This window comes from Muntiacus reevesi, chromosome 14 (assembly GCF_963930625.1).
Source record: "Muntiacus reevesi chromosome 14, mMunRee1.1, whole genome shotgun sequence".
NCBI lineage: Eukaryota > Metazoa > Chordata > Mammalia > Artiodactyla > Cervidae > Muntiacus > Muntiacus reevesi.
The window spans coordinates 21,460,907-21,605,085 of record NC_089262.1 but is presented as its reverse complement, the minus strand read 5'-3'; the positions used below and the strand labels follow the sequence as shown (position 1 = coordinate 21,605,085).

Sequence of the window (144,179 nt, the reverse complement as noted above, 5' to 3'; positions counted from 1 at the left end):
CTCCAGAGGATCTTCCTGACCCAGGGATGGAACCCAGGTCTCCCGCATTGTAGGCAGAATGCTTTTACCATCTGAGCCACCAGAAGAGTCTCAATTCATTCTTTTTTTTTTTTTCAATTCATTCTTAAACTCCTGTAAATTAATTTCTAATTATGTAAATCAGAGAAATAAGGCAAAGAATCTTCAAGATACATGAGTTGGGCTACAGAAAATAGCATCATATTAAATAGCTTCTTAAATATAAATTGAATTATATAATCTTAGTTTCAATAAACAGTAGTTTTATAGTCCATCTGAAAATATTAACTAGGGTCATCTGTATTTCTGCTTCCATTATGCTAATTGCATTTGATTAAATTTAGAGATAGATATTTAAATATTAATGTTTTTTTCATATTATAAATATGAATGCTTGGCCTCTATTTCAAAAACACTTATGAATAAAACATTACATTTCCTCTGAATGGCAAAGTTAAATAGACCCACCAAATGGAATTAGGATCCCTGAATACAGAGATTATATATTGATTTATTTCTGGTGAAAACTTCATACTAACATCCATAAATATTTCCTGGCAATATTCTCATTTTCAAGGTTTTATTTTTCACAGTCCAAAACCCCAAGATTTTAAGTGTCTTGTACTTACTTGCACTTAGTGGGTGGGGAAGAAAGATGGGAAATGATAAAGAGGTAAAGAAATGTAAATTAAGAGGTGAGATTGAGGGAGGGTGCTGGGCCTTTAACTGATCTCAGTTCAGTTCAGTCGCTCAGTCCTGTCCAACTCTTTACTCAAGCTCATGTTCATCAAGTCGGTGATGCCATCCGTCATCTCATCCTCTGTCATCCCCTTCTCCTCCTGCCCCCAACCCCTCCCAGCATCAGGGTCTTTTCCAATGAGTCAACTCTTCGCGTGATGTAGCCAAAGTATTGGAGTTTCAGCTTCAGCATCAGTCCTTCCAATGAACACCCAGGACTGGTCTCCTTTAGGATGGACTGGTTGGATCTCCTTATAGTCCAAGGGATTCTCAAGAGTCTTCACCAACACCACAGTTTGAAAGCATCGATTCTTTGGCCCTCAGCTTTCTTCACAGTCAAACTCTCACATTCACACATGACCACTGGAAAAACCATACCCTTGACTAGATGGACCTTTGTTGACAAACTAATGTCTCTGCTTTTTAATATGCTCAATAGTTAGTGTATGATAATTGCTCATATAAAAGTTGGTTTTCTAGAACTGTCTCAAGACAAAACTAGTTCTGGAGTTTCTTCTTCACAATATGCTCAGTTATATAGAGGTCTGTGAGGCTAGATACATTTTTCAGTCATTTTTTTTTTTCTACCTCCCAGTCTGTGCTTCTAACTTTTCCTCCGTCAAGCCTCAAGGATGTTGACTTGGTCATGGAAAAGGAAGAAGGTGCCAGGGGCTGGAGACTGACACTATTTGACCACTGATCATTCTACATTCTATTTCTTATCACAGGAGCCATTTTTCAGAATCTATAGTGATCTCTCCCTTTCCAGTGATGTGGGAATTATCCTACATTTTATCGTTCTCTCCACACTGAGGTAATTAGGAAAGCTTTGCAAATACAATAATTACTGACTTTCAAGGCACTTATTTTGCAAATACTGATGTTTTTGCTGAGGAAAGTACAATTTAAAATTCCATGCTAAGTAATCACAATCTTATTCTTTTCACACCCTCAGAGCCTGATACCTGAAATCTCTAGCCCAAAGAATAATGTTAAATCAGTTGGGGTGTGGCAACGAGGACATGTAATGGGAATTTTTTAAATGCTCAAAGTTTAATAACTTTAAAAATGCTGCTTATTCATTTTCCTCTATTTTCCCTAATGAATTTTAAACATAGGTAAAAGAGTATCATTATACCTTTTAAATCCTGATTATTTATACAGTATCTGGTTTTTACAAGCTATAATATTAAAGAGTTGTTCATTAAAATGATTAAGTAACAGAATGATAAAACTGTTAATGGTTTCTTTTCACTGACAGATCAGAATGGTAAAATTTGCACTGTTTTGAACTTGTTTGCTTAAAAAAAAACCAGAATAAAATAAGTAAATTAAAACATTAGCGAGAAACATGTATTGACAACAAGAAAAGTCAAGAGAGATGTCTCAGTTTCCTAACAAATCAATTATTATTCCATACCTTTTCTCATTAGCACTCTTTTCTCATTAGCACTGGTTTAAAACGGGATCATGCTGGGGATTTCCATGGCAGTCCAGTGGTTAAGACTCCACATTTCCAATGCAGGGGACACAGGTTCAATCTCTGATCAGGGAACAATATTTACCATGTGGTACAGCCAAAAATTAAAAAAATAAAAGGAATGCCTTTTTAAAAACGGGATAATTCTGTCTACAATTTACTCTCTTTTGTAAGAATATGTCCATGTTAGTATTACAAAAATATGAAACATTACCTCATACACACTGTTTAGTAGTTTCCTTTCTTCTAATAATATTTCTTGTCAAAGTATTTCATAGCAAACTGAGGGTTCAAACATTATCAGGCAAGTAAAGTTTCCATTCGATGTTATCAAATACAAAATAAATGAATAAAAATTGAGGGCTTGCTTTAAAAATATAAAATCATCTTTACAATAATACTGAGTAAATAATTTTTATCACCAGATAATCTTTAATATTTAGGTCAGGTTATGAGATAAAATATTTAGAGTATTACAACCCTTTGATGAAAATTATCACAGAGATTTGCTTTTGCTTCAATATGAGCAAAGCTTTCATTTGTATGATCTTAGGTGAAAAGCCTCTCCTAACTCTGTGACTGATATATAATTCAACTTCTTTTGAGATATCATTCATTTGACTTTTTTGAACATAATTATAAAAGGTATAACTAACAGATGTTCTGAGATAACAAAGTGTAAAGTCCAACATATGGATTTCAACTCAGAGCTCTTGAATTTTTCTGGGATTTACAAGGAATTGTTAAAAAACTTAGCATGTAAGCCGTAAAAATATTATTCCTTCTTCATAATTTATGTTAGAAATCTATGTGGGAATAAAGTAGGAACAATAGAAGCCTGGTGGTGTCTTTTATAACTTTCATTCTTGTAAATAATGCAACTGTGTCGAGTTCATTTCCCTAGTTGGCCGCCCCTACAGTGTGCCTGCTCCTATTTTGGTTCTGTCCCATCAAATACTTGTAAATTGAAAATACCTTTGAGAATAACTCTCTTGCCTTTGTGTCTATCTCCAAGGGAAATATAATCTTGCTTCAGTCATCTAATTAGCAGTAGGAGTCTCTGTGCTGCAGGCTGCGACATCAACATAAGTGTGATGAGTCAGTGTGCTGACATCAATGAACACTTTATTAAATTACACACTCCCCTAAGCAGGCATGGGCTTTCAGAGCCCTCATATTTTATGCTCTATTGCACTGACTCCCTCATTTTGGAAACTGTGAGTGTCCAGATCAAGCTGAGGAAATAAAGTCCTGAAGAGATTATGGAAGTTTCTTTCCAAAAGAGATTTGGCACACTGTTAGGTGCTAGGTTTAACCTGTTGTTTTGACAATTGATAACTAGCTAGAGTAAAATAATAACAGGAATTGAGATGGGGCATAGAATTTAGGACTTTTTTTTTTCTTTCATAATGCCAGCCTCTCAGAGTAAAATAAAGGATCCAACTGATAAGAATAAAATTTCAGAAATGATAAACCTTTTCTAAAAATTGAATATTTAGATGTATAAATATTATGCAGTGCTTTTAGTCACCTGAATAATTTATACAAGTGCACATTCTTAAATGCTTAATTAATAAAATATTTATTAGGTCATAAAGGAAAGTGCAATAAAGGTAAATATCCTTTTTAAAAACTGGCATTTATAATGGCATTTATCCTTTTAATAATAATAGGCCTCTTGACAGGTGTGAGGTGAGATTTCAATGATGTTGAGCACATTTTCATTGGCTGGTCATTTGTACAAAGATATAATTTGCAAACAGTAAAAATCATCCTTTTTAATATAAAATTCTATGAATTTTGACAAATATGTAGACACTAAAAACAACCATAACAGATAAGAAAGAGAATGTTGCCATAATCATCAAAAGTTTCCTAGTGTCAATTTGTGATGATTATAACCTCAGATATGCAGATGACACCACCCTTATGGCAGAAAGTGAAGAAGAACTAAATTAGAGCCTCTTGATGAAAGTGAAAGAGGAGAGTGAAAATGGCTCAAAGCTCAACATTCAGAAAACCAAGATCATAGCATCCGACCCCATCACTTTATGGCAAATAGATGGGGAAACAGTGGAAACGGTGGCTGACTTTATTTTTCTGGGCTCCACAGTAACTGCAGATGGTGATTGCAGCCATGAAATTAAAAGATGCTTACTCCTTGGAAAGAAAGTTATGACCAACCTAGACAGCATATTAAAAAGCAGAGACATTACTTTGCCAACAAAGTTCTGTCTAGTCAAGGCTATGATTTTTGCAGTGGTCATGTACGGATGTGAGAGTTGGACTATGAAGAAAGCTGAGCACTGAAGAATTGATGCCGTTGAACTGTGGTGTTGGAGAAGACTCTTGAGAGTCTTGGACTGCAAGGAGATCCAACCAGTCCATCCTAAAGGAGATCAGTCCTGGGTGTTTGTTGGAAGGACTGATACTGAAGCTGAAACTCCAATACTTTGGCCTCCTGATGTGAAGAGCTGGGAAAGATTGACGGCAGGAGGAGAAGGGGAGGACAGAGGATGAGATGGTTGGATGGCATCACCGACTCGATGGGCATGGGTTTGGGTGAACTCCAGGAGTTGATGATGGACGGGGAGGCCTGGTGTGCTGCAGTTCATGGGGTCACAGAGTTGGACACAACTGAGCGACTCAACTGAACTGAATTGAATGCCCTAGAAACCATTAATCTGTGGTGTGTTTCTCTAGACTTTTACTTTTTCAAGAATGTTATGTATATGAGATCATGTACTATATATGTGTTTTGAGGCTGGTTTATTCTACATCAGTCAGTTCAGTCACTCAGTCATGTCCGATTCTTTGTGACCCCATGGACTGCAGTACACCAGGCTTCACTGTCTATCACCAACTTCAGGAGCTTGCACAAAACCACATCGATTCAGTGATGCTCTCCAATCATCTCATCCTCTGTTGTCCCATCTTTCTCCTGCCTTCCATCTTTCCCATCATCAGGGTCTTTTCTAATGAGTCAACTCTTCACATCACGTGGTCAAAAGTATTGGAGCTTCAGCTTTAGCATCAGTCCTTCCAGTTAATTTTCAGGATTGATTTCCTTTAGGATTGACTTATTTAATCTCCTGGAAGTCCAAGGAACTCTCAAGAATCACCACAGCTCAAAAGCAACAATTCTTCACTGCTCAGCTTTCTTTATGGTATAACTCTCACATCCATACATGACTACTGAAAAAACCATAACTTTGAGTAGACAGATTTTGTTGGCAAAGTAATATCTCTGCTTTTTAATATGTTGTGTGGATTTGTCATAGCTTTTCTTCCAAGGAGCAAGCATCTTTTAATTTCATCACTGCAGTCACCATCTGCAGTGATTTTGGAGCCCAAGAAAATAAAGTCTGTCACTGTTTCCATTGTTTCTCCTACTATATGCCATGAAGTGATGGGACTGGATGCCATGATCTTCGTTTTTTGAATGTTGAGTTTTAAGCCAGCTTTTTCATTTTCCTCTTTCATTTTCTTTGGAGTCTTTAGTTTCTCTTTGCTTCCTACCATTAGGGTAGTGTCATCTGCCTACTTGAGATTATTGATATTTCTCCTGGCAATCTTAATTCCAGCTTGTGCTTCAGACTGGCATTTGGAATGATGTATATAAGTTAGATAAACAGGGTGACAATATGCCCTTGATGTACTCATTTCCCATTTTGGAACCAGTCCATTGTTCCATGTCCAGTTCTCTTTGTTGTTTGAACTACATACAGATTTCTGAGGAGGCAGGTATGGTGGTCTGGTATTCCCATCTCTTTAAAAATTGTTCCACAGTTTGCTATGATCCACACAGTCAAAGGCTTTAGTGTAGTCGATGAAGCATGAATAGATGCTTTTCAAAATTCCCTTGCTTTTTTCATGATCCAGCAGATGTTGGCAATTTGATTTCTGGTTCCTCTTCCTTTTCTAAATCCAGCTTGAACATCTGGAAGTTTTTAGTTCAAGTACTGTTGAAGTCTGGCTTGGAGAATTTTGAGCATTTCTTTGCTAGCATGTGAGATGAGTGCAATTGTGCTGTAGTTTGAGCATTCTTTGGGATTGCCTTTCTTTGGGATTGGAATGAAAACTGACCTGTTCCAGTCCTGTGGCCACTGCTGAGTTTTCCAAATGTGCTGGCATATTGAGTGCAGCACTTTAATAGCATCATTGCTTAAGATTTTAAATAGCTCAGCAGGAATTCCATCACCTTCACTAGCTTTGTTCTTAGTGATGCTTCCTAAGGCCCTCTTGACTTCCCACTCCAAGATGTCAGGTTCTAGGTGTGTGATCATACCATCATGGTTGTCTGGGTCATTAAGATCTTTTTTGTACAGTTCTTCTGTGTATTTTTGCCACCTCTTCTTAATCTCTCTGCTTCTGTTAGGTCTATACCATTTCTGTCCTTTTTTGTGCCCATCTTTGCATGAAGCATCCCCTTTGTATCTCTAATTTTCTTGACGAGAGCTCTGGTCTTTCCAATTCTACTGTTTTTCTTTATTTATATACATAGACCACTTAGAAAAGCTTTGATCACCACCGGCTATGCAATGTTAGGAACCTCTGCCCATAGTTCTTCAGGTACTCTGTCTATCAGATCTAATTCCTTGAGTCTCTTTTTCACTTCCACTGTATAATCATAAGGGATTTTATTTAGGTCATACCTCAAAGGTCTAGAGGTTTTCCCTACTTCCTTCAATTTAAGTCTGAATTTTGCATTAAGGAGTTCGTGATCTGAGTCACAGTTAGCTCCCGGCCTTGCTTTTACTGACTAGTATAGAGTTTCTTCATTTTCGGCTGCAAAGAATATAATCAATCTGATTTCGGTATTGACCATCTGGTGATGTGCATGTGTAGAATCTTCTCTTGTGTTGTTGGAAGAGGGTGTTGCTCTGAGCAGAGCCTTCTCTTGTCTAAGTTCTTATAGCCTTTGCCATGCTTCATTTTGTATTCCAAAGCCAGACTTGCCTGTTACTCCAGGTATATCTTGATTTCCTACTTTTGCATTCCAGTCACCTATGATGAAATGGAAATCTTTTTTTTGGTGTTAGTTCTAGGACGTTTTCATAGAATTATTCAGCTTCAGCTTCTTCAGCATTAGTGGTAGGGGCATAGACTTGGATTACTGTGATATTGAATGGTTTACACTGGAAATGAACAGAAATCATTCTGTTGTTTTTGAGATTCCACCCAAGAACTGAATTTCAGATTAATTTGTTGACTATGAGGACTACTCCATTTCTTCAAAGGGTTCTTGCCCACAGTAGTGGATATAATGGTGATAGCTTATGGTGAATGTTGTCAGATTTGTGATCTCTGAAGTAAAGAATTTTGCTTCAAGACCAGGGACTCAGCTTCAGTCCCTCGGAGCTTTGTGTGGCAAAAGTTTTATTACAGTGTAAAAAGGATACAGAAAACTTCTGACCAAGACATCAGAAGGGGGGTGGAGAGTGACCAACTTACTAGTTTGGGTGGAGCTTTACATAATTTTTCAATTGGTTACTAGCAATAGAAAGGTCTTACCAGACCCACTCTCACATATACATCTTAAAATAACAGGATTATTCTGAAGTTTCTTGTTAGGAATGAGAAACATGTCCTTCAGTGAGATACATTGTTGTTATATAATCATTGTGAGTGGAAATCACTCAGTCCTGTCCAACTGTTTGCCAGCCCCATGGACTGTAGCCCACCAAGCTCCTCTGTCCATGGAATTTTCCAGGCAAGAATACTAGAGTGATTGCCATTGCCTCCTCTAGGGAATCTTCCTGGCCCAGGAATTGAACCTGTTTCTTGCCTCTCCTGCATTGGCAGGCAGATTCTTTACCACTTTCACTAACTAGGAAGCCATGTGGTGGTAGAAGTCAGGAAAATAAAATGGCTCCAAATGGAAACGCATGATATATAATATTGATACTTCCTTTGATTAACGTAGTCTATCAGGGGCCATTTATGGCACACAGACAGACAGACAGACACACACACACACACACAAAACAGTAGGAAAATGCATTTCCTCAAGATGCAGAATACCTATTTAGAGGAATGATTGAAATGTCAGGGTATGTAAAAGAGAAAGCCAGTGGGAATTTGCTATATGACACAGAGAGCTCAAACCTGGTACTCTATGACAACCTAGCAGGGTGCGACTGGGTGGGAAGGAGGTTCAAGTGGGAGGGGACATATGTATACCTATGGCTGATTCATGTTGATGTATGGCAGAGACCATACAATATTGTAAAGCAATTATCCTCTTTATTAATAAACAAAAATTTTAAAAAAAATCAGGGTATAATGCCATATAATAAATATCTTCATGCAAAAATTCAAATTTTTCCTGTCCACGTGGATGGAGTATACATAGAATTTATAAAAATTATCCCAGGGAGCTAGGAAAGGTTGAGTAGCACTCTGCCTTAAAATGATATTTTGCAATTAACTGAATAGATGGCATTTTATAGATTGAGTCCTAATGGTCCAGTTCTGATGTACTGCCTTTTTTCTGACACTAGTCTTAACCCGCTGAGTTCTTATTGAAATGATGAATCCTTCTGGTTCCCACAGTGACTGTGACTGAACATATGTCAAGTATATAATTGTTTCAGGGGCCAGTGTATAACCTCTTTTAATGTCTGAAAGCTACAGCTTTAGTACCTTCAATAAATATAGGGATTTTTGTTATAGTGATTTTTTTTTCCATTTGATTTGGATATCAAATGATTCAGTGAAGCTACTGTAAAGGTTAAAAATAATTGCAGATAATAATTTCCCCACTGATGTTTACGCTACCAAAAAAGTCATATACACATATACAAACACCAAAATTTTCTTAACTGGGTATTCATAAAACTTATTATGTGAAAGATTGTAAGTTGCATTTCATTTGGAATTCCAAGAGACCTAGGAGGGGATTGGTGGTAAGACCAGGACCTGGGTATGAGTTAGTGAGGACAGGGGATATCAACCTCTGATTGTAATCATGCTCTTAAAGGAAAATTTCAAACTTCTGCCCTTTTTCGTTGTTAATTTTTATTGGAATGTGGTTGCTTTACAATGTTGTGTTAGTTGCTGCCATGCAGCAAAGTGAATCTGTTATATGTAAAAAATCCCCTTTTTATTAACTACCTTACAGTCTTAACCAATTCCAACTTGCTTTCCAGAGACATACTCCTTAGAAAAGAAAAATTAGCTGTTGAATCTTTGTTCTCAAGGGGACTTGAATAATAAATTTAAACATAAAATTCAACATGTCAGTGATGTATTTCAAGTTAAAAGCAATCGGTAGAATCTATAAGTCAACACAATATTTTAGTAACATTTAACTAAATATTCTTTAGGCATGACAACCCACTCCATTATTCTTTCCTGGAGAATCCCATGTACAGAGGAGCCTGGCAGGCTACCGTCCATAAAGTCGCAAACAGTTGAACACAGCTGAAGCCACTGGGCATGCATGCACGGACCCAGAATCTTACTACATGTGTCCCAATACATCCACAGTCTGTAGTTTCCACACCTCCTGCGGTGACAGAAATCTCCCATTCCCAATGGACCTGTCTTACTTGTGCTCAGCACACTGGAAATTAACCAGGGTGTCTTCTCGATAAGAGCATTAAAAGTGTAAGTTTTAATCACAATAACATCTATTCATTATTAAATGATGCAGGACATTTCAGAACAGTGCAAGGGAAATCTGGTGACCTGAGTTATATTTCTGGTTATGACACTAACTCTTGGAGACTGAGCACATCACATAACATTACTCTTGAAGTTGTTTCCCTATCTGTCAGCTAAAATTCTAAGAGAGGAAAATTATCTCTGAAGTTCAGTTTAAAAGTACTTGATCATATGTTTGCTGCTAAGGTCAGGGTTGATTTCTCCATTAGGTAGAATAGGAGGGCTACAATCCATGGGGTGGCAAAAATTTGGACATGACTGAGCGACTGAGCACACTTAAGCGCAGAGCAGCCACAGAGCTTAGGATCCTCATTATTTTGGGGGAAGGGGACTATGAAAAATGTTTGTATTTTTTAAGTCAGAGGAAAAATTGAATTTTAAGTCAAAGATAATACTTCAATAAATAATATTAACATATGTGTCTTTATGTGAATGCTGTTGAAAAAATATGTTTTCTAATATTATTTTATCAACAAAAAAAGCCCATGAAGGCAAACTGTCCATAGAAGTCATAACATAGCCATAGCTGTGGTGGAGAAAATTGCGGCTGAAAGGTTAGAAGATTTGGAATTCACATGGTAGTAGACCTGGGCCTAAATTTAGATATGAACTTAATCATCTTAGAATTGTGTCACACAAAGTGAAATCATTTCCTTTCATCACTGCATAGTCTTCTTTTTTCCTCTGAGCTTTGCACATTTTTCCATTTTGCACATTATTCATGACCCATCATGTACTTATGACCCATTTTTCTAGTTCCTGAAACACAATTCCATCCCACTGTGTTGTCACAGCTCAGTATAATTCCTTCACTTATCTGCAAACTTGTGTGTATGTGTGTGCACACACCACGCACACACATACACACACAATGACACCCTGCTTCCTTTTCCCTATGTCAGCTAAGTCATGATTTCCTCCAAAAAGATGTCTCAGACCACCTGTGTTTAGATTAGATGTTCCTTTCACCCATCATCCACACTGTTCATTCTTGGATGCTGAGAACCATCTAGCTTCTCACTGAAATGTAACAACTTTCATATTGCAAAATATAAAGCACAGAGACAATACTCCATAAACACTGCCAAGAGAATAATTCTGAACCTCAGTAGCCTCATTTATAGAATGAAAATTCTAAACCTACCCCACTGAGATGGGTAAAAACACATGCATACCAATTTCTGTGACTAGTTCATTGAGGAGTTCATCGTAATATCACATAATACTCCAAGGATTAAAAAAAAAAAATAGAATGCTTTAGTCTAGAATCTATACTTAGGCATGATAGCTTTATAAAATATTTAACATATTCTCTTTTTGGTTCAGTTGAAAACTTGATGAAATTACTACATAGGAGTTGAGCCAAGCATTATGAAAAATGGACATAAATGATGAATAGTCACTTTCTGTCCTCAGAAGTTGAAATATAACTGATGCAATGCTATGCCAGTTGTATATTTCAGCTACTGATATATAATTTTGGAGTTAATCCTTTTTATGTAATGGGCCTCCATATAGAGGTAACATAAGCTATCTATAATGGCCTTTCTCAGTTCAGTTCAGTTAAGTTGCTCAGTCGTGTCTGGCTCTTTGCAACCCCTTGAATTGCAGCCACCCCAGGCTTCCCTGTCCATCACCAACTCCCAGAGTCCACCCAAACCCATGTCCATTGAGCCGGTGATGCCATCCAGCCATCTCATCCTCTGTCCTCACCTTCTCCTGCCTCCAATACTTCCCAGCATTAGGGTCTTTTCCAATGAGTCAACTCTTCACATCAGGAGGCCAAAGTATTGGAGTTCCAGCTTCAGCATCAGTCCTTCCAATGAACACCCAGGATTGATCTCCTTTAGGATGGACTGGTTGGATCTCCTTGCAGTCCAAGGGACTCTCAAGAGTCTTCTCCAACACCACAGTTCAACAGCATCAACTCTTCGGCACTCAGCTTTCTTCACAGTCGAACTCTCACATTCATACATGACTACTGGAAAAACCATAGCCTTGACTAGATAGAACTTTGTTGGCAAAGTAATATCTCTGCTTTTAAATATGCTATCCAGGTTGGTCATAACTTTCCTTCCAAGGAGTAAGCGTCTTTTAATTTCATGGCTGCAATCACCATCTGCAGTGATTTTAGAGCCCCAAATAATAAAGTCTGACCCTGTTTCCCCATCTATTTGCCATGAAGTGATGGGAATGGGTGCCATGATCTTATTTTTCCAAATGTTGAGCTTTAAGCCAACTTTTTCACTCTCCTCTTTCACTTTCATCAAGAGGCTCTTTAGTTCTTCTTCACTTTCTGCCATAAGGGTGGTATCATCTACATATCTGAAGTTATTGATATTTCTCCTGGCAATCTTGATTCAAGCTTGTGCTTCTTCCAGCCCAGCATTTCTCATGATGTACTCTGCATACAAGTTAAATAAGCAGGGTGACAATATACAGCCTTGAAGTACTCCTTTTCCTATTTAGAACCAGTCTGTTGTTCCATGTCCAGTTCTAACCATTGCTTCCTCACCTGCACACAATTTTCTCAAGAGACAGGTCAGATGGTCTGGTATTCCCATCTCTTTAACAATTTCCCAGTTTATTGTGATCCACACAGTCAAAGGCTTTGGTATAGTCAATAAAGCAGAAATAGTTGTTTTTCTGGAACTCTCTTGCTTTTTCAATGATCCAGCGGATGTTGGCAATTTGATCTCTGGTTCCTCTGCCTTTTCTAAAACCAGCTTGTACATCTGCAAGTTCATGGTTCACGTATTGCTGAAGCCTGGCTTGGAGAATTTTGAGCATTACTTTACTAGCATGTGAAATGAGTGCAATTGTGCGGTATTTTGAGCATTCTTTGGCATTGCCTTTCTTTGTGATTGGAATGAAACTGACCTTTTCCAGTCCTGTGGCCACTGCTGAGCTTTTCTAGTAATGTGCAAATATTGAAGCATATTTAGGGTTATAAAGTACTGTTGATAAAATGTACTGCTTCTTTTATTTAAGCCTGACCATCTATCTCATCAGTGCCACCAAGATCTATCTTTTATCACTGTTCTTATACTCATGTAACAACTATACTTTTATCTTAGGTATATTTTATTGATCTATAGTATATCTCCATGTGTGCACTAATTTTGACCAATTTTCACTAATAAGTATCAGGTATAGTTTTTGCACTTTCAAGTATAGCAATAAGAACTTATTTTGCAATGCTCAGTGTAGTACCTATGTCACACATTCACATAGTAAAGTAAGGTGAAGTGAGCAGTGTGTGTTTGTACAGTATTAGTGTATGCACAGAAAATCTTTATAGAAACAAATTTGAATGGGAATGATGTTCAATGGGTTCTCTTTTCCAGCTATGGATATTTTTTCTTAATAATGTGAAAATGAGGAATGATACACATTGTGGGTAGGAATGCCTAATCAAACTCCCAAACTCTCTTTCCCTATGTCTCCACTCACTGCTTTTTAGAAACAGTTCAAGTCCTGAATCAGAGAAAATTCGGTACCAGATGGCTTTTATCCTAACATCTTCAAGTTACCCTGAGAGTATTCTTGCTACCAATTGCCACGTAATGAAATAAATCCTACTACAGCAGAATAAGAGTTCCAGGAAGCAGCAGGTGTAATGTCACAGCTGTATCAGCAGTGCTAACTTGTTCGTGGATCAAGTTACGTCTGGGACTGTCACACTGGCTGCTGAAGTTAAAAAGGCTGCTGAGAAGATAGCAAAAACCCTTGGGTGCTATTCTTTACCTTATTAGTAAGAATCTTAGAGAAAAGCAGCCTCACCAAGTTACATGTTTCACTCGGCAGTGCTTCTCTTTACCCCGGCATGAGCTTTATCCAGCCTCTGCCTAGGATTTATAAGGGTTATATCTATTTTGCAAATTATCTTGTTAAGATGTGAGCATGTATAGCTGGAGAAGTGTATTGCTGGTTTATGTGCAAGCCACGTGCCTGGAGAATAAAATTAATTTGGAAAAATCTCTCCTGAATGGGGACTCTGTGAAGATTCTGAATCTGAGAAGAATAGCAAGGATCAAGCTTCTTGGAATTCTGTCTGTATTGACAATAATCCTCACAATGTTTGGTAATTTATCTTAGACTAGCAAATCTTTGAGTTTATTTTTCATTCAACAATGATATGTTGATTGTTTGACTAATGTCTTGTGTGAGGGCTGTGATGTTATATATAAAGAGAATATGAGCATAAAATGGTATAAATGGTCCTTGACATGTTGTTGTGATTTTTTATTTTTTAAGGGGGAGGAACCATGTTTCCTTCTCATTGAAATATTTTAGAAAAGCAATATTATTCAACCCAGTTCAAATACATTTGCTGAACACTTTGTGCAATCTCTAGGCTTCCCTGGGTGGCTCAGTGGTAAATAATCCACCTGCTAATGCAAGAGACACAGTTTCCATCCCTAGCTCAGGAAGATCCCCTGGAGAAGGAAATGTCAACCCACACCAGTATTCTTGCCTGGGAGATCCCATGGACAGAGGAGCCTGATGGGCTGCAGTCCCTCGGGTCACAAGAGAGAGGGACACGACTAAACAGCAATTGTGCAATCCCCATATTAGCAACTATGGATGCAAGACATAGACTCTGCTTTAAACTTACAATCTAAACAGAGATACATATGCAAATACATACTTAAAATAGAGTGATAAATATTCAATGTAGAATTATGTATTTTCTATGACATTAGAGCACAGTAGGTAATGTGTAATGAACTCTTGGAAAATATGATCAAGCATATGGACTCATATTATTTGAGTCCTTAGTGTAATGCTTTGATTCAATTATCTCGCAAAATGCTTCATACTAGATGCATAAAATGGTATCAGCTGCATAAAAAGGAAGTATTTAGTATGCACTGGCTCATTTTAATTGTATAAACACACCTGAAAAATGTTCCTTTATTTCTCAATGCTGAAATTTCATTAGATTGTATTGGTGCTATGAAACTCTAAAAGGATTAAAATTGTTCATCCATGGAGGCTTGGGTTCAGTCTCAATAATCTTTAGCACTTTCTATTACGATTATAAATGGTAAAATTAAAGGGAATAATAACTGGAACATTAAGATCCTAATCAACATAATCAACTGACTTGAAGAATGACTAATTCCTTTTATTAAGGATGGATTGCAGTTTAATTGATCACCTGTTATGTGTGGAAACCTAATTAATAATTGAGATAAGTCAAAATGCCTATTTTATTTTGTGATCTGCTGTTCTTGGCTTCCTATGTAATAAAATTAACATTCTATAGAGAAAATAACAGTAATGATAAATATTTCAAAAGAATAATAAAGACTGTGTTTGCAGAAATGGAATAAGATTCAATGGGACAAATGCTCTAAAATGTACGTATAGAGGAAAGCATAGTGTGTAGTATGACCATGAGAATAATTGCTGCAATGTGTGTTGGTTTGAATAAAACAGATTCTTCTAGTTAAACATATCCAGAAAATGATTGATTATTTAGAAAATGTGTTCTGGTCTTCCTACAATTGGAATACAACATCTTAAGTGTTATTTTTATTTTTCCATCAGTGTAATAAGTAGCACACTAGGCCTGTGAAGCATTAAATAGGAAAAAGTCAAATGTTTTGATGATGAACTTCCAAGCAGGTGGTTCAGCTGTATTGACATTACAGGGGGGTTGTTAGAAATGCAAAATCTATGCCTCACCCAAGACATACTGAATGAGATCATGGATATTTAACAAAAGCCCCAGGAGATATGAATATGCATTAAAGTTTGGAATTGTGGGAAGGCAGAATGCTAAGGGATGCTAATGTATTGATCTTAAACTTCATGTGGTATTTGCATTAAATTATTGTTGAGAGTAAATAAATGTAGTTTTTGTAAGAAGTTCTGCATAATAAAGTATGTTAACTAAATATGAAGTTATAGGATTTAATTAATTTTTAGCTTTTTTTAACACCAAGCAATATTTAAACTGCAGTGTCAACCCAATTGATTCCTTCTAATTATAACTGTTTAAAATTTCAGACAAGTACAGCTTCTTTATATAATATTTTTATACTCTAAATTTAGCTTTAGTTTTTTTACTGTGATTAGCCCAACTTATTCAGAAAGGCTATTTTATAAACATATTAACTACTTAATTCAAAAAATGTTTAATCACACACACACACATACACACATATGTACAACAGCATCCTATTCACCAGTGAGGGAAATTCAATAAAGTATAATTATCTCAGCAAAATTTAGAATTATATATTAGTGGAAGAGAAGTTTATACATATAAAACTTACATGTCAGTCTTGAAATTAAACAATTGGAAATAATATGAAATAAATTTTAAAACTCATCTGGCTCAAGATATTGCTACAAATTAATGAATTATCAAGTACAGGTATTATCTTCCCAGCAGCAGACTCATTTTAAAAATGTTGATTTGGGTCTTGATGAAGTGGATTTTTGAAAATTAATTTAGCTAATATGCTGTATGATATGTTTTAAATAAGAAAGATTAAGGATAAGAAACCTGTTACTAGATGTTCATTCATTTGTATGAAATGATGATTTAAAGCAGTGCTGTGGTTGTTCAGTTGCTCAGTCCTGTCCGACTCTCTGAGACTCCATGGACTGCAACATGTCAGGCTTCCCTGTCCATCACCAACTCACAGAACTTGCTCAAACTCATGTCCATGCAATTTTCTCATTCTCTGTCATCCCCTTCTCCTGCTACATTCAGTCTTTCCCAGAATCAGGGTATTTTCCAATAAGTCAGTTCTTCACATCAGGTGGCCAAAGTATTGAAGCTTCAGGTTTAGCATCAGTCCTTCCAATAAATATTCAGAATTGATTTCCTTTAGGATTGAATGGTTTGATCTCCTAGTTGTCCAATGGACTCTTTAGAGTCTTCTCCAACACCACAGTTCAAAAGCATCAATTCTTTGGTTCTCAGCCTTCTTTATGGTCCAACTCTCTCATCCATACATGACTATTGGAAAAACCATAGCTTTGACCATATGGAAATTTGTTGGCAAAGGACTTTGTTGAAAAGTACTGCCTCTGCTTTTTTATATGCTGTATGGGTTTGTCATAGCTTTTCTTCCAAGGAGCAATCATCTTTTAATTTCATTTCTACAGTCACCATCTGCAGTGATTAACTAAAGTCCATCCCTGTTTCCATTGTTTCCCCATCTATTTGCCATGAAGTGATGGGACCGGATGCTATGATCTTCATTTTTTGAATGTTGAGTTTTAAGCCAACTTTTTCATTTTCCTCTTTTACCTTCATCACAAGGCTCTTTAGTTCCTCTTTTCTTTCTGCCATAAGGTTGGTGTCATCTGCATATTTGAGGTTATTGATATTTCTCCCAGCAATTTTGATTCCAGCTTGTGCTTCATCCAGTCCAACATTTCACATGATGTAATTTGCCTATAAATTAAGTAAGCAAAGTGATAATATACAACCTAGACCTACTCCTTTCCCAGTTTGCAACCAGTCTGTTGTTCCATGTCCAGTTCTAACTGTTGCTTCTTGATCTGCATACAGATTTCTCAGGAGGCAGGTAAGGTGTTCTGGTATTCTCATCTCTTTTAAGAATTTTCCACCGTTTGTTGTGATCCACACAATCAAAGGCTTTAGCATAGGTAGTGAAGGAAAAGTAGATTTCTTTTTCCTGAAATTCTCTTCTTTTTCAATGATCCATAGCTCTTGGAAATTTGACCTCTGGTTCCCCTGCCTTTTCTAAATTCAGCTTGAACATCTGGAAATTATTGGTTCACATACTGTTGATCCTGACTTGGAGAATTTTGAACATTACTTTGCTAGTGTGTGAGATGAGTATAATTGTGAGGTAGTGTGAGCATTCTTTGGCATTGCCTTTCTTTGGGATTGCAATGAAAACTATATTTTTCCAGTCCTGTGGCCATTGCTGAGTTTTCCAAATTTCCTGACATATTGTGTGTAACACTTACACAGCATCATCTTTTAAGATTTGAGATAGCTCAGCTGAATTCCATCATCTCCACTAGCTTTGTTTGTAGTGATGCTTCCTCAGGCCCACTTGACGTCACACCCCAAAATGTCTGGCTCTAAGTAAACTTCACATCGTTGTGGTTATCTGGGTCATGAAGATCTCTTTTGTATCGTTCCTTTGTGTATTCTTGCCATCTCTTCTTAACCTCTTCTGTTTCCATTAGGTTACGTTCATACCATTTCTAGCCTTTATTGTGTCCATCTTTGCAAGAAATGTTCCCTCAGTATCTCTAATTTTCTTGAAGAGATCTCTAATCTTTCCCATTCTATTGTTTTCCTCTATTTCTTTGTATTGATCACTTAGGAAGGCTTTCTTTTATCTACTTGCTATTCTACATTCATATGGATATATCTTTCCTTTTCTCCTTTACCTTTCACTTCTCTTCTTTTCTCACCTATCTGTGATGTCTCATCAGAGAACCATTTTGCGTTTTTGGATTTCTTTTCTTTGGGGATGGTTTTGATCCCTGCCTCCTGTACAATGTAACGAACCTCTGTTCATAGTTCTTTGGGCACTCTATCAGATCTAATCTCTTGAATCTATTTGTCATTCCCACTTATAATCATAAGGGATTTGTTTTAGGTCATACCTGAATGGCCTAGTGGTTTTCCCTACTTTCTTCCATTTAAGACTGATTTTGGCAAAAAGGAGTTCATGATCTGAGCCACAGTCACTTCCTGGTCATTTTTACTTTTTTGCTGACTGTATAGAGCTTCTCCATCTTCGGCTGCAAAGAATATAGTCAATCTGATTTCAGTATTGACCATCTGGTGATGTCTCTATGTAGAGTTTCCTCTTGTGTTATTGAAAGAGGGTTTTTACTATGATCAGTGCCTTCTCTTGCTAAACTCTGTTAGACTTTGCCCTACTTCATTTTGTACTCCAAGGCCAAACTTACCTGTTACTCTAGGTATCTCTTGATTTTCTGCTTTTGCATTCTAGTCCCCTATGATAAAAAGGACATCTTTTTTTGTACGTGTTAGTTTTAAAAGGTCATATAGGTTTGGTGGCACATTAAGTGGGGGATTGGGGTGGGAAGAGCTGAGAGCCATGGAAGGGGGAAAAAAAACGCAAGGAACTCTATTGACTGACCATGTAATAGGTATACTCGGCTAAATGGAAGTATCAGTGTGTGTGTGTGTGTGTGTGTGTGTGTGTGATTCCATTAGTTGTGTCTGATTCTTTGAGACCCCATGGAGTATAGCCCACCACGCTCCTGTGTCCATTGGATTCTCCAGGCATGGATACTGGAGTGGGTAGTCATTTCCTTCTCCAGAGGATCTTCCCAATCCAGGGATAGAACCTGGGTCTCCTGTACTGAAGGTAGATTGTTTACTATCTAAGCCACCTACTGAAATTCTATATTTTGAGTCTGGTTACCGGAGGAATGTTTAATCCCTAAACTGTGTTCGACTTTTTGCAACGCCATGAACTGTAGCCTTCCAGGCTCTTTTGTACTTGGGATTTCCCAGGCAAGAATACTGGAGTGTGTGACCATTTCCTTCTCCAGGGTATCTTCCCAACCCAGGAATTGAACCTGCATCTCCTACATTAGGAGATAAACTCTAAATATTCATTGCAAGGACTGTTCCTGAAGCTTCAATACTTTGGCCAATGGATATGAAGAGTCAGCCCATTGGGAAAGACTTGGATGCTAGGAAAGTTTGAAAATAAAAGGAGAAGGGGACAGCAGGGGATGAATTTGATAGATAGCATCACTGACTTAATGGACATGAATTTGAGCAAACTCCGGGAAGACAGAAGAGTCTGGCATGGGGTTGCAAAGAGTTGGATGCCACTTAGCAACTGAATAACAACAAACTGGAATGATGATTATTTGTAGCATTTATAATGAAGGAATAATGTTTTGAAAAAGTTAATAAGTAGGTTTCTAGCAACATAGAACATACCTGGGAAGAATTAGCATTAAGCAAATTGACCTGGTTTGTTTTGCGTAATTTCCTATTTCTATTTCATTTTGTGTGTGTTTATGAATTGCAGATACTTTTTGGAGTAGTTTTATGTTTCCAAGAACATTGAGAAGATATAGAGTCTTCCCATATACCCACTGCCTCCATATTTGCATATCCTCTCTCATTATCAATATCCCTCTCCAAAATGCAATGTTTTTCTACCAAGGAGGGACCTACTCTAAACTATCCTTAAGGTCCTTAGAGTTCACTCTTGGGTGCTGTACATTCTGTGGATCTGAACAAATGTTTAAGGACAAATGTATAAGCTTTTTGAAGACCCTGTGGATACATCCTCTTGTTCAGAGATTCTTTCCTCAGCCAAATTAAGTCTACCAATAAGCCCATCAGATGTGTTCTTTACTTACAGTGTTTTTTAAACTCTCACATTTATTTTTAGTTCTTTCTTAGGATTTCCATGACTCTGCTTATATTGATTATCTGTTCTTACATGCTGTCTACTTTCTCCATTAGAATCCTTAGAATATTAGTCAAAGTTGCTTTAGATTCCTGGTTTGATAATCCCAGCACTCCTGCTATGTTTCATTAAGATGCTTGCTCTAGCTCTCCAATTTGCACTTTTTTGTCTTTTGGCATGCTTTATAATTTTTTTCATAGCAGGATATGATGCACTGAGAGATGGAGCTGCTGTAAAAAATCCTTTAGTAATGCTAGTGGAGGTGATGGAATTCCAGCTGAGCTATTTCAAATCCTAAAATATGATGCTGTTAAAATGCTTCACTCAACAGGTCAGCAAATTTGAAAAACACAGCAATGGCCACAGGACTGGAAAAGGTCAGTTTTCATTCCAATCCCAAATAAAGGCAATGGTAAGGGAAGTTTCAACCACTGTACATTTGCACTCATTTCACACACTAAGAAAGTATTGCTCAAAATCTTTCAAGCTGGGCTTCAACAGTACATGAACCAAGAAATTACAGATGTTCAAGTTGGATTTAGAAAAGGCAGAGAAACCAGAGATCAAATTGCCAGCATCTATTGAACCATTAAAAGGCAAGGGAATTCCAGAAAAGCATCTAATTCTGCTTCATTGACTATGCTAAAGCCTTTGACAGTGTGGATCACAACAAACTGTGGAAAATTATTAAAAGAGATGGAAATGCCAGACCACCTTACTGCATGCTGTGAAACCTGTATGCAGGTCAAGAAGTAGCAGTTAGAACTGGGCATGAAATGAATGACTGGTTCAAAGTTGGCAAAGGAGTAGGTCAGAGCTCTGTATTGTCACCCTGCTTATTTAACATATATGCAGTGTATATCATGTAAAATGTCGGGCTGGAAGAATCACTAGCTGGAATCAAGATTGTGGGGAGAAATATCAAAACCTCAGATATGCAGATGACACCACCCTTATGGCAGAAATTGAAGAGGAACTAAAGAACCTTTTGATGAAGATAAAAGAGGAGAGTTAAACAGCTGGCTAAAAACTCAACATTCAAAAAAGCGATTATGGAATCCAGTCTCATCACTTCACTGCAAATAGATGGGGAAAGAATGAAAACAGTGACAGACTTTAGTTTCTTGGGCTCCAAAATCACTGCAGATAGTGACTGCAGCCATGAAATTAAAAGATGCTTGCTTCTTAGAAGAAAAAATATGACAATCCTAGACAGCATATTAAAAGGAAGATACAGCGTCTGCTTCCCGCCAGCACCAGCGCCTCTGCAGGGCCAGGACCCACGGCAGCCCTGTGTCCCCGCTGCTCATGAGGTTGCTCACAGCCCCCTGCGACCTGTGCACCCTTCAGTTGTTTGGAATTGTTTCAATCAGGGCCCTGTAAACAAAAGGGCGGGCAGCTCTGTTTCTGAATCGGCAAAGGTCACTCAGCATCATGCACTGGAACGAGCCCTTCAAGAACCTAGCGGTTTGTACCTGCATTTTGTATGTTTAGGGGTAACTTAAATCTCAGTGTCTTCTCTGTTTCTGCTGCAAGTGTGTAGGGAGGCTGGGCAGAGGGCTCATGGAATCTGTATGTTGCCTCCCAGGTTGCATCTAGTTAATTTCAAAATGCAAAGTTTTATTAAAGTATCTAGGAAACATTAAAAAAATAAATAAATAAATAAAAGGAAGATACATCAGTTTGCCGACAATTGTTCATATAGTCTAAGCTGTGGTTTTTCTACTAGTCATGTATGGATATGAGAGTTGGACCATAAAGAAGGCAGAGAGCCAATGAACTGATGCTTTTTAAACTGTGTTGAAGAAGACACCTGAGACTCCCTTGGACTGCAAGCAGATCAAACCAGTCAATCTTTTAGGAAATCAACCCTGAATATTCTTTGGATGGTCTGATGCTGAAGCTGAAACTCCAATATTTTGGCCATGCAAAGAATCAGTTCATTGGAAAAGACCCTGATGCTGGGAAAGATGAAAAGCAGGAGGAGCAGGGGGCAACAAAAGATGAAAGGGTTGGATGGCATCACTGACTGGATGGACATGAGTTTGAGCAAACTCTGGGGGATAGTAGAGAACAGGGAAGCCTGATGTGCTGCAGTCCATGGGGTCACGAATAGTCAGAGACTACTGAGCAACAATGTGATAGTAGATCTTCCCAACTCAGGGATTGAACCCAGGTCTCCTTCCTGCTTTGCGGGCAGATTCTTTACCAGCTGAGCTATCAAGGAAGCCTACGGATGGGGCAGGAGAAGAATTCTATAGTCTATGACTAGTTCTTAGTCTTTCAGTGATCCTGTGCCCCTGGACTGAACTTCACAAATGTTTCTCAAGGTTTTCTCACTCCTTAGATGGGTCAGAATGTATTTTCTCTTTTCATATGTCAAGTGGTACTAGTGATAGAGAACTTGCCTGCTAGTTCAGGAGACATAAGAAACGTGGGTGCGATCCCTGGGTTGTGAAAATCCCCTGGAGGAGGGCCTTCCAACCCACTCCAGTATTCTTGCCTGGAGAATCCCATGGTCAGAGGAGCCCGGCGGGTTAGAGTCCATGGGGTCGAAAAGTCATTACTGAAGTGGCTTTGCACACATGCAGTACTCCACCAGGTTAGGCTCTGGTTGACTAGTTTCTCCTGAGGGCTGGCCTTATTAAGAGCAGAATGATCTGATGTATGTAAAAATATTTCCTTTACCCTTTCCTTGGGGAAGCACAAGGGGATTTTTCTCAGATATTTATTGTGGAAACTTGCTGGTGTTCTTGGCGGTAAATCTCTCCATGTTGAGGACTTTCCCCTTGGAGTTTTTAATTCTCCGAGTTATACTCCTGAACCTCCAGCAGTTTATCAATTACAGTTCAGGTTTGCCACTCCATTACTGGTTCTGGCTGATTTCTGTTCATGAGTATCTAGTCAGTTAAGCCACGCTTCCTTCTTCATTTATCTATCTTGGAGGTGGTAGTCCCTGAGTTCCCCCTCCATTGTTGTGAATCCAAGCAGTGCTGTTAATTTTTTAAGTCTGTTCAGGTTATCTTTGTTTTTAGGATGGAGTGGTATTTTTCTAAGCTCCTTCCTTGCTTGTGAACTTAAAATGTCATTCTTTTTTATTTGCTTAGTAACATTCCATTGTATGCATATAACATGATTTGTTTATCCATTCACCTGTGACATTGACTTTTCTCTAGCCTTTCCCTATATTCTTGCATTGCTATAAACATGCACATTTTAGATGAATATCCTTTATTCCACTTGCATAAATGTCTAAATCTGCTTATCTTACTGGTACTGTAACAACTCACAAACTGAGTGACTTAAAATATTACAAACTTATCTATTAGATTTCTAGAGGTCAAAAGGGCTTCCTTGGTGGCTCAGTGGTAAAGAATCTGCCTCCCAGTGCAGAAGACATGAACTTGATCCCTGGATCGGGGAGATCCCCTGGAGAAGGAAATGGCAACCCATTCCATTGTTCTTGCCTGGAGAATTCCATGGATAGAGGGGCTTGGAGGGCTACAGTCCACAGGGTCACAAAAGAGTGGGACAAAATTCAGCAGCTGAACAAAAGCAAGAGGTCAAAAGTCTAAAATCAAGATTTCTGCCTGGGTGGAGGGGAGGGTGATACTCCAAGGGAGTATCCATTGTTTTGCTTCCTTAGCTTCCAGGGTGGCCTGTAATCCTTAGCTACTGCATTCTTACTTGGGATACTCTAGCTAACCTCCAGCGTCTGTGATCATCTCTTTTACTGACTGATCCTCCTGCCTCGCTCTTATGGGGCCCCTTGTTATTACTTTGTATGTGTGTGTTCAGTTGCTCAGTCATGTCCACAGTCGTGTCCAACTCTCAGAACCGCATAGACTGTAGCCTGTCAGGCTCCTCTGTCCGTGGAATGTTTTCAGGTAAGAATAATGGAGCGGGTTGTCATTTCCTACTGCAGTGGATCTTCCTGACCTAGGGATTGAAACTGTGTCTCTTAAATCTCCTGAATTGGCAGGCAGATTCTTTAGCACTGTACCACCTGGGAAACCCCTGTGATCATATTGAAAGAAAATGAAAGTGCTAGTCACCCAGTTGTGTCAACTTTTTGTGATCCAGTGGACTGTAGCCCCTACAAGCTCCTCTGTCCATGAAATTTCCCAGGTAAGAATGCTGTAGTGGGCCACCATTCCCTTCTCCAGAGGACTTTCCCAACCCAGGGACTGAACCCAGGTCTCCTGCATTGCAGGCAGGTTCTTTTTTTTTTTCAATTATTTTCATTAGTTGAAGGCTAATTACTTAACAATATTGTAGTGGTTTTTGCCATACATTGACATGAATCAGCCATGGACTTACATGTGTTCCCCATCTCGATCCCCCCTCCCACCTCCCTCCCCATCCCATCCCTCTGGGTCTTCCCAGTGCACCAGCCATGATGAATGGATAAGGCAAGTTCTTTACTGTCTGAGCTACCGTTGATTTTGTCTAAATGATCCAGAATGATCTCCTAAATTCCAAGATATTCAGTGAATCATATCTCTAGTTTCTTTACCCTGTAAAGTAGTGTGTATATATATATACATATATATATTAGAATTCAGGATATAAACATCTTCGAGGGGCCATTTTTCAACTTACTCCACTGTGTTCCAAAGAGTTTATCTTATTTGACAATCCCACCAAAGGTGTAAAAGAGTTCTCATTCCCCCGCATCCTCGCTAACATATGCTAGTCATCAGTCATTTTAGTTTAAATTTCTCAAATGATGAATGATGCTGAATATCTTTTCATATACTTTTTGCCCTCTGTCTTCTTAGGTGACGTGTCAATTCAAATCTTCTCCCAATTTTTATTGGGTTTTGTGTTTGTTGATGGTTGATTTTGAGAATACTTTCTATATCTGGATACAAGTCTGTAATCAGATATGATTTTCAATCTGTTATATACTCATGCCAGACTAGGATGTGTCTGTGATTCCTCTTAACAATGTCCAAACTCATCAAGTTGTATACAATGAATATTTTAGCTCTTTGTAGTTCAATCTTGCCTCAAAAAAGTGGTAAAAAACATAAGTGATAGCATGAAAAAAATGAAAACACTCGGGTTATATTTGACAGAAGGTGAACAAGCCTTATATGCTGAAATCTACAAAACATGACTGAGAGATACATACAGTGTTCATAACTTGGGAGAGTCAATGTTGTTATGATGTTCATTTTTCTCAAATTTATCTAAAGAGTCAATGCAATCCCCATTAATATCCCCACAGATTTTTATATATAAAATGCAAGGTAACTATAAAATTTGATGGAAAATGCAAGAAGTTCTATAATAACAAAAAAAAGAAAATTAAAAGACCAAAGTTGGAGTACTAAGATTATTTGATTTCCAGACTTGCAAATTATAGTGATCAAGAGAGTGTTCTATGGGTATAAAGATGAACAAACAAGCAAATATATATGAGTCCAAAAATATATAAATACACATAAATATACAACTGATTTTTGACAAATTTACAAAGGCAATTCAGCAGAGAAAGAATGCACTTTTCAGCAAATGGTGCTAGAAAAATTGGATATTCATAAGCAAAACATCAAACTGCAATTCATATCTTGAGCCATATACAAAGTTTGGTTCAAATTGGATCATATATGCTAAGAACTTAAACTATAAAACTTCTAAAAGAAAATACAAGAGAAATGTTTTTGACCTTAAAGTTATGCAGAGATTTTTAGATATGAGACCAAAAGCCCCATCTATTAATGAAAGAAATTCATATATCTAATTAGTCATGGTTAAATATATTTTTATTTAATCTTGTCATTGCTTGAGATAGGTTTATCAAAAACATTTATGGAAAATATGTTTAAATATATTTTAATTATCTTAAATCAGTATTAAAATGCATTTAGCTATAAACTCTTCAGAAGATATATTATGAAATAATCAAAACTAAAATAATAAAGAAAAATGGTGTGTATATATACATATATATATATATTTCTCCAATTGTTCACTAACAACTTTTAAAAATGCAATGTCCTCATCTTCCTTCCTAAAAATATTGATAATTAAGCTTCTAAACTTATAGGTAAAGTTATATTGTATTGAAAATAATCAATACAGCAAGTGTTAGCAAACAGTTTTAAATTGAAAAAAAAAAAGTTGAAATGAGAATCTTGCTTCAATAAGTTTCAAAGCTTTCAGAGAAGATAAAAGAAACCCTCAATTATGCAAACTCTCCTCTAACTCTTAGGAACAGTATAAATTTCTGGAGAATACTGTCTAGCGTGTCCTGATGCATTTAAAAAGTCAAATATCATTTTGGTAAATGTTCCTATTACTTAGAATCCAATCAATCTGAGTTTCTGTAAAGTCAGTACTTTGTGATGTAAAACCATTTTATGCATCAGATAATTTCTTTGCTCCCAAGTATAGCATTACATGACAGATTTTAATACAGGTTATATCCGTCATGTTGAATGCTTCATGTGCTGTAGAGAGTTCCACAGTCATTTAATACACTCTGGGGAAATACTGCTTCACCATTTATCTTACTTCTGAAGCATATTTGCATTAACCTTTAAATCGTCTGAATAATAAAACAAACACACAAATAAGTAAACATATTGCATAGAAATCTTTGTGAATGAAGCCATACATGTAAATGCTGGAGCACTTAAGAATACATTGTCATATTAAAGAAATGAAACTCAATCCTCGAACCACTTTTTGTAACATTTTTGGTCCCCCAACTACTTTTTACTGTATTTTATCATATCCTGAAATAAAATGCATACCTAACTGAAAATAAAAAGAAAATAGAAAATTTTAGATAAAAATAACCTAAAAATATGATTTGAAAATATTATTTTCATACCTAAATGTTTGGGCTTAACTTTATAGAGGAGTTAATGATGCTCAGATGTTTGAATCAATTTATAATTCATGCATTCATTCAATCAGATTGTTTAATGAGCATCTACCATGTGCAAGATTCTGTTCTAGGTACTGTGAAAACAATAGCAAAGAAAAGCAAAATTCCTTTTTTTCATAGGATGATGACAGGCTGAATATGTGAACAGTAAATAATAAATAAAACACATGTATATTGAGATCTAGAAAATATTAGGGGAGGTTTCAAGAAAGATCCAAAGGAAGCAGGGGATTTACCTATGTGGATAACTACAGGGAGAAACATTCCAGGTGGAGAGAAAAAGTAAAGAGGTCCTGGTTGAAGAGAGGGGTCTATGAGGTATGTTGCAGGCAGAAGCAAGAGGCACTTTGGCTGGAAAAGAGTCAATTTTGAGTAGTGACCTGAGGAACTGAAGTATAATATGAGGTCAGAGAGGTGACCAGCAGTTATAAAATGGAATACACAATTGTAGGTCTTTGTGAGATGCGTTTTAATCAAAATGAGGTGCGAAGCCATCAGTGTTTTGTGCAGAGAAGTGACATGATCTGATTTACATTTCAGTGGGATTACCTGAAGGATTTCCTGGGTAGCTCGAATGGTAAAACAAACAGTAAAGATTCTGCCTGAAATGCTAGAGACCTGGGTTCAATCTGTGGATCGGGAAGACCCCCTGGAGAAGGGAATGGCAGTCCGCTCCAGTATTCTTTCCTGGAGAATAACATAGACAGAAGAGCCTGACAGGCTATAGTCCATTGGTTCACAAACAGTCAGACATGACTGAATAAGTAATACACACACACAGGATTTACCAGGGATACACTGCTAAGAAAAAATAATTGAAGGTGGAGAGCAGTGAGAAGGCTGGAGCATCATGGAATTCCAGATCAGCATAGGGGCAAGTCTGTGGTGATACATTGTGCAAATGTATCAAAGCTGAAACTTTCAGCATGATTAAATCCTTATACAAAACAGTGTAAATTATGTCACATGTTGAGTTACTGTAGTAGTGATTTTTATTTTCTGCTCTAGGAAGCTCTATTTGTTTCACAGATCTACCTAAGAGAGAAGAAAGGAAAAGTCTTCAGCTGAAGACACTCAGATTTTTTAAATTTTGGCCTTTTATCTTTGAGGTGGATGAAATTTTAAGAAACTGTGCTTCTGTTTAAAAAAATAATTTAAATATCATTGCATTGCATGCTGCTGCAGCTGCTAAGTCACTTCAGTCGTGTCTGCCTCTATGCAACCCCATAGACGGCAGCCCACCAGGTTCCCCATTCCTGGGATTCTCCAGGCAAGAACATTGGAGTGGGTTGCCATTTCCTTTTCCAATGCATGACAGTGAAAAGTGAAAGTGAAGTCGCTCAGTCGTTTCTGACTCTTAGTGACCCCATGGACTGCAGCCTACCAGGCTCCTCCATCCATGGGATTTTCCAGGCAAGAGTACTGGAGTGGGGTGCCATTGCCTTCTCCGTGCATTGCAGAATAAGTACCTATTTCCTGTAGTTATTAAAATCATTATTTTGTTTTCAAAATTTTAATTTATGTTAAATTACTCTGGGAAAGTTGACATGTAAAATTAACTACATCTCCACTCTATACAGGGGTTATAATTCCTAAAAACTACTAAAGTACCAAAAGGAAAAAAAAAAAAAAAAGAAGGCTTAATATGCCTTTTCTTTGGAATTTGTTTGAAATTATTTGCAATCATCTTTCCTTAAATTATAGACATCTTACTAGACAAGTCATGTCTCCAAAACTAGCAATTACTTTATATAAGAGAGGGAAGGTAAATATTTTGGTTGCTATCATTAATTAATCTTTGTCACATTAAATTTAAAGTGACAGGTAACATTCATAATGTTGTCAACTGACTTTTTTTTTATTTGTTTGTTTCTTTGAAGCCTTTGAAAACATGTCCAAAACACTGATGAAATGTTGGAAACCAGTTGAAATACAGTAAAATTCAACGGAATAAAATAAGAGTGCTTTTTTCTTCATCCACATTGGAAATTGTCAAGACGTGAACTATGACAGTATATCAATTTTTGCTACTATTTCTGCTCTGGGTATGCCTGCCACATTTCTGTTCTCCAGAGATAATGTTCAGAAGGACTCCTGTGCCCCAGAAAAGAATTTTAGGTGCACGTGTACCGAGGAGTGATGGCAAAATACTTCATCGTCAAAAGCGTGGTTGGATGTGGAATCAATTTTTCTTATTGGAGGAATATACAGGATCTGATTATCAGTATGTCGGCAAGGTAAGTCTTTATTGAAATTGCAAATATTTACATTCTTTTATATATATGTGTGTGTGTGTCTCATAAAGAATACTTGAAGTTTATAAAAATTACTATTCTTACAAATTTTACTCTTTAAATATTCCTAAAGCAATTTTTGATTATGAAATACAAATTATAATTTAAAAACTATGTAATGAATATGGAATGATAAATATAGGCGTTCATTTACTAGAATTAATTCCGCCTACTACCTCATGGATTAGAGGTAACAAAATTGCAATTTCAGAATTTGTATTTAAAAATCAATAATTGGAAGAAAACTATATGTCAATCTTGTCACTTAAATTGACAATGCATGAGTATTACTATTGTTTCAATCTAAACTTCAGTAGAGTCATTCACATAATTAAAATTATGCTTGAAGTTTTTGGTTTCTAACAAAAAAGAATTTGAGAAAATATATGTTCATTGATTTTTAAAACACTTTGGTATGTTTTTTCATGTTCCAATTATTTCAGTCCTTTTAAAATCTCTGGCAATATAATAATGATGGCATTAAAGGTTAAATGTCATATTGACTAGGAGGAGAAAAAAGGAAATGGCAACCTAAGCAATTTTACCAGAAAACAAGCAGTAGTGGGCTTATCACAGGTGTCATCTGATCAAATGTCTGAGATCAGAAGGTGAAGGCAAATTTTATGGTTGCTGCAATAGGTAACTTTCAGTTTATGAAACCAACCACATGAAAATATAATAACTGAAATTTGATCCATAGAAACTATAAATGATTTCATTTGGTTCTTCCTAGACATAGCAGTTATTTGCATAGATTTTCCTTCATGGAGTCCTTAATGAGTAATAAATGTTGCTAAATTGATTATCATTGCATTATGTGCTGTTGTGATAGTCAAGCTACTTTATGTGCTTTCATTTGTTCTCTCTCCAAAGAATATCAATAACTTGAAATCAAAAACTTCATATCTCTGTTTCTTAGAGTAGATTTTAATATTTAGTTGATTAGATTAACCTGAGTTGTATTGAACTGAATTCTCAGAGTGGTCTGGTACCACTTAGCTCTTTGCTGGGGAACACTAATGTAGAATTTACATTACTATGGGGTATTAAAGCCAGTAAATACTTAAAAGACATATGCATTTTGATAAACAACTCAAATGCTGCTTCCATAGTCTGCTCTATAAAAGCAACTCAGAAAACTCTTCAATAAGTAGAGTCAAAAGGAACTTAAGGAATGTGCTCATCAGTTTCTTCTGTGTGTCCTGAGCTACCAGATTAGCAGAAATAAATATATTCGATGCTGTAACTCTGACTTTACTTCTGATATTCAGAGCACCTGTTATTTAGCTTATATTTCAAGTCCAATTTGTATTTCTATCATTTATTCATGTAGTGACCTATGAGTGTGTACGCTTAGTCTCAGTGACTCCTGCAGCCCCACAGACTGTAGCCCGCCAGGCTCCTCCATCCATGGGCTTTTCCAGGGAAGAATACTGGAGTGGGTGGCCATTTCCTTCTCCAGGGGATCTTCCCCACCCAGGGATGGAACCCAGGTCTGCAGCCTTTTAGGTGGATTCTTTAATGACTGAGCTACGAGGGAAGCCCAACCTGTGAGATATCTATCCTTAAATTTCCCTTGTCTATAGTATATATGTTTATTATATATACGTGTCTATATATATTATATTGTCTTGTACAATATAATATATATAGTATATATGTGCACACATTTATAGTATATATATGTATTATCATTGAATGTTTATATTACATTAATTATTTATACAAAGATCTTATCTTAGAGGTAAACATATCAATGTGTGTATGCAAAAAGGATGATATGCAATATAGAATATTTTATAAATGTGCATTTTAATGAATATAATAGGGGGCTAAGATATATTCTCTTCATGAGGTATAACTTTTTTTGAAATTTCCTAGATATTCTTTCCAACATTACTTATAATAAATGTATTACATATTCATCCTTTCAGAAATTCTGGTTCTATTTTTTACTTTGTTTAAAATAAATATGTGATATTGATGCTAAGTGATTCAATGTCTAGTTTAGTTTAGAGGTAGATGTCATAATTGTCCCAATTACTAGACACATGGGAAGACAATGACACACGCTCCTTTGTTGTGGGAAACCGTGGGAGCTCTGAGTAGAGCCAATGAAGAAACTCACAATGGGGAACTGAGGACAAAACTGAAAAGCATGTGCATGAAGAGGGGCAATGTTTAAATACCAAGCAGCCAGTGTGAGAAAATGAGAAAGTGAAAGTCACTCAGTCATGTCTGACTCTTTGTGTTCCCATGGAATATACAGTCCCTGGAATTCTCCAGTCAAAACACTGGAGTGGGTTGTCTTTCCCCTCTCCAGGGAATCAAACCCAGGTCTCCTGCATTGCAGACAAATTCTTTACCAGCTGAGTCACAAGGGAAGCCTGTAAAATGGCCATTAGATCCTGTAAAAAATGGATGGCATATAATTTCTTAGATAAAAGCCCACTGCTGTTTACAGAATGAAAGCAAGGGAAAGAACCCCTTAGTCCTCACTGGGTTAAAGCAGAAGAAAGCTTAAGAAAAACATGAAACTGTCAGTCTCAGTTCAGTTCAGTTCAGTCGCTCAGTTGTGTGTCACTCAGTCGTGTCCGACTCTTTGCGACCCCATGAATCACAGCACCCCAGGCCTCCCTGTCCATCACCAACTCCTGGAGTTTACTCAAACTCATGTCCATTGAGTCGGTGATGCCATCCAGCCATCTCATCCTCTGTCGTCCCCTTCTCCTCCTTCCCCCAACCCCTCCCAGCATCAGGTTCTTTTCCAATGAGTCAACTCTTCACATGAGATGGCCAAAGTATTGGAGTTTCAGCTTCAGCATCAGTCCTTCCAACGAACACCCAGGACTGATCTCCTTTAGGATGGACTTGTTGGATCTCCTTGCAGTCCAAGGGACTCTCAAGAGTCTTCTCCAACACCACAGTTCAAAAGCATCAATTCTTCGGCGCTCAGCTTTCTTCACAGTCCAACTCACATCCATACATGACCACTGGAAAAACCATAACCTTGACTAGATGGACCTTTGTTGGCAAAGTAATGTCTCTGCTTTTTAATATGCTATCTAGGTTGGTCATAACTTTCCTTCCAAGGAGTAAGCATCTTTTAATTTAATGGCTGCAATCACCATCTGCAGTGATTTTGGAGCCCCAAAAAATAAAGTCTGACACTATTTCCACTGTCTCCCCATCTATTTGCCATGCAGTGATGGGAACAGATGCCATGATCTTAGTTTTCTGAATGTTGAACTTTAACCCAACTTCTTCACTCTCTTCTTTCACCTTCATCAAGGGGCTTTTTAGTTCCTCTTCGCTTTCTGCCATAAGGGTGGTGTCATCTGCATATCTGACGTTTTTGATATTTCTCCTGGCAATCTTGATTCCATCTGTGCTTCTTCCAGCCCAGCGTTTCTCATGATGTATACTCTGCATAGAAGTTAAATAAGCCAGTCTAAATACTCATATATATCCTTGCCACTGCCAGTATTTTTCTCTCTCAGTGGTTAAATCAGTTAACTTCTCCTGGCCTTCATTTTCTCATCTATTGTATGATCATATCAGTGGTTTTGCATTATATATGAATATATATTTATATTTATATATTTACCACTGAGCCACCAGGGTAGCCTATAGTGTACATTATATATCTCTATTTATAATGTACATATTATATTAATGTACAACATTATAGGCTACCCTGGTGCCTCAGTGGTAAAGAATCTGCCTGCTAATGCAGGAGATGCAGGTTCAATCCCTGGGTCTGGAAGATCCCCTGGAAAAGGAAATGGAAACCTACTCTATCTAGTGTTCTTGCCTGGGAAATACCATTACAGAGAAGCCTGGTGGGATACAGTCCATGGGATCACAAAAGAGTTGGATAGAACTTAACAACTAAACAACAACAAATGTACATTATATTTTTAATTTTATTTGATTACATTATAAATGTGAAGTGTATAAGCATTTAAAAGCCCATTTATTAAGAAAAAATAAAAAGAATAAGAAGAAATAAAAGAAGACTGAGAAAAAGAAGAAGAAAGCCAGTGGCTGAATTGCCACTTCCATGGCTTTTATTAATAAACTAGCTAAACCCGTGATGAACTCAAAGCATTTCTTTGTTCACCTCTCAAAGAGCAAAAAAAAATATTTTCCTCCAAATAATTTAATCAAATGTATATTAAACCAAAATACATTTTGAATAAGTTTTTTTTTTCTTTTTCAGTGAAATAATCGTAATATTGACCTTTAAGATGGGATAGTGTCTGCTAACCCTTCTTTACCTTCCAAAACAAGGGGTTTAAAACTCGAACTTCAAGTATCTAGTTTGCTCTATGCTGCATTAGTATCTCAATTTCCTATGAACATTTTTAAATTTCCCAATTTAAGATTTGAGAAACATTGTGTTTATCAACTATTTTTATTAGTTTAATTTTTTTTACATATAACTTATCACAGATTTCCATTGCCTGTTTTAATTGCTCTAAATAATTTCAAATCTCTAGGCGTCCATATATTCAAATAAATAATGATATTAAGCTAGATATGCTTGAATTTACTTTGAGCTGTAATAAACACTCAGTTCTAAGTGAATTACTAATTCTATTTACTGTCCAAGTTTTGCAATTTATATAATAATTATTCTGAAGTTGAGAAAAACATGTTAAAACTAGATTTTTAATCAAAAGCAGAGAATGAGAAAGATCCCCAAACACCAAAAACTTAATAACATAATTGAGAAACAATAAATCTGATTCTGAGTCAGCATAGTATCAGTAAAATAATTCACTCTAGGAAGTAAAAACATAACAATTTTAATAAACAATTAGGGCAGTCTAACTTCTTGATTTAATGTAAAAATATACCATCTGGACACATGAAAGAGATTCTTGGGGCCTCCAAGTGATTCAAACCTGATAGTCTCATTGATGTCATCATTCCCTAATTGTAGAATACATTTGACACATAGATTCTTTTTTTCCCAGTGATAGTTTTTTTTTTTTTTTTTAATTATTATTATTGAAGTATAGTTGATTTACAATGTTGTGTTAGATTCTGGTGTATAGCAAAGTGAATACATATATATATATATATATATATATACACACACACATACATATATATTCTTTTTCAGATTCTTTTCCCTTTTAGGTTATTATAAAATATTGGTGTGTCTCCTACATCTCCTGAATTGGCAGGATAACAAAAGGTTACGGGACTCTTTCTATCTTAGATACCACACAGACCCCAAAAGCCTGAAACACAGCAATATTTGGCACTTACTATTTTGTCTGAGGCTTTTGGGATTTGTGATATGTCTGAGATAAAAAGAGTCTCATAATTTTTTGTTATCCTGACTTAATTTGAGATTTCATTACACGAATCTATGCTACTAAATGTCGAGCCTGGAGAGGCAAGTTATTTTTATTTGTCTTTTTATTTCTTTGGAAGGCGCTTTTAATGTGCAGCAGTTTATAATTATCACTGGAAATTTCTAGAAGAAACGTCTTCCAAAAACTGAAAAAAAAAAAAAAACTGTTATTCATAAGAGAATCACCCGACTTTAAACATTCACAGTCAGAAAGTACCAACTGTACTCACCAAATTAGACTGTATGTGTTTTGTCCTCAATAATATGGGTACAATCAAATCAAACCTAGTTGCAATCAGGGAAGGACTAGTTGGAACTAAGGTAGAAAAAACTGTCCTGACCTCCCCACTATAATCTTCCTATGGAGGAAGTTCTCAGGTGATCTTGTAGAAGAACTTTCTATCAGAGTTGAGAGAGTTAGAAGCATTCCCTTTGACATTTTAAAAACTGTGATGTTCTTGAGGCCAAACGTTCCCAGGTGATTTTTTTCTTTTTGTTAAATACAAACATGATGAAGAGAACCTGCATAAACACACACACGCACATTTAGCTGTTCCATACATATAGGCTTGCTTTAGTGCTGAGATGGGAGAAGGAACGGTCTCGTGATAGAGTTATTTTCTGTCTGACCCCTAGTAATGAAAACCATAAAAGCATTGAGCACAAAACAAGTTAATACAGTGAGTGATTTTAGTTAGAAAATATCCTGGAAGAAAATAAATCAGGATGACTTGATAGACATCAACAGAAAATCTTTTAGATTAAATGATTAATGAAAACCTTCCTGATGAGACATTTGGACTTTTGAGGTGAATATAGACGTTATTTCCCTAATATAGGTAAAGGGAATTTGCTCAGTCGTGTCCAACTCTTTGCGACCCTATGTACTGTAGCCTACCAGGTTCCTCTGTCCATGGAATTTTCCAGGCAACAGTACTGGGGTGGGTTGCCATTTTCTTCTCTAGGGGATCTTCCCAACCCAGGGATCAAACCCGGGTCTCCTGCATTGCATGCAGACACTTTATCATCTGAGCCACCAGGAAGGTTAATATAGGTCAAGACCACCATAAAATAAAGATGAACCTGAATTAGAATTTATAAAAACTCTACTAACCTTCAAGTATTTTTAAATAGAGACATGTCCTGCAAAACCCTGATACTGTTTCCCAGGCAGACCACCTTTGGTTTTCATTTTCAGAATGCATCCAATGTCTGTATCTCTCAATATTTCAGCTAGAAGTTACATTGGAAAATTATGCTCACATCTTCAAAGCTCACTATAACATGTTAACAAAGTAGTTAAATTCAGGAACATCTTAAGCTATGTTCCAGATACACTTGGTAGAAGTTCAAAACCACCCATAGGTGGTTTAAAGATAAGAGAGGCTGTAAAATAGAATGTGCACCTAAAATTTTTAAGCTTTTTGGGAAGCCATACTAATTCCTGTTAACTCATAAGTGATCAGGTAACACTGATTTAAGCATTTTATGTATTAACATTATAGCATGTTATTCTTACATAGAGATTTCACTATGTTTTATTTACTTTTTTAAGAAATTAGTTTTGAATTTGTGTCTACTGTGAAAGCATTCTATTTTTTCCCATTTAAACTAATGGGAAATAGACTTCTTGTTAGCATTTTCCAGTAAAATATCCAATGCCAAATATTGAATTTAAAAAAAAACAAGATAAATGGAGTTAAGTATGGGACACTCACATATAGAAATCAATTTCAATAATTCTTTTACTTAAAAGTTCTTACTGATAGTAGTGACAGTATATAATTACTAAACTCTTCCATGAACTTACTTACATAACATGCTATATCACCATATAATCCTCACAAAACAACAGTACATCCACACCACCTAAATAATTTACCACACTCACCGCCCTTACTGTACTCTAGTGATTTGTGGGAAGTCTATCTTTCCCCTCATCTTTATACTGTTGATTTAGTAACCCAGAGAAGCTACGTTTCTGTCTTTTCTTTCCCACCAGCCTTATTTTTATATACCCTTCTCTTGGACTTACCATTTTATAATCCCCTCCACACAAAAACTGTTTGTCTCTTTTTTCTGCTTCTTCAGTTGGTCACCCAGCATCTCTTAAAATCTGCATCTCTATGCTGGGTCCCCTGAATTTATTTTTATTGGATTATGTTTTACATAATAGATAATTATGGATTTATTTTCAAAAATATTATTTCTATGCTTCTAGACCAATTAACTCACAAAGATTAGTAATAGTTGGAAGTAGATAGAAGTGCTTTGATAATAATAATAGATAGGTAATAATTTTTTAAAAACGACTCATTTTTTCTGTGCCAAATAAACTTTTAAAAACATTAGCTATTATTTTAAAATAGAAAAGTTAAGAAAAATTTAGATCTACAATTTAATCCATCATTTTTCAAATACAGAACTTTAAGAAATACAATAATCTTCTGATGAAGATTATGTGAAAATTGAGTCAGACTTTTAGCTAAAGTTTGAGAGAAATCTCTGTAAATGAGAAATGTACTGAAATCTCACTTGAATTTGTTCTGTAGAAAGTATCTTAATATAATTAATCAGTAAGAGGTGAGTGTATAATGGCCACAAAGCATAGGAAATTATTATTATGGCATTATGAATTTCTACCAAAGCCCTCTCATTTTCTTTCTTGGAGACAATATACAATTATATAGTCAATTAAATTTTTGTCCCCTTTGTACTAAACAATAATGTTCTTTTCAGTAAAGAAAATGAAAAAAGGGGATGAATGTTATTATGCTTACCCAAAATGTCTCATACTTGGAATATGTTCAGATATTCAAATTCCCATTTGCTTCTTATGAAAACCTAAATAGAAAAGGATAGTAAACTTCAATAAATTTTCTGAAGAGAATTCTTAAATATTTACAGAATGTAGTTAAGTTATGTCTGACTCTTTGCAACCCCATAGATTATATATTCTATGAAATTCTCCAGGCCAGAATACAGGAGTGGGTAGCCTTTCCATTTTCCAGGGGATTTTCCCAACCCAGGGATCAGACCCAGCTCTCCTGCATTGCAGGTGGATTCTGTACCAGCTGAGCCACAAGGGAAGTCCAATATAGTTAAACTTCTACTTTCATTTTATCAAAGAATATGATTTAATCTTAATTTTATTATCATTATTAATATTGTTGTTGGTGGTATTACTGTGTTGCTAATTGAGTAACGCATTTCATGGGCTCCTGGTAATTATGAATAGAAGTTAAAATATAGAAAAGCATATTAGTTTGCAGGTAGATGAACTAAGTCTAGAAAAGGGAACAACGGTTTTGCTGGGATATACTATACAAACCTTCGGTTTTCTCCCTAAAACTCTAATCCACAGGAAGCAAAAACACTTTATGAAAATTTAAAATTCCCCCTTCTTTCACTAACTTCACTTTTAAAGCTATACTTTATGCATTTATAGTTTACATAGAGCTATTAAATATAGAATTTTAAATTAAGATATTAAATCTCAACCCAGGATTAAAATTGTTTTATCAAATATGAAATTAAGCTATATGAATAAGAAAAAGCTATTATAGCATTTATCTCAGGGAACATTTCCTATTTTGACTGCTGTTCAGCTTAAATCCCCTCAGTGAACTCCTCAGTTCAGTGTTGTATCTCCCAAATACCTCCAAAAAACTCCAAGAAAATTGAATCCTTCAATTTTCCATGATACTAGTTATGCTGCTATGTACAAAACAGCATCACAAGCTTAGCACCAAATCTAGTTTGTAAGTGTTGGGTTATCCTGAGATTCAAGGAGCAGAGGGATAATGTTGTGAATCATGAACTGAGTATGTGCATTCCTGAGAGCTGAACTTCTGGAAGTGCAGTGATGAATATGTTACCTGACTTTCTTTTCTGAATAATATCAGCACAAAACTAAAATTGCAACAGGAATATTTCTACTACTTCATAGAAAAGTCAATTTATTTTTGTAGTTGTTATATGTTTGTTATTTAATTTATATGTTGAATTGATAATGCATGCACCTTGTATAAAATATAAAAGGCAAAATAGGGTGTATATTATAGTTAAAACTATGACTACGACTCCCACCAGGATCCGTAGTTCTCTTCCTCAGAAACTGCATTTATCAGTTCTGGGTTTTGTTTTGGTTTGGTTTGTTTTCTCATATATATACTCCAAAAGACATTATAGAACTACTTAACAAGTATTTGCTTTTTTGTTTTTACATAAATGGGTGTACTTTATACAATGTTATAAAACATGATTTGTTTTTTACTTAAAAATGTAATGACATATTTCATTTCCGGGCAAAAAGATACACTTCATTTTTTTAAAACATTTAGTAGCTTTATAGTATTATTTCCAGTGAATATATTGTAATTTATTTTACCATTTCCTTCTGAAGGACTTTTATTCATTTTAAAAAATTAAGTAATATAATCATATGTTATTTCACACAGTGCTGGTATAGCTTTAGGAATATGACTAGACTTGAAATGTTGAAGCAAAGTTTGGAAACTTTAAACTTTCATAGGTATTGCTAAATCACTCGCCATTAATGTTGTTTGAATTTATCATGAGAAAAGCAAGGTATGTAAGTAACTTTTGTTGTTCAGTTGCCAAGTCATGTCTGGCTGTTTGCAACCCCATGGACTGTAACACACCAGGCTTCCCTGTCTTTCACTATCTTCTGGAGTTTGCTCAAATTCATATCTATGTAACTATTTAGCTATTTAAATCTCTGTATTATCAACATTTGTAATGGTTTTGCAATCTTGTAAATTAAAACATTTCTCTTGAGAATGACCATTTCTTCACATGTTTAAAGTATTTTTCATTTAAATTAATGTTTATATCCCTCACCAAATTTTCTATTATTAAACTATTTTTTTTAATCTGTAAGTTCTCTTTATTAATTGACCCTCAATTCTTTTTTCATTTTCATTGTAATACATGCTGAAAGTTAAATAAAACACACATATAAGCTTTAACAAATAAGTGTATGACCTCAACCCCAGTCAAGAAATGGAAGAATTAGTGGTCCCTAAGAACCCCTGTGTGTCAGTCTATTAGCAACAACATGATTTCTCCTTTATAAAAGTGGCAATTACATTCATTTGCGGTTAATAATGCCTTGTGTTTCTTTATAGTTTGAGCCAGTCATAAACAACATTCTGAGTTTTAAATGTTTCTGAAATTTAAGGTAATCATTGCTCATATGTTCTTTTGTGTCTTATGCTCAAATGGGGTTATGAAATTAAACCATGTTTTGTGCAGAGGATCTCTGTGTTTGGACTTAGTTTTCCATTATTATCAGTAATGGAGATACAGTGTTGTCCCTTCAACTTACTTTGATTCTTGCTCACCGTACTTCTGTGAATGTTTCGGTACATGCACTCTCTTGCTTATGTACATTGAAAGAGTATTTAATTAGGAGTAAATTTGCTGATCTTTACTGTGTGCCTAGCTTCAATTTTTCCAGTATTGCCATTTTAGTTTCCTCAATTTTAACCAGTGCATACACCCACTGTCAGTATACAGTGGTTTCTTTTATTCTAAGTAGAGACTCAATTTTGTTATTTTTAGACTTTTCTTTTTTTAAAATCTGATGTTTTAATTGGCATTTTCCTAAATAACAATGAACTTTGTGTGTGTGTCAACAAGTTTTTCAAGTGTTCTATCAACCATTTCTTCAGGTCATTTATTCTTTGTTTACGGGTTGTTTCATTCTGAAATTGATAATAGGTTTGGAGCACTTATTATTTTTAGATACTCTATAGGTTACCAGGTTACATCTCTGAATGAAAGACAACACATCCTGTGTCATGAAGCTCACTTTTTCTTTTTTTTGGTGGGAAATGCAGAAAATTAAAAATAAATATAATAAATATATTAGTCTTATGGTATGTTAGATGATAAAAGTTGCTATCAGAAAACAAGAGCGAGGTACTTCTCTAGTGGTCCAGTGACTAAGACTCCATGCTCCCAATGCAGGGGGCCTGGGTTCAATCCCTGGTCAGGGAACTAGATCCTACATTCCACAGCTAAGAGTTCACATGCTGCAACTATGAGATCCCACACACTACAGCAAAGACCCAGGATAGACAAGTAAAGAAAATATTAAAAAAAAGAAAAAAAAAAAGAAAGAAAAGAAGAGAGAAAGCAAGGTAATAAATATTGAGGGGGTGGAACAGAGCAGGTGGTCAATACTTCATCACTAAAAAGGTGATTTTTAAACAAAGGATTTGGAGGAAGTGAAAGGGGTAACTAACAACTATTAATGGAATATAATTTTCTTCTTTTTTTGCATCAAGATGATATAGTTACTACAAACATTTTAAATCAAGAGATTCCCCATGAATATTCAAGGAAAGGCATGGAGGTATGTGTGCCTGGGGCAAAAGAAGCAACAACAACAATAACAACAGAAGGGGGAAGACAGAAAGCTTAGCAGTATGCACAGATTCTACAGGATGTGGTAGACAGAATAATTCCTTCAAAGACTCTTGTTATTGTTCAGTCACCCAGATGTGTCCAACTCTTTATGATCCCATAGACTTCAGCACACCATGCCTCCCTGTCCCTCACCATATCCAGAGTTTGCCCAAGTTCATGCCCTTTGCTTTGATGATGCCATTCAGCCGACTCATCCTCTGATACCCAAAGATATACACATCCTGATTCTCAGAATTTGTGTATATGTTATTTTGAATTGCAAACAGAAACTTATTGCTGTAGTGAATCTGAAGCTCTTGAGATAGGGAGATTATATCCTGGATTTCCTATGTGATCCCCATGTAGTCCCATGGTCACCTATAAGAGTGAGGCAAGAGGGTTAAAATCTAAGGAAAGGGATGTCACAATGGAACCAGAGGTTAGAGTAACAAGCTTTGCAGGTGGAAGAAAGGAACACGGGCCAAGGAATGCATAGACCCTCCAACAGCTGGAGATGGCAAAGATACAGAGCCTCATCTGGAGCCTCCAGAATGAGCAGAGCCCTGCCAACACCTTGCTTTAGACTTCTGACCTCCAGAACTGCAAGAGGATAAATTTGTGGTGGTTTAAGTAACTAAAGTTTGTGATTTTACAACAGCTATAGGAAACTAAGACATGAGATACTATATTTTGTCTTTGACTCTGAGTTGAAATAGGATGATATTGTAGAATTTTTAGCAGAAGATTGACATTGTATGAAATAAGTTTTAAAAATATCACTCTGACTTCTGGCTTTAAAGTTGGCACAGTAGAAATTGGTGTAGTTTCATGCATAGATGTTAGGGAGCATTGTTACACGTGACTCAAAGCATTTTGGGCAGAGCAACTGAAAATTGACTTGCTGTTATTGTGGTAGGGCATTAGCAGTAAAGCCTCAGGTTCATCTTTGGATATATTAAAATAAATGGACTTTTGTGATTATATGGGTTCAGGAAAGACTTTTAAACTGGTCTTTTAAAAGTCATCAGCATGTAGATGGGAGATGGGACTGTAAGATATCAAGAAAGTAAGTGTAGTCATAAGTGGAAATAAAGCTGCTTTCAAGAACAAACCCACATTAAGATGCATGTGTGAGAAGAAGGGGGAGGTGGGACAAAAGAACAGAAAATAACAAATACAACCAAGAAAGAGTATTCTTTGAACTGTGAGGAAATCTAAGAGCTTGGGGTGTCTTGGAAGACTGGCAAAGAAAATATTTGGAGAAGAGAATGTGTTAACTGAGTCAAAAGCTGCTAAATCAAGTAGCTGGAGAGTCCTATTGACTTTAGTTTCATGGAGATTCTAGGTGAATTTTATTTATATGGTTGCAATGATGTGGTGGGTCCAGAATTCTTACTGTAGTGGATCTCAAAGGGAATGGAGAGAGAGAAATTGGAAATGTCACATACAGGCAACATTAGAGTCTTGCTGTGGAGGGAATTTTTGTAGCACTATCTGATGGGGAGAGTGTGAGTGGGATCAAAGAAAAAAAAAAAAAAGATCAACTTTTTTTTTACTTGTCTTTCTGCATTGAAAAAAACTCCAATAGAATATTGAATAGATGATATGAGAGGGAATATACTTTGTTCTTAATTTAATAAAGTGCTCAACAGTTCAGTTCAGTCACTTAGTCCTGTCTGACTCTTTTTTTTTTTTTTTTTTTTTAAATATTATTTTATTAGTTGGAGGCCAATCACTTTACAACATTTCAGTGGGTTTTGTCATACATTGACATGAATCAGCCATATAGTTACACGTATTCCCCATCCCGATCCCCCCTCCCACCTCCCTCCCCACCCGACTCCTCAGGGTCCTCCCAGTGCACCAGGCAAGAGCACCTGACTCATGCATCCCACCTGGGCTGGTGGTCCGTTTCACCATAGATAGTATACATGCTGTTCTTTCAAAACATCTCACCCTCACGTTCTCCCCCAGAGTTCAAAAGTCTGTTCTGTACTTCTGTGTCTCTTTTTCTGTTTTGCATATAGGGTTATCGCCACCCCCCATGGACTGCAGCACGCCAGGTCTCCCTGTTCATCATCAACTCCTGGAGTTTACCCATGCTCATGTCCATTGAGTCGGTGATGCCATTCAACCATCTCATGCTCTGTCGTCCCCTTCTCCTCCTGCCTTCAATCTTTCCCAGCATCAGGGTCTTTTCAAATCAGTCAGCTCTTCACATCAGGTGGCTTAAGTATTAAGTTTCAGCTTCAGTATCAGTCCTTCCAATGAATATTCAGGACTGATTTCCTTTAGTATGGACTAGTTGGATCTCCTTGCAGTCCCAGGGACTCTCAAGAGCATTCTCCAACATTACAGTTCAAAAGCACAGTGCTCAACATGTTATCATTAATTGTGAAGTTTCTTAAGGTTGTTTTAAAAGATATTTTTATTGGACTAAAGGATTTCCATTTCATCCTAGTTTGCTATGCTTTTAAATTATAAATGAGTATGAAATATTGTCAGATATATGTATCCATCTGTTGAGCTGTTTATTTTCCCTTCAGTATGTTACCAAGGGATTACCTTATTTTTCTTATTTGAACTAAACTTGAAGATTTGGAAATAGGCCACACTGATAATGATATAAAGCTTTATATTGTCAAATTCCATTTGCTCTTTCTTTGTTTAAAATTTCTACTTTTATAATATCATTCACTTTCATACAAGATATCACTCAGTAAAATGACTGTTCCTATTATATTTAGACATCAAAGTTACGACAGTCACGTAAAATGAGATAGGAAGTATTACCACTTTTTCTGTTACCTTATATATTAATAATTTGTGTATGCAATTGTATTAATGCTTTCATGAATGTTGTTTAGAATTCATTTAGAAATTTCCTCTGATACAATTGTTTTATTATAGGGAAATGTGAGCTATTGATTTATTTTCTTTTAATGGTTATAGGACGTCTCAGGTTCTCTTTCCTTCTTGACTTAGTTTTTTCTAAATTTCATTTTTGGCATCTGTTAAACATTTTGACATATAGGCTGAAGGGCTAAATCTAGAAGGCTTCTTAGTTCATGGTCTAAAATGAATTTATATATGTTTTTAAGGCTAGATTTTTTTTAAGAGGAAAAAGAGGAAAGATATGGTGCAGAGATAATGTGTAACCCTCAAAGTTAAAATATTTATTTTCTGCTTCTTTACACAAACACAAGAGCATGTGGAACCTGTGTTAGAGGCTTTTTTAGGAGTAACAACACAGAAAGTCCTCTTTTTCTGTAGTCATGTGGGACTAGAAAAAGGTTTGTGCGAACTGAAACCATGCAATATCGTTTTAAAAATCAATGAGGAAAATTAAAACTGTTCTGTTACCTTAGAACTTTTTTTCAAATCTTCAACACCCACCTAATATTTGCTATTAATTTACAGGAAATAAAAAAATATAAAACTCATAATATTTAGTGGGAGAAGGAAATGGCAACCCACTCCAGTGTTCTTGCCTGGAGAATCCCAGGGACGGGGGAGCCTAGTGGGCTGCCGTCTATGGGGTTGCACAGAGTCGGACACGACAGAAGCGACTTAGGAGCAGCAGCATATTATTTAGTATGCTATAATTTAAAAGATTAGAAACATTGATAATTAAATAATTTTATTTTATAAAGAAAGAGAAGCTTGAATAGTGCTTACATTCTTTGCCTCATATACATGAACTTTTTTTTATGCCTTAGCCAAATTCTCATATTCCTTCCTAAGCATTTTTCTTGTGAAGTATCTTTAAGAGTTCCTTTAATTAATAATGTTACCTGGAGGCTGAATTGTAAAGGTACCACAGGATATTTTATCACTGTTCACCTCCAGTATGACTTATACTGTCATTGACTTTTGTTCCTTATTTGTTTGGATTTATTCACACATTTTACATTTTTTTCACTATTTCCCCTTACATATTAGACTTTCAGTAAGAGATCATTTGCCTTTGCTATGAAATAAGTATATTCATGAGTGTATGTGCTAGTGATGGTATCTTCAACTTTATTTTATCTGAGGGTACTTTTGACTTTGTGTTAAAAAGTTAATTTTTGTAGCTATAGAATGTGAAAGTGATAACCATGTCAAGTAACATTTCTCTGCTCCCTGGATTATGAATGGATTGTTGTTTCTGAGAAATCAGCTGGCCCTCTGCTTCTTCTTTGAAGATAATTCACATGTTTCTATCTGACTTCTTTCAAGTTTTATCTTTAGGGTTCTCTGGTTTACTTAAAAAATTTTTAATCTGGCTCAAAATAGTGTTGAGGATCATCTTGTCGTGATCAGTTTTTTTTTTCCTTTACCTTTAATTACTTGTGCCTTTTCCCCTCTATTCTTCCAGGTTTGCTTACAGTAAGGTAACTTTCTTTCTAATTCCAGAACATGAGCAACTGATTTTAGCAGTTAAATGTTTGAATGTTGAGCCTGCATCTTTGGCCTTGAATTGTGTACCTGTTACGCAAGAAGTACAACAAGCCTGAAAACAAGTTTTCTCTTATAAACATGTTCACACAGTAAAAGCAGCTTTATGATCTTCTATTCTACTTACAAACTTAGGTGACCTAAGGTGTTTATTTCCCATTATACATGGTTCTGTCATCTCACCTTGTCATTACTTTAAAAGAACTGTTTATACTCTCTCCAACATTTCAAATTGTTTTTAACATAATTTTTCCAAATAACTTCTCTACCATTTCTGAAAATGAAGGTCTCTTCCTATGAGCTTTATTAGGAATTGCAAATATATATTCCCTAGTATAAACTGTGTTTTACCATTGAGTATGTATCTGTAAATAAATTATTTAGTTACTTTTAGGGAGTTAAATTATTTTTTTTGTTTTGTTTTGTTTTCTAAGTTGTTTTCCTCCTTGTTCTGATCTCTTCTTGGAAGCAACTTCTTTCATTCTTTTCATTTCTCTCTAAATCATGTTATTCCAATTTAGTGTTTATTTCTTATATAACCACAACATACCATCAAAATCAGGAAATTAACACTGGTGCATTATAGACATTACTTCAGACCCCATTCAAATTTTGCCACTTTTTCCAATATCATTCTTTATGGAAAATCAAGGCAGTTCACAATCGTACATGGTGTTTAGTTGCCATGCTTCTTTTGTTTATTTCTGTCTTCTGACATAGTTCTCAATGATTCTTGGATTTCATTATCCTGACACTTTTGAAGATTACAAGCCACTTATCTTCTGAAATGTTCTTCAATTTGTGTGTGTCTGACGTTTTCTCATGACTAGATTTGGGTTATGCATCTTTAGCAGGAAATCACATAAGTGATTCTGTTCTTCTCATTGCCTCTTATCAGGGGGTGCAAGGTTTCAGTTTGTGCCATTCCTGGTGATCACTATGATTATTGGATTTAAATGGCATCTTCACTATAAAATTATTCTCATAAATTATCTCCTTTTTATTTAAATTTGCTTTTTAAAGCCTTTTCTAAGAGCAGCTTTAGATTCACAAAAAGATGAAGAGGAAGGTGCAGATATTTTACATATATCGCTTGCCTTGACATGTGCATACCTTCCCAGTTATCAAGATCCCCCACCAGAGTGGTGCATTTGTTATGGCTGATGAACTTACAGTGACACTGTAATCACTCCAAGTCCATAGTTTACTTTGTAGTTGACTTTCCTTGCTATACATGCTATGTGTTTGGGCAACATATGATGACACATATTATTGTGATGAAATCATAGGGACTCTACTCTCCCTATTCATCCCTCCCCATCCCCTAAATATGACAACCAGTAACCTTTTACTCTCTCCAGTTTTGTCTTTTCCAGAATGTTATATAGTTGGAATCACACAGTATGTAACCTTTTCAAATTTGCTTACTTCATTTAGTAATATGAATTTAAGTGTCTTCCTTGTGTTTTCACGGTTTCATAGCTCTTTTTGTGTGTGTGTGCTGAATGATATTTCTTTGTCTGGATGTATCATAGTTTTATCCATTCACCTACTGAGGGGTATCTTGGTTGCTTCTGAGTTTTGACATTTATAGAGAGAACTGCCTCTAGGTATTTTGTGAACATAAGTTTTCCATGTCTAGGTGTTTTGTGAACGTCCGTGTCCTACATGTTTTGTGAACACAAGTTTTCAACTCCTTCCTTGAAATATTGAGTTGAATCAAAATGGTGAAAGTTTGCTTAATTTTGTAGGAAGTTAACAAAGTATCTTCCAAATTGGCTGTGCTATTTTGCTTTCCCATTAGCAAAGTATGAGGTTTCCTGTTGTCCCACATCCTCACCAAAATTGGGTATTATCAGTGTTCTAGATTTTGGCCAGTCTAATAGATAGTGGTATCTCATTGTCATTTAGATTTGCATTTTCCAGATAGCATATGATATGGGGAATTGTCTCATATATTTATCTCCTATCTGTGTATCTTCTTCAATGAGATATCTCTTAAGATTTTTGACCTATCTTATGCTTGAGTTCTTGACTTTTACTGTTGATGTTTGTGTTCTTCATGTGCTCTGGTCCTTTATCAAAAACATCATTTTCTCAAATATTTCCTTCTGGTCTGTGACCTGGCTTCTCATTCAATTGCCACTCTCTTTCACAGAACAGACATTTTTAATTTAGATGGAGCCCAGCTTGCTATTTATTTATTTCATGGATGTGCTTTTGGCATTATATGCAAAATATATTACCGTACATTGAGGTCATTGAGTCAGAGGTCGCTGAAGTTTTTTTGCATGTTATTTTCCAGGAGGTGTATGGTTTTGCAATTAGGTCTGTGGTCCATTTTGAGTTTGTTTTTGTGTTGCATATGTGTCTGTGTCCAGATTAATTTTTGCATGTGGATGTCCAGTTATTCTAGCACCAATCTGTTGTAAAGACTGTCTTTATTGTCTTGCTTTTGCTCCATATCACTGAGAAGTTAAATATATATGTAGGTCTATTTGTGGGCTCTTTATTCTGCTCCACTGATCTATTTGTCTCTTCTTTCACAAATACTCCCTTATCTTGATTACTATAGTTTTCTACTAAGTCTTAAAGTTGGATAGTGTCTGTCCTTCAATCTCATTCTTTCCCTTAAGTTTTGTCTTGGCCCCAAGTCTTTTGCCCCTCTATATAAACATTGGAATCAATTTGTCATTATCTACAAAATAACGCTGAGATTTTAATTGAGATTGCTTTGAATCTCTAGATAAAATTGGGAAGAACCAACATCTTGACAGTATTGACTCTATCCATGAACATACAATTTCTCTCCACTTATTTAGTTATTTGATTTCAGTCTTCAGAATGTTTTTAGTTTTCATTCTGCAGATTTTGTACATCCTTTTGAGATTTATATATAGGTTTTTTTATCTTGGGAGGTCCTATGTAATGGTATTAGGGCTTCCCTGGGGTCTCAGTCAGAGATAAAGAATCTGCCTGCCAATACTGGAGATGTGAGCTTGATCCCTGCGTCATGAAGATCCCGTCAAGAAGGAAATGGAAATCTACTCCAGTATTCTTGCCTGGGAAATCTCTTGGACAGAGGAACCTGGCAGGCTACAGTCCCTGAAGTCTTAAAGAGTTGGACATGACTTAACCACTCAACAACAACAAATGTAATGGTATCCTGTCCTTTCAGATTTTATTTATGCATTGCTGGTGTATAGGAAAATTTGTTGACTCTTGTATGTTACCCTTGTATCCTGCAACCTTGCTATAATCAATTATAAGTTTCAATAATATTTTGTTAATTCTTTCAGATTTTCTGCATAGATGGTTTTGTCATCTATGAATAACCCAATTTTTTTTTGTCAATATGTACACTTTGTATTGCTTTGTCTTGTCTTATTGCATTAGCTCAAACTTCTAGTATCATGTCAAAAGGAGTGGTGAGAAGGGTCATCTCACTATACCTGATCCTAGTAGGAAAGCTTCAAATTTTCCACCTTTAAGTATGATGTAAACTGTAGGTTTTTGTAGATATTCTTTATTAGGTTGAAGTTCCCCTCTACTCTTTATGTACTTAAAGTTTTTAACATGAATTGGTGTTGTATTTTTTCAAAAGATTTTGTGCATATATTGATATGATCATATAATTTTCGTTTTTCAGCTTATTCTTGCTAAATCTTCCCTACTTTTTCTAACTCAGTTTGCTTTCTTTCCAGATATAGTCTTCTCTTTTATCTACTATGTTTATAGCAAGTTCTACTGTCTATTTCATTGTTTCCTTTATTGTTGTTCCATTTGGCTCTCTTCATTTTTGTGCATGAATTCTGTTTATATTTAATCCCTTTCTCTGTTGTTAAATTATCTAATATCAACTTTTATGTCAATATTTGGACTCTTGTTTCATGAAACTCATTTTCTGTTACTTTTTCAAAAATAATTCATTCATGCTATCCTGAGTGTTGTGTTCATCATTCTTATGTGGTATAAAACAATTTATTATGTAAATCATTATCTGTATGGTATTTTGGAATTTCACATAAATTGCTTTATACTTTGAATTGTTTTCGTAAAACAAAACAAAATACATGCTTGTTTCATCATAATATCCTGATAACCATTGTTTTTGTCTATTGATCCTATTTTTTGCTCTTTTTTTTTTCTTATTCTAGTACAATTATTCAGATTTAAAGCTGGTCTATTTCTACTAACCAATGATTATAATGTTTGTCCTAGTCCAGTTATTTACAGGCAATGTGTGAAGCAGAGACAAGAGTGCAAGTCAGGAATTCTGTGTACATGTGAGTATGATGTGACCAAAATGTGTGCGGTGTGAATAAGAGATAAGGCTTTCATTTGTTTGATTTTACTTCATTGCAGCCAGCTCAAATTGTGGGTCTCAGGCTTTTCAAAATATAGTTTCTTTTCTTCCATCAGTCTCATGCTAGCATAGTTTCCTACAAATTATGACTTTCTTGTTTGATTCATTTTACCTACTATTTGTATGTCAAAACTGATCCTCTTTACTCCTGTCATCAGCCCATATAGCCATTCCATTTTTGCCAAATAAGAGGGTCTTGATTTTTTTCTTGTCATGTAATATCAAATATTTTGTCAACTTGAATTCAGCCAAAATTTTCTTAGATACTCAGCTCCAGGTATTCTTTTTTAGTGTCTTGCTCATGTCAGTTAAAAATTCACCACATATGGATAATTTTAGGGCATTCTTTAGTTTCTTTAAATGTGAGTCTGGCATTTTTCCTTCTTGATCTCCTAAATTTATGTGTTTTAAAGAAGAGAAAGAGGGAAATCCTTTCTACATATTATTCTTTTTAAACTAGAAGTTGTAAGGCAAGTTTCAAAAGATTCATTCCGGATGTCCAAAGTATGGTGGACTTTATTCTTCTAACTCTATTTCTTGGGTTTCTCAAGTGCTTTTAAGCCTTTAGTTAATTTTAACTTCTAGCCCAGCCAGAGTACTAGGAATGTATGATTTCTCCACCCCATTCTGGATAATTTTTTGTTTTTTATTTTGTTTTTCCTAACTGGTTTAGTCAAAGTATCATGGAGTTTTGAATCAGAAAAGCTTTACATAAAGTCCATCCTTATCTGCCTGAATTTATAATTTGTATTTATGTTTTTCATTTTTAAACTAGACATAGAAGTAGTAGTATGCTGGAGCTAATTCATGCCTGCTAGATCTCATGCCTGTTAATATCTTGGTGGTAGTTTTAAACTGAGCGTGGTGTGGTATTTACAGTATGGAAATTGGCAGACTGCAACAAGCAGGCCTCCTTCCTCCAGAGAGTTAGTTGCTAAATATTACCACTAAGCAGCAACATTCTTTTCATGAACATATTGCTAGTATTGAATATATTAATTTATGGAATATATTAAATTTGTTTTCTAGCATGCTGTAAATACTCAATAAACATTAGTCATTTCTTGCTTTCTTGCTTTCCTATTTCTGTACTCCTACCAGTGTCTTAACTTCAGTTCTTATGGATCTCATGGAATTTCCTCTTAAGTTTTTCATTGTTCTTATACTGACTTTGACTCAAAGCTGATTAATAATGCTTGCCTGTCCTCTGACTTAATTTATTCTCCTTTCATATCATTGTTCACTCATTCCTTTCTCTGAAGTATTTTCTTAATGCTGACCCCTATGGCTTTTAGCATTAATCAATTTTTTTTAGCTTAATTAAAGCTGTTTCCATTATTTCTCACATCTTTTTGTCCAACTTCTTAAAAATCTTTCCCTTCATCTCTACAACATCAAGGTTCATCATGAATCTCACTGTAAAATGTGCTGAAGCATATAAATTATTAATATATTTACCGTATATATGCAACCCACAACTGACTACTGAAATACTAATTATGATGAATGCCACAATAAAGTGAAAGAAGATTGAAAAGTGATTATCCTCTCAGACTCTTAAACTGAGTCTTTTCTGATGCAAAATTCCTTTTCCAGTAATTTGCAATCTGGATGGAATGAGCTAATGGACACTGCTTCTTTTCTTCTTTTCAGAACACATTTTCAAAAAGGGTAGATCAGGAACAGATCTTTATTAAAATAGGTAATAAGCTAGTAGGATTTCAAAATCAGCAACTATGAATAAATTCTTCATCTCACACTACCATGAGTCTGGCCAGATCATAACTTCCTTTGGCAAAATCAATATTATTTCAAACCTTTCAAAAGAGTAGTATTTTTCCTTACTGGCAAAACTTAAATGGTTCCAAAGCAAATTAGATGAAAAATGTATCACAAGCAGACATTTTCTAGATATCCTCTAGATTTTGGATATGATTAGATAAAAATTCAGAGAACATTTTAGATAATCAGATAGCGATCAAATAGTATATATTTTATATGTTGCATGAGATAACCTTTCAAAATATGCGTGAGGAGTTTCTTAGGCATAAACACTTGTGGAAGACAGATGTGAGCATGAGGAGAATGAAGAGATTTAGTAAGTGATGCAGGCCCTATCGCCTCAATCCACCTCTTGGGACCTCTGGAGTGTAAATATCCCATCAGCTATAGGACTGAAATGGCTTGGCCCTTACACCTCTATCTCCATCAGATTAGGAATGTGAGCGTCCCTCACAAATGTGACTTTGGGTGAGATAGCTCTCTGAAGTTGAGACAATTCTTGAAGGTGACTTCATACAGCTGGAGCAACACTCCCTTCTTCCAGGCAGAGCTGGGGCTGATGACTCTACACAAACCCCACATAAATATTTTTAGCCTTATTGTTTTCAGTGAAAATGAAATTGAATACAAAGACTTCTATCACTGTTAAAAACATAGGCAAAAGTTTCTGCAGATTAATAGCTCTAAGAAAATAATGGATTCACAGTGCAACAGAAATTTGGACTTTTTTCAGGCAAAAATATATTTCAAAGAAAGCAGACATCTGCCCACATAAACACACACAGATAGCAATATCCCCACAATAAAGAATAACCATGGGGGGCGGGGGGAAGGTAGGCATTTGAAATATATTTAGTAAGTCTACTAAAATTTTGTAACAATAAGTAATAGAAATTAGGAATAGAATGGAGTCATTTGAAATAATATAAATGTGCACAAATTATTTTAGAAATTACTTAAATGGTTCTGAGACAAAGCTGTGTTTCTGACAAAATTTATTTTCAAAATATCTCAATAAAACTTTAGAAGCATACATTTATTGCATTTCTTTTCACATAAGTATAAGCAGCATTGCACACCAGCTATATTAAAATTAGTATGCTAATAAAAAGTTTCTAAAATAATTTATTTTATTATTGTGGTAAAATATACATAACATAAAATTTGCCATCTTAATTATTTTAAGTATACAAAACAGTGACCCTAGAAACATTCATAGTTTTGAACAACCATCATCAGAGAATTTCCATCAACCCAGACTGAAACTTTGTATCTATGAAACAATAATTTTCCTTTACCCCCTATCTGAGCCTCTAGTAAGCACTATTCTACTTTCTGCCTGTGAGTTTGCATATTCCAGGCAACCCATATGAGTCACACAATATTTGTCCTTTGGTGTTTGGCTTATTTCATTTAACAGAATATTTTTAAGGTTCATCATATTGTAACATGTTTTAGGAATCCATTCCTTTGTAAGGTTGAATGATATCCTGTTGTACATACATACCATATTTTATTTATCCATTCATCTGTCAATGAACATTTGGGTTGTTACCACTTTTGACTATTGCAAATAATTATTTTATAGAAATAAATATTTGAGACTCGGCTGTCAGTACTCCTGTATATATACCCAGATGTGGACTTTCTAGATCATGTGATAAATCTGTATGTAATCTTTTGAGGAAGCAACATATTGTTTCCACAGGGACTGCATCATTTATATTCCCAGCAACAATGTAAAGTGGTTCAAATTTCTCCACATTGTGCCAACAATTGTTGCTTTCTTTCCTATTTTGCTGATAATAAGCATCTTAATGAGATCTCAGATGTTTTGATTTGAATTCCCCTAAGGATTCCCAGGTGTCTGTTGTTGCTTAGTTGATAAGTCCTGTCTGACTCTGCAACCCCATGGACCTTAGCCCACTAGGCTCTTCTGTTCATAGGATTTCCCAGGTAAGAATACCGGAGTGGGTTACCATTTCCTTCTCCAGGGAATCTTCCTAACCCAGAGACTGAACCCACAATTCCTACACCGCAGGTGGATTCTTTACCACTGAGTCCCCAGGTGGTGCACTGGTAAAGAATCCACCTGTCACTGCAGGAGACACAAGAGACATGACTTGATCCCTGGGTCAGGAAGATTCCCTGAAGTAGGAAATGGCTACCCACTCCAGTATTCTTGCCTGGAAAATTTCATGGACAGAGGGCCCTGGCAGTCTACAGTCCATTGGGTTGCATAGAGTCAAACATGACTGAGCGCAACACACCACAGTACAAGGATTTAGTGATGTTAAACATGATTTCATGAACTTATTGGTTCTTTGTATATATTCTTTGGAGAAATGTCTATTCAATTTATTTGCCAATTTTTAATTGGAATGATTAAGATTATTTTAGTTTGAATTATTTTTATTGTCAATTAAGAATATATTCTCTATGTTCAAATATTAATATTTTTACCTTTGATTTATATTCTTTATTTTTATAACACACCTACTTTTTAAAAGGTTTTTGAAACTGCTTATGCTAAACACAAGGGACTTCCCTTGTAGCTCAGTTGGTAAAGAGTCTGCTGCAGTTCAGAACACCTGGGATTGATCCCTGGGTCAGGAAGATCTCCTGGAGAAGGAAATGGCAACCCACTCAAATATTCTTGTCTGGAGAATCCCATGGACAGAGGAGCCTGGCATGCTACAGACCATAGGATCACAGGGGTCAGACAAGATTTAGCAACTAAACCACCACCACACTAAACACAAAATTAAAAAATACACAGTTAAGACAAACAACCTTGTGTAGGCCTTTTTAGGGGAGAGTAGATCACAAGAACTATGTTGATATCTGTCTTCTACAACTAATTCCCTATATGATTATGGGAAAATCATTTAATTCCCTGGGTTTTGGTTTTATTATCACTAAAAATGGAGTATTTGGTTTAGAACAAATTTCAGATACCATTACATTCTATAATTCTATATTAACATAACTGATGAAAAGCAAAAGAAGAAACATATATGCATAGTTACATTGTTATAGGAATGGGGAGAAAATATTTGTTGACATATTTAGACTTTATCAATAAATCTTCTTAAGAAAAGCATTTTTTTTTAATTTTAAAGTATAATTTACTTACCTATAGCAAAACACACTGACCTTAAATATGATTTGATGAATTTTGACAAATGCAGTACCTCTGCAATCACATGAAGTTGTGAAATATCCATCACCCTGGAAAATCCCTGTGTTACTTCTTAGTCAACCTTCTACCCACAACAGGCAACCACTGTTCTAACTTCTTTCAACATAAAATTGATATTTCCTCATTTAGAATTTTATGTAAGTGAATTTATAAAACAAATATTCTTTTGGGTGTGACTTTTCTCGGCATAATATTTTTTGAGTTTCTGCATGCTAGTCAGATGTCTATTCTTTGTTATTGGTGAGTGATGTTCTTTGTATTAGTATGCTACATCTTGTTTATCCAGTCACCTTCTGATCAGTGTTTGGGTCATTTTGTGTATACATGTTTGTGTGTGTGTGTGTGTATGTGTGTGTGTGTTTATGTGTTTGGCAAATGCATAGAAGTGAAGTTTCTGGTCATGATTAGATATATGGTTCACTTAGTGAAAAAATCCTAATATTCTGAACTGATTGTATGTACTATTTTAAACCCATAGCACTAAGAGAGGTTCTGTTGTTCAATGTTCTGGATGACATTCGTGTTGGCAATGTCATTACCAATTGAGCCATTCTGTAGAGTGTGCAGTGAAATTGCAGTATGGGCCTTTATTTCCATTTCTCTCATTTCCCTCAGGACTAAGAATTGTTGAGTATCTTTACTGGGACTGCACAAAATGGTTAATGATTATATATATATATATATATAAAATCCCTTTATGCAATTCTTTTCTACTTTTGCCCACTATTTTATTAGGTTGTTGAGATTTTATAATTGAGCCTTGAATTGTTTATATTTGTATGTAAGTTTTTTTGTCAGCTATATAGTTATTACAAATAATTTTCTGCCAGTTTCTGGTTGGTTCATTCATTTTATTTATGTTAAGAAGTCTTTAATGTTAATGAAGTCCATTTTATCTTTTTGTTTTTCTCTTTTCATGTTTAGTGCTCTCTGAGTATAACAGAATACTGATTACCTTAAGGTCACAAGGTTATTCTTCCCACATATTTTCTTCTGGTAAATGTATAGTTTTATATTTTCCATCTCAATCATTTTTGCATTTTTGTATATATCATAACACATGAAATGTAGTTTTTTATTGTTTTTCTTTTCCATATGGAGATCCATGTAATTAACCAGTTGTTCTAGCATAATTTATGAAAATACTTTTCTGTTTGAAATGTCATATGCCTTAGTTAAAAATCAATTAACCATATTTAGTAGGCTATTTATGAATGATTGACTCTGTTCCATTGATCTGTTTGTATATTATGTATGTTATCTAGCTTACTGTACCTTAAAGGTAAGTTTTAAGTCAAGTGTACCAACTTTGAGATGTGTAAGAGAATTCACTTGTTGGTAAGTTAACAACTTAACACTCAAATAGCTAAGAGAAAAATAATTTTTTATACCTGTAGTTCCAAATTTCTATATTTCTGTTTAAAATGTTTTAGCAAGTTTATTTCTTTTGCAGTTAGTACATCTGTGACTGTATTTTTATTTATGATTTGTGATGGTTAAGTTCTTCAGTTTGATATATTAAATGAAGGTGATGAGAATGGAAAATTACCTGTTTTGATCTTACAGTTAAATCATTATACATTTTTATATCTTATATGATATTAACCACAGGGATTTTATAGAATAAGTAGAAAATAAGGTTTTGAAGCTGTTTATGATGAAAGAATAAAATAAAAACACGCAGTTAAGAATAAGAGTTTTATAGCTATTTTTCTAGAGAGTGTATTTTGAGACATGTTGTACCCATGTTCTTCCATAATCATTATGATTATGGGAAAATAATTTAATCCATTGAGTTTTTGGTTGCATCTTGACTAAAAGCAAAATAGGTAGGTGAGGTTAAATTTGAGACACGCTTGCATTTTGTAATTCTATATTAACATGCTAATAAGAAAATCTACATTCATAAGAAAAAAGATAGCTTCCACTTATTTTAACTTTTTCTATAAATCTTTCCAATACAATTATTTTCAAATTACTGAGGTGTAATTTGCATATTCCATGTTTCCTTATAAAAATTAATATATATTTTAAAAATATATAGTATTTTTTTTATTTTACTTTACAATATTGTATTGGTTTTGCCACACATTGACTTGAATCTGCCATGGGTGTACATGTGTTCCCCATCCTGAACCCCACACCCAGCTTCCTCCTCATCCCATCCTTCTGGGTCATCCTAGTGCACCAGCCCCAATCACCCTGTGTCATGCATCGAACATGGACTGGCGATTCATTTCACATATGATAATTTACATATTTCAATGCCATTCTCCCATATCATCCTGCCCTCGCCCTCTCCCACAGAGTCCAAAAGACTGTTCAATACATCTGTGTCTCTTTTGCTGTCTTGCATACATGGTTATCATTACCATATTTCTAAATTCCATATGTATGTATTAGTATACTGTATTGGTGCTTTTCTTTCTGGCTTACTTCACTCTGTATAATAGGCTCCAGTTTCATCCACCACATTAGAATTGATTCAAATGTATTATTTTTAATAGCTGAGTAATATTCCATTCTATATATGTACCACAGCTTCCTTATCCATTCATCTGCTGATGGACATCTAGGTTGCTTCCATGCACTGGCTATTACAAACAGTACTGTGATGAACATTGGGGTACACGTGTCTCTTTCAATTCTGGTTTCCTCAGTGTGTATGCCCAGCAGTGGGATTGCTGGGTCATATGGCAGTTCTATTTCCAGTTTTTTAAGGAATCTCCACACTGTTCTCCATAGTGGCTATACTAGTTTGCACTCCCACCAACAGTGTAAGAAAGTTCCCTTTTCTCCACAGCCTCTCCAGCATTTATTGCTTGTAGACTTTTGGATAGCAGCCATTCTGACTGGCATGAAATGGTACCTCATTTTGGTTTTGATTTGAGCATCTTTTCATGTGTTTGTTAGCCTTCTGTATGTCTTCTTCGGAGAAATGTCTGTTTAGTTCTTTGGTGCATTTTTTGGGTCGTTTATTCTTCTGGTATTGAGCTGCACAAGCTGCTTGTATATTTTTGAGATTAATTCTTTGTCAGTTGCTTCATTTGCTATTATTTTCTCTCAATCTGAGGGCTGTCTTTTCACCTTGCTTATAGTTTCCTTTGTTGTGCAGAAGCTTTTAATTTTAATTGGGTCCTATTTGTTTATTTTTGCTTTTATTTCCAATATTCTGAGAGGTGGATCATAGAGGATCCTGCTGTGGTTTATGTTGGAGAGTGTTTTTCCTATGTTTTCCTCTAGGAGTTTTATATTTCCTGGTCTTCCCTTTAGATCTTTAATCCATTTTGAGTTTATTTTTGTGTATGGTGTTAGAAAGTGTTCTAGTTTCTTTCTTTTACAAGTGGTTGACCAGTTTTCCCAGCACCAGTTGTTAAAGAGATTGTTTTTTCTCCATTGTATATTCTTGCCTCCTTTGTCAAAGATAATGTGTCCATAGGTGTGTGGATTTATCTCTAGGCTTTCTATTTTTTTCCATTGATCTGTATTTCTGTCTTTGTGCCAGTACCATACTGTCTTGATGACTGTGGCTTTGTAGTAGAGCCTGAAGTCAGGCAGGTTTATTCCTTTAGTTCCATTATTCTTAAGATTGTTTTGGCTATTCAAGGTTTTTTGTATTTCCATACAAATTGTGAAATTATTTGTTCTAGTTCTCTGAAAAATACCATTGGTAGTGACAGGGATTGCATTAAATCTATACATGCCTTTGGGTAGTATACTCATTTTCACTGTATTGATTCTTCTGATTCATGAACATGGTATATTTCTCCATCTATTTCTGTCCTCTTTAATTTCTTTCACCAATGTTTTATAGTTTTCTATATATAGGTCTTTTGTTCCTTTAGGTATATATATTCCTAAGTATTTTATTATTTTCATTGCAATGTTGAATGGAATTGTTTCCTTAATTTCTCTTACTGTTTTCTCATTGTTAATGTATAGGAATGCAAGGGATTTCTGTGTGTTAATTTTATATCCTGGAACTTTACTATATTCATTGATTAGCTCTAGTAACTTTTTGATGGAGTCTCTAGGGTTTTCTATGTAGAGGATCTTGTCATCTGCAAACAGTGAGAGTTTTACTTCTTCTTTTCCAGTCTGGATTCCTTTTATTTCTTTTTCTGCTCTGATTGGTGTGGCCAAAACTTCCAAAACTATGTTGAATAGTAATGGTGAGAGTGGGCACCCTTGTCTTGTTCCTGACTTTAGGGGAAATGCTTTCAATTTTTCACCATTGAGGATAATGTTTGCTGAGGGTTTGTCATATATAGCTTTTCTTATGTTGAGTTATGTTACTTCTATCCTGCTTTCTGGAGGGTTTTTTATCGTAAATGGAAGTTGAATTTTGTCAAAGGCTTTCTCTGCATCTATTGAGATAATCATATGGTTTCTATCTTTCAATTTGTTAATGTGGTGTATTACATTGATTGATTTACAGATATTGAAGAATCCTTGCATCCCTGGGATAAAGCCCACTTGGTCATGATGTATGATCTTTTTAATATGTTGTTGGATTCTGTTTACTAGAATTTTGTTAAGGATTTTTGCATCTATGTTCATCAGTGATATTGGCCTGTAGTTTTCTTTTTTTGTGGCATCGTTGTCAGGTTTTGGTATTAGGGTGATGGTGGCCTCATAGAATGAGTTTGGAAGTTTACCTTCATCTGCAGTTTTCTGGACGAGTTTGAGTAGGACAGGTGTTAGTTCTTCTCTACATTTTTGGTAGAATTTAGCTGTGAAGCTGTCTGGTCCTGGAATTTTGTTGTTGGAAGATTTCTGATTAGAGTTTCAATTTCTGTGCTTATGATGGGTCTGTTAAGGCTTTATATCTCTTCCAGGTTCAGTTTTGGAAAGTTGTACTTTTCTAAGAATTTGTCCATTTCTTCCAAGTTGTTTTTCTTTTTATATATTTTTCTTTTTAATACACAATGCATTTTAACAATTTATAGTATCATACATTTAATATGTAATATATAATTATAGCATTGAATTTAATTGTTTAACTGTTGCACAATATTTCATTGTATGCATCTACCAAAATGCAAACAAAAATGACAAACATTCAGCCCTGCTCAGAAAGATTTCTATCCAGTTGGTCAACATTAAGAGGCAGATGTGGTTTATGTTTGCATATTTTTTGGTTTGTTTATTTTGTTTTTTAAATTTGTATGCAAGATTCTGTGCATGGAAATAGAAACATGAGCCTGGCCTTCCCTAAAGTTCTGAATCTATTTTTTAAATAATTACTGCGGTCATTGTTTCATGCCTTTAAAATATTATGATTTGTTGCTTCAAGCTTAAGCTTCTTCAGGATTTGTTAGGGATGAATTGATTTTAATGTCATTTTATGCTGTGGTTTTAATTTGCTTTATTTTCCCATCATATTTTGGCCACCTGATGTGAACAGCTGACTCACTGGAAAAGATCCTAGTGTGGGGAAAGACTGAAGGCAAGAGAAGGGGGTGGCAGAGGATGAGATGATTTGATTACAACACTGACTCAATGGACATGAGTTTGAGCAAACTCTGGGAGATGATGAAGGTCAACAAAGCCTTGCATACTTCAGTCCATGGGGTCGCAGAGTCAGACATATCTTAGCGACTGAACAACAACCCAGTAAGGATATCTTGATTGCTTCCAAGTTTTGGCAATTACAGATGAAGGTTCCATGAACATCCGTGTGCAGGTATTGTGTGGACATAATTTTTCAGCTCCTTTGGGTAAGTACCAAGGAGCATGATTACTGGATCACATGGCAAAAGTATGTGTAGTGTTGTCAGAAACCTTCAATTGTCTTTCCAGCGGCTGCACTGTTTTGCAGTCCCATCAGCAAAGAGTAGGAGTTCTTTATCACTCTGCATCTTTACCAGCAAGTTTGTTGTTAGTGTTCCAGATTTGGGGCATTCAAATAGATGTGTAGTGGTATCTCAAAGTTATTTTAATTTGCATTCCCTGATAAAATATGAAGTAGAAGATCTTTTCATATGCTTATTTGTTGTTTGCTTCCTTACTGTTGATTTTAAGAGAACTTTTTATACTTTATCAGATATGTCTTTGTAAATGTTTTCTTCCAGTCTGCAGTCTGGCATCTCATTCCCTTGACATTGTCTTTTGCAGAGCAAATCAAGTGTTTGATTTTCATGAAGTCCAGCTTATTAATTTATTCTTTCATGGATCATGCTTTAGATATTATACCTTAATGTTATTAACATACCCAAGCTCCTTTACATTTTCTCCAGTGCTATATTCTAAATGCTTTGTGTTTACACTTAGGTCTGTGATCCATCAAATCAAATGCAAATTTATAGCAAATACATATTTCTGAAGTGACTATAGTCACTTCTAATCCTCTTGAGATTTTATTTTTTACTTTAAAATGACATGAATTTTCTGTTCTATTCATATTTTTACTATATGTATAAATACAATGTGTGCTGTGTGTGTGCTGAGTCCCTTCAGTCATATCTAACTCTTTGCAAACCTGTGGACTGTAGCCTGCTGGGCTCCTCTGTCCATGGGGTTCTCTAGGCAAGAATACTGGATTGGGTTGCCATACCTTCCTCCAGGGAATCTTCCCAACCCAGAGGTTGAACCCAAGTCTCTTACATCTCCTGCATTGGTAGGTGGGTTCTTTACCTCTCACACCTCCTGGGAAGCCTATAAACATAATATTAGCACTATAATTACAAAAATAAAATATTTATAATATGTTTAAGCATTAAATAATAAAAACAGTACTAATTTCTGTTTATTATAGCTTCTTGATCTTTTAGCTAAGATCATGTATAATATCTGTTCTTATGCATTTAATACCACTTATTGAGGACATAATGGGGGCCAGTTATTTCTAGGCAACTTACATACTGTAATTTACAAAAAATTGCTGTTCCTACTTTACCAAGAGGAAACTGAAACTTTGAAAAGTAAGTTATTATATCTAGTTACTAATAAATTTTCCAGCTAGGATTCAAACCTGGTATTATCTTATTCTTTACCATCTGAGCCACCTGGGAAGCCCATTTATCAACAAAATTGGATTAATTCACTCTAGTACAATAACAAATCAGTAAATAGATATAAAACATCAGAGAGAAAGCACAGCTTCAATGTATTTTATTTTTGTGGGTAGATTTCTTGTTGAATACCTAAGTCTGTCAGCAATAAATTTCAACCTGAAATTGCTTTACTCTTAAAATAGTGACAACCATTTATAGAGGAAAGAACCCTGGAGTGTCTACTTCAGGGCACATTAGCAGCCAAAATTCCTTGAAAATATGACCTAATCTCCCAGAGTCTCACTCTATTTTTAAAGGAAATAATAGCATCTATTTATGTGAGTTGTAATTTTGGAAATCAAAATTGGGAGATGAATATGCAAACTCTTTAAAATCTGTCACGCTCCTTTCAAGTGCATAGTATTATTGCAATTTAGGACACACATTAATGAAAAAGCACATCAGCTTCTAATGAAAAGCATATTTAATTCAGTGCAGTTTTAATTACATAAATGAAAAGAGGAATCAAAAGGAAATACCCAGAAATGGAAGTGGCAGCATATGTAGTAATTACATATTGACCATGTGCTGGGTTGGTTGTTGAGTATTCTTCCCAACATACTTTCCTACTGGCCTGTTTAACATGCTGGAAACATGGAAACCAAAAGAAATGTGAAGAGTATTGAAACACACACAGATATAGAATTGGAAATATTTCCAAATGAAACATCACCTTATTTTTAATTTAATCAACAGAAAGTAAAGAAAATCTTGTCTTTAGTTAAGCAGCTGGAATCATAGATTACTAAGGTAAAATCATACACAAATGTTACCTTAAAGCAAGACAGAAATATTTAGATGGTCATAAATTTGGAGATAAAGCAATGAAAACTGGTAAGCCCTTTAACAGCAATCAACTGAAATTAACAGAAAAGTAAAAAGTCATACTTTACAACATGAGCTTAAACATATGTTAGATTACTTTAAAAACATGAAATAAATGTGTGACTGTAAATTTAATTTGTTCTCTGGCCAAAAGCAATATAGAAAGTGAAATCTGGCCCATAAAATGAACTTTTTTTTTTTTTTTTTTTCATTTTTAAACAGTTCCAAATGGGAATTTTGATTCCCCATTTTTTGAACTTCAATTTAGAACAAGACTGTAATAGTTCTTTCTTAGGAAATTCAGTCCTTGTTCTCAAAGCCTCACTTTGCAACCAGTTTTTTTTTGTTTGTTTGTTTGTTTCTTAAATGTGCTGTTTTGTTTTCAGATTCATCCATATTTTGCAATATTGTACCAAAAATTTTAAGAACACACTTTTCTTTCTTGCCCCTGATATGTTTTCAGTCAACCAGAAAACTTTAGAGTTTTCTCTTCCAATGAACACATTTCTTAAGGTAAAGAAAGTACTCCAGTGTGAATCAACTCAGTACTGAAATGTCTGAATGAAGTGTTGTTTGTTGACTGAATATTGATCTGGAGTCAATCTACACATGTTGTTGCTCTACTTTTTTTTTTTTTTTAAGGGTAATTCATTAAGATAGTTTAAGTGCCTAGATATATATATTTGTGTACACAAATTATTAGCTAAGAGATGTCACAATCAAATAATTAATTTCAACTGTCTATTTCAACTTTCAATTTCAGCTGTCTATTACAAAAATTGGATGTGATATACACCTTGGTTAAGTAGGTTTATAGGATGAATTGCCTGAAGAGTCAAATGACCTCAGCTTTCCTTCTTTACCTGTTTAAACAAGAGAAAACTAATTCCATTACTACCTAACAGCATGTTTATTTGTGTGCACTAGTAAAACAAAATAATCAAATGTATGTCTTTATGAGAACCATCTTGCTAAAAAAGACCAGTTAAATGTTTCATACTAGGTAAACCCTCCCAACTACACACCTTAAGCAAAATGCTTGCTTTTAAAGGATAAGATCAGAAAAGCACTAAAAAATAAATAAGTAAATAAAAGAAAAGTGCTAAGATGCTGAATGAGGTAGAACTAAGCTCATGAGAAAATACAATGTATCTTAAAACACAAATGCAAAATATTTTGATAACTAATATTTGTTATCTTTCATATTGACAGATCCCCACAGGGTAAAAATAAAGTCTTCTCTATCATTGAACACCTGGATTCTAACATTATGCACATGAGTTTACTGAAACAAACTGATATAAATTTTAATCATTGAGATATCACTTCTTACAATATTTCTTTGATTTCTTTTCTTCTCTGCTCCTTTTTCTATTCTACTTTTTATGCTGACATCTTTATTTCTTGACTCTGATTTGTTTTCATTGTTCAGGCTCAGAAGCATACCCTGTGAAGTGTCATGGATTTTACTATCTCTTAAAGCATACACTTATTCCTTTAGAGGATTAAATAGTGTTGTCCATATAAAGTGTGGTCATCTAAAATAAAAATACATTTTTCTAAATTAGTCCTCCAGACTAACTATGATTTTAAAATTTTTCATCCCAATAGATTTTATTACTTTACTTAAATTCTTGTAATTATTTTGTAATAGTGTGCTTACTTGCTAAATATAAGTAACAATTTGAAAGGATATTTGAAATTGTGAATGTTCTGGAAAATTCAGAATTTCAACCATAGCTTATAGCAGTGAAGTTTCAAACAAAATTAGAGATGTAAATTGTACATTACTTTTCTATAAGCAATATCCTGAAATGATAAAATATATTTGCATTGTATTAAGCAGTTTCAGTTACAAAAAATAATTTGCCCAGGAATGTAATTCTCAACCTTATTTCCTGAAAGTCTTACAGATTTTTAACATTTAAATAATCTAGTAGCTCAGTGCTTAAGCAGTGCTTCTGCCAAGCAGAAGACCCAGGTTCAATCCCTGGGTCAGGAAGATCCCCTGGAGAAGGAAATGGCAGCTCACTCCAGCATTGTTGCTTGGGAATTTCTATGGACAGAGGCACTTGGCAATGTGGTCTCAAAGAGTTGATAGACTTTCCACTTTTTTTTTCTTTTCAATCTTTGGTTGCACTGTACATTTTTTTTTACTTTCAGTTTAAAAATGATAATTTTTCCTGTTTTTCCTTTTACTAGCTTATTTTACTTGGCTTCCCTTGTGACTCAGCTGGTAAACAATCTGCCAGCAATGCAGAAGACCTGGGTTTGATTCCTGGGTTGGGAAGATCCCCTGGAGAAGGGAAAGGCTACCCACTCCAGTATTCTGGCCTGGAGAATTCCATGGACTGTGTATAGTCCATGGGGTTGCAAAGTGTCCGGCAGGACTGAGCGACTTTCATTTTCCTTTACCATGCTTAGTTTGCTTAGCATCACATACAAGTCTAATAGGCACAAAAGTATTTTATTTGTATACTTTCCCTCTTGTTTAAAAAAAAAAAATCTTGAATTCTAGGGTTGGTTAAGTTTTAAGCAAAATATAAAATTTATGTAATGATTTATCATAGGAGTTAAAAACAAGGTAAATTCCTGCTTGAGAAAACTGCTAACCATCATTAATTGCATCTTCAATCCATTCCATTCATCTTATTTTGTTTAGTGACTGTAACAATTTTTAAGTAATTGTTCAATTCATCAGGGAGGGTTTAGTTGGGACATCATCCAGTTGCTGCAGAAGCTGAAGTAGTTATTTTTTCTTACAGACAACCTCAGGTCCTTTTTTTTAACTGACTAGAAATAAGCTCTGTAAATTTATCTCATTTCCTTTTCCCTTGACTAATGACTAAAGGATGCAAGCAAATAAGTTAGCTGAATAATGAGATTAAGCTATGGAATTTTAATGATGTGTTGCTTTTATTTTAAGGTGAAGAGGATCACAAATGAAATTAAACACAAAATTACATGGATATATATTGAACCCTTTATCCAAGCAACATTCAGTTCTATTTTACTAACAACAGAAGGGCTATAAATTGAAAACAGCACAGTGGGAAATAGGAATGATAATTTAATATATAAAAATAGGAGAACGAATAGTAAGCCTTTTGTAAGTGGCAATAAAATCAAATTACAAGTAATGCCAAAAAAGCAGAAAATTTCAACTTAAAAAAAATTCAGAATATTAATGGTAAATAGAAAGCATATCTAAATTGAAATATAGAAAATAAAATATTAAATGCAGAATAAAAAAGGAATGTTCCTGCTGTATGCATGCCCTGTCAGGGCTGACGCTTTGCAACCCCACGGGACTCTAGCCCTCCAGGCTCCTTTTTCCATGAGGAATAGATTTTAATAACTTCATTCTCGTCTGAGTTCAAAGCTGTCCTATACAGTACTAATGCCCGAAGGCCATCCACTCTGTCACCACATCACCACCACAACTACGCATTAACATTTTCACAGGATTCAGGCACAGGAAATGATTTAGACAAGCTTGAAAAGAAGAATACCTTCACATATAGCTTATAGTCATGACTTTAAAACTAAAAACTTGAAAAAATATTGAGATTAAACATTTATTGACTTGGTTTTAAATCATTTCAGCTATGTGAGAGCATATATAAAAATAGGTTTGTGAGCAACTCTAAAAAACAAGTGAATGTGCAATAATTATGAATGTGTAGTAATAAAAATAATATTCAATTAATAATAGATTGTCACATGTACTTTCATATGTTGATCTCTATTATAGACCACTGAGCTGCTCTGTAATAAAGATGTATTAAATATTCTATTAAATTGTATTAATATTTTAAATCTATTCCTTATAATTTTTATTCATTAAATTTTTCGAAATCTTTCAAGTAATTATTATTTAATAGATAGTTCATCAAAAATTTTGTTAACCATTAGTGTTAAAGGGAACTTTAAGAGATTTTTCAGTAAAAATGGAACATAATAGCTTCAATTAAACCTTACAAAAAAGATCTCTTGAACTAATCATACAAAACAACTACATTTTGTATTTTAAATATCTTTCAAATTTGGAGATTTTACAGCAAAAAATAAAAAATTAACACAACCTTCACAGTTATACTTCAATAATATAAAGTAAACCACAATTATTTGTGGAGCAATTAGAGCCTACAGTTTTCATTTGATTCAGTATAATGCACTATTTTTTTAAGGTGAGTTTCGTTCAACATGATAGTCTCATCATGCTTGGTTATTCCCTTTCCCGACTAAAGAAGGAGAAAATGAAATTATATGTGTATGGAAGAAACACAAGGAACAAAGTGATGAGATTTCTGATGAACAAAAATTATTAAAAGTGTAGTGTGTTACCATGATAGGCCCACCTTTTCACCAGAATGGAATGTCCAGAATGGACACCATTAGTGTCCACACATTAATGAGAGCAGTAGGGAGAAAGCTGAGATAGAAGTATTATTTGAATGTATTATTCTTTCAACTTTAATTTGGACTCATTGGTTTATTACTTTACTTCTTTCTCAACAATCTCATGCCTTGATGTCTTCTCTTTCCTACCCCTCCACATCCCCACCTCTACTAAACAGAAGCAAGGCATCCAATAAGATATCTTCCTACAAGTAATTATGGCTCTCACATTGGGCATTTACTAATGCCTATATTTATGTACAGTAGCAGAGATGGGAGCTCATCACCTACATGCTTTCTATTTGCACAGTTTTGAATTTCTCAATCCAGATAGATTTCATCTTTGTTGGAAGACCTTTTTTTTAAAAAATAAATCCCTCATGTTTCTTCACTTCCCAGTGTTAACAGCCAATTTGCTTAAGTTAATTTGTACAAACAGAATAGTACGTTCCAGAACAGAACAAATAGAAAATAGCTCACTCCCCAGTCATATTCCAGGACAGTAGGTAAAAACCTCTGCCTTTCATTCCTGATGAGGATTCGCTGACATCCCAAGGAAATAATCCTTGAATATAATAATCCCAAGAAATCTGTTTGGGGATTTGCTGTGACACAGACCCACTATATGCACAGTGGCTCTGTGATGCACCGACAGCCCTGGGACCTGGGAAGCCAGGGGGACTGTACAGCATGAAGCTTAAGCTCTCTGCTCTACTCACAATAATAAACTGTCTAAGTCGATTTGGGCTCATCGTGTCCTTAGCGGCCAAATTTATGGAGGTGTGGCAAGGCAACCTAGCAGCTGCCACCACGCACAGCTTGCAGACGGCTTGGCTGTCTGACAGTCCCATTTGGACAGCGTGTACTCCTCATGGTCAGGCTTGTAAGGAAGAAAAGTCATTTAAGCCTCTAATGAACCTTTTACACAAGTGTAAAAGAATAACAAAATGTCACCAAACTTTAGAAAATCCCACAGCACAAAGAAAAGAGAAGAATCTCATTTAATAAATAGAGCATCATTCTCTGGGGGAACAAGAAATAAGTCAGAGAAAAATAGAGATCTTTGGAATAATGAAATTGTCTTCTGAGAAAGTGGGAAAATGTAAGATAATTTTATAAAATGACTTATTTGAAAAAAAAAATTATTTCTAATTGTAAATAGTCAAAGCAAATTTAAAATTTATTATTTGAATAAAACACTCAAGGATTAATCCAGAATGTCTAATAAGGTTCTAACAGAAAATCTAGAAAAAGAAGAGAGAAAAGGACAGAGAGAGAGAGAAGAAGAGAGAGGTCAGAAAATGTAGAGATAATGAAATATTAGGCAATGTGGTATTTTTTAAGCTGAGGAAAAATGTCAGTGATCGACTGAAAAGACCCCATAAAACATTAAAGTGAAGGAGCTTGATTTCTAGAATTATTATCACAAGATTTTAAAACTACATGGACAAGATCTTCAGTGTAAATACCATATAACCAGATCATTTTTTTTTTTCTACAACTAAATGAAAATGAGGTTCTGAGTAAACTTTTCATTAACAGTACTGAGTGTTAAAAGAAAATGTCACAATTTCTAAAATTTTCTGAGAGAAAAATTATTTGGAACATGACATTATATATTTAGTTAAATTATCCATCAAGACATTTGAAGAAAGCTGTTACTATAAATCATAGGAAAAAAATAGGAAGAAAAAGCAACTTGAAAAAGTTAGAGAATATATAAAGAAAAAGCTCATAAATAAGCACCAGTTTCCAGGTATGCAGACTTATTATATATTAATATATGATTCATACTAATTAACATGTGTCACTCATAAAATAGATTACCTTTCTGGCTAGCCATTGCTGCCTAATACTAGAAAATTTAATTACCATTGCAACAACAATTTTATGATTCGGCATATAGTTTCTATAGTTCAGGATGTTGGGAAGGACTTGACTGGGTGTGTCTGGCTTTGAGTGTCTTGTGAAGCTTCAGGCAAATGATAGGTGAAAAGTAGGGTACCTGGGGTGGTCTGGGCCTGTATGGCTCCCAGACTTTGTGTTTTTCTATGTGGTCTCCCCATGACCAGTTGGGGTTCCTCAGTGTCTGGTGGCTTCAGGACAACAGAACTGCATACACGGTGACTCACTGGCTCGAGTGTTACACCCCACAAAGCAGAAGTCTCTTCACTTTTTCTGACTCAGTCTTAAAAGTCTACATCATTACCCTGACTACATTCTGTCCATTACAAGATTCAGAAGGCAAGGAACTTGATTCGACCTCTTAGGGATTCAAGAGGAGGGCTTTGGGCATTTCCTCTTGACAGGGGAGAAGTAAGTTCTTGGAAGATAATTTAGAATGGAAATATTGTTGCAATCACCTGTGGGAAAAACTGTCTGCTACATATACATGATATTTTTTTTAATAAATGAATTTACAGAGAAGAAAAATATATACTTGGAATTCAAAGATATGATAACAAATATAAAAATCTCATTAGATGATATGGAGAGTAACATTCAGAACACAAGTTGAAAGTAAAGAAAGAAGACCAAGAGATGGAAGATCAGAGCTAAAGAACAATAAAAGGGAAAAATGATGAGGGCCAACACACACACAAAAATGGACGAGAGGGCATATCAATAAAAAATTCTCCAGAATAAACAGAATGGTATAGGACTGAAGAATGAAAGAGCCTGGTGTGCATCCTGCAAGTTAAATAGAAATGTACAGACACAAAAGAACAATACATGCATTTTCAGAAATCTGGACAGACAGAAGATTCTGCAAGCCCCCAGAGAAACACAAAATCATGGGTCTTATACAAAGGTCAGGCAACAGAAATACTGCAGATTTCTTAACAGTGATACTAGTATGAAGAAGATGGTAGAGTGTTGTATTCTATATTGTCAAGAAAAAAAAGAACTCAGCCTTGATTTCCATGTCCCATAAGAAAGTGCATGTGCATTCAATATTTGGATTTCACATCAAAATCAGAGTGAAAAACAATGAAAAATAAAAAGCATACTAAAGATTGTGATGGAAAAAATAACAAATATTTATATAAGCAAACTTTGAATCTTAAACAGCCCCATTCAAAACATGTAAGAAGGTTCTGGGGAATTGTCTTCAGAAAGATGAAACCTATTTAGCCTTTGCAGCTTGAGAGAAAATTAAGGCAGTGGTGGAAGAGTTTATGGTTGAATTGAAGGGGGAAAAATACAGAAAGTAACGAATTTAGACAATTTATATTTGTGAAGAAAGGAGAAAGTAGAGTAGTGTCAAAGACATTGTGTTGGCAAGGAAAATTAACCATTGTGGGACTGGAGGATTAGAACCAAAATCAATTCTGTTTTTAAGAATCTAATCATATTTACAAAGAAAGGTTGAGAATAAGATTTAAAGTAAGAAAATATTTTTCTCCTAGGTTATTTGGCCTAATTACTAAATTGATATTTAACAGGTTAACAAGAGAAAAACAAATTTAATTTTGGATGTACCAGGGAGTCCTAAAGATATGAGGTTCAAAGAAGTGACTAAAGCAAGCTGTTTTTATACCTTTTAGATGAACAAACAATAGTTTTTCAAGAATTGGCAAAAATCAAAGGGGCTTGGGCTCTGGGTAGTAAATTAATGAAGAAGTAGCAAGATTTGTTTATGAAGCCTTCTTAGTCCTGAATATATAAAGCTGAGCTGATGACTGTGGAAAACAAAATTGGTTTAGTAGCTGAGTGGTAAGAGATCAGCAAAGGGAGAAAAGAACTTCTATTAGAATGAGAATGAAAAAAAAAAGGATCAAATTGAAACACATTTCCCCACACCCCATTAACCCAGCCTCCCAATCCTAGGAATAGATCAGTCCAATAAAATTGGCTCTGCTTCATTTATCTGATGGAAAGTGTTAATCTTCTCTTTGAATAGATATGTTAGACAGTATTTGTTTCATTTGCTTTAATAGAAACAGCATTTTCCCCAATGATTGTATACTTCCCTTGCTGGGAAGTCAGTGTATCTATTAAGTGTGTGCTCAGTTGCTCAATCATGTCTGACTCTGTGACCCCATGGATGGTAGCCTGCCAGGCTCCTCTGTCCATGGGGTTTCACAGGCAAGAATACTGAAGCAGATTGCCATTTCCTACTTCAGAGGATCTTCCCGACTCAGGGGTCCAATCTGTGTCTCCTGAGTTTCCTGCATTGGCAGACAGATTCTTTACCATCGTGCTGCCTGCGAAGTCCATATCTATTAAGGACATACCATAATATTTGGAGTTCAACAGAGGCTAACCTGTTTATTACTCACTGGAGTAGTGCTCAGGTACCCATAGTACTGGTTCTGTTACCATAGAAAGGTTTAAGATTGCCTTTTTCAATTCATGAGGTCCAAAGTTTGGGACTTAAGTCCTCAACACTGAAAACAACTTGGAGTGTTGATATAGAAGCTGATTTTTTTTTTTTTTTATGATTTCTTGTCCAATTCTACCACTTTTGTAATAGACCTTTATGGACAAAGGAACTCAAGTTTGTAATTTAGTTGGTATTTCAGGTAGAGTTTTCTGGTGGCAGAAGAAGTTAAGTATCTGGGTCCAGAACGTCCTGATCACTTAGGTGGGAAACTTATATATCTTGCCGCTGCATAATAAAGACATTGTGTGTATGCTCACTCAGTCCTGTCCAATCTGTGATGCAATGGACTGTAACCTGCCAGTCTTCTCTGTCCATGGGATTTCCCAGGCAAGAATACTGGAGCAGATTGGCATTTCCTCCCGCAGGGGATTTTTCCCAACCCAGGGATCCAACCTGTGTCTCTTGTGTCTTCTGCATTGGCAGACAGATTGAAAGATAGTGTGATTCAAAAGCAAGGTTGGAAAAGAAACTATAATTTCCTAGACCTGAGAACTCAATGCTACTAGTAATGCTCGTACCCTACTAATTACCTCTACTTTTCAGGTACTCCTTTCACTTAGTAAAAGCAGAACAGATTGTGGAATATCTGATACAGGAGGTCTGAAATTTGGCTTTGGCAACAATAAAGCTTAGTTTTATCATCTGGCTAAGTTTGGGCATATTTTGAGGTCATCTGTGTAGAGTTTGGGGTATTGGACAGTCTAATCAAAGGAGCAGTTGAGAAACCCCAAGCTGTACAAGGTTGACTTGGCATTTGGTGATTTGGCAAACATCTGTGCCATACAAGGTAGTACTGGGGTCACTTTTCATCTCCTTGGCAGGTTGGAAGATGCCATCTGTATAACTAAGCCAGAGTTTGGCTATAGTGCTGCCCTGATATGTCACCCAGGAAAAGTCCAGTGGTGGGTCTGTTTTCAACACCAAGGAGAAAGTTTTCACCTATTGTCTTTATCAGGGCAAGGAACAGCCTTGAGTATCTGTGGAGGTTTTTCTGAGTCCAGATGACTCACTAGAAAGAGGCAGACTGCTGTTCTTCTAGCCATGGAGAGCACACCCTGGTCCCCATCTTCCAGACTTTGTCCACTACGTATTCACATTGGCAGGAATTAAAACTAGTTCAGGTTCTTTTGTACTATAGATGTTGATATCAGAGTGATTATTTAACATGACCAGGAGTCAGTAAACTGACATAAAGGGGCATTTGGTTTGCCCCTGACCTGTTGAAAAAAAAATTAATAAGAGCAAGACACAGGTTGAAAGAGAGCCCATAATAGAAGTATAGAGGGGGAATAGATGGAAGCAAGCAACCTCTAGCCAGCCTTCTAATAAATGATTCATTACTGTTGGGGGGGGAAAGTGTTCATTAATAAGAAAAGGAACTTCGCTTTGTTTTGTTGTATTTATTTTTTGATTTGTGTATGGGGATACTTTAAAGGCAGGGAATAGTTGAAAGTGAAATTTTTTGATCCCTAGGTCTAGGGGAAAGTTGTCTGCTTCACAACACCATCTGCTTCTGGAGACTGGGAACTAGATCTGGAAAAGCTAACTTTAAGGTCGCTTGTAGAGATTTTCTCCATATTGTCCTAGTGATGATGACCTGGCTATATTTCGGTCTGGCTTGTATGAATCCAGGAGGATTTTTCTTGTTATGAAGGCAGAGTAAGTGGTTAGCAGTACCCCATAAAGTCCTTCCCAACTGGCTGACAGTGCGTGCTTTCCTCTAAAGGCCTTGATGTACACCTGGTTTCCTAACTGAAAGTGATGGCAAAGCTTGTCTATCAGTGGAAATCGTGCACTTTTCACCTGCTGGCAACACGCTCCAAGTTACTAGTTAGTTCTTGTATTGAGCTAGTCCTAGCGTCAGAATGTTCATGTAAATTCCCACAGTGTTCCCTTAACCCAATAATAGAAGGTTTAGTGATGCCAGTAGGCATAAAAAGGACTTTAGGAAAAATCTGTTAAGAAACTGGACAAATGACCAGAAGCATTACCCCTGACCCTTATAAAGTTTCAAAATGTTCCAAATAGGTGACATGGATTAACCCCTTTGGAAATAATGTTTGGACACCAGATGCCACAGCGTCTAATTGGCATGAGAAATATGTTAAGGGTATATCTGAGGGGCAGAAGGTTGTCCTAAAATACCTGCAGCAATTCCATTATTTTCATGGCAGTAAAGATGAAAAGGTTTGTCAAAATTAGGTAAGCCAGGAGTGAGGGGTATGGATAATTTTAATTTTAAGACTTCAAAGGGGATTAATACCTCTGATACTCAGGAAATTGACTCCACTTGGGAGGAGGGCATTGGAAGTTTAGCAAGGGCAGCAAAATGAAGAATCCATTAGCTGTGGGGAACTCTGCTCAATATTATGTGGCAGCCTGAATAGGAGGGGGGTTTGGGGGAGAATGGATATACATATATGTATAACTGAGTCCCTTGACTGTCCACCAGAAACTGCCAACAGCATTGTTAATTGGCTATACTCCAACATAAAATAAAAACTAAAAAAAAAAAATTGGCTGCAGTAACCAGTTACTCCTAGAAATTTATGTAACTTATTTCATTTGGGAGAGAGGGGATGGAAAAAATTGATCAAGGAGTCTTGGGGTGAGCATATAAATGCCCCATATCTCAATCTCATGTCCTTCATAGATAACAGTTTTGCACCCATCAAAGTTTAGTTCAGGCAGCTTTATAAACTAGTTCAACTAGTAGTGTCCTTAGATCACTGGAGATCAAACAGAGTTCCACAAACTCAGATAGAAAAAGTAAGCTAGATATCACAACAAAATATAAAATTATGCTGAAGAGCAGCTATATGTCCTTAATAAATGCAGATATATATCTGTATATATATATATATTTTTTTCTTTAAGGGAGTAATGGGATTGTGTGTTAATTTTTTGTTATTTTGATGGAACAGAAGGGAAACAAGAATGTAATTTTGGATCTGTTAAATGTGAAATGTCAATGACACATCTCATTGAAGACAGATGCATATTTAGAGCTGAAGTTGAGAGGAGAGGATTGAGTTAAATATATACAGTTGAAGGTCAGTGTCACATACATTTCATTTAAAGGAAATGAAAGTTGAGTTTTAGAAGGGAACTGAATAGGAACAAAATACACCACCCCAAAATACGCCTCCTTGGCTTATTATTTTAAGCTGATTGTTTTTAAGAAACAGCAGACATAAGTGAAGCTCCAAAAGCTGAGTACAATTCACCCCACTCAGCATATTTAAGAAGCTGGGAAAATTCTGAGGGGCTGCACGTGTGCATGCTCACTCAGTTGTGTCCGACTCTTTGCGACCCATGGACTGTAGCTCGCCAGGTTCCTCTGTCCATGGAATTTTCCAGGCAAGAATGCTGGAATGGGTTGCCATTTCCTATTCCAGGGGATCTTCCCCACCCAGGGACCGAACCCTTGTCTTTTGCATCTCCTTCATTGCCAGGTAGATTCTTTACCACTGAGGCTGAAGTGGGCCATTTTTCCTGGTTTGTTATGGTGGGGGTAAGGAGTTCTCTTACATACCAGCTGAGGAATGATTTATTCAGATGTTTGATAGAATTTATGCTTCGAGTTTCTGCATAGAATATGTCATTATAAAATACCTAAAGCTTTCCAAAGTATGCAAAATGTCGACATGAAACATGAAACCACTGTGGATATGCACTTATAGTTTCTGTAAGGTATTAAAACACTTAAAATATCAGCAATCAGAGATTAGGATGCTAATTATAGGCCCCCAGGTATCTAAGGAAGCTGATGTTTGCTTTGTTAACTTCAGGACCCATGGGAAGGTCCCAGAAAATTTTGTGTAATTGACTTAGGTTATGGTATAGGCTTCTGGGCTTTTTAAAATCTCACCAGGTATTTCTAAGATTAAGCTAAGGCTTTGGAGATACGTGCAATTTTTGAGACTAGGAAGAGTTCATGTTTAAAGTGATACTTTCTCCAATTTAATCTGTAAATTCACTGGAATACCAATAAATTTTTTAGCAGAATTTTGGTTCTTTGTTATTTGTTCTGCTTTTCAACAGAAAGTAACCTGCTGGTGTAAAATTACATATGGTTAAGGACCAAGAACCCCTGAGACAATTTTTTAAAAGACAGATATGGAAGGGTACTTATTCCAACTGATATTAGCAGTCGTTTGCAAAGCTTCAGAAATTGAGTGAATATTCAGTTAATAGTAATATTATTATATTGGTGCCAGATGGAACAAAATAGAGGGATTAAAAACATACCCTTGGTTATATAGAAAATTTTGTTTTTTGTCCTCCTGGAAATTTCCTGAGAGGCAGGCCAGTTGTGACTACTGGACACTCATCCCTGGGCCGGCAGCATGTCCACGGGTGGCCACAACCCTTCCTGGGGGCTCTGCAGTCCTGCCCCTGGGCCTCACCGCCTCACAATCTAGGAGGAACAGCCAGGGTGTAGAGTGGGCCTGTGCTGGCCCACATGGGCGGCCATGTGTGGCTCATCCTGGGAGGTAGTCCAGTGGGGATCTGCCTGGTTCTGGCAGTTTGAAGAGAGTCAGAGGAGGTGGACCTCAGGGCCAAGGCAGCTCCTCCTCGGGCTGGATGTCTGTGGTCTAGCATGATTCAGGGGCACCATGTCCCATCACTGGCTTCTGGATGCCAGAAGCCATGAAGGAGAGTTGACAAGGATGATGCTGAAGATCAGACTGGTGGCTAGGTTGCTGAGAAAGTCCAGCTTGGCATGCCTGGGGTGGGGCGGGGGAGGATTGTTGAGGTTGTACTTAAGGAGGAAGATAGCACCAAGCCCACACAAGTCTTAGCATCAGGTAACTGGAGGAGGTGAACTGGGGCCCTGCTCTATGATGGTCTTCAGCTCGGAGGTAGTCACCATCAGCAGCCTGATGCAGCATGAACATGGCCTTGGCCATGCTGTTCTGTTTACATAATGGTTAAAATAAATAAATAAAAAAAGCATATCTGTGCTTTTATGGAAGGGCTTCCCTGGTGGCTAAGATGGTAAAGAATATGCCTGCAATGCAGGAGACCTAGGTTTAATCCCTAGGTTGGGAAGGCAACCCACTCCAGTATTCTTGCCTGGAGAATTCCACAGAAGAGGAGTCTGGAGGGCTACAGTCCATGGGGTCACAAAGAGTCAGACACGACTAAGTGACTAAGCAGAAAAAAATTTCAATGAGTTGTAATTAAAATCCATGGTTTATTAAATATGTATTGTAAATCCTTCCTAGAAAAAAAAATTAGATCTGTTCCTAACCGCACGCACACACGCACGCACACACACACACACACACACACACACACACATACACAATATCCAGATGGTAAAGGTGAGCTACATGTCAAAAAAAAGCTTTAAAATCATTAAAAGCAAAGAGATTATATGAAAACATAAGTATGACTTTTGGTTAGGAAATATTTCTTGAACAAGATGCAAAAAGGAATAACTATAAAATAAATTATTAATAAACTTAAGTACATTGAAATTAAATACTCTCTAGGACAAAAGGAACTACTGCCAGTGTTAAAAGAAACTTCCCAGACTAAAAGAAGAAACTTGTAATTATATAACCAATAAGCTATTAATATTCAGGTATATAAAGAATTTGTTACAAATTGAGAAGAAAGTGACAGAGCAAGAGAAGCAAAGGGGAAAAGAAAAGATATGAAAGCACAAAAGAGATACTTGAAATCACCTATGAAAATTAAGTGAGAAAGTGTGTCTCATTCAAAGGAATAGCAAGTGTTAAAGCAGGAGATGGAATAAACTCAGCATGTTCAAGAAACAGGGAGGTTAATGTGAGTTCAAGTGGTTAAAGGGATAATGGAAAGAGCTGAGGCCAGCGTGACAAGCCAGGACTATGTCAGAATGAATGTTGCGAATGATGGTAAGGGGTTTAGACTGTATTCTAAGTGTGATGAGAAACCATGGGTGGATTTTGAAGAGAGTTATGGCATGTACCGACTTGTATTTTTAAATGATGCCTCTTGTTAGTGGGTGGAGAGTAACCATAGAAGGATGGAGATAGAGGTGTGGAGGCTAGGTGGACAATTTAGTGACAGGTTATAGTGACTTGTATTGGAATGGCAGTGTAGGGGCTGTGAGAAGCAGTTGGAGATATATTTGCAGTCCAAAAGGATTTGCTTATGAAATAAATGGGTAGAATTGGGGGAAATAAATCAATGGCCTCTAGGATTTTAGTTTGAAAACCTGGCTAGATAATCATGCTGTTTACTAAAATGAGAAGTGTTGATTTGTGGGAAAGGTAGAGATTAAACATTCAGTTTGGGATAAGTACTATTACTCACTTTGCAAAAATATAAAATATGGAAGGAAAAGATGCACATAAACTTCAAGATGATTATATGTATGAAGGTGTAAGGAAAGGAATGAAAGAACAGAGAAGGCTTCAACAGATGAATTACAGTTTATTTTAATTTTATTTTCTTTCTTAAAGCGAAAAGAATCCAACATAAATTTGCAGAATATTGACATTTATGGAAACCTGGTGCTCACTTTTTGCTTTATTATTCTCTGTGTTTTTCTTTATATTCCATTATATTGGCATCCATTTCCTTTGGGAGTTATAGCCAGACTTAAAAGCCAAGTGTTTTTGGTGGGTGAATGTGGTGGGGTCAGAGGGAAGGTAGGAAGATATCAAGATAAATTATGCTAACTTTAAACTGAGGAATAATAATCATAGGAAAATACGCATATCAAAACTGCACATTTCAATGTATTTTCACAAACCAGTTTAAACTTAGAATTCTTTGAATTTTTATTCCCTCTTCTTCATTTCTATTACGTTACTGTCATATACTTTATTCCAGCATTCAAAGATACTATTATTGTTTTGTATATTCAGTAGTCATTTATGTTTACCACATAATTGCAGTTCTGATGTTGTCATTCCCTTCATAAAATTTATTTGACGTCGTTTTCTTCTGTAGAAACTTCAGTTTAACATTCCTTTAACTGAATGCCCCTTGGGGTAAACACCCTTAGTTTTTGTCCAAAAAGACATTTATTTAACCTTTCTTTAAGAAGCCTATTTCTGCACAGTGTAGAATTTCAGGTAGCTCGTTGTATTTGGTAAGATGTTGTTCCATCATGTTTTGGCTTCCATCATATCTTTTCAGAAACGGGCAATTAGACTAATACTTGCTGCTTTGAAGTTAATGTATCTTTCTTGCTCCTGAAAACTTTTAGTCTTCTTTATGTTTTCAAATTTCAAAAATGTGACTATGATGGGTTTGTTTGTTGTTTTACTTTTATTTGAGCTTCCCTGGTGCTCAGTCAGTAAAGAATCTGCCTGCAATGCAGGAGACCCGGGTTCAATCCTTGGGTTGAAAAGATCCCCTGGAGAACGGAATGGCAACCCACTCCAGTATTCTTGCCTGGAGAATTCCACAGAAGAGGAGTCTGGCAGCTACAGGCCATGCGGTCACAAAGAGTCAGACATGACTTAGTGACTAACACTTTATTTTTATTTACTCTTTCAGAGTTTCTCAGATCTTACAGAATCTGCTTCTTGTTATCTTTCACCAGTTTTTAGAAATTCTTACTCATTTTTTCTTTCAAATATAATTTCATTCCATTCTCCTTTCTTTTTTCTAGATAACCAATTTCATGTGTGTTGCAAATTTTGAGTTTATTTCACAAGCATCCAATGATCCTATTTTTTTCTCATTATTTTTTTCTTTCTGCATTTCAGGTTTGCATTATCTATATACCTAAATCTAAGCTGACAATCTCTTTTTATCTTCCAAAACATGAAACTTGTGTTTTACTAACCTAATCTGCTGTAAAAACTCTATAGATTTATGAAAGTTAGATACTGTATTTTTTATTTAGAAAGCTCTTTTGATTCGTTTCTCCATTTCCATTTTTTCATCTGTTCTTTCCATCTTTTCCTTACATTTTCAATACTTAGAATTTAAGGTTTAAATTTAGTGGTCTAGGGCCATATTCATAACCCCTGATTCTGCACATCCATTGTTTTTGTATTTTATGCACACACACACACAGACACACAGACATGAACAAACGAATTTGGGAGGGAGGGGGATTGACAATAGCATTCATAGTCCTTTTCCAGATTTCCATTTCAATCAGTACTTTAAAAAATGCAATGACTGTAAAGATCCAAACCCCGTTTCATTTTCCCCTCCTTGCCCATAGCTCCTAGAGACAGCAGGCCTGATCCTTCTCCTTTGGGCACCCAATTATGTACTTGTCACTCTATAGTTTTCAAGATAAAAGCATCTTTGTAAGCCTTAGAAACCCAACAGCTTCAAATACTGCCTCTGTAGCAAAGTCTCCAAAACTTCTAAGTCCTAAAATGGCACACGTAGAATTCTCATTAGTCTCTTTAATTTAGTTCAATCCAATTCAAGAAATAATTATTTAAATAAACTCCTTCTGTGAATACATATTTCTAGGCCTCTCCTTCTCTTCATATCATTGTATCTTCCTTGATTAAAAGGAGGAAGGAAAGATTGTCAGCCACCTGTGTTGCTCATTAAGAAGAGATGATCTCTCTTCATTATTTCTTCTCTGATTTCTGTAGACCTTTTCAATCAAAAATGGATCTCTTGGTTTTAAATATTTTGCACATACTTAACCTTTTTAGACATGTATTTGTGTTCACTGTGTGTGCTCAGTCGCTCAGTTGTGTCTGACTCTTTGTGGCCCCGTGGACTGTAACTCTCCAGGCTCCTCTGCCCATGGAATTTTCCAATTAAGAATTCTGGAGTGAGTTGCCATTTCCTGCTCCAGTGGATCTTCTTGACCCAGGGATCCAACCTGCATCTCTTGTGTCTCCTGCACTGGTAGGCAGATTCTTTACCACTAGAGCCACCTGGTTAGACATTATTTACATATATTCCATTATTACAAATCTAAGATGCTTAAGAAGACTTCAAGTTGTGGAGAAACATATAGTGTGAAATGTTCAATCTCATTTTCACACCACAAGGGAATACTTTGCATAATTTAGTGAGTTTCAAAACTGTAAGAAGGATGGTGCCAGGCTTCTGAAAGAATATAAGCTTTCTCTGAAATATTTCCCCAATAACTCTCTTTGGAGAGGAAAACTAATACATAATTAGGAAATAACATGTCTACTGTGGGTTATGCATACCATTTAAGATTGTGAAGCAGATAATGCCCTAGAAAAATATGTTTATAGAAAACTTAAATAAATGCCTTCAATACAATCTTGGTATCTTCACAGTACTGGGGAAGAAATGTATGAGTTGAGATGCCGTGTGACCATGAATTGGCATCATTCCTTGCAGGAGATGTCTTCTAGAATTTAATAGCACTCTCTGCTAAGAAGTCCAATCTGCTGCAGGGTTTTGAGTAATTCCCAAAAGCTTCTAAGAAAGACCCCCCAAATGCAAGATAATCTTAAACTGAACTCACCAGTTAAGGTGACTCAAAAGCACAAAGATAACTTTCAGTAAGCTGAACTCTCAAAAGACCAAACGGGAAGAGGAATCTTTGGTTTTTGAATGTGGGCACCCCCTGGAGTTTGTACACTTGAAGGAACTCTCTAAAGACTCTGTCAAATTCGGGCGACAACCACTTAACTTTTTTCCGGATCCTAAATTATTTAGACAACATTGTCTATCAATCACTTAATCCTCTATACTTGCTTCTGGTCCCAGAGAGAAATTGTTCAGAAAAGTGTTTATTAATTTGAATCATCTGTATGGGGTATTTTTAAACTATCATATTTGGTTTTGCAGTCCATTCCATTGATAAGCTTTATTTCTCATCCTCATTTCTATTTTTTGGAGGAAAAATTGTTTCACTGGTATTCATAAAAAATTATGTATATTTTTCTCTATTAATAGGAAAATAATGTTCAATCTTACTCTGTAAACTTTGCACACTCAAGATTTGCAACTCCTCTCATCCTTTTTTCCCCTACTTTCAACAAAATGAGTAACTACTTATTTATTTCTGGCCAGATTTCATTTGCTGTAGTATGCTTTCAGCTGCATTCTGGTGTGAGACCATCTTCACTATCTTTTTTAATTGGATGCAAATTTAAAGTTACTTGATTCAGTGCCTTAGCTTCCATTTGATATTATAATATCAAACGTTTTATTATGTTAGTCACTAGAGCAATTAGAGCAAAATGCTAATGATGATGGTACCAGAATAGCATAGCATATTTGCCACATGCTGAATTTTTTAAAAAACAAATATAGAATATATTGGCTGTTTGAAAGAACAGCAGGCATAAAATTATCACTGTATATTAGAAAATCTATTCAACAGTTTCTGATATTTTAAAGTTAATGAACACACACAAATGAGAAATTGTTAAATTCAGATAGTGCTTATTATAGTGCTTTTGATTCATTTTTCAAAATGTGTCCTTCAATAACTAGTCCATCTGTGTATGCTCAGTCATGTGCAACTCTTTGCAACCCCATGATTGTAGCTTTCTAGGTTCCTCTGTCCATGGGATTTCCCAGGCAAGAGTACTGGAGTGGGCTGCTATTTCCTTCCCCAGGGACCCAACCCAGGTATCTAACCTTCATCTCTTGCATCTCCTGGCAGGCAGATTCTTTACCGCTGTGCCACCTGAGAAGCCACTTCAATAACTATTAGTAGTCTAACCATTATAAATATAATCATAATATAATTCTGCAAGTATAATTCTAATTTTCTCAAACCAAATACCAACAATAACCAATATCCAAAAATGTATCAATATTCTGAATGAGGAAGAATCCCACCTAACAATATAAATTCCTCTGAATTAGTTATCAGACTTTTACTGGCAGATTGATAGATAGTTTTTTTTTACATTTTGAAATTTGATCATTTTTCTTCTAGCCAAGGAAGAAAATGCAAGAGAAAATCTTTCATTAGTTATCCTTTTGGTGACCAATTAAATTCCCTATACTTCATAGACCAATACTTTGATTGCTTTTATATTTCCAAATTTATGTGAAAAACTGAAAAATAAAAATGACTGATATTAAGAAGTAAAATTTCCACCAACAAAGTACTCATCCTGAAGTATAATCTTAAATTAACTCCTATGCGGCAAAAATTGATTAGATCTGTTTCTTCCTCTTAATAGTAAAGGTGGTCTTAATCTATATAAGCCACAAGACCCCTTTTAGCTTACAAACTTTGTTTTAGACAAGTATCTTAAAATGAACATGAAGCTTTACATGAAATGTTTTAAAATTATCAGAAGTCTGCCACATTTAAAATTACTAGTCTTTAATTAAATAATTTGTTGCTAAAATATTTATTTAAATTCAATGGATTGTTTAGTTTTAATTATTAAACTAATCAATATAAGCAAATGAGTTATAATAACCACATCCAAATTTAGAAAGTTAAATAGTAGGAAAATGACTTATAAATGTACAGCACAGTATCAGTTGTTCTATTTTCATTAATTGTCATGTATCTTGCCATATCCTTTATCTACTTGTGAATTTACAAGGAACACAGCAGGTTGTGAATTTTTAATAGGCTTTCCTCAAGGAAAGAAAAGGTCAGTATTAACATAAAATTCTTCTTAAAGATTTGTGGCACAAATGTTTCACACTGGAGAACAGGTGTTACTGAAGAACTAAAGCCTCAGTAATCTGACATTTTTTTCTATGTTTAAAGAAACTTTAATATCTCACATAATAAAATAGCACAAGGTCAAATCAATATAAAATTTATTTCAGGGTAGATGCTATAAGTTTTTTGACACTTTTTCTTCTCAATAACACAAACAACTGATTTTGTTTAATTAAATGTTTAATAAATCCAAGTATTGATAACTAATATCTAAACCAAAAAAAGTAAGCGTAATGAGAAGACTGCAGTTATAAAAAACTAAATCTTCTCTGATCTTTGCCTATTATAATAAGTGAATTGGAATGTAAAATAAAATTTCTGTTACACACACAAGAAATGAGGGAGAGAGACAACAGCAGGGTAAGAAGAGAAGAGAATGCAAAAAAGAATTAATTACGGTAATAAAGAGAAGCTTAAAAAATAGTTTAGACAGAGGACTATAATTAAAGATCTTTGTCCATTGGTCTTTTCCTAATACTTTTAGGAAATCCACATCATCGTCATACCCTTTACTAATTAACTCTCATCTCCCATTAGGTTTATCTAGAGTAAAAAGCAACTTGTCAGGTCTCAGAATATGTTAAAATGCATCTTTCTGCTTCATAGTATGTATCTGTTTTATCTCTTTACTTGTCCAATTTTCACATATGTCTATTTAAATAATATTTTAATAAACATAGACTAATGCAAAGCCCCCAAATATGGTCATTTTGTCCCTTTATTCTAGTGTTAGTGTTCCATTGTTTCCCTCTGTGAGAAAAGAACGTGTTTTTTCTTTACTTTTATGCAAGTTCTTAGAGTTCAAGAAAAATGTATTCTGTCTGATTTCTTAAAAACCAACACTTATAAATTCATAGATCTAATTTGTTTCTCTTACATTTGAGAGGGAAGAAGTCTTTTCATTTCTGAATCACGAAACCAGCAGTCCAGCTTCCAACTGACATCTCTTTGATTCCCAGCTATCATGTTCAATTTTCTAATCCAACGGAAACTCCCCCAGCATGTGGTCCAATTACAAGATTTAATTTTCACTCTCTGTAGTATAAGTGAAGGTAAGAATCCTGCTGTGATTCATATTCCAAAACTGAGCTTTCTAAAAATTAAAATCTCACCATACTAGCAACTTCTTTTTTGTATGTCTAACTGATTAGAAGAGCAGAACTGGTCTTAATGATCCCCATCTTGCCTTATTTCCGTCTCCACTCTGAATCTATGTTTTATATTCATCCAATGTTCTTTATGAGATATAAAATTTGTAAAATGCAGAAAAAAAAATCCCCAGGTTTAAACCTCTACTCCTTCTTTACCAGGAAACTTGTGTGATATATATTTAAGGAAATCTACTCATTCCCATAAGCTAGTTTAGGGGGCTGTCCTGTGAATTTCTATTACTGTGTTTGAATCCCCCATAGCATTAGGATGGAACTGTTGATTTCCTTTTAGAAAGACTTGATTCTTATGAGAGTAACTAAATATTCCTCAATTAAAATTGTTGAATGAATAGACAGTAAACACTATAAGTGTCTAAAAGACATCACAAAGCTTTCTGATGAGATGATTGATAATATCAATAATCTTTTCTTGAACTATTTGTTTCCCAAACAGAACAAGAAATACACAATGCTTATATCTGTCATTTGGAAAATTAAAGCTGTATTGCACATTCATATAATTGGAAAATTTCCCAGCAACTATGTGCATTTTCAATTACTAAAATGCTTCAATCTTGTGACTTTTTTTCCCTGGACAACATAGTCATATGTTTCTTCTGAGAGTTGATTTGTTAAACACAGATATTTCTTATTTCTCAAGCTTACTTTGTTGTTTATAAATAGCTAAAAATGCAGTAAAAAAGTATCTGTTACCTGACTTCTAGATCTTTTTCTCCAAAGTACCTATCCATTTGAAATTTTCTTTTTTCTGTTGTATCTGTAATAATGAGGTTTTTATCCAGAAATAAGGAAAATGAAGTTTGATCCAAATTTAATGGCTAAATGATGATTACTACAAATAATTAACTGAAAAATAAACTGGTTTTATAGACCAAGTAGTAACCAGTAATGCAATGTATTGGGGGGAGAGGAATTAAATATTTGTTTAATTTAAGCAATTTTGATGTCCACTTAAAAATACTTTCACAGGCAAGTTCATTGACATAAGCTCCTATAAAGCAAAATGAACTTTCAAATAAGGGAAGAGATTCTACTTTAAAGAGAATATAATCAGTGTACTATTTCTACAGATGATTAGATAAAAATTTTTGCTGGTTTAAGTAAAGAGCAAAAGCATCAAACTTACTTAGGTAAAAATCTAATTCTATAATATTTTGCATAATTGAAGGATATTGTCTCCAATTTTTATTTCTCTAGGCTACAGGTAAGTATGCCTATTCTGATTAATGACTACATCTTATATGACTATAAAAATAAACAGAAACATGTATATTATCTATGGTGAAACAGATCACCAGCCCAGGTTGAATGCATGAGACAAGTGCTCGGGCCTGGTGCACTGGGAAGACCCAGAGGAATCGGGTGGAGAGGGAGGGGGGAGAGGGGATCAAGATGGGGAATACATGTAAATCCACGGCTGATTCATGTCAATGTATGACAAAACCCACTACAATATTGTAAAGTAATTAGCCTCCAACTAATAAAAATAAATGAGAAAAAAATAAAATAAAATAAAAACAATAAAACAAAAAAAACACATGCAACCAATAAACTTATTTACAAAGCAGAGACAGACTCACAGACATAGGAAAAAACTTATTGTAACCAAAGAGGAAGGAGGGAGAGGAATAAATTAGATATATGAGATTAATAGATACATACTACTATATATAATAAACAACAATGACTTACTGTCTAATACAGCAAACTATATTCAATATCTTGTAATAACCTATAATAGAAAACAATAAAAAAGAATGTATAACCAAGTTAATTTTCTGTATACCAAACCAAACTATATTGTAAATCAACTATGAAAGTCACTTGGTGTGTCTGACTGTATAGCCAGGCCAGAATACTGGAGTGGGTAGCCTTTCTCTTCTCCAGGGTATTTTCCCAACTCAGGGATCGAACCTGGGTCTCCCACATTACAGATGGATTCTTTACCAGCTGAGCCACAAGGGAAGCCCAAGAATACTGGAGTGGGTAGCCTATCCCTCCTCCAACAGATCTTCCCAACCCAGGAACTGAACTGGGGTCTCCTGCATTGCAGGCAGACTCTTTACCAATTAGGCTATCAGGGAAGCCCAAAACTATACTTCAGTTTTTAAAAAGACAACATGGACATGATGATGTCTAAGTAATACTACATGCTTTACCAACATTTCAAAAACCTACACATTGTTTTTCTATTTCTTAGCGGATAAAAAGCAAAAAAAAAAAAAAATTTAAATGATAATCTTTTACTATAATCAAACCATGATCATACATTAAAAAAATGTTTATTGGTTGGGTGATACAGTTAGAGAAAAACCTACAATTCTTGTGTTTTACAGAGCCATGCTCTATTTATCCTATGGCTAAGTCCCTACCTTAAGGGGAAGAATTCTGTGACAAGCAAGGGAGTTTTCATATCTGAAACTGGCACATCCATTTCCAGACCATGCTTGAAGTACTTGGGACTCATTATTCCCTGACCAAACATCTTTTAACTTGCTTGTAGATCCTGAAGAGTCCCTTCTCCAGGTCAGGCTGCCAAGGACCAGATTTACCCGTTGTTATATGAAGCTTTAATCCTGAGGCTGGTCTGGTGTGAATTTGTTAAAAACAATATACAGTCACCCCTCCACAATTGTGAGCTCAGTGTCTGTGAAAAGTGAAAGTGTCAATCATTTCTGACTTTTTGCGACCTCATGAACTGTATCCTACCAGATTCCTCTGTCCACGGAATTCTTCAGGCAAGACTACTGGAGTGGGTAGCCATTCCCTTCTCCCAGGGACCTTCCTAATCCAGGGGTTGAACCCAGGTCTCCTGCATTCCAGGCATATTCTTTACCATCTGAACCACCAGGGAGATTTAACAAATCACAGGTGGTAAAAATGGTGCACAATCCTTGGGTGGTAGAATCCTCGGATGCTCAGCCTATAGATAGATACTGAGGGCTGAGGGCTTCCTTGGTGGCTCAGATGGTAAAGAATCTGCCTTCAATGAAAGTGACCCAGGTTCAATCCCTGGGTCAGAAAGACCTCCTGGAGGAGGGCATGGCAACCCACAGCAGTACTCTTGCCTGGAGAACTCCACGGACAGGGAAGCATGATGGGATACAGTCCATGGGGTCGCAAAGAAATGGACATGACTGATGACTAATACACACATACACAGGACTTCACTCTGCCATTTTATATCAGGATTCAAGAATCCTCGGAGTTTGGCATCCACTGGGATCCTGGAATCAATCCTCCATGGATACTGCAGGGCAACTGCAGGTGCCTGGTGATTGCCAAATGATTCATGGGCTCCTGGACAATATTGGGACTGGAATGGGATGTGCACAGGGCTGAATCCACATGAACACGTGTAAAGCTCTTTGATGTGATGACTAGATTCTGGAAGATTAGTGTTGTTGCTCTGTATTGCATTGTGTCTGCATAAAACTTGCTTGAGCTTGTTAAAAAGATAGATTTGACAATGTAGGAAGCTAGATAGAGCATATTTTATTTAATTGTTTATTAGCTTGATTTATAGCTTTCTGGTGTTATGTATTTCTGATTTATAATCTGGTGTTATATAGATATCTATTCATACTCTTGTTCTGAACTCTACAAATATTTCTTGGGGCAGCTGCTGTTTTTTGTATGAATCAAAGAATGATGGGTCAATTTTCTAATGTATCATTAGAACTGTATCATGCAACTTTGTCTGCCCTACAATCCTTAAGATATTGTGAATTCCCCAACAGAAATACAGTAATTAATCATAAGTTTACAGGAGATAAATGCTGTGTATAATATGAGAGTAAAAGGATTTTCCATTCACAGCAAGAGATGAGAGCAGCAGTGTTTACATCAGCATATCAAGACTGATGACTTATGTCTTTGTCAGGAGTTATTTGCTTTCAGAAATGGTTATTTACCAAGCTAAGCAAAGAAAGAAGCTGTGTTTGGTTTATTTTATTACTTTTTTCCATTTAGAATAAAAATCACACTGATATGGAAATGGCTAGTCCTATTGTTTAAAGTATATAGATGAGTGCGATCATACTTATTCAACTCTCATTTCAAGAACTGAGATAACTGACCCCATTATTCAAAGATGGGACTTGAGAGACCTTCTTTGAATTCTTACTGCATTATGTACCTTTAGACATTATCATGGATATGCTCATTTTTATTTCCCCTAGCTTCATTCAGACCAAGATAAAGGAGATGGATCCCTCAAATATATTTTATCTGGAGATGGAGCTGGTACTCTTTTTATTATTGATGAAAAAACAGGTGACATTCATGCCACAAGAAGAATTGATAGGGAAGAAAAGGCCTTTTATACTCTACGTGCACAAGCTATTAACAGAAGAACTTTGAGGCCGGTAGAACCAGAGTCTGAGTTTGTGATCAAAATCCATGATATCAATGACAATGAGCCAACGTTCCCAGAGGAAATTTATACAGCGAGTGTTCCTGAAATGTCGGTTGTAGGTGAGTTCATTTGCAACGTTTATGGCGGCATTCAAAAAATATAAAAAATAGTAATCAAGAAATTCTTAGAATATTGTGGTCAATTAACTGAAGTCATCTTTGATTTCCTAAGAGTATGTACTTAATTTTATGAATAAAAAATGAGCCAGAAAAAATATTAATGCATTTTTCACCTCCTATGGGTTTGTAAATTTCTACAATATAATAAATAGACACTTCCCTCAAAAATCCAAGAAAATACCAGTAGTTTTTCAGTAGAAAACTATGAAACCACAAATGTTTGTCACATATATTTGGAGAATAGTTGTTTAAAATTCTGACTCCAAATATACTATAAGTACACTTAGAACATCATAAATGCAATCTGGAGTCTTTGTATGTGTACTGTCATTGTAATTTGTATAAAGTGTTTGTATTACTTAGATGACATGTACAATTAAATTAATTAGATTTTCTATTACTTCATATTAAATATTTTAAAATATTTCACTATAGCCATTATATATAAAACTTTCCTGATATAAATCTCTTATTCAAATGAACCAGTTAAAAATCAACAGCTAATGACAAATGGATACAGAATTACAAAATTAAGTTGCAAAAGCTGTGAAACAGAATGTGTGATAAAACTGGAAGTATAACATTCAAGAAAATAGAATTTGCTTTTCAATAAATAAATAGAAATTGTTGGTAGGCAAAGAAAATTAAGACTGATTTAATTTCTTTGTAAAGAACCACAGAAAATAAATATCAGGAAACAATGATAACGTTTTTAGAGATATGTATTCAGATTTAATAAAATAGATTCATTTCTCAAATGTAAGAGAAGTAAACTGATGAAGTAATTCTGATACATTTTCCTTGTAACAATTATAATAGAAAATGTCATACTGCTTTTCTCAAAAGCATTGTTCAGGGATTATTATTTAATATTTACTTCACTAAATCCCAAGGACTTTTGGCAATCACCTTAATATAAAGCCTTTTATATATTTTGAACTTTATTAAATAGCTTTTAATAGTTCATGGGACTTGGGATCATCTTGGATTGTTTCTAAATTTAGAATTTAATCTATTCATAAAACTGTATTCTGGAGCAGATGTTAATTATTTTTATAGTTAATTAGTGGAGAGAGGGAAAGAAAAGCATCCTTACTCCTTTGTGATTAGCTATGCCCTTTACACGAAACAAATCTATTATGTGAAAGTGAATTTAAATACCAAACCGGAGCATTTGTAAAGTGTCTGCCTTTAGTATAATCTGATACACTGTCAGCATTATCTATTGCATGAATGAAATGCACCTGTTGGCTAAATAAAATACCTTGTTGAATTCAAAGTTTACCTGTAATAAATCTCTATATTTTTTTCATCTAAATTATATACAAATGTTTCTTTAAGAGGTCATTATTAAAGCCAAAAATCATTCAAGTCTTCCATGAAAACCAGTGCTTTTGCTCCTCCTTCTGGTACTGTGCAGAACTAAGCTGAATTTGGATACTTCAGGTACTTCTGTGGTGCAAGTCACAGCTACAGATGCCGATGATCCTTCGTATGGAAACAGCGCCAGAGTCATTTACAGCATACTTCAAGGGCAACCATATTTCTCGGTGGAGCCTGAAACAGGTCAGGAATCATGAATCAGTGTTTATTTATTTAATAGTCTCTATGATCATTACAAGTTTTAGAAAAAGGAACAACACCTTAACATTAATCCTCACAGAAGGGTGATGATGCCACAGTTAAAGATTTAAGAACTCAAAGCTGAATGATTGAACAAACTAATGGGAATATACATGCTTTTATATTTTCCCATTTGGGTTTAGGCCACTAGACAGCATATATGACAATCTTTAGAAAACAGAAGAACCAAACAAATTGGAAAATATTTACTGAGAATCATTTTATAATCTCCAGACAATAAAAAGCAATGGAAAAAACATTTTTGTTTTTCAAAAATCACTACTTTGTATTTGCAATTTGTGAGCTTAATCAAATAACAATTGAGATTTTTATGGCCATAATAAAAGTTTTCTTTTTTTTTCCTCAAGGTATTATAAGGACTGCTTTACCAAACATGAACAGAGAAAACAGGGAGCAATATCAGGTGGTAATCCAGGCCAAAGACATGGGCGGCCAGATGGGAGGCTTATCGGGGACCACCACGGTCAACATCACGCTGACAGACGTCAACGACAATCCCCCGCGCTTCCCCCAGAGTAAGCTTTCTTTAATGGCCTTTCTGCAGGGCAAAAGCTTTAGAGTGAAAAACGAAAAGAGAAAAAGCAACTGTCAATCATTTCATTTAAAACAGATTGAAATGTGCTACAAGGATGAAGAAAAAGGTGTATATGCTGATGAATTCATTGTTATTAAAAGATAAAAATTAAATATTTCAAACATAGTTCTTGCAGAGACAAAGGACTCTATGATCACAAACTCTCTCCATATATATATATATATATATATATATATATATATATATATATATATGTACCTATATGTTCTACGTCCATGATTATCATCTAAGAACTATTTCTATCAGTTAGCAAAGGAAATGTTTTATAAAAAAATAAAAACAAAAACTAAGTTATACTTTCACAATGATTGTGTTTATTTCTACTTAGGTTTTAATAAGGAGGATCCTAATTTGAGGATAAAACGTTTCAGTAAAATATCTAATTTTTCATATTATAAAGCTTTGACAAAAAAAAATAAATAAATAAAGACCTAACCAAAAAGAACTACATAGGGAGAACCTTACAAACTAATCAGACTTCCATTTACGATCACTATGCTAGGCTTCCATGTGTTTGGAATAGCAATCTTACTAAGACAGTTTGTATTTCTGATTTATTTATAGATTTATTTTGTGGTTTAAAATGAATCCTTCAAATTCTCGAAACAGGTCAGGAATAGGTTAAGAACCATTAGCACCTGACTGTATAATTACATTTGTTTATTCTTTTTTATACAAATTTGGGAGAAAGCATGCAGCTAGAGCAGATGATACTGGGTCTCAGAGGACGCTGCCAAGACTCGGTCAATTTCCTGTTAATCTAAAAGACTCTTTATTTCAAGATGGATGCTCACATTGTTAGGAAATGTGGTATAAAACAGAGGCTTTGGGATGATTTATGTTTTTAATTTTTAACATTTGCTGCATATTAACTTCTAAATTGATCTCCCAATTTTAGCTTTTTGTTTTTAATTGCCTTACGTAACTTTGTGTTAAGATATTAAAACGTAAAAAGCAATAGCTTTACGTGATATTTATATGTTTATGCTAAAGACCATTACACAGAAAGAATTATAGTCTAAGAATTACTGTGTTGTTTTGACTCTTTAGAAGCATTTCACCTCTCTTCTTGTACCAGTTTTATCTAGCTTTGACTATTAATAGTGCATGATTTTAATCGAATTATTTAAAATCATGTGTGTTGAAAGATTATAAAATTCATATAGAATAATCTTGAGTGAACTTAATAATATGCTCATGTATTTTTGATGATATTTTGTTAGATATTTAATTTACATGTCCCTCAGCCATTGCTATTGTGGTGTTTGACCCAAAACACAGAGGGAAGAGTGTCTGCTTATGCTGTTTTCCAATTATCAGGCCTCAGCTTCAGGGTAATTTTAGTATTGGCAAGGAAAAGAAAATCAACAATAAATCTTTATGGTTCTTTCAGATCAGGTCTAAAGACATGTCCATACACTAAAACTTAAATTTCACATTTTACATTTCTGACCACCTCTTACCATGAGCCTCTTACCAACAGAACAGAATACAAATCCGAAAAAGCAAACTGTATCTAGCTGCACAATCCACAATGAGCAAAAGTGTTTGTGAGAAAAGTATTTTGAGTAAAAGGTGACCATTAAGAGAATTATTAAATTTTATTTTTAATGTTAATTTATTTATTTCTTTGGCTGCATCAGGTCTTAGTTGCAGCATGTAGGCTCTTCCATTCTGGCATGCGGGCTTCTCTCTGGTTGTGGCCCATGGGCTTAGTTGCCCTGTGTCATGCAGGATTCTAGTCCCCCGAGCAAGGATTGAACCCATGTCACCTGCTCTGGAAGGTGGATTCTTAACCACTGGACTAGCAGAGAAGTTCCAGAATTATTAGAGTTTCACTTCCCAAGAACATATATGCACACGTGTCCAAAATACACAGCCTGTTTAAAAAGTATGCATTTGATAAACAAATTAATAGATTCTAATTAAATGGAAAAATAGACATTTGAACAGATGAAAATATCCAGTAAAATCCATTGTATCATTTTTCTTCTATTACAATACCTTTATTAATTCATTCACTGATTATGTTGTTTTCTTTTGTTTAGTCAGATTTGGTGGTTGGTATCTGGTAGGCATATTACACAAGCCAGGGTATAATAATAATAGTAATAATAATAAAATAATAATAATGAAAAGAAAGAGCATAGCATGTTTTCTGAATAGCGTTTTCATTTCACCATGTATCAAGTTACTTATTGACCTACTTTATTTTATCATAACCCATTGAGGTTAGTATCTGATCTCCATTCTACAAATGAGAAAATGAATGTTATAGACATTACGATGAACTGCCAGTAATGGCAGAGGTGGTTTGAAATTCATGCCCAACTCCAGATGTACAACATAATAAGTTAGAAGAAGTTTTAGAGCATCCTGTATCTTGTCTCATTATTTTTTAATTATAAATGGAAATATAATTTATGGATTTTTATTTTCTCAATTATCTTTTCTCTTATGAATATTTGCAACCACATCTTACTATTGGGAACACTCAGTCATGGCAATTAGAATGTTACTTGATAGTCTAAGTTACCTAACATGCGGAAAACTAGTTTTTAATTTCTCATCTCATTTCATTAAATAGCCAGTGTTTGGCGAGAGTTCCACAGGTTATGAAGACCTTCATATGTAGCATATCATTGACACTCACAAGTTACTTGTATACTCACATTGCTATTATTATTATACCCAATATATAGAAGTAAAGGGGGTTCAGAGTGGAAATAATAAAGAGAACAAACCAGTACTGCCTAATAAAAATAGAATGCAAATCAAGATTGTGTGCCACAAATGTAATTTTAAATTTTCTATCAGCCATACTTAAAAAATTAAAATAAGCAGGACATATTAATTTTAATCATATATTTTAACCCAATATTATCCTTTAAACATATCATTAATATAAAACTTATGCAGATGTTTTACATCTTTTGTCACATAAATTTTTGAAATATCCTCTTTCATCAAGTTTTTTCCAGTTATTTCAAGCTCTGGCCAGACATTTGCAATCAATAACTGCCTGAGAGTTAGTGACTTAACTGGTGTCTGCCATATGAGACAGTTTAGAACAGACTATGGAGTCATTCTTATGAGCCCAACTCTTTCTTCATTTGCAAGTTTTCTCACCTTGGTCCATTTGAATGACCTCTTAATAGAAGGAGCTATTCCAGTGCCATTCAGTAAAACTGGATGGCAGCGCATACCCCGTGGAGTGATAAGACCAGATAATTTTAAGTTTATGAAGTACCTGACTCAGTGGCTGGCTACTAGTGCATTTATGTGTTCAGTTATGTTAATGTGTGTAAGTACTGCTCTATTTTTATTATTATCTAATATTATAAAGGTAGGGTTAAAACTTAAACTTCCAGGCAGGTTAATCCAAGTTCGACATTTTCTAATATGGTACATCTGTAGGAGATAAAAATCTTAGTCATTTGGAAGGAACAGAAACAGATGAAAGCCCACATGTCTTAACATTTAAGACACCTTAAGACATGTTAAGACATCTTAAGACATGTTTGTTTGTCTCAGCTGGTCACTATTACTGGTATCCATTGAATGTAAGCTAGAAATGCTGCTAACCATCCCTGCAAGTCACTTGATAAAAAATTATCTGACCCAAAATGTCATCAGTAGTGAGGCTGAGAAACTTTGATATTATTTGAGTATCTCTTCAAGTGAAATCAGAAATTCTTTTACTTAAAAATATTTATTAAGAAGCTCCTTTTCCAAACACTATTCTAAATATATATATATACTTACAGTATGTAAATTGTAAATATATATATATATGTGTATATATATGTGCTTTTTGTCCCTATGATCTTTCATTAAGATGGGAGAGGCAAATGATACATAAGGAAAAAAAATCAGTTATACACAGTTATACATATTCGCTCAGTTCTGGGTAGAAAGAGAAACATGAGTGTTCCAAGGGGGACGATTAGGGAAGATCTTGCTCATGAGGTGATATTTCATCCAAACACTGCAAGATGTAATAGTTCACAGTGGTAAAGGATCTGCCTGCCAATGCAGGAGATGCAAGAGATGGGTTCAATCTCTGGGTAAGGAGGATCCCCTGAAGTAAGAAATAGCAACCTGCTCCAGTATTCTGGCCTAGGAAATCCCATGGACAGAGAGGCCTGGTGAGCCACAGTCTGTGGGGTCACAAAGAGCCAGACTTGAGTGACCGAGCACACACACACACAAAGGTGGGAACGTCCTTCAAGCAAAGGAAACAGCATATGAGCAGCTCTGAATTGGAAGTTGAATGATGTTGAATGGAAGTTGAAGGTCAAGAAATGTGGTTGGGTCATACCAAACAACAAGAAGGTTGCTGGGCGAATAGATAAGCAAGCCCTGCATTCACAGAAACATTGCCAATAGTGAATTATTATTGGAATTAAAAAATAACACACAGCTATATGTGTGATCTAAGTTATCATTATGCTCTTGTGGCTTTAGAGGTATATAAGCATGTGAACACTGGTAAGACACGTGTACCTTAGCATGTTTCTAAAAGAGAAGCAATGGATTAGAAGGTCGAGGTGCACCTAAAAAATGAGTTCCAAAAGTATTTTAAGATTTTTCTCCAGATAGTAAATTGTATTTTCACTTCCAAAACAATGTATCTGTTGAAATTATTTCTGAATCCTAGGTTGTTTCAAGTGACTTTGATTTTAAAAACAATTAGTGGAGAAAAAAAAAAATATTGCTTTCCTTCTGATGATAGGCATGGTGCTTGCAATTAAGCACATGAGGGTTAATAAGTTTTTGTTACCAGAAAGGGGGCTTTTTTCAGGGCCTGAGTGGGCTCTTGACTAACACTTGGAAATGAATTGTCTGAGGAGACGAACATACCGACAAAGCAAAAGTCTATTGGGAAGGGGCCCCAGGTGGAGAGCAGCAGGGGAAAAGGAACCCACGACACAGTCTCAGGTTTTACGATAATGGGGTCAGCTTTCCAGGTTGTCTCTGGCCGGTTATCTTGCTTGTCCCTGGTGGTGCATGCATCTCAGCAAAGATGAGTTTTAGCTTCAGGGTTTCTGGGCGGTTGACAGGACATATTAGGAGCTGGCATCTCTCCCTCCTTTTGGCCACCCCCCCCCCAGAATTCTCTCAGTTTTCCACACCAACACCCCGATTTCTTATTGGGATCTCCTGTTGTGAGGCAGCTCATGCAAGCCGTTATTATTGTACTTGGCCAAGGCAGGTGTTTTTGAATATTAACTGTTCTCTAACATCTTGAATCCTGATTACAAATGGCTTACTGTCTAGCAGGGGAGAGAATATTTCAATATGAAATTATACATGTGATAAGGGAACTTGGGACAGAATTTAATGAGTCAACAGAGGAGCAGCACTTTTCCAAACAGAGGGGAGGAGAATTGAGTGCATCCTTTACAATGGAAGATATTTTTGAGAAAATTTATCTTTTGATATAAACCCTTTCTGTGAACTACTACAAGCCATAAGGGCAGGAAAAGAAGGAGAATTCATGAAGTTGGAAATTAGCGAAATTACCAAAGTAGGGTATTAGCAAAGTACATATTCTATGCAAGTAGATAAAGAAAATGGTAAAGGATTGCTTCAAAGTGGTGGTGAGAATTATCTTTGGTGATGCTTTTAATGTTTACTTTTCTGTATTATCTATTTTGTATCTATTTTTATAACTTGATACAAGAAAACCAGAATAACAAAGGATAGAAAAGGACAAGAGTGACAATTGCTTTAAAGTCAGATAAAATGAGTTTTGAGTAGCAGCTATTGGAATTTACATAATAGGGGTAATTGTGGATGATCTTCCCCAACTGGCTTTAGTAGAAATCATTTAAAGAAGCTGGTGGGTTGTAAATTGAGGAATAAAAGAAAGTCAGAAAGAGGATCAATGAAATAATGCCTGCACTTTAAAAAGCTTAGGTGAACAAGAAAATAAAATAGAAAAGGAATATATTGTAATAGTTAAAAATAAATCCTAGATTAAGGGTGGTTCAACAGATAATTTTTGAGAGCATCCTTTATCCAGACTCAAAGCAAGAATTAGGGCTACAGTTAACCAAGGACATGAGCTACTGGTGGAATGTGTAGAAAATTAAGTGATGATCACATGAAAGTACAATATGATGTCTGACCATGGGGTAAGTACATAAAGAACAAAAAGAAGAATAAAGGACTAGTTATTTTCAGCATGAATAGGAGAGGTCTCTCCCTAAGGAGGTCTGAATAATTTTGAAAATAGAAAATGCATGCAATTAGACAATTTTGCTTCTCTAATTGTCAGTTCCTGTGTCTACAGTGCTTAGAGTGCTGCAATTAACAAATAAGGTCACTTATATTAAATGTTTTCAGTAGTAACTGTAACATATAGTTTCTCCCTGCATGTATGCCTGCTAAGTTGCTTTAGTCATGCCTGACTCTTTGCGACCCCATAAACTGTAGCCCACCAGGCTCCTCTGTCCATGCGATTCTCCAGGCAAGAATACTGGAGTGGGTTGCATGCCCTCCTCCAGGGGATCTTCCCGACCCAGGCAACAAACCCACATCTCAAGCCTCCTGCTTCTCCTTACATAATGATTTGCTTCCCCTTCCTTATTCCTTCTCCACGAGAAATGTGCAAACTCTAATCTTGTTTTTCTTGCTCTGATGCTGTGCTGCTATTCACTGATGGCCAAAAAGTAAATAAAAGTGCCTTAAGTCTAAAGTACCTATAACTTCAGCAAAATGAATGAACTTACCTCATATGAATAAAAGAACATCCATGGATAAGGACTTCAGAGCAAATGTTCCTGCTCTTCAAGCAGTCAAACGTTCAATGGTCCTTAACTTTTACTATGTTTCATTGTGCTAGGATAGACAAATGTTATACTCCATCACCTGTATTCTATCCACCTGGTATTTTCAATTGAGTATTTTTAGTTTCTTTTGCCCCCACGTACTTCCTTCTTTCCCTAAAAATCAGAAAACAAAATAGGCTTTGTGGAAAAGGATTATGAGGAGATTAAAGTACTGGAACCTGATCATTGTAGGCTTGGCAAAAACACCCAGGACAGTGGGATTTGTGCCCAAATGGTCTTTTTAAAAAGCATCTCTGGAAAAATGCTAGGATACTAAGTTTCCTCTTGAATCAGAATCAGTGATTAAAGAATAGTTGATATGCAGAGGCGAGGCTAGGCTCATTGCCTTAATACAGAAGAAGATGTTGTATGATAAGACTCTCTCAAATACTTTCCAAAAAGAGAGAAATAGAAGCAGAATGACAAAAAATAAACATCAGAAAGGAAGGTCCACACCTAGAGAAAAAGAGTTTACTAAAACAGCTACATGGAGGATCAGGGTTCCAGTCAACCTGCTGGTGTCTAGAAGACTTGGCTCTAGTACTTATGGGACAGTATTTCACTAGAACTCAAGAAAGAGGGGCTTCCCAGGTGGTGCTAGTGGTAAAGAATCCACCTGCAATTGCAAGGGATGAAAGAGATCTGAGTGTGATCCCTGGGTTGGAAAGATCCCCTGGAGGACAGCATGGCAACCCTCTCCAGTATTCAATCCAGTATGAATTCAATCCAGTACTGAATCCAGACAATCCAATATGGATTGTCTCTTGCCTGGAGAATCCCATGGACAGAGGAGCATAGCAGGCTGCAGATCATAGGGTCACACAGAGTCAGACACAAATGAAGTGACTTAGCAAGCACACACTCATGAATAAGAAAGAAACTAAACATCTGACTGAGATCTGGCAAAAAAAACCCAACTTTAGAACATAGTTTGGGAAGACCACAGCTTGTTATTCTTATGTGGCTGCTTTTCCATGCATTGTAACACAAAGCAAAGAAAAGAGATTATTTTATCATCTACTTAGTAATGCATATGGCCTCCAGAGAAACCCAGTTGTCCTAGAACCACACCCCTGGTCTATTTAAGACACAGACCTCTTTGCAGACAGCTTAGATGGACAAGTGGAAGTCAGGAATCAGTATCAAGAACATTTATGTAGTAGTTGAGCTGGGAATTTATGAAAAGAGAGAAGTTATAAGATCCAAAAAAGTATGATTGAGCGATGGGCTTCTTTATATTTATTTATTTTTGATCTCTTAATATATTTCAGAATATTATATATATAGATAATTCATATCAAATTTGTGAGAATGTGATATATTTATTACACGAGCTTACAGATCTGTCCCAAGTGCCCTCAAAACAGTAAGTTTATTGCTGCTTACTTTTTTTTTTTTTTGCTGTAACATTGAGAATGGTAACAAAAATCAGGTTTTCATCATTTGGTTGTTGGTTCTGAAAATTAGCAGAGAATTTTCACTTACAGGAAAGTTTGTTTGTTTTTTTAAGATGATGGGACACTGGATGTACATATAAACTTAATGAGACTGGTTTTCTGAGTATTTTGATGCCAACACTTTTCCATAAAGTTATATTTAAAGATTATACAGATATACAGCCAATTCAGATACCATAGCATGCAATTCTAAAATCACTCAGAGCCTGGAGGAGGTTTTATACCTATGTTTGTTTGCTTTAACTGAATGACCTTTATTGGCTACCTTTATTTAGCTCATTAAATGACATAAATATGGATTGTCTGGCTTGCCTACACTTAAATAAAATACAGCAATAGTATAAAAATAATAGTAATAGGCACAATGTTATAACACAGATTAAACAGTATAAAATATAATGTAAAATTAATTCATTTAATCTTCATATCTGCATAATTATAATAATATAGCATTTATTTCCCCTTTTATTAGTTCAAAAAAACTTGAAACTTAAGTCACTTGCTCATAGTTTTACAGCTGGAAAAGAAATAACAGTTTCGATGGCTCAAAAATCTGTGCTTCTAACCATTATACTCAAAAAGAAATTGCTACATCAAAGATTCTCTTTATCTTCCCTGATGAATCTTGCCTTTAGTTAATTTGGTGGTTCACTAGTTGCCTGTAAATGGGAACAACTTCAGATGGGACATAGTGAATTCATAAAATGTCCATGCATTTTGATACAAACCCGGGTAAATCAAACCTCTGTCAGCTGTTGTTATTCAGCTGCTAAGTCATGTCTGCATCTTCATGACCCCATGGATTGCAGCACAGCAGGCTTCCCTGTGCTTCCCTATGTCTCAGAGTTTGCTCAAACCCATGTCCATTGAGTCGGTGATGCCATCCAACCATCTCATCCTCTGTTGCCCCTTCTCCTCCTGCCCTCAGTCTTTCCCAGCATCAGGGTCTTTTCCAGCGATTTGGCTCTTCTCATCAGGTGGCCAAAGTCTTGGAGCTTCAGCTTCAGCATTCCAGTGAATATTCAGGACTGATTTCCTTTAGGATTGATTGGTTTGATTTCCTTACTATACAAGGGACTCTCGAGAGTCTTCTCCAGCCCCATAGGTCGAAATCATCAATTTTTGGTGCTCAACCTTCTTTGTGATCTAACTCTCACATCTCTAAATGACTATTGGAAAAACCATAGCTTTGATTATATGGCTCTTTTTTGGCAAAGTGATATCTCTGCTTTTTAATACACTGCGTAGGTTGGTCATAGCTTTTTTTCCAAGGAGCAAGCATCTTTTAATTTCATGGCTGCAGTCACCATCTATAGTGATTTTGGAGCCCAAGAAAATAAAATCTCCCACTATTTCCACTTTTTCCCATCATTTGTCATAAAGTGATGAGACTGGATGCCAAGATCTTAGTATTTTGAATGTTGAGTTTTAAGCCAGCTTTTTTACTTTCATCTCCATCGAGAGGCTCTTTAGTTCCTCTTTGCTTTCTGCCATGAGATTGGTATCATCTGCATACCTGAGGTGCTTTTGCAATATCTAAGGACTGAACACAAGTGAATGCTATATTGGATCCTTGTACTGTTTGGTGGGTAAATAAACAAGTTTGCATGAGACAAGGTCTTTCAAGGAAACGTCTATATGATACACACAGAGATTTTAACCATATACTTTCAGTGAGTTGTGAGACGACCATAATCCCTGCCTGGTACCAGGGAGGTGTGATTTAATAAGTGCTGATTTTCACTTTGTAAATAGAGTCAGCTTCTCCTCTACTGGGGATTCTAAGGTAATGCAGACCTCAGGCTGATCTACATATTTTAAAATTATCAAGCACATTTCAAGTAGAGCAATAGTCGGGTGTGTCCCAAGAAGATGCTTTAGCCTGAGAAAGGAGGGAATGAAATTAAAAATGTTTCTTTCCCCCTTTTTTAATGTAGAAAAAATGGATATTCTTATAGTCAAAAGCACTGTTCTACTATTTATATAGGTTAGATAATGGCTCTGATTTTTACTGTGATCACAAAAATATCCTGGTATATTTGTAGGATTTTTCCCTATGGTCCTAGTACCTATAATTTGGAAGAATTACAAAGAAGTCATGTTATTAAAGCATTATTTGATTTATTAAACACTTACTACTACATGGAAGGAAGTATGATAAAAAATAACAAACTGGTAATATTATAGTGAGAAATAAGAAACCAAAAACAGTACTAAATCTTGTGCATTTTGAAAGATTATAAAATCATAACACTTTTTCTTTCTCTCTCTCACAGACATATACATGCACTTTTATTACATTGTAGATTCTCTCACACACATTGTCTGCTTCACTCTTTTGTTCACTTTTGTCTATAGATGTAAGTTATATATAAGTTACATAAATATAATATACATGCACATATATGTATATATGCAAGTAAACTTATTTCCAGAAATATAAGTGGAGAATGATACAAAAACATTTACACTATAAATATATTTAATGCCCAAATAATAAAATGATCAACTCTTCAGATGTAAGGAGACCAGGAAAGAGAAAGATATTTAAGTATTTTCCAGGAAAGAAGACAGGCATTGAGAGGGAGAGCATTTTTATTAGGGAGGACAGAATGAACAAAGGTGACATTTGGAAAAAGCATGTGATTTGGTATGGCCGGATCCCAGGGTTTGTAGCAGAGGTTGTATGAAATAAGAATGGAAATATAGCAGAGTCAGCATCATGAAGAGGGTTGATACAAAAATAAAATGCTACCTGTATTGTAGCATTTTTTTAAGAGAGCACCAGCTTCATACTGTTCTTCATTTTGTCTAATTATTCTGGCAGCAACGGAGCACATTGCTTGGATCGGAAGAGCAAGGGTTGATGAGTGTCTGAACTGAATCAGAGGAGAGGAGGGATTTGAGATACAGTTAAGTGGGTGAGCCATAGGGTTTAGTAATTAGGTCGACAAAAGGTTTGAGGGAGAAAGAGAGCAAAAGATACATTCTCATTTTCTACCAGAAGAGCTTGTGTGAAGAGAAAGGCAGGGATTCAGTTTGATTCGAACGTTTTAAATTAAGATGCCTGCAGAAAGATAGTGGATTTTAAATACCTAATACATAGTGAACAATGTATACAGTGGGTTTTAAAGTATCTAGTAGATAGTGAACTATATACACATGTGAAATATGCATGAGAATAGACACCTATAATCTCAGCTAAACTCAACATTTAGTGTGACATAACTGAGTAAATGAGCTTCCAAGGTGGCACTAGAGGTAAAGAACTCATCTGCCAATGCAGGAGATGCAAGAAACGCAGGTTAGATCCCTGGGTCAGGAAGAGCCCCTGGAGGAGCGCATGCAACTTACTCCAGTGTTCTTGCCTGGAGAATCCCATGGACAGAGAAGCCTGGCTATAGTCCATAGACAAACAGGGTTGAACATGACTGACGTGTCTTAGCATGCACATAACAGGTATGCACACAACTGAGGAAATATACAATTTCCAAGTATGTTGAAATATATAATTTTCTAAGAAAAACATAGTGTGTGGAAACTATACAAAAATCCACCTATAACTCTCCCAGTGAATCCTATAGGAAGTTACCTTAGACTAAATGATTTAGCATTTTGTTAAATGGGATTCAAAGTCCCTCTGTGTTATGGTGTCCTCTAGAACTTGGAAAATAACCCTGGGTAGGTGTAAAGATCTATAGAAATAAAGCTAGGTGTACAGATATGTTTAGACTCAAATGCTGTTAACAGTTTTTAGTAAGCCTATAATTTCAGGGGAGACACATTGCAAACAGACTGAGTACCTAGTACAATGCAATATGTTTATGAATGACTCATTTAAGGTTATCTTAACCTTCACGATTCTATATACTTTTTATGTTCCTACACATTGCAATTGTATATATCTATTGATGCCAATTAACTTGGAGACAATTTCAAAGAAATGAATCAAGATGGATTCCCTAGTCTCTGGGGATCAATGACAGCATCTCTAAAAGCTTTGTCCCATTGCTTTCTTCAATGGCATGAACAGGAAACCGAGACATTTTGCAGCATCTTGTTTTGCTCTAATTTAACTTAAATGCCTTAAGCTAAGTTGGTGATCATGTCTCCAGTGTTCACAGATTTAGGTTTCTGCCTTTCCTCTGGTGAGTGTCTTAATTTCCAAAGCCTCAGCCCCTTGTCAGTCTCTGGTGTGACTTTGAGCTCTCCTCTGCTTTTCCTAAATGCCCATTTAGCATTGCATAATTTCCTTAACTACTCTGCAGTTTCCTCTCAGGAGCTTTATCTTGTTTTTAATTTCTTCCTGTTAAGCTCATTAAAAAACATCTTTTAAACATTATACAACAGAATGGTTTATAAACGTGCATAATTGTGTCATTTTTCTTAGAGCAAGTATTGTTTGAGATTATTATGCGGCGTAGAGATGTTACAATAAGATTATATGCAAAGCAAATAAAAAAATTAAACTAATGTTACATTATTTTGTTGATTCACGTGTGTGGTGCTTTATTCTTACAACTCTGGAAAAGTAGAGGTTCTTAATGTAAATGTGAATAGAAATAAGGGCAGGAAACAAAGGAAAGAGTCAAATTATATCTCTTTGAAACTTATTGGGTTTTTTTTAAAATCAAATGGCAGCTATTTGTTGCCACCCTTCAAAACCTGTGTTTGTCCTCTTTGCTCCCCTGTTCGTTTTCTGGCATCTAATTTGTTGTTCCTAAGGAAGTCACCCTGTCACAGATCTAACTGTGCCCATCTTCTGCCTTTCCTTCCAATTCTCTTATATTGAGCTGTCAGTTATTTCTAATTCTAGTACACAAATCTGCAGTGTTTTTCATACTCAAGTGCAGAGGTTCTACTGATTAAATTTTAGTAGCACAAGTGACCTGGAATATTTAGTCTTGAATCAAAACAAACAAACAACAAAAAAAAACAGAAGTACATCAAAAGTGTTTAAAATCACTAATAAATGAAAATTTAGATGTGTGAGGGTGTCGATAATAGCCTTAGAATACACCTATTTAAGTAGCCTTATGTTTTGACTAGTCCTTAAGAAGTATTCTTTGCAATAGCACCATTTAGGTTTTTATTTCTAAATGCAAATTTGTGCAGGTAACTTGGAAATGGCAATTGCCTTTCTCCTCCTTGCATTCGTGCCTTTGTGCTTAAGTCGATAACCAAACTAAGAACATACTCACCGGGAAGAAATATTTATCTGCCCTAAACATTAAAAGAGAAGCAAATGATTCAATCTGACACCTGGGAATGAATTGGATACAACTATAAATTGGAATTGATAGGAAAGCGTACCACATAATTAAAGCTTCATCAACTGTAAGGTAAAAAATAAGAGGCATGCAAATAGATGCCTTTAAGGAAACATGACATGTAAGATGGATGGCAGGTGCTACTTTGCCTTTGACAGTGAATGCAGTACAGTCAGTCTGTCTCCTTTTTGGATCCTCTCCTGCTGCTCCGCTTACATGGTAGACACCTTTGCAGGCTCTCCATTAAAGCAATTTCAGTTTGCTTGACAAACTAGCATAGCTGTGTTCAACAGACGAGTTTTAGAAATAAATTTAAGAGTATAAATGAATAGCTCTCTCATGCCTTTAAAATATAGAAATGCACTTTTTAAACTTTGAAATAGACCCCATAAATCTCATCCTTGAATATGTTTCTTAGCATAAACACAATTCCAGAGAAAGCACTATCTCACTATGCATCATGAGCACTGAATAAAGACTTATTGAGTAAATGAATTACTGAAGTTGCCAAATAATCAAAACAATCATGAATGTATGTGTTCTATATGGGGATACAACTTATATATTTTTATAGTATGACTATCTGAATTATTTAACAGAGGAACTAAATCTATGGTATTTTAATGAATGAGTTCAATCTTAGTCATTGCTTTTCTGGAAAGAATAGAACTCCTTGAAAACAATTTGATTAGTGTGTCAAAAAATAAATATATTTTTGTGCATGTATAGAGGAACCTGGCAGGCTACAGTCCATAGCATTGCAAAGAGTCCCTGATGCTGGGAGTGACTGAGGGCAGGAGGAGAAGAGGGCAACAGAGGACAAGATGGTTGGATGATGTCATCAACTCATGGACATGAGTTTGAACAAACTCAGGGGACAGGAAATGACAGGGAAGCCTGATGTGCTGCAGTCCATGGGGTCCCAAAGAGTAGGACTCGACTAAGCAACTGAGCAGCAACATAATATGAATCACTGGAGAAAGATCACTTCCCTACTAAACCTCAGAAAGTACTGAAAATTAATGTGGATAATGCTTGCTCTCATGAAAGTGAAGTAACCTTCTGATGGAAACAGTCTCTGCACCTACCAAAGAATAAAACAAAGAAATAAAAGGTTTGGGATCCTTGACCAGAACTATACGAATGACAAGTTCAAAGCAGACAGATTTTCAGAATCTAAGCCTGTGCCTAAAACTACGACAATCTGAAGAAAAGTCCAAACTAAAAATAAAAAGTGGGAGAACAAATTCCCAGAAACAATACTCCCAGTGAAATCTATGAGACATTAAATAAATGAAACAAAAAAACACTTTTTTTTTCTTTTGTTCTTTCTCCCTGCTAAAAGATCCATGATGCAGAAACTTTCTACCATAACCTGATAATCTCCAATTTCATCAAGACAATTTTCTATTCAATTTTTTGAAGGAAAAAAAAAAAATTTGCTTCAGGGAATTTTCTGGCAGTCCACTGGTTAGGACTATATTTTCACTGCCAAGGTCGTGGGTCAGTCCCTGGGCAGGGAACTAAAATCCCGCAGGCCACATGGCGTTGCCAATGATAATAATAATAATAATAGTAATAATAATTTGCCTCAAAGTATTAAATTCATAGATAAAATTTTAAAATAGAAAATAAGCCACCCATTCCAGTCTTCCTCCCCATAGCTCAAATCATCACAGAAAACAATGATAAATTGTTACTCTTTTTAGTTCACCTAAGTTAAACTGTAATTAAGTATTATTTTCTTGTTATTTTTAAATTTTTTGTATATTGCCTTTTGACTTCTTTTCATGATTCTTGAAAATGGAGCTCAGTGGCATCTCAATCTGATCTCCCCTTAATTTAATTATAATACATTTCAAAATTTCTCTATTGTTTATCTCACCAAGTTTAACTGTTATGAAATCTCTTTTATATCCACCATTCCCAGCCTTCCTCTCTTTCTGTCCCAATAGCATTTTCACTGAAGCAGTAAATATATCAAAGAAATTTTTAACCATGTCTTAAAAAATTCTTTACAATTTTCAAAAATGTACTTTTCAAGGTATTATGCTATCACATGTAAAAGTTGAATAGTTCAAAACTGTAAACTAAAGCTCTTAAAAGTCTTAAGAGAAAATAAGTCAGATATTTTATTTTCCATGGAGTGATTTCCACTATTGACAAAGATCCTCTTTAGTAAAGTTGTATTTTCTGAGATGTTATAGATTTGCACTTTAGAGGTGCTATTCAAAATTTATTAGTGAAAAAACCTGATAGCACCTAGCTTAATTCTAGCAACATTTAGAATTATAAACTTAGGTTCATCAGTATTCACTCTTCAGCATGGGTTGGCTAATCTCTGGAGCCCAGGAAAGTCTGCCATCCCAGACATTTCTTTTTCACTTTCTTAATTCGGATACATAGCTCTCTAGATCTTCTGTTTTCCTGTATCTTGATTTAACTTCTTGTTTTCCTGAAATATATTCTTCATTAGGTTATTTTAAAAGGGCCAAAGGGAAAGAAATTTGCTGAGTCTAAAACTATCTTTATTGGACTATCATACTTGATTAATACTGTGGCTATAGTGAATATTCAAGGTTCAAAATAACTTTATCATCAAATTTTGATGACATTGCTCAGTATCTTTCTAGGATCAGGGGTTACCTTGAAAGGTCCACTGACAATTTGATCCATGTCTTTTATTTTTCCCAACCTCACAATTATATATTAATTTTTAATCATGTGGACTTCCTTCCACTGTCCTCTAGCTCACCAGAACTGCCCTTTGTGATTTTAATTCTCTGTTTAACCCATCCATTATTTTTAAACTGTTTTAACCTTGATATTGTATTTAGCTTCATATCAATATAGGAAGACACTTTTCATTCTCTAGCAAAAATTTTACAACTTTCATCCCTTAAAACATAATGAGTATGTTTAAAAAATATTCTCCACCTGACGACTCTACATTATTTCTTTTGTTGATATGATCCAGCTAAAGTGTTTTACTTGTCTTGATTTTGCTTTTGAGTTTTAAGTTATTGTTGCTTTTCACTATTTTTTTTTTCATTTCCTGCTTACTCTACTTGTGATTCTTTTTGTGTTATTACGTATATGGGATTGAACCCATGTCTCTTGTATTACAGGTGCATTCTAAACCACTGAGCCACCAGGGAAGCCCTGAATTTTAAGTAGAAGATATTTATTTCCATCAAGTACCAGAAAAGACTAATGAAACTTTTAAACAAAGCTGTATTTGACAATAATTTATGGTGTATATGGGTTTGCTTGTTTGTTTTATGTTTTCATGTAGTATGCAGTAACTATAAGAGAACATAAGTATCACTACTTTAAAGCATTACAAGGACTTTAAAAATAGTTTGCATTCACATGCAAGATACTCAAATTGTGTGTGTGTGTGTGTGTGTTTGAAAGAGATTATTCATACACACACACATATGTAGTATTTATGGTTTTCCAAACAGAATAGTGTTGAGGTCTTGTTTACATTTTGTAAAAATAATGTCACACTGTATAATTTTCTGAAATTTATCTTTTTCCACTTAATATGATGCAACTAAGATTCATCCATATTTTTTTGATGTAACTATAGCTCATATTTTTCAATTTTATATTATGTCAGGATGTGTGATAATGTAGCAGTTTGTTTACCTATTTTCAGGCTGTTTGACATTTGGGTTCTCTTCCTATTTTTTTTAAACTTTACAAACAATAATTCCATATAGCATTTCTGCAAATATTCTTTTCAGAACATTGGTGGATTTTATTTATGCTAATAATTAACTTCACATCATAGGATCCTATTATGGGTTGAATTATGTTCCATAAAAATATAGTTTTAAGTCCCTAGGTGGAAATAAGGTCTTTATGGAGGTGATTAGTTAAAAGGAGGTATTTAAGTTTGGGGCCCTTTTCCAATATGACTAGTATCCTTTAAAAGGGAGCAATTTAAATACACAGAGGGACATACACAGAGGGAAGACAATGTGAAAATACAGGGAAAAGATGGTCACATAGGTGGAATGATGCATTGACAAATCAAGGAATGCCAACGATTGCTGGCAAGCACTGGAAGCTAGAAAAGGCAAAGAGGGATCATCGCTAGACTTGTCAAGGAGAGAATGGCCCTGCCAGATACCTAGGTTTCAGACATCTAGCTTTCAAAACTGTAAGACAATACATTTCTACTGTTTGAAGCCACCTAGATTTTGTAAGCTTTTTGTTTTATATTGAAGTCAGCCGATTAACCTTTGTGGACATCAAAGGGACTCAGCCACACACATACGTGTAATCAAAGGAAGAGACAGATGTTGCCAGGCAAAGATTTGTGTAGAAAATCTTTCATAAGGAACAAAATGCATTAAATTGAAGAGGAAAAATGTACTTGAAAAACCTAAAGAAGACCAGTGTATGGAGACTATTAAGTAAGGGTGAAAATGACAGGAAATAAGAATCTATGAAGGGCCAGCCTATGTATGCTTTAAGTACAAAGTGAGTTGTCAAATAGTTTCAAAGTTCTGAATAACTATTGATTAAATTATTGTTTTCAAAGGGGTCGCATAGCTGCAGTGTGCACTCAGAGAACAAGGGATTTAATTGGATTTGGCCAATTATAAGACCTGGCAGATGAGTTAGGAAGTTTCTCAGATATCCAATATAAGAAAAAGTACATAGTAGCTATTACATTCGAAGAAATGCAATGGGAATATGGTGGTGAAAAAAATGTAAAGCCGTCCCTGTCTTGTGTAACATCCTCATGGTACATACAAATAAACAAATACATCATACAGTACCTAGCAGTGGTAAGTGATAGGAAGAGTGACGCCTTCTCAAAAGGATTCTTTTCAGCAAAATATTAAGCTTCCGAGGGGTCACAGTTGAGTAATCACCTGAAGAAGAAAGAGGATGAACCATCTGATTATCCAGGAATAGGTGTTTCTAGGACAAGAAACAGAAAAGGCAAAGAGAGCCAAGACAGTAACCAGGGAATGAATTGAGAGTTGCTGTCAAAATGGTGTAACCAGAAATTAATGGAGAGAAAAAAATGTAGAAAAAGAAAAGTACACATTAAGTGACCGACTAGGGTGTGGTCGAAACTGAGTCTTAATGATGTCTCCTAGGAAAGGACTTTTCAAGCTGAGAAGATGTTGGCCTCTGTATTAGTTTGTTAGGGCTGCTCTGCAAGGTAACACAGTCTGCATGGCATTCTCTTCCCACGGTTGTTGGGTTGGAAGTCCAAGATCAAGCTGGTTTCTCCTGAAGGTTCTCACTGACTTGTAGATGGCCATCTTCTTCCAGGCTTCACATGGGCTTTCCTTTTGTGCCTGATTGTGTCCAAGCGCTTGACATGTTAGATTAGGGCTCAACCCAACCTTCTCATTTAACCTTAATTACCTCTGTAAAGCTGTTATATTCTAGTACAGTCATATTCTGAGATCCTGGATAAGGTTTAGGGAGTTAAACATATGACTCTTAAGGGCCCTAGTCCCCCAAAAACTCAACACATAAGTGAGCCATTTTCTCAGATTTGATAAATTGTGTTATAATTATTTGAGGACAGTGGGGGAAGAAGTTTATGTGAGGGAAATAGTATGTGAACATATAGAGATGTAGAAAATTAATTTTGACAAGAAAGACTTTGAAAAGTCCAATTTGGTATAAATCTTTCCGGGAAGTGACAGAAGGAAAGATACATTAGGAAAGATACAGTCAGACCAGAGTATGACTAGCTAAGAGGTCTGGACTTTATTATGTATATTAAGGAGGACTAAGGTTTATGAGCGAGAATCTGCTCAATCAGAAGTGTGCTTCAGGTCAATTAATCTGTCAGTAGCATGTAGTTTATGATCAGGTGCTAAAACATAAATCTCATTTAGCAGGAGAACTGGTTCATGCTGGAAGCATGGCTGGGTGAATCAGGGGCTTAGATAAATTCTTGTTTTGCTCTGGAATGGAAGGGAGTTTGTCAGAATTTAGTGTTTTCACACTGCCACTGTGAAGGACATCTTTGTATTCCTCACAGACTATCTTTGTGTCTCCTGTCACAAACAGAAGTGGGGTTCCTCCCCACTATGGCTGATTGCATGGAATTTTGTAATGTTCTGTTCTGCAGCTGCAATAAACTGAATAATAAATAATTGAAAACAAGAAAGGAAAAACAATTTTAAAAATATGTTCACTGCAATATAGAAATACTTGTGGTATGTTCTGTGATTTGCTGTGATTGTATAAACACACACAGATACATATTTCTACTCAAAGCTAATCTCTAATTACTTGTGCAAATGCAAAAGAAGACAATATGCTCTATTTAAAACCAGAATTCTTGGTATAGGTTGTTTCACTAGTAAGCACAGATCAAGCACCCTATATTTCTACTTTTTCTGCCCCAAAACTATATATTTTGCATATTGTGTGTATTCTACTTATTAGTAAGCATCTAATGTAAAGTTTAAGATTTATAATATTTTCTCATACACATTTTACCTTTAAATGCTCTATTGAGGAAATCTCTCTTTCTCTCCCTCTTCTTTTCTGTCATCTGTACAGACACCATCCATCTTCGAGTTCTTGAATCCTCCCCAGTTGGCACAGCCATTGGAAGTGTAAAAGCAACTGATGCTGACACTGGGAAAAATGCTGAAGTAGAATACCGAATTATTGATGGTGATGGGACTGATATGTTTGACATTATAACTGAAAAGGACACCCAGGAGGGCATCATCACTGTGAAAAAGGTGCAGAACAGCTGTGGAAATAATCATCTGTTTAGAAAGTAGATATTTTGATATGTATTATCCACTCAAGTATTGTCCATTAAGAAATATCCCTATCATGTTCCATTGTAAATTCATAAGTGTATGCATAAAGGAACATATAGCCAAAGATCACCTTGGACGTTCTGACCCAGTGCTTTTGTTAATTAAAACCTGAAACCTGAGAGTTTACAAAATGTAAAGGCAAGTTAGTATATGTGTGATTGTGTTTCTGAGTCACATTAATTAAAGCCCCTTATTAATGTTGTTTCCTTAAAAATAGTTAATAGCTAATAATAGCAATATATCATCACAGTTGGAGGCATAAAAGTAACATGCCATCTATCCAGATGTATGAAGCAATAATTAGAGTTGCTAATGAAAAGAGACAGCATGGATGGGAAGATAATTTCATTGTTCACATTTTCCCTTCTGCTACATAAATTAAGCTTTTCTGCTCACATATGCTCAGTGATACAATTTAAAGGTAACTAGTTTTTTATTGTAGCATCAGTACCATCATTGTAAGAAAAAGTAAGGCCCAATAAAATTTAGGTCCTAATGAAACATCCTGCATACTATTTCTATAAAGTAACCACTAGTTAATCTCAAAACGCTCCTCAGGTTCTATTACAAAGTTCGAAGTACACCAAAGACAATGACCAGCAAAGGAGGGGCCAACTCTATATTTAAATTTCTGTTTGTTTCATAATGTAACCTAATTACCAATTACTATCAGAATTTTTCTCTTTACCCAAGGTCGTTCTTATTTTCAGTGTTTCACTTAACTGCTGAAAGGTTTTGTATTAGTCTTCAAACTTTCATCAAATTTATGTAGTACCATGGGTCTGTTAAACAGAATAGAAATATCACAGCAAATATTTTAAAATATTACTGAGTTTTTCGCTTCAAAAAATTTAGCTGTAGCCAACGACTCAGCACACACAAATATACACGCAAACACACACACAATCCACCAACCCATTTTTCATAATGGGTTGCCATCACATAAGATAGATATATTAATATCCTTTTCAATTTTTCTAAGGTTTAGATTCTCATTTTCCTATGTTCTGATATACTGCATTTCAAGTACATGAAAATAAAAGTGAATTCCACCTGATGTGTAAAAGTAGTTTTATTTTATATTTTATATTTTTATTACTTTATTTACAGTTAATGAACAACTTGACAGAACTCAACTAGGCTTTAAAAGTCATACTGTAACTTAGAAAGGACATATGATTCAATTTCCTTCTAATTTGATGATTTATTTACTTATTTATTCGTAATACAGCCACTTGACTATGAGAGCCGAAGGCTTTATACTCTGAAGGTTGAAGCAGAAAATACCCATGTGGATCCACGTTTTTATTACCTAGGACCTTTTAAAGATACAACAATTGTGAAAATCTCTATTGAAGATGTGGATGAACCCCCTGTTTTCAGCAGATCCTCCTATCTGTTTGAGGTTCATGAAGACATTGAAGTGGGTACAATCATTGGTACTGTGATGGCAAGGGACCCAGATTCTACTTCTAGCCCCATTAGGTAAGTATGCTTATGCTTACAATGAAAAGAAAGGCAATTGAAGTAAATGGAGAGATGATGAAATTTTATTTAAAGCACTTAATACATTGAAAGAGCTGTGCATACATTTGCTGAGCACACGTGTTTAAAATAAATTGTTTATGTTCTGGGGCAGGATATGCATAAATTTCACATTTTCTTCAGTTTTAATCATGCCAGTTACTGAAAACTGGCTTGCATCATCTTCCATTCTCTATAAGGTATTTATTGTTCTGACTGATGCCTGATACAGGTAAAGACGATGTTTTTCAGCTGTGCATTTGCAGTGTAACCAAATAAATTTATTTGTATTTTGGGGTTCTTAAATAAAATGTGAAGTTGAGAGAAGTTTTAGTGATTAAAATGAATATAATCATAGCAATGTCATAAGGCACTATGGTTTTATAAACTCTTCTGTATTCCTACCAGCAAAGAGGAAAGTTTTTGTTTGTTCTTTTTGTTATATCAGACAATTTAGAACATTCTAGAAAGATCAGAGTCATTTCAAATTTTTGTTTTGCTTTGTTTTCTTATGGCCCCTAAAAACACATAAGATGTGAAAACACATATAAATGAGAAGGGCAAAGTTTTCGTTGACATTTGTTTTCTCATTTTTAAAAATGTACCAGGTACCTATATGTACAGTATTCAGCATCAAAATGACTGCTCACTTTAAGCTGTTAGTCCATCAGTTGTTTTGGATTCCCCATCAGTTGTTTTGGATTCCGTTTGCTTCCTTAATCCTGAGCAGACTGGTTTTGGTTACCCTTTTTACAATGTGGGCCAGTCAAGTAGAAGTTCAAATGGTTGTATAGTTTCCAAGTACACACCTCTTTGACTCCTAACTATGCAGCAACAGAATTCTGGGAATATCTAATTTTATGTGCCGTGTGACTCTAGCTCAAAGTTTAAATTCTCTAAGTCCTGTCATATCTTAAGTGCAGTCATTCATATATATATATACACACACATATATATGTATATAAATTACTATTTAATTTGTATAATTTTACCTAAACATTTTCTTATAGTCACATACAGCATGACAGTTACATATTGGCATCCAAAACTTGCATATGGTACTCAAGTATAGTTCCCACCTGCCAGCATGACTTTCTCATAAACGTCTTTTCTCCCATCCACTTGTCTTCACTAAAATTGCTGCATTCCTTGGATTTTTTTTCCCTTTTAAGATTTTTTTGTCATTTATTTGGTAGACATTTATTGAATATACACTTTTATTTTTTCCCTTTTAAATACTTAACAAGCATTCTCTTGACAATGCTCCTAACTGACTTTAACAGCCTATGTTCTGTGTTTCTAGTTTTCAAAGAGCCTTTTAAAAATAAAATATAGTATTTTTAAAAAGTTCATTTTATGTCTAGTGACATTATAAGGTGATGATATAAAGATCTATTTCCACTTAATGAAATAGATTCTGACTGCAGGGACTGTAGCCTGCCAGGTTCCTCTGTCCAAGGGATTCTCCAGGTAAGAATACTGGAGTGGGTTGTGATTTCCTTTTCCCAGGTATCTTCTGAACCCAGGGACCAAATCCACATCTCTTACATCTCCTGCATTGGGAGGCGAGTTCTTTACCACTAGCACCATCTGGGAAGCCCCATCTTATAGACTAATAGTTATTCTATGTTAAAATATGTCTGTGGATTCTTTTTTAATTAAATTTTTCATCAGGATGCAAATCTATGGACTAGGAGAAAAAAATCCATTGATATCTACTAAGCAACAGAATTAATGACTTCATTGTTTATTAATGACAGAGTCTAGCCATGTTCTTTGTTATATATTTGAATTTATACTAATAAGGCAGAAAATGGACATGAATATTTTTAGATGTTAATCTTGATATGCTATGCAGATTATATATATATGTGTGTGTGTGTATATATATATATATATATATATATTCAAAGAAATAAAGTAATTTTACTAAACCAATGCATTTAGAAGTAGATAATGGGGCTTCCAAGGTGTGCTAATGGTAAAGAACCTGCCTGCCAATACAGGAGGCATAAGAGACCCAGGTTTGATCCCTGGGTTGGGAAGATCCCCTGGAGTAAGAAATGGAAACCCACTCCAGTATTCTTTCTTGGAAAATTTCATGGACAGATGAGCCAAAGGGCTACAGTTTATGGGGTCACAAAGAGTCGGACACTACTGAATGCACACACATACACACACGCTCACACACACATACACACAATAGGATAATACTGGTCATGTTATAAACTAACTGTCCATGTCATATATCATGGATGCTAATGCAATAATCAAAAGGATTTACCTAAAATATGTCTTCTGGAACTGATTTCTAAAATGAAAATGTTAGATAATACATAGAATTTATCAATAGAGAATTGAAAAATATGCAGTTGACCCTTTACCAACTTGGGGATTAGGGGTGTAAATCTCCCCTGCCCCCATGCAGTGAAAAATCTGAGTATAACTTCATAGCTGACCCTCTGAATCCATGGCTCTGCATATGAACAGTCAACCTCAAATTTATTTATTTTAATAAATTCATACTGTAATTTGTATTTGTTGTAAAAATGGACATATAGAATTCAAACCCATGTTGTTCAAGAGTCAGCAATAATTATGTCAACTGTGAAAAAGAACTAGGATCTTCTCTGTATCTTCCAGATAATTTTACATAATCATTTTAATTTATCATTGTTTTCTAAACTGAACTACCAAAAAAAAAAAAAAAAAGACAAAACACATATAAAATGGCTTTGGCAAAGAAAATGATACTTTATATTGATTTACAACCTTCCATTTCCTGCCATAATTCTATAGAAATAAGGATATTTATTATTTGCCAAAATGCCAAAGGCATCCTTATTTCTTTTATTCAACAAATATTTGTGGGTGACCATATCAGTTACTAAAATGTTTCTCAAGAAATTCTCAGTTTGTTAAGAAAGTAGATTCAGTGTGAGAAGTAATATTCATTGAGTATGTACTAGACACTAAATATGATGCTTGCTGTTTTCATGTTTGATTTCCTGTTTGAGATGTGACACGAACTCCTAATACAATATGGTAAATGACAAGGTGCTTTAGGATGGAAGGGGACAGATAGCTTCTACTTAAGGTAATAATGGAATACTCCAAGGAGGAGGTAAAATTTATGTTGGATTTTTCAGTAGTGTAAAACTTTTGTCAACTTGAAATGTAATTTATGAATTATTTCAGATATAATATTTTGGTTTATTTGTGAATGGTTAAAACATGTAGTTTGGATAGAAAACTAAATTCATGTTATGTTGTTAGAAAGGGCTGGGGTTTATTAAGGAAATTTGTAAATTACTAGTCTACTCTACTTAGAACAGATTTAAAATAAAAATCTAAAATAAGCCATCCTCAAACATAAAATCACATTAACTGTATTGGTATGTAAAATTATTTTTCTAATGCAATTTATTCAAAATCCAGCATAAAGATAATATATTTCAACTGTTTTTGGAAACATTAATCAAGTTTGGAACAGGAAAAGAATAAAAAGAGTTTTATGGCACTTTGAAAATTATTTTGTATTATTACTTATAAAATATAATTTAAAATACTATTTCATATACTTTCCTTAAATAAATGACAGTTGTGGCTTAGGAAAATATGTGCCATAACATATTACTCTTAGTTTTGTCATGTTTATCTTGCTTTATTTTAAAAATGTTTTAATAGGGAACATTAAAGATAACTTGGGGAGTTATGCTTGCTACCTCCAGAATTTCAAAATGTTCATAAACCACTAGGAGTGTGAAGTGGCAGGAACCACCAATGAGAGTTACTCTTTTAAACCTTGACTGACAATCTCCAAAATAATTGGATTTATACCAACTACATCATCCTGATGGATAAACCTGTTGTTAGGCTTTGGAATAACACTCAACACTATGCCTTTAATTAATTTGCAGAATTAGTAGTCTTTTTCTCACATACACTAAGATTTTATTTGATAAAATATCTAGAAACGCCTGTCCCAAACTTTTCTACTCAAAATATCTCTGGCTAAAATGTATACATTTGATAGTGATACATGTAAGTAAGAAACTGAAGCAAACCAGGTATCATCTTGAAAGTTTGAAACTTTGGAACACTGTCATAAACTGGTGACCTACTACTCTGAGGAAATTAACATCTCCAATATTCTTACTCCAAAACTTTGCATCTGGGAATGATCTTTTGCATTTGACCCATGTAATAATTCTCTAATAGGATTAACAATCACTAGATAAATTCAGTTGGTAGGGTAAAACTTGTAATTCTAAGCTTTGGGGAAAAAATACATCAGGGTCAGTTAAATATGTAATACATAATGACTTAATAACATAAAACATTCAGAACACCAGCATTTAAATGCACAGTAAAAGTCAATTTAGGCCTTAGGAAGAGGTTTTGGGGAGATGGTAGAGGGTCAATGTGTGTAAGTGTGTGTGTGTGTATGTGTGTATGATAAATCCATGACACAATCTGCATTCTGGATCAGTACTTTGCACTTTCCTAAAATTATTAAATATCACTATATGTGTGTCTCTGCATTTCACCATTTTCTCCTGCAAGCCATCAATAATACTGCCATGTATTTTTCTCTGCCCTCTATGTTCAGATTTTCCTTGGATCGCCATACTGACCTTGACAGGATCTTTAACATACATTCTGGAAATGGATCCCTTTATACATCAAAGCCACTTGACCGTGAACTATCTCAGTGGCACAATCTTACTGTTATAGCTGCTGAAATCAGTAAGATGAATTTTACGTATATCGTATTTAGCATAATTTTAGGTTTTATTTTATATTAAGAATAATTCCATCTCATTGCACAAATGAATTGTAATTTTAATCTAACATTTGAATAGTCTCCTTAATACCTATAATTTTTTTCAGTACTTTCTACTATATATACTGAGAAATAGCTATGGGCATCCACAGATCTACGTTTAGTGTTAACTAATAAAAATGATCCAGAATTAGAAACTAAAGATGTTCTCTTTGTGAGAAAGTGAAATGCATTAAATTCATCGCATGGACACTATGAATTAAAATTTATGCTGAAATGCTGGAAGTCCATTTTTGAACAGTAAACACAGAGATAGATATGATTAATTCTTTTAAACAGGTGAAGAAACAAAGGCATCCATAGTAATAGCTAACATTAAGCACTCTAAACAGGTATTCTAAGAAATTTAAATCAACTTTTTCTTCCTAATATTTGTATTGACCTTATTTAATAGAGAATGAAATAAGACTCCAGAGATTTTAGTAACTTGTCCAAAGTCACAGTGCCAGAAGTAATAAAACTGGGATTTGAAACTAGTCATTCTGTTTTTAGATCTAATACTTAATTCTATACTTAATTTACAAAAGTTCACCCAACTAGTATCAGACAGAGCCAGCATTCAAAGTCATGCATGCATGCTAAGTCACTTGAGCCGTGTCCAGCTCTCTGTGACCTTATGGACTGTTGCCCACCAGGCTCCTCTGTCCATGGGACACTCCAGGCAAGAATACTGGAGTGGGTTCTATGCCCTCCTCCAGGGGATCTTCCCAGAATAGGGACAGAGCCCGTGCATCTCTTGCGTCCCTTGCACTGGCAAGCAGGTTCTCTACCCTACGAGGTAAAGAACTGGGTGGCCCATTTGAAGTCTTATCTGTCTCCAATTGCAGATGTTCTTACCCATATACAGGACTAGGATACATAATCTTTAGAGCTCATTGTAAAATGAAAATCTTAGGCCTCATGTTAAAATATGATGAAGAAATTTCAGATGTCAACAGTAGAGCATTAATTAAGAGTGGGGCCTTCTGAGTGTGAGGCCCTGCTCAATTGCACATGTCCCTGAAACAAGGCCTGTCCACACATGCAAACCTGTTCATGGTTTCTGATTCTTGTATTATGATATGTGCATGGAATAGAGCAACTCTGTCTTAAATAGAAGCATTAATTAGGGACTAAATCATGGGGTAAAAAACAAAAAAGACTATACATTTCAGATCTGAAAAAGTAAGCTGAATCTACAAATACATATCAAGGTCAAGTTATTTGAAGTAATCATACCAAAATTTGGAAGGCAGGGCATTGGGGCTGAAATAGCAAGCCTCAGAAGGATGGGGCTGGACTAAACTGATCATCAGCAGTGAACTTTATGCCTCAAGAGAAAGTACTAGACTTAGTACTAGTACTAATTTTTTTATTATATCTGGCTCTGAAATACAGATGAACCCTACCATCCAAACGATCCGGTTTTTCCATAATGAAATATAAATGGCTGTACCTCTCAGGGTGAACTGAAGAATTTTTGAGGTTTTCTTAAGGAAAGCTTTTATTTCTGTATCTGTATCCATATCACAATGTTAAGTGCGCCTGACAGGATCCAGTCTGATTATTCCAGAATCACGATTGTTTGTGCTCTCTGCTCTAGTCAAGCTCCTTATTCAAGCCTAATGAGCTAGGAACTGCATTTTCCATTTCAGGTACTTTGAGAAATTTAACTTCTAAAGCTAGTTGAAATAATTACGATTCTGTAAAAAGCTAAGTCAATTATGTTCTTCCTTTTAAGAACTAAACCTACTTTCTGCCCTTAAATAAAACCAGTCTATGGAGTAACTGCTGAAAATGCCTACCTGCCAAACCACACACAGTGAGGGGCCCATCACGCTGTTCCGATGATTAAATGGAATGAGGGTGAGAGGGAAACAGCATATAGGGCATTGTTTTTGCTAGATTTTGAACACTGGTAACTGTGCCATTCATCCAGAACAGTGCAGAAAGAACAAAAAATATACTTCTTACCAATGATTTTCCAGACCCTGCCTCTAACAGTTTAATTCTACATTCCTTAGCAGTGTATCCTATCATATGGTAAGTTTTATTCTAGGCAATCACTTAGTGCATTATACCATGGAGTCATTTATTCTTTTTGAGAAAAAAAAATGCCATATAGGGAACATAAAATCTAAAACTAAGGTCACAACCAGGGATTGTAAAACACATGGTTGTGAAAATCAATGAGTTCCTATAACCATATCTAAGAATTAAACTATAAGAGTTGCAATACATTCTAAGAAGAGTAGAACAAAGTTTCTGACTAATGGCTCCATTTCCTATACCTGCTTCCTTATTAGTGGAAACTCTTGCCCTAAGGAGGTAAAAAAAAAATACTTCTTTCTAAAGCCTGGGATTTCTAGATGGCGGTTTATATTTTCTTCTTCCTGGGGGTATAGAAAAGCCTGTGGATATGTGGCGTGGTTTTACCTTAGGACATAGATTTTAAGATCCTATATTGCTCACAAGTTCTCGCTACACTAGAGTTTGCCGGATGACCGAGAGGCTCAGGTGGTAAATATAAGCCGGCTCCTATTCAGTATGATGCTTCCTGGGAAGGCTTTATATTTTGATTTATACATAAGCTGCCACATCTGTCAGTAAAAAGATTAGTGTAAGCACTGTTTTTTTTGAATAGATGACTCCAGGCCTGATGCTTTACAAAGCATGTTTATCCCTGTGGATTTAGCTTTTGATTTGAAGAGCCTTGAGTTATGTGTAAAGAGGCTGGAGAATCTCTGTATTGTGTTAGGGAAGGGACTGACAGTGCAATTTTTTAGATGTGAAACTTTTCTGTCTTTCTTGGCTTCTATGGCACAGTTAGAGAGTGAATTGCTACCAACAAAAGAGTTATTTTTATGTCAAAACTTTGTATTGAAAGAAAACATTTTGCTTATGTCCACTAACTATAAAAGTAGGTTAAAGAGCACATTCTAGAAAATATGAATCATACTTACCCACTCTTCCCCATAGCAATAAGTAACTTTGGGTAGTTGAGGATTCATTATAGGTGAATCACTATGCCTCTGGGTATTAGCAAATGGTTTAGGAATAAAAAAGATAGGAAAATAGTGGAATAGCATTTTTCTCTTTTTTCTCTTCTCTCCACTCTTCCTGAGACCCACCTAAACTGTAAGAAAACTAGTTGGTGTATTTTTGTTTTGTAGATGCTTTGTATGGAGAAAGATAGATTAAGCTTTTAAATAATGTAAGGATATGAAGAAGACATAACAGTGATAATAAAGATGATTTTAATAACAATAGTCAATGGGTAGTGAAAGTGAAAGTCACTCAGTCGTGTCTGACTCTTTGTGACCCCATCGACTATACAATCCATGGAATTCTCCAGGCCAGAATACTAAAATTGATAGCTGTTCCCCTCTCTAGGGGATCTTCCCAACCCAGGAATCAAACCGGGGTCTCCTGCATTGCAGGCGGATTCTTTACCAACTGAGCTATCCAGGAAGCCCCTGATAACAAGGTGTATTAATGTTGAGTGTTTACCAACAAATTGATACTGTGATAAGAAATTTTCTTGTACTCACTCAATTATTCAAATAACTTCATAAGATCAGAAGTTCTATTTTGATTCATGTTGAGTAAACTGAGGCATTAGAGGAAGAGTGTAAACTGGACAAAGTTAAACACTGAATGAATGGTGAACCTGGGAATCAAGTCTGACCCCAGAGTCTAAACTCTAATAACCATCTGACATACTAAGAAGTGAAAAACATGTAGCAATAGATGAGCAAATATGAAATTAGAACCTGAGAGCTGAATATTTGTGGGTTAAGAAGGTTGAAGGAGGACTGAACAATAGTGTTAAAGAGGGGAAGTGTTTTAAATCTTCTCTTGAAAAGAGGAAAGAAAGGAAATCCATTTCAAATGGATTTAGAATTCTGTCTGCCTCCCTGCCAAATAATTAGTTCTTAGATGCTATTTTTTGAAATTGCTGATTTCATTATTTTAGTTACATTATAATTATATGAAGAAAAGGAAGGAGAAATAAATTCTTTTGTGTAGTAATATGCTCCCTGTTTGTACCTGAGAAGATTTTTTTTAACTCTTGTATCTGAAAATTATTTAAATAAAATTAGAAATTCAAATAAATTCCACAAAGGGAAAATCATTATTCATAACCCAGGTAGATAGAGGCCATTTAATAAGATGGTTACTATCTCCCAGATCAACTTTTTTTTTTTTGCTTTGCTTTATTTTTAGCTAATTACTCCTTTCTTCTTTTATATTGATTCTGAGTTTGATTTTGCCAAAGTTCACAAAGAATTTGAACTATATCCAGAGACTGAGATTTTGTGATCATGAAGGCTGATGACTATAACCTTAATTTAAGATGCCCAAACACTCTCAGGATATCAGTGCAAGTTCCTGGAAAAATCCTTGGAGGGGAAAATACAGTTATTATTAATATGAGGTTGTTACCTAAGGATAAACTAAATAGACATGCTTTAAAATTACATTTACAAATCAAAACATATTTTTAAATGCATGTTTTTATGTGAAAACTTTGATGATCTTGACTTTGACAAAAAAAAATCATGATTATTATACTACATGTAGCTATTGAACTAATTTTGTTATACAGAATTGAGCTTGTATTGATGAAATGGTACAATTAACAATTTTATTAATGAAACATTTAAAATCTTGTGTTTCATTATAAATTTCCATTCAATTTGATATAGTTATATAGGGTATATGGTAACATTTCCAAAAGGATAGTTAACAGTAGCTGTTGAAATATATTTTAGTGATAAAAGTAGTCAGAAGGGTAGGTTGTAATTAACAACTACCACATAGAAGATGACCTCAGGCAAGTTACTGATTTATCTAATACCACTCTTTATCAAAAAAAAAGGTATAAATTAAGAAATCCAATGATGTATAATAAAGGTTTAATAAATATTTGTTCTTTGTGCATTTGGAGAGCGAAGACACAAATATTATTTGAAATCAATTACACTGGATTGTGCTTTTAAAAAGATTTTTCAAAATATTAATAGTACTCTTGAGCCCAATATTAACTGAATTCATGACTACTTAATTAGGCTCTGTAGTAATTTTCTTTATTGCATTTATTCATTATGATAGTAGAATGAAGTTGATACTTATTTGAATATGAGCACTTAATATCTACAAGATGCTTATATAAATTAAATGTGGTGTACGAATGTGTCTTCCTAAACAAATTTTTCCTCTCCTTTTTCTAGACAATCCCAAAGAGATGACTCGAGTGGCTGTTTTCGTGAGAATTTTGGATGTTAATGACAATGCCCCACAATTTGCTGTGTTCTACGACACTTTTGTCTGTGAAAATGCCAGACCAGGACAGGTAAGCACCCATAGGATTTAAAAGCACAGGAAGATTTTTAATGGACCCTTCAAATATTTTTGTTTTCCTAATCTTGAGAAGAATGAGCAAACAGAGATAAAATCATTCATTGAAAGTCCCAGCAATATAATTAGAACAAACAAATAGCAAAACCAAGTTAGTTAGTGAGCGTCAGTCGCTCAGCCGTGTCCCACTGTTTGAGACACCATGATCTGCAGCCCTCCAGGCTTATCTATGCATTGAATTCTCCAGGCAAAAATACTGGAGTGGATAGCCATTCCTGTCTCCAGGGGATCTTCCTGACCCAGGAATCAAACCTGAGTCTCCTGCATTGCAGGCAGATATGAAATAGTAGCTGCAAAACTTAAAGTGTAAGAAGAAATAACTTTTTAACTTTCAAAAACAAAGACAAATGAATAAACAAAAGGGAAAAGAAATGCTGATGTGCCATTAGATAAATATTGGTAACTGCTTGCAAGACAGGAAGTGAAAATTGGGGAAAACACAAATACTTGAGATCATCAAAACATTCCATCACTATTCCAACATATGCAAATACAATTTTGGAGCAGGGCAAAAGAGCTCGCTCCTAAGGCTTAGACTTGGGTTTCATCATTACAGCAACACATAAAGTGCTAATGACTTGGTTTTCGTCCTTTAAACATTCTTCTTATACCCGCTTTGTTTATAACTCTTCAAATCTTTTCCTCAGTGGACTCATTCTGTTGTTTGAAAAGTGCCAGCCTGTATGGTTGAAAGAAATGCTCTTAATTGGTTTGAGTGCCGTTTTCACAGAAGGGAGCTGCATGTTATAAATAATAATTGGAAATCAAACGTGTTTTATTAAAGAAAGAGAAGCCATTACGAAACTGTATTGTGTTTAGACTTCGTTTGATGCTCTTTATAAACATCAATGTCATTGTTACATTTTTATGCAAATTATATTGTGAAATAAATTCTTCCTTCGGAAGATTCTAACAGGAATTCAATAGCCTGTCTATTGTCTGAAGTGGTAAAATTGCTGCAATTGGATTCTTTTTTTTTAGTTGAAAATGTTATGGAAATGTTTAATTTGGAATATTTAAAGGACTTAGCTACTTCCGACCTACTTCTTCATGAAACAGTGTGCCCTAAAAATACCAGTCCAAATAGATCTCTGCTTGGCAGGCTCAGCATGATATAAGTTGAAGTCTTTTCTGTAGGAGATGAATTACCCACTTTGAAACTGCTGCATACATTGCTCCCTCTATGGTTATTCTATTTGATTTTCAAGAGATATCTTTTCAGAGCATTTGAGTCATTATAAGTATTCATCCCCAAATGTATTTGAAATACACAAAATAAAGGATTGTGTTTGTTTATTTTCCTTATGCCTTTTTTCTTTTTTTGAGACTTTATCTGGCTCAGTAAATTCATATTCTTTGAACTTTTAAAAACAAGTCGGTATATTGAGGGAAAATAATCAAAGATGATGTTAATTTTAAAAAGTAATTAGTCTATTTTGACAAACTTGACAGGAAGAATATGATTATTAATTTTTGTCTAATTGGCTGCATGTGCAAAACCCCCCTATATTAGTTACTTTTAATAAGACCAGCTTGTTAGATGTCATTTTGATTTCATAGGCAGAAACATGTTTGCTTGAACTAAACTATTAAATACTCACTGATGGAATTCTAGGTTACGTCATTCTAGCAGACAAAATCAAATAGTTATTTGATAAAGTCTTTCCTTACTGAATCTTTCTTGAAATTAATTTGTTAAGTCTGTCTTCCCTCCTTCCAGGAAAGTAGGAGCTTTGGGGGACTTCTGGATTTGCTTTAGTTATTTATAGAGTAGTTCAGTTCAACCAGTACTTCTCTGAATTAAATGCTCTTTGAGAGCAGCATTCAAACAACATGGAACATAATTCCATTCATTTGGGGTGTGGACACAGTGAGAGTATGTTTTGTGTGTTAAGTTGCTCAGTCGTGTCCAACTCTTTGTGGCCCTATGGACTGTAGCTGCCAGGCTCCTCTTTTCATGGCATTTTCCAGGCAAGAATACTGGAGCAGATTACGATTTCCTACTCCAGGGGATCTTCCCTACCCAGGGATCAAACCCACATCTCTTGCACTGCCTGCATTGGCAGGTGGATTCTTTACCACAGCGTCACCTGGGAAGCCCCAATGAGACAGAAATAAAGCTAACTGCCACCCCTCCTCCTTTCTTGGGGCTTCCCAGGTGGTGCTAGTGCCAAAGAACCAACCTGCCAATGAGGAAACATAAGAGACATGGGTTCAATCCCTGATCTCTGGGTAGGGAAGATTCCTTAGGAGAAGGAAATGGCAACCCACTTCATTATTCTTGCCTGAAGAATCCCATGGTCAGAGGAACCTGGCAGGCTACAGTCCAAAGGACTGCACAGAGTCAGATATAACAGAAGCGACTTAGCACTGCACTCTTTTCTTGTCTATTCCCCATCTGAAGGGTAGAAGACTTTCCCCCTGAGAAAAGGATGTAATTTACATGTATGACTAGTTCCTTCTTATGCTTGAACAATTGAAGGCAAAAGAAGAGGGCAGCAGAGGATGAGATGGTTGGATAGCATTATAGATTCAATGGCCATGAACTCGGGCAAACTCCAGGACATAGTGAGGGACAGAGAGGTCTGGTGTGCTGCAGTCCATGAGGTCACAAACTTGGACACGACTTAGCAACTGGACAACAACAATGCTTGAATGAGGCAACTAGACTCCCATTTTTTTCCATTTCACAGTCAGAGGACCTTGAGAAAGGGCAAAAGAGAAAACTGGCTATTTCTCTTTCTTCCATTTTCTCTCAGGCATGCCTTACTCCTTTAGTCAATAAAATATATTTTAATAATATTTAATATCACTGGCTCAATAACATGAGTTTGAGCAAACTCTGAAAGATTGTATTAATTGCTTTATATATGTACCAACTTTTTGTTTTTATTAAATGGATAAGTCATTAGCCACAAATTCTTGCTTTAATCTTAAATTACCACTAAAAATCATAGTGATGTTATATTTTTAAAGAAATATTTTGAATTATTTCAAGTTTAAAATTTTTTTCTGCTACTTATTCCTAATGATAAATAGTAATCTTTGTTTGGTCCAGTTATATTTCTTGTATCACTTCAAAGTAAATAATTAGGGAGTACTTTCATTTTTAGTTTTATAAGACACTATAAGAGAAAAATAATTTAATATGGAATAGTTAAAATAATTTATTTTTCTAATTATTTTACAGTTTTAAACTTCATTTCTGTTCAATCACTCAGTCGTGTCCAACTCTTTGCGATCCCATGGACTGCAGCACACCAGGCTTCCCTGTCCATCCACCAACTCCCAGAGCTTAAAATTCTCTTTTTAATCAATAAAACACCAGTAACAAACATTTCCATCAAATATCCATGTAATATTAAATTGAGTTAATGCAGTGAAAAGTATATTCCTTTAAGAATAAATTTGACCATTTATATAGTCATTGATACACATATTTAACAACTTCTGAAACCTTCTTGAAAAATATGCAAAAATCACATAAAATGTTATTATACATATAAGTTAAGGAAAAACTGATATGTTTATGCAAAAATATATAGCTGTTATATATGTATAATATTAATTATTATTAATATTAATTAATCATATGTATAATATTGTTATATATAATATCAATGTATTATATATAATATATTAATTATGTTATATATAATATTAATTATTGTATATTATATAATATATAAATATTAATTAATTAATATTAATTAATTATATATAATTCAAAGTAGTGATATGATCATTGTATAAGGTGTTAAATTTTCTACTTTGTTACTAGATAGCCTTTTATATTTTCTTATCCTGAAGTAAATCAGAGCTAACCCTTATAACATAACCATTTTCCATAGTATGTATATGTTGAATCAAAAAATATATAATTCTATTGAGAATGCAAATGAATGATTACTCTAAAAGTAGATAATGTTTGTCTTTCCTTTATAAAGTTATGCATAATGATTCTATAAAATCTCTACATTCTTTGAATAGTTTTCACTCTATTTTTGATGAAGAAGAAAGCTATAATCATAATAACTCTCTAAATTTTCCTACATTAAATAACTCTTCTAGATAAATGTTTAAACATATATGAAATACCTACTTATTTCAAATGCTATATCTAAACTCTTAAAACTATAAAGAATACTATGCTATTGCTCATTATTTTAAATAAAAAATGGATAGTATTTAGGAGACACTGACAGTGAAAAAATTTGAGAGAAAGAAACAAAATTGAGGAGAGTGAGAGAGAGTGTTGCTGTTGTGTAATAAAAGGATAGAAGAACTGAAATAAAGATGCATGCTTATAAGGAAGAAAATAATTCTTTAAAAATGTTAGACAAAAAAAATGTTAGACAAATTGGATATTAAAAATTAAATATAAAGAAGATTCTAGCCATGGAAGTTTGATAAATGGACTTTTTTTTTTCTCTTCTGCAGCTAATACAGACTATAAGTGCAGTAGACAAAGATGATCCTTTAGGTGGACAGAAATTTTTCTTCAGTTTAGCTGCTGTCAATCCAAACTTCACAGTACAAGACAATGAAGGTAAATTTTGGAATGTGTTCATTATGATTTAAGATGACTTAACAAGAAATTTTCCCTAAATTAACAGCTACATATACATGATATATTAATTTACAGATCTATTTGCAAAGGTTTGTTTTCATTAGATTTTTAATAAGATATTTTGGTAATTTCTTACTTAACAGAATTTACACTGTTGAATTTTAAATAATAAAATACATGAAAGAAGATAGTATATGGGTATTAATGAAAAGACTGGATCTTGTAAACTTCAGAAAGGTCAGAAATAATCAGTTCTTATAACAAAATAGTAGGACACACAGGAAAATGAATGTCTTGGTGAGACTCTTGTGGAAACTTCAGTGAGATTTAGCAGCAACACATTCACCAAAGTCTAAAGGCCTAGAAGAGACAAAAGAAAAAAAAAAAAGAAAGAAAGAAAGAAAAAAGCAGCCACATTAGCCTGTGAGGGAATTGAGTACAAAAACATATTTGGCAAAGACAAGATACACTCTTTTCCTATATAGCATATGAATTTTATATGTGATCAAAAATACTAAACATGTTTATTGAATTCTTTAAAAAGCAAAAGCAGAAGTGAAACAGGCATGTTGTTCTAGAGCTGCTATAGATATAATTATATATCCTTGCAAGAAATATAATAACTACATTGGCATATGTACAATACCCTCCATATATGTATACCGGCAGAGCGAGGTTGCTATAGTACATCTGGTTGGCTTTCAGAATGTCAGAAAGCAGTTTAGGATAATGGATAGTTTTACACTGAGCAACTACTCATTTATAATATCATAGGATTTTTGCACAAATCAGTTGAAGAGAGTGTATCAGTTGGTAACATCTGTTTGCTAAATTTGAGCTTCTGAAATGTCTGTGTTTTCTGTCCCTCTGTGTGTTAGTCACTCAGTCGTGTCTGACTCTTTGAGACCCCATGGACTACTTTGCCTGCCAGGCTCCTCTGTCCATGGGATTCTCCAGGCAAGAATACTGAAGCCGGTTCCTATTCCCTTCTCCAGGGGATCTTCCTGACCCAGGGATGGATCCTGGGTCTCCTGCATTGCAGCCAGATTCTTTATTGCCTGAGCCATCAGGGACGCCATTCTACCCCTCTGGACACCTAAAATAATTGTGATTGGAAAAATTAACATGGAATTGGTAGATAAAATGCAAAATGCCCAATTACATCTGAATATCAGGAAAACAACACCCATCATTTTAATTTGCTGAATCTGGTAACTTAAACATAGAATTTAGATGTGACATTCTTTGTCCTGAGTTGACAATATTAAACCTCTTTCTAATTGCATTTTAACTTATTTTATATTCTTGTTAAACTGAGCCCTGGATCTCAAAAAGCCACCTCTCAATTTTAAAAAGGAATAGAGGCTTGAAATAGTACTGTCTTATCACAGCATTTCACAGTTACTGGGGAAACAATTCAAGGCTAATCTTAATTAATTTTTGATAAATAGTACCATTTTCCTATAGTAGGTAGAGTTCCTGATCCTATGGTTAAAGCCATATGAATACAAACCTGAACATAACTAACTAGAATACCAGTAAAATTTGATGGAATATTTGATTTAATCTTGCATAAATTCACTATTTTCTATTAATGGGTGAATTTTGAAAGAAATTTCAATGACAGACATGACCTTAAAGTTGATCTTCTTGAGAAAATACCCTTGCATTTATCTATAACCTCACCTTAAAAATCTTTTAATTCTCCATCTTTTTAAAAATACATTTTCTGCCTCTTGATACTACACTTGGTATTCTATGTTTAAGAATCTTCACTTTTCACTAATTTACAGATCAAAAGCTTTATTATATGATGATTTTCTGAATACTTAATAAAATGATTTGTATAGAATGGTTAAACTGAAAGTCGCTCAGTCGTGTTTGACTCTTTGTGACCCCATGGACTGTACAGTCCATGGAATTCTTCAGGCCAGAATATTGGAGTGGGCAGCCTTTCCCTTCTCCAGAGGATATTCCCAATCCAGGGATCAAACCCAGGTCTCCCTCATTGCAGGTGGATTGTAAAACTTCTTTTGGCTCTTTAACGTATCAAAACTATTGTAGGCAAAATTAAGATTTTGAAATTTTTGAAAAGTTAAAAGTCTAAGCAAGAAGATTATAAAAATACTCACATGCATATAAATGATTTATTTTAGTGTAGGTTTGTGAAAGGAACAGTTGTATCCTAACACTTATTGTAAGAGAAATCAAAATTGCAAAATTATCAGGGTTACATTTGATTTTTTAAATTTGCATGTGCATATCTGTTTTGCTAGTCTACTTCCTAGCTTATGTAGTAATCTACTGATGTAGTAAGATTTAACTTCTTGCTAAAATTTTGGAAATGATTACTTTATGTTCAACCAATATATTGCAAAAATATTGTCACTTCTCTACTTTTACAATTTTGCTATGCTGCTTGTTTGATTTAGCAATTGCCTAACACTCCCTTACCTACACTGGCATCTTAAGCAGTCCTGTGGCATGGCTAAACAAGACCCAGCACATTGCACAGAGTGTGAAATTATCATCCATGTATGTTTATTTTTCAGTATTTGTTATATAGAGCTAGAAGAAATGTTATTAACTCACAACCCAAATTTGAGGATACTGGATGAGTTATCAGATAAAGGAAATATCAGTAGCAATGTAGGTAGTAGGATGGTAGCTAGATTAAGTCCCTACTTCTTTCAGTATGTCTGTCAGGCACTCTTACATTAGTGTCTTCCACCAGCTATTTAAGTTATGCAATGAATTAATTTTAATGGGTGGAAATCGAAGTTCAAAAATATTAATTAGCTCACTGTTCTTCATATATTGGGACTTCTAAAAGTTTTTGACTGTATTATTGATTCTAAAAGTGCTACTACCTAATGTTTTTCTTCATGAGTATTAAGATTAATGTGTGTTTTCTGTGTGGACACATACATTTGTAAACAAAAACCATTTACTATTATTTTTTTCTTTGGTATGCATAATATTTTATGTTTTTTGAAAACTCTGAAAAACCACATGCTACCGTCTTGAGACTTCCCTGGTGGTTCAGATGGTAAAGCGTCTGCCTACAATGTGGGAGACCCAGGTTCAATCCCTGGGTTGGGAAGATCTCCTGGAGCAGGAAATGGCAACCCACTCCAGTATTCTTGCCTGAAAAATCCCATGGACGGAGGAGCCTGGTAGGCTGTAGTCCAAGGGGTCGCAATGAGTCGGACATGACTGAGCGACTTCACTTCACTATAGTCTTGATAAATGATCCAGTTATAAAAATCCACCATTTTGAACATGTGTGAGAATTAGTTAAACATTTAATAAGTAATCATGCTATTAGAGTCCTCAAACTATCTTATTTATTTTATTTATATTTGAATTGCCTTGACTCCTCAAACTAGCTTATTTATCTTACCTATATCCAAATTGTCATGTATACATTTGAGAACAATTTTGTGTTTTAAAAAGACACCTTTTTATTTTTATCATATTTATGTGTTAAACCATGGTGATCAGGATGAGACAAACCCACTGTCCCCAGCTATTTTTAATATGTTAAAATTTATTTTAGATAACACTGCCAGAATTTTAACCAGAAAAAATGGATTCAATAGACATGAAATAAGCACTTACCTCTTGCCCGTGGTGATTTCGGACAACGATTACCCGATTCAGAGCAGCACGGGCACGCTCACCATCCGAGTGTGTGCCTGCGACAGCCAAGGCAACATGCAGTCCTGCAGCGCCGAGGCCCTGCTCCTGCCTGCTGGGCTCAGCACCGGGGCCTTGATCGCCATTCTCCTCTGCATCATCATTCTGCTGGGTAAGAAAGGTTAGGGAAAATGTGCTTATTTCCTAGATGGCTTCCTTCCCTGTGTCTGTAAGAAGTGTTTCTATTAAAATTGCTGTTGTTGTTTAGTTGCTAAATCCTAAATTCCCCTTGATTGGGGGAAATAACCAAGATGGAATCCCTCTAAAGCTTTTGTAGTGAAGAAAGTAAATGTGGTAGTGTCTCAGTTGTGTCTGACTCTTTGTGACCCTATAGAATGTAGCCTGCCAGGCTCCTCTGTCCATGCAATTTCCCAGGCAAGAATACTGGAGTCGGCTGCCATTTCCTTCTCCAGGGGATCTTCCCAACCCTGGGGTTGAACCCTGGTCTCCTGCACTGCAGGTGGATTCTTTGCTGCTGAGTCAATAAGAAAGCCCGTCTATTAAAATATTTCCCCCAAAACTAACCCCTGAGGGTAAGCCAGATATCAATTAACCAAGACTGTTGTTTATATTAAAATACATCTGATCAGATGAAGTCATGACCTGTCTTTCTTAAATAATGAAACTGAAAATTGGAGATATTTAAAACATTTTGTAAGGTTACACAATTTCTGAGTGGCTGAGTCAAGGCCAGCCACCTCACTGTTGTCATTGTGTACATAGTTTTTCAGTAAAGTTTATTTCCACTTTTTTCTTATTATAGTTGGATGAAGTCCTCACTATGATACTTCTTTACTGTTAAATGTTAACAAAACCCTTTATCTGGTTCACTTGTCCCTAAAACGACAATATTTGATTCTATAACCCAGAGCAAATTGCTTTATAACTGCTTTTGAATTAAAAATCAGATTGCTTACTCTCTAGTTGCATTATCTTAAAACTGTTGTGAGCATTCCTGTGATCCTAATGAAAAAACACTGTACCTGACATTTTAAGAAGCAGTGAAATGAACTAAGATTTTGAAGCCAGTCTTAGTAAATTTAATTATCCTCATTATTAGAAATTTTTTTACTGTGTAAGATCATTTAGTTGATAACAAGCTGTCTGAGGTTTTAAATCATTAGATCGCAAGTTTATGTGTGTGCACAAATTATGAATTTAGGCAAAATAAAAGGTCATATTTTCTCAAAAATTTGTAGAATAAACAGTTTCTTTCTATTGATGGTGGCCTATTTATTTTTTAATCACTTTGAAGGTCAAGAACAGTTGTCAATGGATTAAAACTTTCTTTTTTGCTGCATTTGAAAAAGCCCCTTGTTTGCTCTCTTAGACCAGCTTGAGGGCTAGAAGTCTTACGGTTCTAAGTTAATAAAAGAGAAAAACAGAACTTAATGCCACTTTACATAATAATATAATTGCCTTCGTTCAGGCTGCTACACCAGAATGCCTTAGACTGGTAGCTTGAACCACAGAAATTTATTTCTCAGAGTCTGGAGACAGGGAAGTTCAAGATCGAGTCCAAGATTGAGTCCAAGATTTGGTGAGGGCACACTTCCTCTTTCATGGATGGCTGTCTCGTCTTACATCCTCACGTGGAAGACAGTAATCATCTCTCTCGTGCCACATTTGTTCTTTTAAGTTTTAAAATTTCCTTTATTTATTTTTAAAATTACTTCATTTATTTATTTTATTTTTGATTGTGCTGGGTCTTCATTGCTGTATGGGTATTTTCTCTAGTTGCAGTGGTGTTTGGGCTTTGCATTGTGGTGGTTTCTCTTGTTTCAGGCTCTCGGGAGAGCAGGTTCATTAGCTGTGGTACCCAGGCTTAGTTGTTCCATGGTATGTGAAATCCTCCCAGACCAGGAACTGAATCTGTGTCCCCTGAATTGGCAGGCAGACTCCTATTCACTAAACCGCCAGGGAAGTCCTTGTGTCCCTTTTTATAAGAATCCTAATCCCACTCACTCATGAGGGTTCTACTTCCATGACCTAACTACATCCCAAAGACTGCACCTCTGTGTACCATCACATTGGGAATATATTTAGGCTTTAAGATGTGAATTTGTAGGAGACACATTAAGTCCCTGATAGCTCAGTTGGTAAAGAATCCACTCGCAATGCAGGAGATCCTGGTTTGATCCCCGGGTTGGGAAGATCCCCTGGAGAAGGGAAAGGCTACCCACTCTAGTATTCTGGCCTAGAGAATGCTATGGACTGTATAGTTGCAAAGAGTCAGACATGACTGAGTGACTTTCAGTTCACTTCATTAAGTCTAGGCCTGTAATAAATCCAATATCCTTTAAATGTTTGTTCTAATGAGGTTAAGAATATATATGTATTCATATATGTACCTGGTAAGATCTTTTCCCTTCCTTTCCTCATCTAATTGAATTCACACCTGTTTTTCCAAATCATAATTTTTAAAGGATTATGATCAAAATGTTTTGGAATACTGAATGAGGGTGGGAAACTAACACACCCAACGGGAAATTGATTTTAACTTTCTCCTTTCATACTTTTACCATTATTATGATTACAAAAGTAATAAGTGTATTATTATTGCAACCCTCCTATAGGAGCAGGGAAATATCCTGTGTGAGTGACACAAACTTCTACTTGTGGATCTATACTCATTATTAAGATACATCTAGTTGAGATTCATTTTCTGTTGATGGGTGGGGCTGTGTTCCCTCCCTGTTATTGACCTCCAGCCAAACTATGGTGGAGGTAATGAAGATAATGGCGGCCTCCATCTAAAGGTCCCACATAGGCACTGCTACACTCAGCGCCCCCAGTCCTGCAACAGGCCACTGCCAACCCACACCTCTGTCGGAGACTCCTGGGCACTCAAAGGCAAGTCTGGGTCAGTCTCTTGTGGGGTCACTGCTCCTTTCTCCTGGGTCCTGGATGCACAAGTTTCTGTTTGTGCCCTCCAAGAGTCTGTTTCCCCAGGCCTGTGTAAGTTCTCGTGGTTCTATAGTGGGTTTAATGATGACCTCCTTCAAGAGGGCCTATGCCAGACCCAGATATGCTGTAACTAAAGCCCCTGACCCTGCAGCAGGCCACTGCTGACCCGTACCTCCTCAGGAGACGCTCAAACACAGGTCTGTCTCAGTCTCTGTGGGGTCTCTGGGTCATGGTGCACACAAGGTCTGTTTAAGCCCTCTAAGCAAAAGGCAAGGGAAAAAAGGAAAGATATACCCATTTGAATGCAGAGGTCCAAAGAATAGCAAAGAGAAATAAGAAAGCCCTTCTCAATGATCAATGCAAAGAAATAGAGGAAACAATAGAATGGGAAAGACTAGAGATATCTTCAAGAAAATTAGAGATACCAAGGGAATATTTGATGTGAAGGTGGACTCAATAAAGAGCAGAAATGTTATGGACCTAACAGAAGCAGAAGATATTAAGAAGAGGTGGCAAGAATACACAGAAGAACTATACAAAAAAGATCTCCACAATCCAGATAATCACGACGGTGTGGTCACTCACTTAGAACCAGACATACTGGAATGTGAAGTCAAGTGGGCCTTAGGAAACATCACTATGAACAAAGCTAGTGGAGGTGATGGGATTCCAGTTGAGCTATTTTAAATCCTAAAAGATGATGCTGTGAAAGTGCTGCACTCAAAATGCCAGCAAATTTGGAAAACTCAGCAGTGGCCACAGGACAGGAAAAGGTAGGTTTCCATTCCAATCCCAAAGAAAGGCAATGCCAAAGAATGCTCAAGGTACCACACAATTACACTCATCTCACACACTAGTAAAGTAATGCTCAAAATTCTCCAAGCCAGGCTTCAGCAATACTTGAACTGTGAACTTCCAGATGTTCTAGCTGGTTTTAGAAAAGGCAGAGGAACCAGAGATCAAATTGCCAACATCCACTGAATCATTGAAAAAGCAAGAGAGTTCCAAGAAAACATCTATTTCTGCTTTATTGACTATGCCAAAGCCTTTGACTGTGTGGATCACAATAAACTGTGGACAATTCTGAAAGATATGGGAATACCATACCACCTGACCTGTATGCAAGTCAGGAAGCAACAGTTAGAACTGGACATGTATTGGAAAAAGGAGTAAATCAAAGCTGTATATTGTCACCCTGCTTATTTATCTTATATGCAGAGTACATCATGAGAAACTTTGGGCTGGATGAAGTACAAGCTGGAATCAGGATTGCCGGGAGAAATATCAATATACTCAGATATGCAGATGACACCACCCTTTTGGCAGAAAGTGGAGAAGAACTAAAGAGCCTCTTGATGAAAGTGAAAGAGGAGAGTGGAAAAAGTTGGCTTAAAATTCAACATTCAGAAAACTAAGATCATGGCATCTGGTCCCATCACTTCATGGGAAATAGATGGGAAGCAATGGAAACAGTGAGAGATTTTATTCTAGGGGGGCTCCAAAATCACTGCAGATGGTGACTGAAGCCATGAAATTAAAAGATGCTTGCTCCTTGGAAGAAACATTATGACCAATCTAGACAGCATATAAAAAAGCAGAGACATTACTTTGCCAACAAAGGTCCATCTAGTCAAAGCTATGATTTTTCCAGTAGTCATGTATGGATGTGACAGCTGGTCTATAAAGAAAGTTGAGTACCGAAGAATTGATGCTTTAGAACTGTGGTGCTGGAGAAGATTCTTGAGAGTCCCTTGCACTGCAAGGAGTTCCAACCAGTCCATCCTAAAGGAAATCAGTCCTGACTATTCATTGGAAGGACTGATACTGGAGCTGAAACTCCAATACTTTGGCCACCTGATGCAAAGAGCTGACTCATTTGAAAAGACCCTGATGCTGGTGAAGATTGAAGGCAGGAGGAGAAGGGGATGCCAGAGGATGAGATGGTAGAATGGCATCACCAGCTGAATTCATGTGAGTTTGAGTAAACTCTGGGAGTTGGTGATGGACCGGAAGGCCTGGGGTGCTGCAATCCTTGGGGCCTAAAAGTTTGGACAGGACTGAGAGACTGAGGAAACAGGCGAGTTGAGGTTCATACATGATTTTTGTAGTTAATTCAGTGTAGAAATTTGCATTCACTCATTGCCATCATGTGATCCAGCATTTTCTTTAATCTCATGAGTCATATATATTTTCATGGAAAATCTGGTAAATGTCTAAGCCAATAATGTCTAATAATGTCTCCCCCCCACCCCTTCCCCAGTAATTAAGGTGCTCCAGGAATAGCACAAGAAAAAAAAAAAGGACATAGATCCATCATCAAAGCTATTTAACAGATATGAATACTTTATATCTTGTGAAGAAAGCTGCCTTTTTAATATTGCATACAAATGTAAAACTATGGGCGTATGTTTGCCCTTCTTAGTTGTTTTATTTGAAACTGAATTTGATTTGGGTCTTTTTTATACAACATCTTATGTCACTATTTAATGCAAAATATAAATGTTATCTACCATCAGGAACTATCTTTAAACAGTTCTTAGAAAAATAGGCGTCACAATATTTCAAAAACTCTTACACATTGCTTTAAAAATAATTCAGAATCACTATTCTTAAACTCTAACCACGGTAGTAAATCCTTCAACACTCCACTCTCCTCTCACCATGGCACCCTCCAACCCTGCAAAAAAAAAAAAAAAAAAAATTAACGAAGTGCAGAATTAATTCTAAATTCTAACCTGTTCCAGAAAAACCTAAATAACTTAAACTCTTTTATTATACCTCCCCTTGTTATTTATAGAGTGTTTCAGACGGATCTCTAATGCACCTTTTTTTTTTTTTCCTTTTTCTTTTCTGAAGTTATAGTAGTACTGTTCGCAGCTCTGAAAAGACAGCGGAAAAAAGAGCCTCTGATCTTGTCCAAAGAAGATATCAGAGACAACATCGTGAGCTATAATGATGAAGGTGGAGGAGAGGAGGACACTCAGGCCTTTGATATCGGCACCTTGAGGAATCCGGCCGCTATTGAGGAAAAAAAGCTGCGGCGAGATATTATTCCAGAAACCTTATTTATCCCCCGGAGGACTCCGACGGCCCCGGATAACGCGGACGTCAGGGATTTCATCAATGAAAGGCTCAAGGAGCACGACCTGGACCCCACGGCGCCTCCCTACGACTCGCTGGCTACCTACGCCTACGAAGGGAACGACTCCATCGCCGAGTCTCTCAGTTCCTTGGAATCAGGTACCACTGACGGAGACCAAAACTACGATTACCTCCGAGAATGGGGCCCTCGGTTTAACAAGCTGGCGGAGATGTACGGCGGCGGGGAAAGCGACAAAGACGCTTAACCTAGGATGTCTGTTCTGCTCCTGCAAGAGGACGTTAGCTTGACCCACACCGTCTCCACTTCACAATCTTTGATATTCCAGGAGAATTTTCCTGCCACTCAGCACAGTTTTCTTTCCCCATTTCCTTTTTATTTTGTTCATTAATTACATTAATTCTTCCCTGTAGGATGTCTCATGGAATATATACGACATTTTATTTAATCACTTCCAAGAGCCAAAGCTATGGAAATTTAGTGTCGTCCATCTTAGGAAATAAAAGATAATTTCAGAATCATGAACAGGATACTCCTCCCTTAAACAACCTCACAGACAAGCCACTTCTGTTAGGTACATGCCCTGCCCTTGCAAATGAAACTTTTAAAAAGGTGAAGAAAAATTTTAAAGTATATCCTGTTCTGTACATTAAATAAAACAAAAACAAAAACATGTATATGTGGTGTTAGTAGATGTGATATGCAACCTGGTATACAAACGTTTGTGCAATTTCATTTCATCAAATTCTATCTGCTAATGTTTTATATTTATATTTTTGTATTTATTTTTAAAAATAAACCAGTTTTTACAACTACCTTGTCTCTAGCTTCTTTTTTTCCCCCCTAGGAAGAAAGCCTTCTCCAGGGACTAAATATTTTGATACAAAATTACACTGAATGCAGGTAAGAACACAAAGTTGTTATAATTACTATTGAGTAACCAAATCGATATGATTTGCATAAGAATTATTTTTCCAATCAGTCTTACTTTTCTGTGATGTGTGAAAAACCCTTCACATTAAAAGTGATGATTGTCATTTACAGATTGCCTAAACATTTACCATGTAAGAAAATTTAAAACATGGCCATCTTTATGCTAAATATCCCCAAACACCAGCAATGCAGTTATTTCATTTTGTTTTTAACTCACTAAAATAATATCTGAAAGAATGAAGCGTTTTCTTATTTTTGTATGACATTTGTGCTATTCAGGTTTATGGGCAATAATAGTTCAGACAGATTTCATACTGAAATAATCTTTTAATGGAAAATATGCTTACCTCCCACAGTGACTTTGAAATGCTCATAATGACAGTAATAATGCTGAATATTCCATTAAGATACAGCAATGTAATTATGTAAAGTTTCCAGAAATCCATTACATATTGCATATTTGTAACAAAGTCTGTTTTTCTGTCAATGAATGATTGAATAGAAAGGAAAAGAAGTACTGACTGTTAATTATCCAGAGTTCCTGAGATTCAGGGAAGCCAACTACCACTAACTGATGCCTCTTTTCTCAAGATCCAAACATGATTTATTCACAAATGGAGCACTTTGTTGGGTCTACACTAGGAAGTCACATCCCCTGCCGAGTTTATTGTAAACAATACCAAAGATCTGTGTGCTTTCCAATTAGTGAAAATGGTATGCTTTTGGAGTGAGTCAGAGGGCAATATTGACATATCCTTAATGCAGAATTAATTTTTTCAATATTCTTGAATGATTTTTTTCCCCCAGCTTCCAGGCTGAAAGACGTACATCCCTCTTACCACAGAGGTTTTCGTTTTCATAGTAATATAATCATGAAAGAAAAACAACCCATGTATTTTAATTAAAATTACAATTACATTAGAAAGCAAAGTGACACATCAGACCACAGGAAAGCCTAAGTTGGTCAGCTTCCTATACTCCAAGAACCCATTCTCACACTCAGAAAGTTGACTGTCAGAAAGACAAAATTTAAGGTAAAAAAACGTTTAATCATACATGTGGAACTAAAGAGAAAACACTTTATTCAAAGAAAATCAGCAAAAAATGGAAAAGATAAAAGAAAGTATATCTCAAGAGCATTTTACATTAGTTATGTTCAAACTATAGTATTCATCTGATTGAAAATTAAAGAGTTCCAGCATTAGTTATTTTTATTAATATTAGATGTCAGTAATTAGAATTCTTATTTGAATATTTATAATTATCCTCATTCAGATAATTTCAGACTGACATTAACTTGCTGTGCCATTTACTTTGTCATCCAATTTTTATATATTTTAAGAATCAGTGAGCTCTAGCATCATTCAAACCAGGCTTACAAAAATTCTTTTTTAAAGAGATTGATTAACAGGCTTCTTTGGCAATATAAAATCTATATTGCACAGAAATCATTTTTAAAAGTATTGAGACAGTTCTTGGTACCAGATACTCTAATATTTTTTGATAATGAAGGTGATGTGTTATATAATTAATTTCTTGGAGATTCTGAAACTAAAAAGTATACCTACAATGATGGGCTCAGGCTGTAAGTTTCTCTTATACTTTGCTCTCCCAAAGGCATGCCCAATATATAGATTATTCTATGTCCACAATTTCTTTTATAGTGGGGAAAAACATCTCTCAGTAACATACTGATTTTATGAGACAACTATGCACCTATTCCTTCATGCATCAATTATTTTGATCACTTATTATAAAAATCAGAATATTCTAGATACTAGAGATGTAATATTAATAATCATATGTGATTTTTATATATGCATGTAATTTCTCTACTAATGCAAATGGGGGTGTGTGTAAAATAGTTACCCAACAGAATTTGTAACAAAATACCTATTACTAACTTTTTAAAGCACGATGAAAAGTAATTATTTTGTTGTCCTTTTTCATGTTTTAAATATTCAGATAAGAGAAATAAAATGGTTTACAAATGTTTGGTCATTAGAAATGGTGATTAAGTTAATCAGTTCCCCTTTTTCTATTTTCAACAAAATATCAAAGAAAATCTATGTAACAATAAAGTCATGCTCTTAGTCTGAGTTTTTCTCCATATATAAGTAGATATTGTCACACAACTGCAAGAGTTCCAGACATTTTTGGTATACTCAAACATATAAACCATGAGTAATTAGATGTTTGGGTTTCCCTGGTGGCTCAGATGGTAAAGAATCCACCTGCAATACAGGAGACCTGGGTTCATTTCCTGGGTTGGGAAGATCCCCTGGAGAAGGGCATGGCAGCCCACTCCAGTATTCTTGCCTGGAGAATCCCAGTGGACTGTAGACCACCAGGCTCCTCTGTCCATGGGGTTGCAGAGTTGGACATGATTGAGCGACTAAGCACAGCAAAATTAGATGTTTAGAACAGTCTAAAATAAATAAATTTAAGATTAAGAATTGAGAATTAGGGATGTTTACATATTCAGGTTCATTTATCAACACATCTACTGTGAAAGTGAAAGACAGTGAGGGCTTTCCTGGTGGTTCAGAGATTAAAGTATCTGCCTGCAATACAGGAGACCTGGGTTTGATCCCTGGGTTGGGAAGATCGCATGGAGAAGGAAATGGCAACCCACTCCAGTATTCTTGCCTGGAAAGTCCCTTGGACAGAGGAGCCTGTATGGGCTATACTCCACAGGGTAGCAAAGAGTCAGGCACGGATGCCTTCACCATGCCTTCACCAGCTACAGCTCTCCCTGTGGCCACTGGCTTACCCTCTACTGTAGCTCCTTACCCAGTGGCCTTGCACCTGGGTGGACACCCCTGGGGGCTCTGAAGAACTAGGCTAGCTGCAGTTGCTGGTGGCAGTGAAGGGACCCTCCCTGACTCACACGTGGCCCCTCCAGACCTACTACAGATGCCCTCTGTTCCTGAGCTTGAGGTTAAATAGTCCCTTGGGGTCCTCTTTCACCTGGCTGTCAGCCCTTCCTATTGCTCTCTGAGAGTGCAGGGTTGGCCCAGAGAGAGCGGGTTGCAGCTTGGACATCTTGTAGGATGAAAATAATGTTGAGATACAGCATCTGGTTAATTTTGCTTAGCTGCTGGAGACCACTGAGTCTTTCCTTCTTCACTCCAATGTTTCATTCAATACCAAGACTTTTTAGTTGTTGTGGACCATGCCTTTATGGGCAAATTCCCCATCCAAGAAGTTGAAAACATTTCATCTTCAAGACGAACACAGAATCCCATCGTTTTTCACCATTTCCATTGCCGACCTGAACCATCAACACCTGCTTTCTTGATTATTAGCAGCACTTAACTTCCCTAACTGTTCTCTCTCCTATCACCTTGTCCCACCCACACTCCACCATCAGCACTGAGATCAAAGAAATATTTTTTAAATGAATTTCCCATTTAATTGTTCCCTGGTTCTAAACTCTCTCCTTCCTTATTTTACTCAAGAGTAGAAGGCAAGCTCCTTATAATGTCCTAAAGTCCTCTCCGGAACCATTGACCTCATCTCCCGTTTCTTTACTCCAGCTCCCATTTATTTACTCTCACTCTTTGCTGTTCCCCTCTGACTTCATGTGTGCGGCCATTCCTTCTACCTCCCACTGTGTCCTTACCTTCCTCAGGTTCATTATGAAATGCTATTTTAATTCAGGTCTTCCCTGTCCACCTTACTTAGTGGGAAGTCCCTCAGTCATGTTGGACTTTTTGCGATCCCATGGACCATACAGTCCATGGAATTCTTCAGGCCAGAATAGTGGAGCAGGTAGCCTTTCCCTCCTCCAGGGAATCTTCCCAACCCAGGGATTGAACCCAGGTCGCCCACAATGCAGGTGGATTCTTCACCAACCGAGTTATCAGGGAAGCCCTGAGCTATAAGCGAAGCCCAAAATCGCCCAGTCGTGTCCGACTCTTTGTGACCCTTACTTAGAGTTATAGAATTTCCCTAGGCTGACCCGTTGCTCCTACACTGCAGTGGTTTTCTCCCTAACACTACCGTTTTAGGGTGTTATGTGACTGATTTGTTACTCTGATTATTTTCTGTCTCTCTCAAATAGAATGTGAAATTCAAGACAGCATGGATTTGTGTTTTGTTCATCGTGCTGTCCAATAAACAGAATATATCTGTCTGTTTAGGAATTCAATAAACACTTGGAAGAATTCATAAATATTGTGCTACTTATCACACATTATTATACTAAAAATTTAAATGTATATGTGTACATATCATGCTTATGATATTTCTGTCTCCTCCTTTTTAGACAGTGAACTACTCAAGGTTATAGGAGGTGTCTCTTTGTTCACTTACCAGGAACCATTTTACTTCAAGACTGATAATGTACTTAGTACTTGAGTATTGTTTTAGGATAAATATTGATTAGCCAATGATTATCTTGGCTAATAGCTCTAGGAAACTAGAGGTGCATCTTTTTAAAAATTTTAATATGAAAATTTTATGTCATATATTTACTTTTGATATGATTTCAGAGTCAACGTTGTAGCTAACCTTTAAGAAATTACCACTTACTGATTTTTTGTATAGTATTACAGCAAAGAAGAATTTCCACAATTATCTGAAAAGACTTTTAAGATACTTCTCTCTTTTCCAGTTACTTATCTGGGCGAGGTCAGCTACTCATTATATACCTCAACCAAAACAACGTATCACATCGAATTAAAGACAGAAGCAGAGAAGAACACACAAATCTGAGAAAGGCAAAATAATGTTTTAAATGAAGCTATATGGTAAATGTGTTTGGAATATTTACAAAGTGCTGAAAACTATAATAGTGAGAATTGACATAAAGTAAATTAAGTGCTAGAGGAAAAAACTGACTAACTTTTCAAGTTCTGTTCTGATGTGACTGGAGTGTGGGACATGACTTTCAGGAAATTAAGATTGCAAAAAACTCAAATTAAGGGACAGTTGATCAGGGAAAGTTTTGAGAAAGATTATAATGAAAGGGAACAGAAGACCTGAGCCCCAAGTAAGACTATCCTGGTTCTCTACCAAAAGGCACTGGTGTTCAATGTTTGGATTGATCTGCTTCTTTCTTGTATTCTTTTTCATTTGTTTGCTACAGTCTGTGATTACTAGCATAGAGTTCTGTTTGTGTTTTCTTGATTACTTTTAAATATCTCACTTGGTGAAACTGCCAAAATATACCAAGCTACTGATATGCAAAGAGAACAGCCTGCAAATTGACCTAGGCATGGATACTTCCTCCATGGCTCAGCGGTAAAGAATCCACCTGCAATGCAGGAGATGCAGGAGATGCTGATTCAATCCCTGGGTCAGGAAGATCCCCTGGAGGAGGGCATGGTAACACACTCCAGTATTCTTGCCTGGAGAATTCCATGGACTGAGGAGCCTGGTGGGCTACAATAGGGCCCAAAGAGTGGGACATGACTGAGGATACTGAACATGCAAACACAAACTCAGGAGACAACCCTGAATAAAGAACTCACCCAAAAAAAGAA

General features: G+C 35.5%; 1 protein-coding gene across 2 annotated transcripts; it reads left to right on the top strand.

Annotated features, from left to right (window-relative positions):
• Window positions 1–29,178: 29,178 nt before the first annotated feature.
• CDH10 (cadherin 10) lies at window positions 29,179–138,191 on the top strand. Of its 2 annotated transcripts, XM_065905313.1 has the most exons (11): window positions 29,179–29,454; window positions 88,731–89,025; window positions 90,532–90,651; window positions 91,077–91,244; window positions 111,440–111,627; window positions 112,943–113,196; window positions 117,848–117,984; window positions 123,295–123,416; window positions 127,922–128,030; window positions 131,611–131,862; window positions 137,514–138,191. In XM_065905313.1, exons 1-11 carry the CDS (start codon window positions 29,224–29,226, stop codon window positions 138,002–138,004), a joined length of 2,367 nt encoding a protein of 788 aa, XP_065761385.1. In that variant the 5' UTR covers window positions 29,179–29,223; the 3' UTR covers window positions 138,005–138,191. The 2 variants fall into 2 exon arrangements, with proteins under 2 accessions (XP_065761385.1, XP_065761386.1); XM_065905314.1 differs by lacking the exons at window positions 29,179–29,454; window positions 88,731–89,025; window positions 90,532–90,651; ... (1 more) ...; window positions 111,440–111,627; window positions 117,848–117,984 and having other exon boundaries at window positions 113,059–113,196.
• The last annotated feature ends 5,988 nt before the right edge of the window (window positions 138,192–144,179 follow it).

Coding starts and splice junctions, on each gene's coding strand:
- CDH10 (XM_065905313.1), top strand. CDS start 29,224: ATGACAGTATATCAATTTTTGCTACTATTTCTGCTCTGGGTATGCCTG. Junction 123,417..127,921: donor AAAATGCCAGACCAGGACAG/GTAAGCACCCAT, acceptor TCTCTTCTGCAG/CTAATACAGACTATAAGTGC. Junction 128,031..131,610: donor CACAGTACAAGACAATGAAG/GTAAATTTTGGA, acceptor AATTTATTTTAG/ATAACACTGCCAGAATTTTA.